Genomic DNA, 144179 nt, shown 5'->3' with positions numbered 1-144179 from the left:
AAGATATATTTCAGTAAAATGTTTGTCTTTTTAGGTTACTTTGATAAGAGATTTAAAATCAGTGAGCTGACATTCATTGCCACGTACGAGAATGTGGTGTATAAAAAGGAAAGGGGAGGGGCAGAAGTTTGGCGAAAAGACTAGGGCATTAGTACCATGCATTTCAACAATTTTTACTTTTAGGGTTTGCGTATGATGCCATAAGTACTTTTGTATTTTTTGATGTTTCATTCGTTTGTATTTTCAATTGTATTTCATTTACCATTTTAGGAAAAGCTGCTTCTTGAGCCGATGTTTGAGGTTCCAAACTCTGACATAGTATGTGTGGAGGTTGATCAGGATGTAGTGGACGGAAAGAAAGAGCCTAGTTATATTAGGTAAGTCTGTATAACCGCTGCCTCTGTGTGTGGCTGAGTAAAGTACCGGGTGACTCCTGCTACTGCATAGAGATCGGGTGCTTTCAAACTTGCTTAAAGGATAAGTTCACCTTTTTGAAAAAATTATAAATGCACTTTTACCTGCAAAAAAAGTGCATTTATTTTCTGCAGAGCATTGTACCTGTGAGCAGCAGATCGTAGCTGCAATCTCAGCTCCTGCAGACTCCAGGATAGCGGTCTGCCCATACTTCCAATACAGGCAGGCAGCTACCTGAGAGCAGCAAGATCAATGAACTGAGAGTACTCACCAGAGCAATGGCTGATGGTACTCGTAGTTTATTCATCTACAGGAAACTCACTGAATGACATGACCGTGCGGACAGAGCCCAACTTGGCCACATTGTTTTCAAATGTGACCAGAGGGGCAGGGGGAGACTATCTCCTGCCCACTGTCACAGGAAAGCGGGCGGGGGAGAGGGGGTGCTTGCTGAATATTTTTACACCCTCCATATCTGTGTAACAGGTTCAGAACGGTTAACTTGGCCTTACTCTGCAATGACCCGTACAGGCTTCTGTTATGTGTAGCTTCACTGATTTTGGACCAGTTCAGTGGAAGTCTCTGGTATCTTTCCCACATTAACTGTTGTAAATCTAGACATTCTTTACTCCATTTTAAATTTTGTGCGCAGAAAAACCTGTGAAGCTAACACTTTTAATTTAATTACCCAGATCTTTTCAAAAAGCATCAGGATTCTTGTTAATGGCTCTTTAGAAGAAATGGGATTACCTTTGAACAGGGGTGGGCAACTGTGGCCCTCCAGCTGTTGTAGAACTAAGTCCCATGAGGCATTGCAAAACTGACCGTTACAAGCATGGCTCCCAAAGGCAGAGGCATGATGGGACTTGTAGTTCATCAACAGCTGGAGTGCCACAGTTGCCCACCCCTGGTCTAGAGAGATGATTAGAGGTGTATACCTGCACGGATGGGCATGAGTACAGAGCCAGGATGGCTAATACAATGGGTCCTTAGAATCCAAATTTGGACAGGACACTTTTCATATGTCCCCAATGGATCTGATCGGACGCCTCCGCATCCAAGGAGAGGAGCAGGGAAGGCGTTCGATGGGTCTCAGCATGGTGTAGAAGATTAATCAAGCGCCTAGTAGCATCAGAAGCCTGCCTGCCTTTGGTGAAGCCAGTTTGGTCTGGTTTGATCAAATCAGGAAGGATGTTAAACAAGCGCCCTGCTAATAGTTTAGCATATATCTTAACCCCTTCAAGTCTGGACACCTTCACCCCCTTCCTGTCTAGGCCAATTTTCAGTTTTCAGTGCTGTCGCACTTTGACAATTACGCTGTCATACAACACTGTACTCATGTAAATTTAACAAATTTATGAGACCGATAAAAATCCCGGTGGTGAATAAATACCACCAAAACAAAGTTTTTGGTTTTTTTTGCTATATAAATGAAAGTCCAAAAATATTGAAAAGTGTTTTTCTTCTAAAATATTGCAAATAAATCTTGACCAAAATTTATTCAGTTATCTTTTTATTAAAAAAAAAACCCAAATTGAAAAATTATAATTTTTGGTTATAAACCAAACTTTTTTTTTTACAATTTTTATATTTATGGGTTTGTTTGTTTTTTTTACGTACGGTCACCCTAGAAGTACAGTGTCACCCTAGTGACACTGTACTACTTGTGGGGGGGGGGTGATGACTTTTTTTTTCTTACACTAATTGCTTTTATACCCATAAAGGCTGTAAAAACAATAATTGGGACTTGTAGCTCACCAACAGCTGGAGGGCCACAGTTGCCCGCCCCTGCCTTAGAATATAGGCCGGTTCTTAAATGTAATTGCCGCTTTTTTTTTTTTTTTCCTCTTCACTATAGCTCAGAAATTCAGCTGCTACTCCCCCCAGCTAATAAGTTTTATTTTAGTTTATTTCCAGGAGTTAAGTGAAACAATGTTTCCTTTTAGTTTCTTAAAATAAACAAAGTTTCCCTTAACTCTTAGGAAAGTGACAGCTAATTCTGCAAGCTATAGTGAAGAAAAAAAAAAAAAGCTGGCAATTGCATTTAAAAATCAGCACCGACATACACTTTGTATTGCGAAACAAATTTGTAAACGAGACATTATTTTCATTCGTAAACTGAAAATTACGTTCATAAAGGCATTTGTAAATGAGGTATTACTGTACTGTGAATAAATAATATTTCCTTTAAAACCCAATGATGAGTGTCTGTGTGACTTTCTGAGTCTGTCTATAGCTTGCAATGCCAAAAGTGCAGAGCAAATGTTTTTTTTGTATGTATAGTATGAATCCTTCAAATAACATTTTCTACCTAAAGTAAAGAGCAATCTTGCTGTGACATTAAGTACACGCCACTTTCATTGACATATGCAAACGTGCAAAACAAATTATATATTTACACTACTGTTCTCAGGAGGATACAAGTGCAATAGGCAGCAAGTACTGTTCTCTGGAGGATACAAGGTACTCATAATATGAAAAAACGTGCAAAACAAATTGTATTTTCTACCTAAAGTAAAGTGAAATCTTGCCATGTGTACTTGTATCCATATAAACAATTTGTTTTGTATCTTTTGACATTGCAAGGTATATATGGACTCAAAAATGTCAGTTTTTTTTTTTTTTTGTTTCTGCACCAGAAACTGGAACCGACAGCACTGGTGAGAACTAAGGCTATTAGAAATGCATGCAAGGTGTTTTTTTTTCATGTATTCCAATACAGGGGAAGAAAACCGCACTGGACTGCATCTGGTGTGAACCAGCCTTAAGTGGGTGTACAGTGCCTCAACCATTCCTAGTATGGCAGGTCCTGCCTGCCCATGTAGTGGGCGTCATCCTTCATATAATTGTTACACAGTTAATAATGAAATGTCCTTGGTTTTGGGTTTTAATACATTTTTTTTTTTTTTTTCTTTTGTACCAGAGCACAAAATAAAGAGGTGTCAGAGGAAGAGTACGACTCTGGAGTGGAAGAAGAAGGCTGGTCTCGGCAGGCTGATGCAGCAAACAATTAAGCTGTCCTGATCACTACAGATCTCCAGTGTTACCGATGCAATTTCCCGCTATAAAACACACTTTTCACTATACTAAATACAACCGTTTTGTGACCTGGAAAAAAACTCACTCTGGGAGAACTAAATCAAGCCAATGCGTTTTACAAAACTTCAGTTTCTACAGTAGAGAACAGCATTTATACAATGATAGACAACAACAATGTATAATATATCTTGGGATTTTTTTTTTTTTTTTTTTTTTTTGAGGAGATACTCTAACCATTCTTAGAACTACATTTACTGGGTGTAACCATGGTTAATTTTACAATTGTGTTCAATAATTGTTGTGCAAGCAGTCATTGCTGAAACATGTTAACCCGACGGTCTATGCAGATGCGTCTTACCAGTACACAAATGTTTTGTGGCTTCACTTGTATTCTTCGCTGCTGATTCTTCCCCGATTTTATGTCTTGTTTTAATTTCATAACTGGTTTAATACATAAAAAAAATTCTAAATTTTTTCTTGTTTGCTACAGATTTTAATGTCATCCTATTCCAACAAGCCACTTTAAGTAAACCCGCCTTTTTTTGTTTTTGTTTTGGTCCCCAATTGCTTTTACATTTCCTCTTGGGGGAGACTTACTAAATCTGGTGCACATAGAATCTGGTGCAGCTGTGCATGGTGACCAATCAGCTTCCAGTTTTTATAAACCAGCTGAAGTTAGAAGCTGATTGGTTCCTATGCACATCTCCATCAGATTCTGTGTGCTCCAGTTTTAGTAAATCACCATTATGTTCCTCTTTAGTTGTATTCGCCTCTTAGAAAATGAGGTGATCTGGTAATGAACACGTGTGTTTTTTTTGGTTTTTTTTTTTTTTGTTTGTTTTTTTTTCCTGTACTTGTTACAGTTGCTTTGAGCTGCCTTCACATCTCTTTAAGCAGAGCTCTCCTGGCAACCATAGTACATGGTGCCTGTGGAGGATCTTTTGATGGTGGACATAAAGGTATATTGGAATTTAAAGCCTAAGGTTTTTGTTTTTGTTTTTTTTTATTTTAATAAATTTTAAACCTAAAAATCACGAGCGACATAACTTACATTTAGTATGAGGTGTCCCTTGTGCTGGTTCTTCTTGGTTTAGGTGAAATTTTTTGTCTTTCCTACCAATGCCTTAATTTTCCTTTTTACAGCGGCTTTTAATACACCTGAAGGTGCTTTTAAGAGCTTGACTATGCCTTTTCCACACCGCTGTGACCTTCATAGAAGCCGTACTACAGGGGAGGATCTGTCATTCATTTGCTCGTTTCCCATTTGTAGAAACTGTAGTATGGATGATTGTCACGGCATGCATAGTAGTTCTGTCTTAAGTGCTGCTGACAGCCCCTGTGTGTTGTTAACTTGCACCAGGTGATGGCGTGGGGTAGGAAAGACAAACATTTCTCCTAAACCAAGAAGAATCAGCACAAGGGACACATCATACTAAATGTAAGTTACAGGGGTTGGACAAAATGTGGAAACACTACCTGCTTTGCCTAGACCAAAGGTAGGAACCTCTGGCTCTGTCAGTTTTGTAATCTCTGCAATGCCTCATGGGAGATGTAGTTCCACAACAGCTAGTTACAGCTATGACTTGCAGAGGCATGATGGAACTTTTAGTCCTGCGGCTCTCATGTTTCCTACCCCCTGGCCTAGACAATGCTCAGATTTCACACAGGCGGTGTAGTCAGATCGTCGCACGGCAGTCGCTGGACCTCCAATATCATAGAACTACTATGGCCAATTCTGGAGAAGAAGGTTCAGACTTGTTTTCCGCCTCCGGCATCTCTGTGAGAACTATTTTTGCATGAAGAGTGGCATCAGATTCCATTATCCACCATCCAAGGCTTTTCAAAATTTTGTAAATTCCCAGGAGAATTCAGGCCGTCTTGGATGCCAAAGGCAGCCCAACATTATATTGGCTTAACAATTTTTGTTTTTACATGGTGTTTCCATAATTTAGTCCAACACTTTTGTTCCTTGTGCTGATTTTGTTTGTAATTTAAACTAAACTTGGCTTTAAAGTCCAATGCGAGTAGATATATTGGATGTAGATTTCTAAGGAAGTCTTATCTGTTTCTTTGTAGCGGAATGCAGGCGGCTGTCTTTTTTTTTTTTTTTTTTTTTAAAGTTTTATTGCGGTCATTACCTCTCCCAATATACTTCAAGCATGGATGCAAGCAGTGTTTTGGGGGAGAGGGAGTAGAGACACCAACAGACAGGCTGCAGTGGTTATCAGCAGCCAATTAGAAGTATAGTGGCAGCTGCATTGTTCAGCAGAACCAAGATCACTTTTTTTTTTTTTTTTTTATAAACTTGACAGCCCACCCTATACCACTACACTGATGTAAAGGTAAAGACCCCCATAGAACCCTACACGGACGGAAAGACCCCCATAGAACCCTACACGGACGGAAAGACCCCCATAGAACCCTACACGGACCGGAAAGACCCCCATAGAACCCTACACGGACCGGAAAGACCCCCATAGAACCCTACACGGACCGGAAAGACCCCCATAGAACCCTACACGGACCGGAAAGACCCCCATAGAACCCTACACGGACCGGAAAGACCCCCATAGAACCCTACACGGACCGGAAAGACCCCCATAGAACCCTACACGGACCGGAAAGACCCCCATAGAACCCTACACGGACCGGAAAGACCCCCATAGAACCCTACACGGACCGGAAAGACCCCCATAGAACCCTACACGGACCGGAAAGACCCCCATAGAACCCTACACGGACCGGAAAGACCCCCATAGAACCCTACACGGACCGGAAAGACCCCCATAGAACCCTACACGGACCGGAAAGACCCCCATAGAACCCTACACGGACCGGAAAGACCCCCATAGAACCCTACACGGACCGGAAAGACCCCCATAGAACCCTACACGGACCGGAAAGACCCCCATAGAACCCTACACGGACCGGAAAGACCCCCATAGAACCCTACACGGACCGGAAAGACCCCCATAGAACCCTACACGGACCGGAAAGACCCCCATAGAACCATAATTTGGTGCATTTTATCGTGTCTGGAGTTGGTCTGTAGGTTGTAAGAAAGGTGGTTGAGCTGCATCCATGAGACAGAAAAAAAAAAATTTAATTGTCACATTTTTTACATTGTAAAGAAAAATAGGGGGAGGGGTGTTCACAAAGAAAAACGATCACTTTTTTTTTTCTTTCAAATTTAAAAATGAATTTAATATTTTTGTCATTTTAAAGCTCCACAATGTTTCCCTTGCACTCGTTTTTGTTAATATTACCCCAATATGTGCCTGCCATTGCTTCAGATCTAGATTTGTAAACCACCAAGATGGCTGATGCCAACCTGTCCCCTATGTACCTGCAGAACATTCTAGTATTCCATAGACCACAACAAAGGGATTTCCTTCATATTTAAATGTCATTGATTTTCTAATTAATTTCCTGTTGGAAATGTGCTACAGCATACTGCGGACCCCACAGTAGTGACAGGGTTAGTATGAACAGCGTTTTAAGTTGGACAAAAATGCTTGTCTACTGTATTAGTTTTTCTTCTTTTGATTTTAGAATTTCAGCTAAGTTAATGTTAAACTCATGACATTCACTTGAATAAAATTGCTCCTTTAGGCAAAAATCTTTTGCGTGGCTTTCTTTTACTTGCATTAAGCTGGTGGCCAAAACCCACTTCTGCATTTGGCTCTCTGATTTTACTGTTGTGGGTTTAGTAACACTAACTTCAATCAGTCTGTATATGCAGTAAAGCGTGCTGGTTATACTCACTGTGGAACTTAACAATCCTCTGCATGGTGTAAAAAGGCTGAATTCTGTCTTCTGCCCCTCCTCCTTGTTCAAATGTCTACCTGATAAGACAGACTGAACCCTTAGCCACATGCACAAGCTCAGTTTGGTGTGTATTGCTAGAGAGGTTTGGAACATAAGGGGTTGATCCTCTGCATTGTGTAAAAACGCTGATCCTGACTTCCCTGATCCTCACCACCTTCCAGTGTCCCCTTATCTCCTGATAAAACATGTTGTGCGGAGACGCTCTGCACATGCTCAGTTTCGTGTGTTGCTAGGTGTTTTTTATTTTTTTAATTTTCTTGGGAGAGTGTATATGATCAGCACAGGGCTAATCGGTGCTTTCCAGACAGGTCAGGGGTTCTGCATCCTCCTAGAGCAAAATGAAAACTCCTGGCACAAGCTTTAACCAATGTTTTACTGGAAATCATGAGACTGCCACTTACTGCTGTTGAGAAGTTATTTACAGGATTTATGGCGCCAACAGTTTGCTCAGCGTTTACAATATAACGGGAGACAATACAGCAACAATACAGTTCAATACAAGAGGGATAGGAGGGAGGGGTTAATGGTACAAAAAGTAGTAACTGTGGGGGATGGACTGGTTGGAAGAGTAGAAGATTCCAGTATTAGCTGAGGGTAGGATAGGCAAAATTTTTTTTTACATAATTGGATTTCCATGTTCTGTGTACTGTGGGAGACAGGATATAGTGAATGCAGGGACCAGGGAGACCGGATATAGTGAATGCGGGGTCTGGGGAGACCCGATATAGTGAATACGGGGTCTGGGGAGAGCGGATACAGTGAATGCGGGGTCCGGGGAGAGCGGGTACAGTGAATGCGGGGTCCGGGGAGAGCGGATATAGTGAATGCGGGGTCCGGGGAGAGCGGATATAGTGAATGCGGGGTCCGGGGAGAGCGGATATAGTGAATGCGGGGTCCGGGGAGAGCGGATATAGTGAATGCGGGGTCCGGGGAGAGCGGATACAGTGAATGCGGGGTCCAGGGAGAGCGGGTATAGTGAATGCGGGGGTCCGGGGAGAGCGGGTACAGTGAATGCGGGGTCTGCACCCTCCCCAAAAATAAAATTTTGCAGTGATGTAAAATTTATTGAATGATCTAATGCAGAGGTGTCAAACTGATGGCTCTCCAGCTGTTGCCAATCTACAAGTCCCATGGGGGGCATTGACAGATTGCCAGTTATAAGCATGACTCCCAAAGGTGGTCATGATGGGACTTGTAGTTTTGCAACAGCTGGAGGGCTGCCAGTTTGACACCCCTGATTTAATACATGGGTGCTCAATCTATGGCCCTCCAGCTGTTTTGTGCAACTACAAGTCCCATGAGGCATTGCAAGCTGCTGACAATTACAAGCATGACTCCCAAAGGCAGAGGCGTGATGGGACTTGTAGTTCTGCTACAGGTTGAGCACCCATGATATAATCTGCTTGTCAGGGCACAGTTATTTATTTGATCTTTTATAAGCATCTTAAATTGTCAAATCAAGGTGCATTAGCCCCCTCAACGCAGGCCCTTACACAGGTGTCTAACTATAAACTTACTTGGGGCCCCATTCAGATTGATACATTACAGTATTGAGTGGTACCCCAGTGCACTGTGCAGTAGGTGACCAATGTGCATTTGGAAGGTGTGCTGCTTTAGAAATGCGTGTATGATATTTGTGCATTGAGGTGCAATGCCATACCATTCAAAACAATTTGTATCATTATTATTATACAGTATTTATATAGCGCCAACAGTTTGCTCAGCGCTGTACATTACAGAGGGGGACAATACATGAGACAGTACAGTAACAATACAATGTGATACATGAGGGGTTCGAGGGCCCTGCTCCTTGGAGCTTACAATCTAGGAGTATCTTAATGCAACCCAGTACCATGCGTTTCATTATAAGTGAGACTAAACCAGGGGTGGGCAAACTTTTTGACTTGAGGGCCGCAATGGGTTCATATATTGGACCCGGGGGCCGGACCAAGAGTAGATGAATGATGTGTATGTGTCATCCATAGTAAGTATAGTAATATTCCCCCATAGTAAGCATAGTAATTCATCCCCCATATTAAGTCCCCCCTGTGTCAATTCACTTACCTTTGCTCCGTGCGTTCCTCTCGCCGTGTTCCCGCGCCGTTCCGGTCTTCAGGGCGGACTGTGAGAGGAGCCTAGCTCCCCTCACGTTCGTCATGCTGCCCCGCCTACACACATCCTGACAGCCACATCCGCGGGCCGGATTAAAAGGTCCGCCGGGCCGTATACGGCCCATTGCTGGACTAAACTGTATCTGAGCACCACAAACTGAAAACACTACTAATATTCAAAGCCAACTCCCCCCATCTATCCACCAGTTTGTTTTTTTTTGTGTTTTTTTTTTTTCTTGTTTGAGAAATCAAAAATGCCCTCGTAGCATTTCTAGCTGTGGCCATCTTAACCATTTGCCTGCCACTCTTTAGTAGAAGTGGTGTGTGGGTCCCCCTTCCCCCACACACACACATTTAAGGGTGGTATGTGCTGCCCTACCTGCACTGCAAATGGCATTGGGGATGTGAATCACTGGGCCCTGCCTGGAGCTTCCCCACTGGTGATGGCTGTGTAAAGCTGACAGGGGAGAGACTTGTGTTTTAAACACAGGTCTCTCTCTTGCCAGCAAGAACATGCTGCTGTGTATTTCTCTGCACAGCATGTTTCCCTAGTAAAATGCAGCACAGTTAACCCTCTGATTTCCCAAAAGTTAACCCCTTCCTGCCCAGTATTAGTGTTTTTGTTTTTTTCTTCTTTTCTCTGATCATGGTTTGTGGCAGTTCCCACCCAGTGTCAGAATGCCTGCTGCAGTGCTGCCGGAAGTTGGCAGTTGCCGCCATTAATAAATGAAGAAAGAAATTCTTACTATCCCTCAATGGGAAGCGAAGACTTAAAGCAGAATGTCCCCTTTTGGGTGGAATGTGGGGACCCCCCCAAACAGTCTGCCACTACAAATACTGTGGCTGCTGCCTTTTAATATTAGGTCACCCACCTGTCCAGGAATCCAGCGTTTCCTCACCTCAAGCAGATTTCATTTAGCTGTCTGATCTGGAGCTGCCATCCTAACTAAGGGAAAACCAGCAGTAAAGCTTCCCTGCCTGTCTCCTACTGTGCATGTGCAAAGCACACTGCACTTTATGAATGGGCTGCAGTCCTCTGGTACCTGTGAAGTGTTCCCGATTGCTGCTTGGGGGGGGTTAACCGAACTTCAGTATCAGTTCACCGTGGCAAACTGAGCCGAAAGTGGGAGCAGGTACCTGCACCCCTTCACCCCCCCCCCCAAAAGGTGCCAAATGTGGCGGTGGGGGGGTGGAAGAGGAGGCAGAAAAGTGGAGCTTCCACTTTTGCGTGGGACTTGGCTTCAAGTGACCCTTGCCTACAAAAGGTTGAGCACCCCTGGTGTAGAGGTTATAATGTACACATTTTATTGTTCAAAAACATGTATTGCACTCACAAGCGAGGTGGAAGGAGGAACATGTGGTACTGTACATAAGCAGCTGGTGGACGCTCGGTCTGTTCTAGGGCATAGGAATGGTGGAGGAAACCCGGCTTAATAGAAATGGTGCTGCAGCTTGCTGGGGGAAACCAACTCAGTGCTTGTGGATGAGAAATGTCGGTGTGGATGATGTCACACTTTAGAAGCGCTGAGATGGAGAGATGTGTGTCTGTGGAAGTTCCCCTTTCATCGGTCTCCTTGGCATGCAAACTCCATGCAGGTTGTGCCATGGTTGGGATTTGTACCACCAACCCTAGAGTGACAGCTGCCTGGCTGATTGAGAAACACTCTTCTAGAGTGCAGTACAGAGTGCTTTGGCACCTTGGTGGCGTTGTGGAAACAGGACGCAGTTGGCACTAGATCAGTGTCGCGCATTGCCATGGTGCTTGCTGGGCGGCCAGCACCACAACATCCAATTAAGCTCTAGGGCCATGCATGATGCTGATCCAGGGCAGGCAGTACGCACGGTTACCTCCGGCATTGAGGAGAGGCCCCAACTTCACCTCTGTCCAGACCTGCTCACCTCCTGCCCTCTGCCACGCTGCTGGAGCAATAAGGTAGGATTTTAATAGGAAGAAGGGACTTGGGGATGGGTGAGATCTGATGTATAGGGGTCATTGATGGGAAGGGTGGGCATCTGATGTGATGGAGGAATGGGGGCGACATACACTATATTGTGAAAAGTATTGGTTGGCCTGCCTTTCCACACACATAACTTTTAATGGCCCCCCAGTCTTAGTCTGGAGGGTTCAATATTGAGTTGGCCTCACCTTTTGCAGCTATAACAGCTTCAACTCTTCTGGGAAGGCCGTCCACAAGGTTTAGGAGGGTGTCTATGGGAAGGTTGGACCATTCTTCCAGAAGCACATTTGTCAGGTCAGGCACTGATGTCGGGGGAGGAGGCCTGGCTCACAGTCTCCGCTCTCCTTCATCCCAAAGGTGTTCTATGGGGTTGAGGTCAGGACTCTGTGCAGGCCAGTCAAGTTCCTCCACCCCAAACTGGCTCCTCCATGTCTTTATGGACCTTGCTTTGTGCACTGGTGCGCAGTCATGTTGGAACAGGAAGGGGCCATCCCCAAACTGTTCCTACAAAGTTGGGAGCATGAAATTGTTCAAAATGTCTTGGTATGCTGACACCTTAAGCGTGCCATTTACTGGAACTGGGGAGCCAAGCCTAACCCCTGAAAAACAACCCACACCATAATCCCCTCTTCAACACCCATAACACTTGGCACAATGCAGTCAGGCAAGTACTGTTCTGGCAACCCCCAAACCCAGACACATCCATCGGATTGCCAGACAGAGAAGCGTGATTGGTCACTCCAGAGAACACGTCTCCCCTGCTCTAGAGTCCAGTGGTGGCGTGCTTTACACCACGGCATCCAACGCTTTGCATTGCACTTGGTGATGTAAGGCTTGGATCAGGGGCGGACTGACAATTCGAGCACTCAGGCACTGCCCAAGGGCCCAGGGTTAGTAGGGGGCCCCATGAAATACCCCTGGTACCTTTTTTATAGGCTTTTTTGAGTGTGGGCAAGGACACAGGGGCCCCATGAGTTGTCAGTCCAACCCCTGGTTTGGATGCAGCTGTTCGACCATGGAAACCCATTCCATGAAGCTCTCTACACACTGTTGTTGCACTCATCTGAAGGCCACACCAAGTTTGGAGGTCTTTAGCTATTGACTCTGCAGACAGTTGGTGACTTCTGCACACTGTGCGCTTCAGCATGCGCTGACCCCGCTCTGTCATGTGACGTGGCCTACCACTTGGTGGCTGAGTTGCTGTTGTTCCCAGTTGCTTCCACTTTGTTATAATCCCACTAACAGTTGAGCGTGGAATATTTAGTAGCCAGGAAATGTCACGGATGGACTTATTGCACAGGTGACAACCTATCACGGGACCACTCTTGGAGTCACTGAGCTCCTGAGAGCGACCCATTCTTTCATTAATGTTTGTAGAAGCCGTCTGCATGCCTAGGGGCTTGATTGTATACACCTGTGTCCATGGAGGGGATTGGAACACCTGAATCACATGATTTGGAGGGCTGGCCCAATACATTTGGCAATATAGTGTATATCATCCGTATTGCATAGTTACATAGTCTGCTGAAAAAAGACAAAAGTACATCCAGTTCAACCATAGAAAAAAAAAGTTATAATCCTACACCCACAGTTGATCCAGAGGAAGGCAAAAAAAAACAAGCAAAGCACGATCCAATTTGCTCCTGCTGGGAAAAAAATTCCTTCCTGATCCCCCGAGAGGCAATCGGATATTCCCTGGGATTAACTTTACCTATAATGTTCTGTGTATCTAGGAAACAATGTGATGCTGGGAACTAACGGGAAGGGGAGCTTCTAATATGTTTGGGGGAATCTTAAGCAGAAACCTCAGATGGAGGACTTATATGTGATGGAAGACCTGAAATGGATAGGGGGCTCCTATGTAATCCTTCTAGGAGACCCTCCAGTCAGGAGTTTCACCAGGCCTATCACTAGAGCACACTCCCAACTCTGCCACCCCTTTCATGGAGCACAGGCCATGTTCTACTATTCCTTGGGATCAGCGGAGATCTCAGGCCCAGGTTGTCGAGGTGTCTGCCTATATCCTGGCACAAAATATAATGAATTCTGTACTCCCTGCTGAGAAAGACTCCTTACCTCCAGAGCCCCTGTGTGGGAACAGGAACTCACTAATCGATTAAACAGATCAGCTTATTTACTGGTTCGTTTTCAAGTAAGTAATGTTCTTTTAGAGGTTTTTTTTTTAATTTTACAAAAATCTAAAAATTTTGATCTATGGTACAGGATTTTTGATGGGAAGGAGGGGCTGTTATGTGGTGAGGGACTTAAATAGAAAAGGAGGTGGCTTCTGTTGTATTTGGACTCTTATGTGATGGGAAGGGGGGATCTTTTGTGGTGGAGGACTCTGATGTGATGGGGAGGGGACTCTGATGTGGTGGGGCTCTCAAATAGAATGGGGGGACTTTGATGGAAAGGGGGGCTCTGATCTGTAGGAGGGACTCTAATGTGATCGGGGGGGGGGGGGGGGGGGGGGGCTTTAAATGTGGACTTGGTGGTTCAGTTCATCCTCCAGCCACTAGGTGTCGCAGTTCACTTTCCAGCCACTAGGTGTTGCAGTTCACCCTCCAGCCCCTAGGTGTCGCTGTTCATCCTCCAGCCACTAGCTGTCGCAGTTTACCCCTCAAGCCACTAGGTTTCACCATTCACCCTCCAGCCCCTAGGTGCCGTTCACCCTCCAGCCCCTAGGTGTCGCTGTTCATCCTCCAGCCACTAGGTGACGCCGTTCACCCTCCAGCCACTAGGTGTCGCTGTTCATCCTCCAGCCACTAGGTGACGCCGTTCACCCTCCAGCCACTAGGTGACGCAGTTCACCATCCAGCCACTAGGTGTCGCAGTTCACCATCCAGCCACTAGGTGACGCAGTTCACCATCCAGCCACTAGGTGTTGCCGTTCACCCTCCAGCCACTAAGGCTGGCCATACATTATACAATTATCTTCCAATTTTCTGCCCAATTTCCTTTAGATTTACCCTCAACTGTGTAGTGCAAGGGCCTGCCTAATTGGATACAACTGAAAGTGTTGTTTAGGTGTGTCCTCCTATTATATGGTTTTTGGTAAATCTAAACCAAATTCTCCAGATAATTGTATAATGTATGGCCAGCCTTAGTCTCCTAGTTTACCCTCCAGCCACTAGGTTTCGTCGTTCACCCTCCAGCCACTAGGTGTAGCCGTTCACCCTCCAGCCACTAAGTCTCGTAGTTTACCCTCCAGCCACTAGGTGTAGCCGTTCACCCTCCAGCCACTAAGTCTCGTAGTTTACCCTCCAGCCACTAGGTGTCGCCGTTCACCCTCCAGCCACTAAGTCTCGTAGTTTACCCTCCAGCCACGAGGTGTCGCAGTTCACCCTCCAGCCACTAGGTGATGCTCTATATACAATATCCGCGCTGAGGTTCGCCCTTCTCACGTGCTCTCTGACGACTTCCGCCTCACTTCCTTGTTGTCATGAGAGGCGGCGGCAGGACGATGGCTCTTGGAGCAGGCCTCGCTATGGCGGCGACCATTCAGGCCAGCCGGGGACTAGTATCAGGAAGCCTCTCCTCACTATCCCGTCCGGGTCGTACACGGACTTCTCCCATGGACGGGCCTGGGACAGCAGAGCTCAGAATGCGCAGTGTGGACAGGGAGGCTCTCAGAGGACGGAGGGGAGGAGCGCGGACGGTGTGGGACCCTGGAGCCGGAGCACTTCACCATGGACGGGCCTATTCAGTAGAAGAGCACGAGGAGCAGTCAGGTCTGTTCCCTTATGGCAGTGCTGGAGGGGAGGGGCCTCAGCCTGGGCTTCCTCCTCATAGGGCCCAGCACTGAGTCAGAGAGGTCCACACCATGGAGGTCCACCGCCTGGGATTCCTCATGTGGCCAGCATTGAGCACCATGGAGGTCCACCGCCTGGGATTCCTCATATGGCCAGCATTGAGCACCATGGAGGTCCACCGCCTGGGATTCCTCATATGGCCAACATTGGGAAGCATGGAGGTCCTCACCCAGATATTTCTCTTCGGATGGAAAGTATAGAGCAGAGAACATTGCAATAGGCGGTCCTCAGACGGGTATTGCTCACAGGAGCAGCACTGAGCAGAAAGCAACTCATCTTGGAGGTCCTCAGTCTGCTATTCCTCCTCATATGCTCACCAAGGAGCAGAGAACATCTCTCCATGGAGGTCCTCAGCCTGGTGATCCTCATATGGCCAGCACTAAGCAGCATGGAGGTTCTCATTCAGATATTCTTCCTCGTATGGCCAGCATAGAGCAGAGAACATCGCAGTATGGAGGTCCTCAGATTGGGATTCCTCCTCATATGCTCATCAAGGAACAGAGAACATCTTATCACGGAGGTCCTCAGCCTGGTAATCCTCATATGGCCAGCACTGAGCAGCACGGAAGTTCTTATTTTGATATTCCTCCCCGTATGGCCAGCATAGAGCAGAGGACATTACAGTATGGAGATCCTCAGCCTGGTATTCCTCATATCGTGAACATTGAGAAGCATGGAGGTCCACAGTCTGCTGTTCTTCCTCATATGCTCACCAAGGAGCAGAGAACATCGTATCATAGAGATCCTCAGCTTGGTGGTCATCGTATGGCCAGAACTGAGCAACATGGAGGTTCTCAGTTGAGCATTCCTCCTCATATGGCTAGCATGGAGCAGAGAACATTGCAGTATGGGTTATTTCAGTCAAGTATTCCTCATATGGCCAGCTCTGAGCAGCATGGAGGTTCTCATTCAGATATTCCTCCTCGTATGGCCAGCACAGAGCAGAGAACATCTCATCATGGAGGTCCTCAGCATTGCATAACTCATATGACCAACACTGAGCAGAGAACATCACAGCATGACGATCCTAGGTCTGGCACTCCTCCTCATATGACCAACACTGAGCAGAGAGGTCATCAGCCTGGTGTTCCTCCTTATATGACCAGCAATGATCAGAGAGCATCTCGCCATGGAGATCCTAGGTCTGGTATTCCTCCTCATATGACTGGCATTGAGCAGAGAGCTTTTAATCATGGAGGTCCACAGTCTGGTATTCCTCATATGGCCAGCATTGAGCGGCATGGAGGTTCTCAGTTGGATATTTCTCCTCACATAGCCAGCATTGAACAGAAAATATCTCAGCATGGAGGGCTTCAGTCAGGTATTCCTCATATGGCCAGCAGTGGTCCTAGACTATCTCAGCATGGAGGTCCCCAGTTGGAGATTCCTCATATGACCAGTGATGAGCATAGATTATCTCGGCATAGCCTGCATATTTCTCCCGATGTAACCAGCACAGACCAGAGAGTATTACAGCATGGAGGTCATATGGTCAGCACTGGGCCTAGAGTACCTCAGCATGGAGATCCCCAGTCAGATATTTCTCCTCGTATGGATAGTATTGAGCAGAGACTATCTCAGCATGGAGCTGCTCAGTCTGGTATTCATCATATGGCTAGCACTGATCAAAGAATATCTCAGCAAGGAGGTCTCCAGTCTGATATTCTTCCTCGTATGGATCAGAGAGTATTTCATCATGGAGGTCTCCAGTCTGGTATTCCTTCTCATTTGACAAGCATGGAACAGAGAGAATTTCTTCATGGAGCAAAACAGGTCAGTATTCCTCCTCATTTGGCCAGTACTGACCAGAGAACATTTCATCATGGTGGAGGCCCACAGTCTGGTGATTTTAAGAGTGCACCATCCAAACCCAGTAATGTTCAGTTTGGTGAAACTCACCAGGAAGGCCAGCTTTTGAATGAGTTGCAGCAGAAAGGACCTGGACAAGACACATTCAGGGTGGAAGACTTGCAGAGTTTTCAAAGAACTCCCCAGTCTCGAGAACCTGGGATTTCATCTTTTGGAGGCTCTCAACCTGAAGGATTTAATCCACTATCTTTGAATAGGCCACTACCAAATGATATGTTCAACCATAGAGTACCACCTCCAAGTATTATACAGCAGAGCTCTACACAACTACCACCAGAGCCTTCTCAAAACATTCAACATCCTATCAATCCTGTACAAAGCCATTACAGTTTTCCTCCATCTCTTCATGGACCTCCACCTAATCCTCCAACCATTCCATCTTTTTTTAATCCTCAAATGGATGCTGTATTTGGTGGCCCTTCCATGAAAGGTGGCCAGGAGGTCTCTCATATTCCGACTCAAGCTCAGGAGCCAGAAAGGTCAGACGATACAACTCTTTTGAATCTTCATAGGCAGGACATCCACTTGCATCAGGAGATAAGACCTGGACACCAACCTGATCCTTATACAACTTCTGAAGTAATTGGTATGCAAAACAATCCATTTTTTAGTAAGAATAGTTTTCAAGTAGGCGGTGCCAATTTTTTCCACCAAGATGTACCGGACATCATTAGAGATCAGCGACTCGCACAACAGCAAATTTTTAATGAGAAAAGTTTGATGAACCCAAGCAGGCAAAGTGAGATGCAGGTGGAAGACCCATCAAATAAGGACCTCTTTCAGCGGTGGCTGTACAACTTCTCGACATATCGGAGAAATAAGCTTCCTCCTTCGAAGCCTGAATCTGTTCAACCTGTTTCTATACCAGAGGCCCGGAACTTAATATATGGTGCCTTGACCCTTGTCTCACAACTCAGCTCCTTGTGTCAGAGTCTGGAAAAGAATAAAGAGGAAGGACCCTCTTGGGATCGAGATTATGAAAAAGCCAAAGACATAAAAGGAGATCTGGCGAAAAGAATAAAGGAACTAGAGAAGCCGGGGTTTATTGAATGTGTTAAATTGAAATTGGGTAGAATACGTAAGAAGAGACTTCGCGGGCAGCGCAGAAGGCAAGTAAGCGAGGAGGAAAAGGAGGCAGCAGAACGCGTTGCAGAGAGAGAGGCTGAGATTGACAGCTGGAGGATGCGGTGTGTCCAACAGGTGGAGGAAAAGAAAAAGGTGGGTAATGATTACATGGCTTCTGTTTCTTTTAGTTAACCCCTTTACCCTGCGGCAACGCTTGCTTGCTGCGGCAAAAAGCTGGGCTTTAACATGCACCTGTTGCACCTATATGTCTCCGGCAGGACCAGCTTCTAATCATGTGACCACTGTGACAGCCAATCATAGTGGTCACAATCACCGATCCTTCCCATTCCCCCCCCCCCCCGGGCTTTAAAAGCTTTCAATACTTCAATTCCGGGCACTTTTACCCCCTTCCTGTCCAGGCCAATGTTCAGCTTTCAGCGCTCTCACACTTTGACAATTGTGCAGTCATAGAACATTGTACCCAGACTAAAGTTTTATCATTTTGTTCACACATCTAGAGCTTTCTTTTGGTGGTATTTAATCACTACTATTTTTTGCTAAATTAACAAAAAAAAAGACTGAATATTTGAAAACACGTTTTTCTTTTTCTGTTATAAAAGTTTGCAAATAAATAATTGTTCATAAATTTAGGCCGAGATGTATTCTGCTACATGTCTTTGGTGAAAATAACCCAAATTAGGATGTATTATTTAGTCTGTAGGAAAGTTATAGAGTTCACAAACTATGGTATAGATCTGAATATTGATCAATCCTGAAGTACTGACAGCCAATCTAATTTCTTGAGGTCCAAGAATGTCAGAACAGTACAGATATCCCCCAAATGTCAGAACAGTACAGATATCCCCCAAATGTCAGAACAGTACAGATATCCCCCAAATGTCAGGACAGTACAGATATCCCCCAAATGTCAGAACAGTACAGATATCCCCCAAATGTCAGGACAGTACAGATATCCCCCAAATGTCAGGACAGATATCCCCCCAAATGTCAGGACGGTACAGATATCCCCCCAAATGTCAGGACGGTACAGATATCCCCCCAAATGTCAGCATGGTACAGATATCCCCCAAATGACCCCTTTTTTGCAAAGCAGACAGTCCGACGTATTTCATAAGAGGCACGGCGAGTTTTTGTTTTTTTTTTGAAGTTGTAATTTTTTTTGTCATTTCAGAAAATGAAGAAATTAAACAAATTTTCACTTTTATTTATTTATTTTTTTTACATACTGTCACCGTGCAGTATCGGCATATAACTGGTATGGCGGTGATCAGGGACACTGACTGGTGACAGTATGGGAAAAAAAAATGTATTTTTTATTAAATTTTTTTCTCTTTTTTTTAAGATTTTTTTTTTCATACTGCACTATGACCAAAGTAGTATAATTTTACCATAGTAACCAAGTTATCGGGGGGTTAGAGGACTTCAGGTTACAAGAGATCGGCAATACTGTCACTAACTGCCAGATCTGCTCTGGGGGTAGTGTACAGTGTTAGCGATAAGCCAAAATGGTGCCAATAGGAAGAAAAAAACTTCCTCCATAGCATCCATTGTAATGATTCTTTGTTGATCACATGGCAGGGCACAGCAATAACACGCTAACATGTTTTGGATGAAGCCTTACTCATGATGCTATTGGTCGAAACGTGTTAGCGAGTTATTGCTGTGCCCTGCCATGTAATCAATAAAAAGTAATTACAAGGGATAATACTGAGTAGTCGGCTTTATTGCATCCTTGGAAAAGGAGACCAATACCTGGCCCATGCATAGTAGTGGCAAGCGGGTGATGACATTACGTCACCACTATGGGCATTTATTATTAGTAGGAATTGTGCCCCTTTGTTTGCATCATTTGGTTGAATTGTTCCCTATAACAAGTGATCAGTATTTTTATTTTACGCAATTTGATTGCTTATAGAATTCCTTGGCTATAAACAAGCATTTAACTGAATGAAATCAATTAGTTCAGGGTTTTTGTTTGTTGTGATTAGCTGTGATTGGCCACGGCTAATCACATGACACAGATGGGCTGTGATTGACTCAGTCTGTGCATTTGGTCGCTGTGACCATTCACAGCTAGACACATTTGTTTACAATAGATGGCATGAAAGGAAGCCAGCCATTGTAGACAACTGTCATGTGACCTGCTGTGATTGGTCACAATAGGTCACATGGTACTGGCAACGGGGCCGGTACACAGATCTGTCATCTGCCGTGTCCGAGGTACACAGCCGGTGACAGATCACGCCACAGCACGGCCCTGCAGGTACGCACAGAGTGCAATCCAGGAAGCACGTCATTTGACGCCCTCCTGGAGGGACGAAGTGTTCGCCTGGTTGTCATTTGACCATAGGCCGGACGGCAAGTAGTTGAAGAGGATGCCAGGGTGGTTGGGAAGGGGTTAAAGTAGACATTTTTTTTTTTCATTTTGGCTAGAGTAAGGGAGTGTTATATCCCGTCAGTTTATTTTTTGCCATCTGTGTCCCATAGAGGAGATTTCCCTTCACTTCCTGTACCACAGCCGAACAGGAAGTGAGAGGAAATCCCTCTGAAGTGAAGAAATCCTGGGGTGTCACCAGAACTACTGTCCCCATTGAAGGGGTTCTGATCTGATACCGTTCTGGTATCAACTTTCAATGATACTAGTAAACAGGACAAACCGAGAGGGGGAATCTCCCTAATGGGGGACACAGACAGCCATAAAAACTGACAGGGGGTCTCATCCCTCTCCACTCTGTCCAAAACTAAAAAAAAAAAAAAAAAAAAAAAAAAAAGTTTTTCCTTTAGTTACAGGAGAGTGGTAGTAGAAATTGTTTGCTAATTTGCAACCAGGATAAGATCCATTTCTAGGAGCATCTAATAGGTGGGCTATAGTGACCTGCCTTTTGTTACAGAAGTAAATCCCTGCTTAGATCTCTTACCCACTTCAGCCCCAAGCCATTTCTGTCACTTTTTTTTACATTTTAAAATTAGTATTTTTTGCTAGAAAATGTCTTTGAACCGCCAAACATATATTTTAAAATTGCGCATACCCGTCCAACGGCAACAAGCGTCGTAAAGTTAACTATTCATAGGCGACGCTTTAAAAGCTTTTACAGGTTACCACTCAATATTCACAGAGGAAGTCTGGTGCTAGAATTACTTCCCGTGATCTGACGATTGTGGCGATTGCCGTTTGCATGCGTGTGAGTCCGACGCGTCATGCTCCTTTGCGCACGAGTGCTGGGGCACTTCAGTTTTTTTGTTTTATTACACTGTCACTTTAAATTTTTTTTTTTTCATCACTTTTATTGCTGTCACAAGCAGGGGGGATTTGATTTAAATCACTAGTCAGTAAGGCTTGATGTAAATCCTAGTTTTCTACATAAAGACTAATTCTTGCTGCTATAACTTTAATATACAAGTAGATGAAGATTTTTAGAATAACAACTTTTCATATTAGTGTTTTTATCCCTAGTTTAATAGGTTAATCATTCATATTTGGACAACTTTTCTGTTGTACTTAGGAAGGAGAAAAATAATCATTACCTTAATAATAACAATTTAAATAGATTTATTCAACTGAAACAATAACATTCCAGCATCTGTGATTTGCTTAAACATCCATGTTTGGTAACTAATTTGGCTAAACAAAATACCGTATTTTTCGCTCCATAAGACGCACTTTTTTTCCCCCCCAAAAAGGGGGGAAAATGTCAGTGCGTCTTATGGAGCGAATATGGAGCGGCCGGTCCGGTATTTCCACCGCGGCCGTGTCAGAATACCGGGCCGGCCGCTCAGCTCTGCAGCGGGACCTTATGGAGATGACTGCTGACCTTTGGGGAGGGGGGGGGAGCGGGTACCTGAATCTGACAGGTACCCGCTCTTACTTCCGCGGAGTTGTTCTTTGATCTTACCTGTTCCTTTATCCAGCGGTGCGCTGTCTTCCCGGTTTCTGTAGTGTGGGCATGACAGCCGGGTGCCCAGTGCGCATGCGCAAGAAGCGGTGCTTTTTGTGAATGGTAAGGCGGTACCTGGGACACATGACAGATCCCAGAAGCCGCCGGACCAATCACAAAGCGCAAGTGCTTCTTGCTCATGCGCACTGGGCATCTGGCTGTCACGCCGAGCGCCCACACTACTCTGCGGAAGTAGGAGCGGGTACCTGTCAAATTTTCAGGTACCCGCTCCCCCCCCTCCCCAAAGGTCAGCAGTCATCTCCTGTGCTGTCCGCAGTCTCTGGTCATCCCTGTGCTGTCCGCAGTCTCTGGTCATCCCTGTGCTGTCCGCAGTCTCTGGTCATCCCTGTGCTGTCCGCAGTCTCTGGTCATCCCTGTGCTGTCCGCAGTCTCTGGTCATCCCTGTGCTGTCCGCAGTCTCTGGTCATCCCTGTGCTGTCCGCAGTCTCTGGTCATCCCTGTGCTGTCCGCAGTCTCTGGTCATCCCTGTGCTGTCCGCAGTCTCTGGTCATCCCTGTGCTGTCCGCAGTCTCTGGTCATCCCTGTGCTGTCCGCAGTCTCTGGTCATCCCTGTGCTGTCCGCAGTCTCTGGTCATCCCTGTGCTGTCCGCAGTCTCTGGTCATCCCTGTGCTGTCCGCAGTCTCTGGTCATCCCTGTGCTGTCCGCAGTCCCTGGTCATCCCTGTGCTGTCCGCAGTCTCTGGTCATCTCCTGTACTATGTCTGCAGTCCATTAGTTCAGAACTTTTTTTTTTCCTGTTTTCTGCCTCTAAAACCTAGGTGCGTCTTATGGAGCGAAAAATACGGTATATATATTTTAGGAAACTTAGACTGTCAGCCCCTTCCTCCTCCTCACACTTAGTTTCACTTTCTTCTTGTGCAGATCTATTCCACTCCAAACAATCAGAAAAATATTGTTTCTATTCTATTCACTGAACTTCTTGAAACTTAGCAGTGAAGGGGTTGATTCTGTATTCATAGGTTTGTAGAAGTTAGGATGAAGGTCTTTTTCTTAACTCTGTTCATGTTCTAACATTTTTGCTGTGAAGAGGCATGTGATCTCCGCTGAGTCCAATTCAGTTTTGAGAACTGCAAAAGTAAACCGAGCATCTGTGATAATATCTTGTAGGCAGAGAAACTGCCCAATAATCTTACAAAAACCCCTGGAAGAGCATGACATTGTGAATGGATTCATGGAATTTATGTACCAAAAAAATTAAACATATGCAGCCTTATTCTACATAATTAAAAAACTAATCTTTATTTCATGATGGAATAACCTTTGGATAGTAATATATTTTCCTCAAAAAGCATTTTATTTAAAAAAATCTGATTTAAATAAAAATCCGATTTAAATGAAAAAAATAAAAATCCGATTTTTTTTTTTTTTTTTTTTAATCATTGATTTTTATCCACCCTGGTCACAACGAATATAAACATCCACTGTGACAACAATAAACACGTGACAGGTATTTTATGAGACCCTAAATCCCTCCTCTGCCCTTGGAACAATTCAGAACCCCAAGATCACTATTTTTGAATGCTTTCAGATCTTTAAAAATGGCGCCGAGATGGCAGGTCATCGCTTCCGGTTTTCAATAAAGGAGAGCCTATCCAAGCCGATTCTGGCTTTGGCTGTCTGGCCAGCCGGCGGATGCGCTGGCTGGTTGCTTGGGACTCCTGGTGGGAAGGGAGATCTGGAGGGGGGGGGGCGGTGTTGCGTCCGCTCCCAGTGCTTGTACAAGCAATCAAGCGTCTAGCAGCTGGTCCAATTGTTTGTACAAGAGAGCCAACCACCAGCTGTAAAAAAAAACAGTACCGAGGTGATGCCTTCAGCGCACAACCACTGAAATTCCAGCAACATACGGGTACATCTGTGGCCCGGAAGTGGTTAAAGCTGATGTTTAATGTATTATTATTTATTTCAGGTACTTTTATAGCGCCATCAATGTACGCAGAACTTTACATATATATTGTACATTCACATCAGTCCCTAACCCTCAAGGGGCGTACAATCTAAGGTCCCTAACTCACATTCATACATACACATACTAGGGACAATTTAGACAGGAGCCAATTAACCTACCAGCATGTCTTTGGAGTGTGGGAGGAAACCGGAGTACCCGGAGGAAACCCACGCAGGCACAGGGAGAACATACAAACTCCAGGCAGGTGGTGCCGAGGCTGGGATTCGAACCAACGACCCCAGTACTGCCAGGCGGAAGTGCTATCCATTTAGCCACTGTGCTGCCCAATGTATGTGTGTATCTATATACCTGCCAGCAGTGATCATTGTGTTCTGCTGGCAGGTAAGGCTTTCCGCTGGCAGAGCACAATAGCAGTGGGGGAATCGAGCACTTTTCTTTCTTTCCACCTTTTATGGCGCTGTATCCCAAAAATAATTATACCGAACTTCAGCTTTGCTTTAACTGTAGTCACACTGATGGTCTTCATCTATAGGCTGCCTACGTTTTGACAAAGCTTGCTGCTGAAATCTGAGATGTGCTGGAATCCACAATGGTGCATGAAGGGCCATTTATATTGTAAAGCGCTGAGCAAACTGTTGGTGCTATATAAATCCTGTACTATAATAATTTACATAGTCTGGCTGAAAAAAGACAAAAGTCCATCCAGTTCAACCATTAATAAAACAAAACAAAAAGTTATAATCCTACACCCACAGTTAATCCAGAGGAAGGCAAAAAAAAACCAGCAAAGCACGATCCAATTTTCTCCTACAGGGAAAAAATATTCCTTCCTGATCCCCCGAGAGGCAATCGGATATTCCCTGGATCAACAATTTACATGTTAGAGGAGCTTTGTGTTCAGGCCGGCCATTCATTTTCAGTGGACTATTGGCACAAAACCATGAAGCCAAAACTGACCTCACCCTTTTTTTGCAATGCAGGGCACCAGCATGTGACTTGTTTGCTTAGTCCTGTGTTAGCGAGTTGGGGTGCCAATGAATAAGACCACAACACTGCACTGCCATACTCATTTTACTGTGCTTTGCGGCAAATCGCACAATGCATTAGTATCGATAGGCCCTAAGGGGAGCCCCCATATTTCAGCGAGGCATCTAATTATAATCTCAATGTCCCAAAGACCATTGTTACTGCGGATAGAAGGAATTTCCCAGATGGTGATAGAAACCTAACAGGGGCTGTAACTCTCCCCCATTTTATCGCAAAACAGAAAATGATTTATCTGGAGTTCCACTCTGACTTCACCCCTGACACAATTCCATGTGTTGGGTGTCAGGTTCCCTGCTGGGAGTTGTGGTTCCTTCCACAGTAATGATGCAGTGGTAAACAGAACCACAGTGTGGGAACAAGAGGGTGCAGATGGCCATCCGGTGTGGGTGCAGGAGGGTGCACACAGGAAGCTAGAGAGGGTTCCCACGGCTAGCCAGTGGGGGTGCAGGAGGGTGCCCACAGCCAGCCAGTGGGGGTTAAGGAGAGTGCCCACAGCCAGCCAGTGGGGGTTAAGGAGGGTGCCCACAGCCAGCCAGTGGGGGTTAAGGAGGGTGCCCACAGCCAGCCAGTGGGGGTTAAGGAGGGTGCCCACAGCCAGCCAGTGGGGGTTAAGGAGGGTGCCCACAGCCAGCCAGTGGGGGTTAAGGAGGGTGCCCACAGCCAGCCAGTGGGGGTTAAGGAGGGTGCCCACAGCCAGCCAGTGGGGGTTAAGGAGGGTGCCCACAGCCAGCCAGTGGGGGTTAAGGAGGGTGCCCACAGCCAGCCAGTGGGGGTTAAGGAGGGTGCCCACAGCCAGCCAGTGGGGGTTAAGGAGGGTGCCCACAGCCAGCCAGTGGGGGTTAAGGAGGGTGCCCACAGCCAGCCAGTGGGGGTGCAGGAGGGTGCCCACAGCCAGCCAGTGGGGGTGCAGGAGGGTGGACACAGCCAACCAGTGGGGATGCAGGAGGGTGGACACAGCCAACCAGTGGGGGTGCAGGAGGGTGGACACAGCCAACCAGTGGGGGTGCAGGAGGGTGGACACAGCCAACCAGTGGGGGTGCAGGAGGGTGGACACAGCCAGCCAGTGGGGGTGCAGGAGGGTGCGCAGAGCCAGCCAGTGGGGGTGCAGGAGGGTGCGCAGAGCCAGCCAGTGGGGGTGCAGGAGGGTGCGCAGAGCCAGCCAGTGGGGGTGCAGGAGGGTGCGCAGAGCCAGCCAGTGGGGGTGCAGGAGGGTGCGCAGAGCCAGCCAGTGGGGGTGCAGGAGGGTGCGCAGAGCCAGCCAGAGGGGGTGCAGGAAGGGTGCGCAGAGCCAGCCAGAGGGGGTGCAGGAAGGGTGCGCAGAGCCAGCCAGAGGGGGTGCAGGAAGGGTGCGCAGAGCCAGCCAGAGGGGGTGCAGGAAGGGTGCCCACAGCCAGCCAGTGGGGGTGCAGGAGGGTACGCAGAGCCAGCCAGTGGGGGTGCAGGAGGGTGCACAGAGCCAGCCAGTGGGGGTTAAGGAGAGTGCCCACAGCCAGCCAGTGGGGGTTAAGGAGGGTGCCCACAGCCAGCCAGTGGGGGTTAAGGAGGGTGCCCACAGCCAGCCAGTGGGGGTTAAGGAGGGTGCCCACAGCCAGCCAGTGGGGGTTAAGGAGGTTGCCCACAGCCAGCCAGTGGGGGTGCAGGACGGTGGACACAGTCAGGCCGAGGGAGGGGGTGCAGGAGGGTGGATGCAGGAGGGTGGACACAGCCAACCAGTGGGGATGCAGGAGGGTGGACACAGCCAACCAGTGGGGGTGCAGGAGGGTGGACACAGCCAGCCAGTGGGGGTGCAGGAGGGTGGACACAGCCAACCAGTGGGGGTGCAGGAGGGTGGACACAGCCAACCAGTGGGGGTGCAGGAGGGTGGACACAGCCAACCAGTGGGGGTGCAGGAGGGTGGACACAGCCAACCAGTGGGGGTGCAGGAGGGTGCGCAGAGCCAGCCAGTGGGGGTGCAGGAGGGTGCGCAGAGCCAGCCAGTGGGGGTGCAGGAGGGTGCGCAGAGCCAGCCAGTGGGGGTGCAGGAGGGTGCGCAGAGCCAGCCAGTGGGGGTGCAGGAGGGTACACAGAGCCAGCCAGTGGGGGTGCAGGAGGGTGCGCACAGCCAACACTCCTTTAGAACTTGCTGATTCTTCAGGTGGCCATAATGCTTGAACAGTGCAAATATCTTTTTTATTTATTTTTTGCTAATTCTTTGTAAAAGCTTGTTGTATTCCCTGCCCCTATATAGACATAACCCTGTGAGTACACGTCCTTATACATTATATATCTGTTAACGTCAAGATCCTGATTGCTTCTAGGAAAAACATTTACACTTGGAAATTACATTTACTCTTGAACATTCTTTGTCTGTCACTGCTATACAGTATTTCAGAAAGCCGAGATCTATTGGTCCTGTGTTCTAATTTGTATTCTGCACATTCTGTGTGGATAGAACACTTTAATTAAGTGAAACTAACTTTTTTCTACACATCATTACAGGAACGGGAACTAAAAGCTGCTGCTGACAGTGTACTTGGGGAGGTGAGGAGAAAACAAGCCGATACCAAAAAAATGCTGGATATGCTGAAATCCTTGGAAAAGTTGAGAAAGCTGAGAAAAGAGGCTGCTGCAAGGAAAGGTGAGAAGTGTGTGTGTATATATATATCAGCAGTTTTAAAGTGGTATTATACACAAAACCAAAAATGTATCAAATTGCAGTTTACCAATTCTTATGCAGGCCATAGGCGGGTAATGAAAAATCAGTTGTTCGATCGGCCCACGTTACCACTGACAGTAAAAAAAATCGGCCTATTTTCGTCCCATATACGGCCGGCATTTAATTACTTCTGTCCCTTGCAGAGAGTTCCGCTATTATATTTTATATGAAAAGTCTTGCAGTTGCAACAAATGTATCTATTTGCATCCATTTCGGTCACATATGTTTTTATTCAGATACAAATAGATACATTTGTTGCAACTGCAAGACTTTTCATATAAAATATAATAGCGGACTGGAATTCTTCTTTTTCTTCTTCTTTTTCTTCTTCTTCTTTTTCTTCTTCTTCTTGCAGGTCACGGCTCATGCGCAGATTTTTTTTATCGGTAAAACGATCGGCTGATTTGCCCATTATTGCCGTGAAAATCGGCCGATAGTCAAAATCGGCTGCGAATTTCCAACTTTACGGTTAAAAAAAATGTGCCAAAACCCCAAGAAACGGCTGACCAATTAACCCACTAACTGTGCGAAAATTGGCCATTTTTTTTTTTCTGGCCGATTTTCAACCAGTCTATGGCCTGCATTAGATTTGGTGGCCATATTAATTTTCTTAAGGTTTTGATAGTTTTTTTAACTTCCTTTAATCAATCAAACTGTCCAGCAAGTGGGAGGAATGGCGCCCCATCATTGGTGTCGGTGGGAGGAATGGCGCCCCATCATTGGTGTCGGTGGGAGGAATGGCGCCCCATCATTGGTGTCGGTGGGAGGAATGGCGCCCCATCATTGGTGTCGGTGGGAGGAATGGCGCCCCATCATTGGTGTCAGTGGGAGGAATAGTGCCCCATCATTGGTGTCGGTGGGAGGAATGGCGCCCCATCATTGGTGTCGGTGGGAGGAATGGCGCCCCATCATTGGTGTCGGTGGGAGGAATGGCGTCCCATCAATGGTGTCGGTGGGAGGAATGGCGCCTCCTATCAGTAAAAAGAATAGTGCCTCAAGGGCTTGACAAAGTCAAGCCAAGGGCCACATTCGGCCCACAAGCCACACTTTGGAGACCCCTGGTATAGCAGGTCAAATAATATCTCCTGAATATTTTAGCTTGTAATGTGCCTCCTTTTGTCATTCCCAAAATGAATACTAAAGCCGGACATACACGGGTCGAATTCCGAAAGAATTTTCTTTCGAAAATCTTTTCTAGGAATTTTCGTTTGATTTTCGCACCATTAGTGGGTCACAGAAACGGCCAATTTTCGTGTGACCATCGAACTTGAGTAATTGGGCATGTTGGAAATTTTTTGAAAGATGAACGAATTTCGAATCAATGATGGGAGAATCGTACGGGAAATATAAACGAAAAAGAAATGAACATGAGCTGTGACGCTTCCCCGTTTGAACACCGACCACAGACACCACAGCTGACCAAACAAGAGTAGACAACACCAGTCTGTCTGAACATGGAACTCTTCATTTAAACTCGAACTGGCTTTTTATACACTCGGGACAATCCCCCCTCCATAATGACAAAGGGTGGGGCAATCTACATTTAGTAACAAAAGACACACCAACAGACAGTCCGATCAGGAGGGAGGGCTGCTGGAGACACCCCCCCCCCCCCCCCCCCCCCCCCCACCAAGCCGATACACATAAATGCATACATTCCATAATAGTTTGCTCCCAAGCAAGACACACAATAGAACGATGGGATGCAACCACATGGCATTAAACAATCGACAACCCCCCACCCCAATATTAGGACAGATCACCCTGTACCCCTAACAGGCACAGGGTGACTTACACATAATAGGGATCTGGGGAGCTGAGACAGGGGTCTCCCCACCTCTCCAAAGTGAGCTTGGTTCCATGGGCCCCCCTACCCAAAGTGACTCCCGTCACAAATGTGTTCGAAATTCGACCCATGTATGGCCTACATAACTGCTGCTGGGCGTCAGCAACTTGTGGCCAATGTCAACAGCCCCTGCTGCCACGCATCTGTCCTTTTACAATCACTTTAGAAAGTTGTAACTGCAGTGTACAGCTGACTGATACGAAGAACTGGTAGTCAGGCCAAATCTAGCTGTAAACAAAGAGGGGATAATGTAGATGGAACCTTGTATCACAGAGCACATTTACAGACATGCAAACGACTTGTTCACAAAAGTAATGGGACTGCTGAACATCCTTCTGATTCTGAAGGACTCTGTTCTTGGCAGTGGCTTTTTCTGGGCTGTATGTTAATCCCCCATGTTCCACGTGTCTTGTGTTTTATACATATATGTGTGTGTGCGCGCCAGAACTGACACTCGCTCCATGATGAGGATGAGGTTTTAGGAACAGTTATTACATAATGTTGGCTGTTTTTGCTCATTTTTCAGGTGTCAGTCCTCCACCTAGTGCCGATGAAACATTCAAGAATCACATATCCAGGCTCCGCAGGTTGGTCCACAAACGTGTCGCCCTGTATGATGCGGAGGAGAGGGCCCTCAGGGTCATTCTGGAGGGAGAGCAGGAAGAAGAGAGACAACGGGAGAAAGACAAGAGGCTGAAAAAACAGAGAGAGAAATTTTTCCAAAAGCAGCGAGAACTTGATTCCGTATTGTTCGGAGATGATGGTACGGGCAGGTTTTCTTCTAACAGTCCTAGATCTTACCTGTATATTCCTGTGGCCCTCAGCCCTCTTTGTTCTGACATAGTACTTCCTTTCATACTTTGCTTTTATCATTTTCCTTTTCTTTTTTCCCCCTCACATTTAGTAAGGGCTTGTTCACACCAGTGGCTGGGTTATACAGCGAGTGCTGTGGTGCACCATCAAGAGAGCAGTGCCAGTTTGTTGTAAATAACACATTGCATGGTTTCCCTTTTTTTTTTTTTTTTTTTTTTTTTTAAGTTTCATCTTTATTAACCACTTCGGGCTAGTGGTACACCTAAATGAAAATTCTGGTACCGAAAATTCAGGATGCACTTGGCCGAAAACTGAAATGGGCAGTTTTTAAAAATTAATATATATTTTTGGAAAAAATACACTTTTTAATGATGAAAAAAACACAATATATACCCCAAATTTTTGGAAAATATGAAAGCGGATGTTACCCAACATGTCATGCTTTAAAGTTGCACACGCTCGTGAATGGCGTCAAACTATGGTACTTAAAAAAAAGTCTCCATGGGTGACGCTTTAAAATTTTCTACAGGTTAGCAGTGTTAAGTTACAGAGGAGGTCTAGTGCGAGAATTTTTGCTCTTGCTTCGACGTTCCTAACGTGTGGTTTGAACATTGCTTACGTATGTGGGCGTGGCCTACGTATGTGTTCACCACTATGTGTGGGGACGGGGGCACTTTAATCTTTTTTTTTGTTGTTTTTTTTTTTTTGTTTTTTGCACTGTCCCTTTTAAAAAAAATTTGTAATCACTTTTATTCCTATCACAAGGAATGCATGCATCTCTTGTGATAGAAATAATAACAGGTCCTGTTTATGGAGAGATATGGGGTCAATAAGACCCCACATCTCTCCTAGAGTGTAAAGCATTACATCAAAAAAAGCATTGATCTAGGGCTTTACAAGGCGCTGGAACCGGAAGTGACATCGCTCTGGTCCTCCAAAGGTATAGAGATGAGTGGAGGCCATCTTTCCTTCTCTAATCTCTATGCCCAGCACCAGATTGTTCGGTAGCTCTCAGCCTTACCTGAGAAACCATTGAGTGGGAGGGGGGCGGGTGGTGAGGGGCGGCAGCAGCGAGGGGGCAGGGTTATTTTCGGCACCTGTATCGGTGCTTTTTTTTTTTTTTTTTTTTTTCATAACAGCCGATAGGCGTGTTTTATGCAGAAATGTTTCGGCCACTGAAATTTCGGTGCACCCCTGCCTTCAGGTGCAGGTATCGTTCCAGTATAACCACTCCTGGGACATCCTATGACATCCACCTGGGTAAAGTGGTTGACATGTCATAAAGTGACATTTCATTAAAGTAGAATTCATCCTAAACCTAACTTGTCTTAAAAATGTCCCCTCCTAACATCTATGCTGACTAACCTGTTAGAAAGATGTATATACTTACCTATTTTCAGCCTGCTCTGATCTAGTCGTATGATCTGACTCCCCTGTTTCAGCCAGCGGCTGCTGCAGGGGAGAGGAGGGAGTTCCAACAGTGGCTGGGACATGGGAACTTATGGGTGACGTTCAGGGGCGGACTGACCACTCATGGGGCCCCCGGGCAATAGGGGATCATGGGGCCCCTGTGCCCTTGCCCAAACTCAAAAAAGCCTATGAAAAAAGGTACCAGGGGCATCTCATGGGGCCCCCTACTGACCCCGTGCCCGAGTTTCCAAATGGTCAGTCCGCCCCTGGTGACGTTACCATGTCCCGGCTTTACCAAATGTTGAGTGCTCTCCTCTCCCTTGCAGCCGTCACTAGTTGATGTGAGGATCATGTGGCCAGCCCTGATAATAGGTAAGCATAGGTGTTGGGAAAGAAGGGGGCATTTTTAAGGGTAGTTGGTGCTGGGCAGGAATTCTACTTTTAAGGGCTTATTCAGTCCAGTGGCCAAAGTAACACAGTGACTGCTGGTGTGCGCTGTGGAGGGAGCAGTGCTGTAAATGACACGTCTCACCCCTTGCTTTTTTTTTTTTTTTCAACTTTGTCAAACTGGCACAAAGTGAAATGTCCTTCATCTTTCTTCACTACAGTGGGTTAAGTTGCAATACGGTGTACTACGTTGCATATGCTCCGCTGAAAAAAGTACAGCATGATCGACTTTCTTTTTCAGTCCCCAGCACTGCATGCAGTGGTATGAACAGAACTAACAGAACATACCACACGTTGCTTTGTCTATGTACGCACGGCACTGAACATGGCTGCCTAGTGCAGTCCATTACATATGGTGTGAATGGGTCCTAAGGGTCACCTTTCATGTTACAATCTCTGTACAATCATCTTTAGATTTACCAAACCTATGTGGTTCCAAGACTATCCAATCAATTTGTAGTCAATCGGGCAGGCCCTTTGACTACCTACAAAAAATGGCCACTGCTCCTGTCTATGACTGGCCTTCATAGCAAGCTGTGAAGGCCAGTTATAGACTAAGCAGTGGCCATTTGTTGAACTGTTGGTGAGGGGGTGCACTGGACACCTTGGCTACCATTGTGCTTTATGCTCCAGTGCGCTCCTGTACCTTTAAGGGGGGGGGGGTGGGCTCTCTCAGGTCCACCTGCCCTCAATCTCTCCATTAAATACATGTGCCTCTACTATGGGGCTCTGAAAATTTGTAGAATTAGGAACTACAGAATATCGGGGTGCCGTGACGTGGCTCTGCAGCTTATGCATGTGTTTGCAAATGTGTGCTAACTAAACCCCTGTTTTAACACATACTGTTAGACAGGACAATTCGGTTTGTTTGCAGGCTGGTTGGTAAGCTGAGCTGGGAACGTTTCTCTTCCGTTGTTTGACCTTTGACTACATAGTTGTTGGTAGATCTGAAACTGATCGCACAATCAGATTACAATGTGTGTGCTGCGCTAAAGTTTCTGCCTAGTGTAGGACATCTAACATTTCAGTCAACATTTTTAACCCCTTGACGCCGAGCCGCCGCATATTTGCGTGCAATTAAAAAAATACCATATGTGCTGAGAGTGCGCGCCCTGCGTGTTCCCAGCACATATGTCCGCTACTCACGGAAAGGTCCCGATCTCCCCTTTCGATTGGGACCTTTTCTGATCATGTGAGAGCAAATCATAGCGGTCACATGACCCTAAAACCCCGCCCTGCCTCCCGGATTCTGAAACTCTTAAAGGGGCGGAAGGCATCTGCGCCAAGAGGTTAAATATTTTGTTCAAATTCACAGCCTATGCTCAGAAAATAAATACTTGTGTGTATTTGAGAAGTGCTTGACATCCACTTCACCTCCGCCCCGCATGATCCACTTCACCTCCGCCCGCATGATCCACTTCACCTCCGCCCCGCATGATCCACTTCACCTCCGCCCGCATGATCCACTTCACCTCCGCCCCGCCTGATCCACTTCACCTCCGCCCCGCCTGATCCACTTCACCTCCGCCCCGCCTGATCCACTTCACCTCCGCCCCGCCTGATCCACTTCACCTCCGCCCCCGCCTGATCCACCTCACCTCCGCCCCCGCCTGATCCACCTCCGCCCCCGCCTGATCCACCTCCGCCCCCGCCTGATCCACCTCCGCCCCCGCCTGATCCACCTCCGCCCCCGCCTGATCCACCTCACCTCCGCCCCCGCCTGATCCACCTCACCTCCGCCCCCGCCTGATCCACCTCACCTCCGCCCCCGCCTGATCCACCTCACCTCCGCCCCAGAATGTGTTTGATACTGAAGTCACCAATTTCACTTTCTTTTTCTTCATGATAGAGCCGCTTCCATCTCTTCACCCTCACCAGCCTTTCCGTCAGTACTACCTCCAAGCTGAACACTCTGTTGTGTCTCTTGTCCAGATCCGGTGAGTCTTGTATCCAGCCTCTGCAGGATGTAATGGATATTTTGTTCATTCATGTTTTAACGCTTGTCAGTTTTTCATGTTGGAGGTTCTTGTCACTTAAAATGTATATCCAGCCAAAATGTTTTCATAGATTTGTGTAAAATAGGGAAGGGTGAAACCCCTGTCAGGTTTTTACTGCTATCTCTGGCTCTGACTGAAAGATTTATCCTCACTTCCTATCCTGCTGACAGTGTTTTGCCAAACAGGAAGCGAGGGGAACTCTGCAACAGGAATACAGAGAGAAATAGAATGCCTTTCTAGCACTTTTAAAAATCATTTTTTTTCTTGTTTGTGCTGCGTTCTTGCTCTAGAATGGTGGCAGTTGGCATACCTAGAAGATGTAGAAGCCTAGAAGATAATCGGCAAAGCATAGCCCTATGTTTATAACAAAAGTAGTTCTGCGCTAAATGTCTAACAGAGAGAATAAAGCAGCTGACATAAAATTGCTGGTAACAATAAAGGTAAAAGTATACAAGATGCAGCGCTTAATCGCTCATAATTGGCAGATAAAAGAAAATATTACAAAGAAAAAAAGTCCTTAAAGTGATGGTAAAGTCCTTCATATATCACATTTTGGGAGAAGGTGATGAGATGTCACAAAGAAAGGATACAGTACTTTTTGGTTCAATAGACTTCAAAGGAGACGCTGCAGAAAAGCATGCAGTGCTTTTTTGGTGCGTTTCGCGTTTTTTAATCTGCTCAACAACAAATTGCCCCCAAAAAAACAAAACCCATAAATGCAAAACGCATGAAAAAATGTGTCAAAGACTCGTGTGCAAAAACACAAAACCACCGCAAAAATCACTGTAAACTTAATCCTCCTCCATCCTCAGCCAACCATGGAGATAATTATTCTTATTATACAGTATTTATAAAGCGCCAATAGTTCGCTCAGCGCTGTACATTACAAAGGGGGACAGAACATGTGACAGAACAATACCAATACAATGCAAAACATGAGGGGATCGAGGGCCCTGCTCCTTGGAGCTTACAATCTAGGAGGGAGGGGATGGTGGCACAGGAGGAGATAGCTGTGGGGGATGGAGTGGTAGGAAGAGTGGAGGAGATCGGCAAGTTAGCAGGGGGTGGGGTAGGCTTCCCTGAAGAGGTGGGTTTTCAGGGTGCGCCTAAAGGAGAGGAGAGTAGGTGATAGTCTGATGGGTTGGGGCAGGGAGTTCCAGAGGATGGGTGACACCCTGGAGAAGTCCTGGAGGCGGGCATGGGAGGAGGAGACCAGGGAACTAGAGAGAAGGAGGTCTTGTGAGGAGCAGAGTGTGCGTGTTGGGTGGTACTTGGATATTAGGTCGGTGATGTAGTTCGGGGCAGTATGGTGGACGGCTTTGTACGTCAGTGTTAGGATTTTGAATTTGATCCGTTGCGCAATCGGTAAATGTCACCATTTACCCAAAAAAGATTGATGCTGATAGCGCTCTGTGTATTCCCAGCTCTGTTTTTGTTAAAAACACTAATATACCACTCACATAGACATGTGCAATGAATCTGGTGCACTTCAAAAATCACAGAATGTTTCCCTTCAAGAATACAGCCTGTCGGTACCTCTCCAAGAAGGTGTCCTGCTGATTTTGATTGTGGTGTGATGTCTTTGGGTCCTCCTGACGAGTTACATCACTAGGTCATGAGACTTCGTCAGGGGACCTTCAAAACCAAATTAGTAGTGAGAACCTACATATTGGTATCTTGACAGCTTTGTAGCTGCAGTATTAATACCTAAACGCCAAGTGCACGCAAATATGCGGCCTCTCGGCATCTGGGCCTTGACGCTGAGCGGCTGCATATTTGCGTACCATTTGAAAATACATATGTGCTGCGAGTGTGCGCCCTGCGCGCTCCCAGCACATATGTCCGTGACTCACGGAAAGGTCCTGATCTCCTCTTGCAATTGGGACATTTTCTGATCACGTGACAGCGAATCACCGCGGTCACATGACCCTAAAACCCCGCCCTGCCTCCCGGCTTCTGAAACTCTTAAAGGGCCGGGAGGCGCCGGCTCAGAGGGGTTAATGAGGAAGAAATGACTATCTCGCTTTCTTTAAGAAGTAATTTTTTTTTTTTTCTTTTCTTTCAGACACAAGTGGGATCAATTTTTGGCTCCACCTGACCATCCTGATGCCAGTAGTATTCCTCGTGGGTGGGTACTGCCCATGCCACCATCTAGTGAAATTTGGGCTACAGCCTTGACACAAGCAGAATGACTGAACTGTAAAAAATTTTTGATATGTATATACTATCCGGCTGTAAACAAAGGGTAACCAGCCGGCCTGTTGTCTCCAGCATGGTTTGCAGCAACTTTCCCTCTTTCTCTTTGGGTTACATAAGAACTGAATTGAAGCAGGACTTCAATTCTATTTTCTTTAGTTGTGAAAGGTGTAGGAAAGGATCAGAAACTGTGGGTTTTGGTTTTTTTTGTTTTTTTTTTCCCCACTTGTATCCCTATTTGGGAGATTTCACTCTCACTTTTTGTCCTATTGACAGTTGTCAGCAGTATAAAGCTGGGTACACTGGCCAAAAAAACAGCCAAATTTCGGTGTGTACAGCTAACGGCTCGATTTTGTTGAAGAGACATGCTGAAAATCAGCATCCCATCAGCGCTTGCAACCCCAATGGGGTTAATCTAGGCATGCTAAGGAAAGCAAACTAGTCCACTTTATACTGAATGTGAGCTGATCATTGAATGTATGATAACGATGTATGATATGGTAATGGACAGTTTGAAGCAACATTTGCAGAAGACGGTCTATATTTATTCTGAAATGACAAAATAAAGCATGTCAGAGGTGATTTGTGGTTTTACAAAGTCTTTTAAGCTGTTTAAGGGTTTATCGCCCCTTCATTTCAGTAGTGTTTCACTGATTGGAAAGTATACATGATTAACATTTATGCAGAAGGCAGCCTCCCGTTATAATACCGTTTGTCCTCAGGGTCGGGTATTTTCCTAAGGCAGAGTGAGAAAACTTTGTTGGGAATCTTAAAGAGTTTGTATGTTTAAAAATGAATTCCAGGTATGGATATTTAACCACTTGCCGCCCTGCCACTGTATAAATACGGCGGCAGGGCGGCACAGGCAGGCAAAACCACGTTTTAAAACGTGTGGTTTTTTAAACAGATAGGAGGCGCACCGCCGCCCTTTCTGTCCCGTCGATCACTGCCGCGGATGTCAGTCGCCGGGGTCACAGCCAGTCCTTACCGGCTGTTTCCCGGCGATCGGCGGCAAACAGTGACAGACAGCACAGCTGCAGTAGCTGTGCTGTCTGTCACTTCCCTGACAGCTCTAGGACGAGCTGATCAAGAAAGAAGAGTTTCTCTCTCTCGATCAGCGGTGTCCCCTGCAGTACACACCCCGCCCCCTAGTAAAACACGCCCCTCACACAGATAACCCTTCCCTGCAAAATAAAGTTAACCCCTTCCTCCCCAGTGCCATTAGTACAGTGTCAGTGTTTTTTTTTTTTTTTTTTGCACTGATCACTGTATTGGTGTTTTTGGGGATGTCAGTGACCCCAAGTCAGTACCCCCCAATGTCAGAATGTCCGCCGCAGTCCCGCCATAAGTCGCTGGTTGCCATAAGTCACTGATTGCCGCCATAAGTCGCTGATCGCCGCCATTATTAGTATAAAAAAAAACTAAAAATCCCAGTATCTTTCCCGCCATTTGTAAACACTATAACTTTCACGTAAACCAATTAATTTACACGTATTGTTTTTTTTTTTTAGCAAAGACATGTCGCAGAATGCATTTTGGCAGAAATTTATGACTAAATTTGATTTTTGCATTTTTTTTTTTTACTGGACATGTTTTATAGCAAAAAGTCTAAAATATTGGTTTTTTTTTTTCCCTCAAAATTGTCAGCCTTTTTTTTTTATAGCGCAAAAAATAAAAACCGCACAGGCGATCAAATACCACCGAAAGAAAGCTCGCTTTGTGGGAAAAAAAGGATGTAAATTTCATTTATGTACCGTATTGCATGACCGCGCAATTGTCCGTTAAACTAGCGCAGCGCTGTATAGCAGAAAAATGGCGTAAATTGCAGTATCTATACCATAGTTTTGTAGACGCTATAACTTCCACACAAAGCAATCAATATACACTTATTGGGATTTTTTTTACCAAAAACATGGAGCAGAATACATTTTGGCCTAAATTTATAACCAACTTTGAGTTTACTATATATTTTTTATAGCTGAAAGTAAAAAATATTGTTTTTCTTCAAAACTTTTGGCCTTTTTTTGTTTACAGCGTGAAAAATAAAAAGCGCACAGATGATCAAATACCACCGAAAGAAAGCTCTATTTGTGTGAAAAAAAGGACGTAAATTTAGTTTGGGTGCAGCATTGCATGACCGCGCAATTATCAGTTGAATTAGTGCAGCGCCGAGTAGCAAAAAGAGCCCCGGTCATTAAGGGGGGTAAATCCTCAGGAGCTCAAGTGGTTAATACGTAGTTACGTTGGTCCAGCCTGTGGCCCGCAAGCCACATCCCTAGACCTTTGGCTGTCCCTATCCGGCCCTCGATGCCCTCACTTGTCAGTATCACAAGCTCACTGAGGAAGCTAACAGGCTCAGAGATGAATGCTGTCAGATATCTATGTGGAGAGCTGCAAGAACTGGAAGGATAGAGCCTGAGGAGCTGATCAGTACAGCGGGGAGGCTCGCTTCTGATAGGACAGCGTTGCCTAAGAGATGTCCTAACGTTCTTCCACCACTCTGCTACCCAACCAGGGTCTTCCTGTGTTAGCAGCCTACATGCTGCTAATCCCAGGAGCCGTACGTCTGTTCTTCATGTCAGGATGTGCAGAAATCCCCACTGTACTGATCTCAAACTCATTCCAGTCACGGTGCTTTTCAGAGGGCATTTACAGACGGTGAGTAGGTGTTTTATGGCTTCCGTTCTACTTGATTTAACCCTATAATACCGTACTACCGCCTGCATGCAGTTGCGGTGCAGCCTCATTGAACTCAGTGGGCGAGTTTGACAAGCTGTGTTGCGAGTCAAACTCTGTACCCTGAGTTAAAGCAAAGTTCCACCCAAAAGGGGAAGTTCCACTCGCCCTGTCAAAAAATAAAAGTCAGCAGCTACAAAAACTATAGCTGCTGACCTTTAAATAAACAGCCACTTACCTGTACCTCGGTCCCGTGGTGTGTCCCCCGCAGCCCGTTTCACTGAGCCATCCTGTATTCCAGGAAGCCGGCATCTTCCGTGTGGGCACCCCGGCAGTGACAGCATGCGCAAGTAGCGTTGCGCTTCCTGAATGGCCCTGTCGTCTTCTGGGACCTGTCACGTGTCCTACAAGACTACGCGGAGGGAGGGTAAAAGGACGCTAGGCGATCGGATGGAAGTGGGAGCGGGTACCTGTCAATTTCAGGTACTCACTCTCCAAAGGTGCCAGTCTTTAATGGGTAGCGGGGAACCAATCTTTAAAGCGGAGAGCTCCACCCAAAAGGGGAAGTTCCGCTTTAAGGACTGCTCCCCATTAAGGATTGGCATCTTTGGGGGGTGGGGTTACGGGTACCTGAATTTTTCAGGTACCCACTTCCACTTCCATCCGATCGCCTAGGCGATCGGAAGGTGTCCTCCCTCCCTGAAGTCTTGTGGGACACGTGACCGGTCCCCCAAGACGACAGGACCGTTCATGAAGCGCAACGCTACTTGCGCATGCTCAGTGGGTACCCGGCTGTGAAGCCACAAGCTGTCACAGCCGGGTGCCCACACGGAAGATGCCGGCCTCCTGGAATACAGGATGGCTCAGTGAAACGGGCTGCGGGGGACACACCACGGGACCGAGGTACAGGTGGTACAGCCACCCACCTGAATTATAAAAAACAGGCAGGACTGTTCACATGCCACGACTGCAATGCTTTGCATCGGAGCCGGGCCTTTTTAAAGTGGAGTTCCACTCTGTAAATAAAAAAGTCAGCAGCTTCAAAAACTGTAGCTGCTGACTTTTAAAAAAACAGCCACTCACCTGTCCCACGATCCTGTGTTGCCCCCGCCGCAGCCCGTTTCACCGGCCGTCCTGTATTCCAGGCGCCGGCATCTTCAGTGTGGGCACCCGGCTGTGACAGCTTGCGGCTTCACAGTTCACAGCCGGGTACCCACTGCGCATGCACGAGTATCGCTGCCAAGCAGCTCCCCTGCTGCATTGTGAGGTTGGCTGCTTGGCACTGGTGCCCTTCAGAGATTGCTTTGCACTTTCTCAGTGAGTCTCTAAATGGATAAAGTAGAGAACATGACAACACGTCTGCCTACTCACGTCGTCCAATCAGAGAACACTTTGCATTCATTGACATTTGCCATGCATTCCATAAATGGCGCCCTTGCCCAGCGGCAGATCTCCTGTGTTCAGAATGCAGGATGTAAGCTGCTCGGTGCAGGGCTCGGAACAAGTGGAGATCACCGGAGTAGCAGTGTCTACTTCATTGATTTCCAGCTTCTAGAGATATTGGCCAGATATGGTATGTACATAGTCTAAGCTGGACCAATGTACCTATGTATAAAATGGCCATACCAGGAATTTATCTTTAACCTCTTGGCGCCGGCCGCACGAAAATGTGCGGCCTCCCGTCGTCTGGGCCTTGATGCCGAGCGGCCACACATTTGCGTGCAATTAAGAAAAACGTGCTGAGTGTACTCACGGAAAGGTCCCGATCTCTTTCGATCGGGAGCTTTCCCAATCATGTGACAGTGAATCACGGTGGTCACATGACCCTAAAACCCCGCCTCCTGGCTTCTGAAACCCTTAAAGGGCCGGCAGGCACCGGCACCAAGGGGTTAAAGTTTTGGGTTTTTTTGTTTGTTTTTTTGCGCACTTAATGTGAAATTCCAGTTTTACCCCTAACTATAAAATTTACTTTCACTCTCATTCTATGGGTCCATGTACACTGCAGCTGATAAACTGATGTCCAGGCGCTTTTCTGCTGTTTTTTTCAGCAGCCCCTGAACTCTCCCTAATGTTTTCCTATGTGTCTGTCGTTTACAGTCATTTTTTTTTTAACGCACCAAACTTGCGTTTAGGAGTAGATTTTATCAGAGTTTCAAACACCAAACGCGTGTAAACGCGGCTAACCGCGTTTATAAGTGTTTGCGTTTAAAAGTGTTCTTTAACCCCTTTACACCGGCCGCACACAAATGTGCAGCCTCCCGGCGTCTGGGTCTAGACGCCGAGTGGCTACACATTTGCGTTCAGATAAGGATAAATATATGTGCTGAGAGCGTGCACCCTGCACGCTCCCAGCACACGTGTCCGGTACTTATGGAAAGGTCCCGGTCTGCGCTTTCGATCGGGACCTTTCCCGATCATGTGACCGCCGTGACACATGATCCCTAAACCACGCTCCACCCGCCCCGTCTCCCGGCGTCTGAAACTCTTAAAGGGCCGGGAGGCGCCGGCGGGAAGGGGTTAACTGTTCCATATCCAAATGCTATCCAGAGCCTTTTTTTCATCATCAGAAATGCATGCAAAGCATTTTCCATGTATTCCAATGGACCCGGTACACCAGTGCAGTCAGTTCCAGGTTTTGCGTGAAGGAACAAATGGTAGAACGCGCTGCATTATGCTCATGATGGGATCCATAGTGAATACAACCAGAAAAGACCGGTCATCTCAACACATACTGCTCTCTCTGCTTCTGATCTCTATTCCTCTCAAAATTTCTGAAATAGTTAATTTTTTTACTGTTTTTCAGTGCATTCTGGGCATTTTGAAAGGTCTCCTGAAGTTATCTTAAAAAAAACGCTATAAACACGGTATGCAAACGCGGCTAAACACGTTTAACATACGTTTTCCAGCAGTCAGTCTCCATCATTCAGAAGCGGTTTCCAAACGTCCCGTGTACATGGAGCCTATGACTATCCTATCTACCCTGTATAGGGAAAGATGTCTATACCTATTCTGATGCTGCCCCAGTATGGTCACGTGACTGGCTTCGGTGTAGAGGAGGGGGCCTGGGTGATGACATGGGGCATTCGTTTTCAGATGTCCCTTTGCGCTGATGTTGGCGCTGGGACCCAATCATGGCACCCGATTAGAGTGGCTTCCAAATAGGTAAGTATAGGCGTCTTTCCTTTTACAGGGTACATAGAATGGGCTGAAAACTAGGGGGTGGGAGTAGATCTAGGCTTTGTTAGGGTTTGACTGGGATGCCACTTTAACAGTTGTAATTATTTGAAGCAGCACCAGGGGGAAGTACAGACCCTTGTAAAGAAGGAGCGCATTTTAACAAGAAGCATGAAAAGAAACCAACGCATGAAGTGACCTCTTTAATAGTTCACATAGAGATTACTATAGAAGTGGTAGAAAGGGGAACCTGTTCTCTTTATTCTTTAAGGATCAGTCCTTCTAAAACTGATGTTTCAGTTCTTGCTTGGAGGTATAATACAGCTGTCAGCTTATCACGACTTTTAGAGGACTCTGTTGGTGGAATCTCTGTGCACTTTGGTTCCTGGCTTGACACAGCTCACCCATATTGCGGGGGGTTCCCACTCTTCCTGCTGTGTATTTTATGTATTTTCCTCCATGATAACCGACCACCAGACCGCTCCTCCCACCTGATCTGGACAAGGAACATACAGAGAAGATTAAAGTGGTTGTAAAGGCTGAAGGTTTTTTACCTTCATGCATTCTATGCATGAAACATATACCTTTTTGCGATCAACCGCATAAATTCCTAAACACAATAAAATAAAATTCAGAACAAATAAAAATATAAATAAAATTACAAAAATGTCCAATTTGAATTCAGTCCCAAGTGGATCCAATAAAAATTCAAATGTGTCCAATAACGCCCAAAGTCCCAAATTTTCCACTTCAATTCAGTAAGAAGGAAAATGATCCTACATATTCCACGAAAACCTCAAAAAAAAAGGAAAAATCCATAGTGCATTACCTTTTACTATATATAAACACTCCACTCTGTGCAGAACACAAACCACTCTCAAAATTGTGCAAAAAAAAAAAAATTATATACTTATTATTTAAATATATAAAAATAAAAACCAGAAAGTGAAACTCCGTGAACACTCCAATAATATGTGCACTATGTGATCTAGTCAACAGTGAAACTAGATACTATTACCCTCTGGGAGTTTTCCACAAGCATAGGCTAGATTATGGAATCCATATCTTTCCAAAACTGTAGAAACAAATTTATTCATAACTTACATTAAAGATAGGAACGTTCCGCTCTCAATATAGCTCCCTCAATGGCTCTGTACAGGCTCCAGAAACATTTGGCTGAAAACCATGTGTAGACAAAATGGCCGCGACCGCAAATCCCTTCAGACGAAGTCCAGAAGTGACAAAACGCGTTAAGAAGGTGACATCAAGACGCACGCACGCAAACCGGAAGTGTCGCCGTGGCCATTTTGTTGGTTGTCTACACATGGTTTTCAGCCAAATGTTTGTGGAGCCTGTACAGAGCCATTGAGGGAGCTATGTTGAGAGCTGAAAGTTCCTATCTTTAATGTAAGTTATGAATAAATTTGTTTCTACGGTTTTGAGATCTGTCTAAGAGCCTTCTTATCTTTATGAGGACTTTGGAGGAGTACCCCTGAAGTGAAGGAATGGGAAGATAAGGATTCCATAATATAGCCTATGCTTGTGGAAAACTCCCAGTGGGTAATAGTATCTAGTATCACTGTTGGCTGGATCACAGAGGGTAATAGTATCTAGTATCACTGTTGGCTGGATCATAGAGGGTAATAGTATCTAGTATCACTGTTGGCTGGATCACAGAGGGTAATAGTATCTAGTATCACTGTTGGCTGGATCACAGAGGGTAATAGTATCTAGTATCACTGTTGGCTGGATCATAGAGGGTAATAGTATCTAGTATCACTGTTGGCTGGATCACAGAGGGTAATAGTATCTAGTATCACTGTTGGCTGGATCATAGAGGGTAATAGTATCTAGTATCACTGTTGGCTGGATCATAGAGGGTAATAGTATCTAGTATCACTGTTGGCTAGATCACAGAGTGCACATATTATTGGAGTGTTCATGGAGTTTCACTTTCTGGTTTTTATTATTATATGTTTAAATAATACGTATATAATTTATTTTATTTTTTTGCACAATTTTGAGAGTGGTTTGTGTTCTGCACAGAGTGGAGTGTTTATATATAGTAAAAGGTAATGCACTATGGATTTTTCCTTTTTTTTTTTTTTTTGAGGTTTTCGTGGAATATGTAGGATCATTTTCCTTCTTACTGGATTCAAGTGGAAAATTTTGGACTTTGGGCGTTATTGGACACATTTGAATTTTTATTGGATACACTTGGGACTGAATTCAAATTAGACATTTTTGTAATTTTTTTTTCAAATTTTATTTATATTTTTATTCTGAATTTTATTTTATTCTGTGTTTGGGAATTTATGCGGTTGATCACAAAAAGGTATGTTTCATTGTGTACTTTCTAGGGAGAAAGTGTGACTTTTGGGTGGGAGTTAAGTATAAGGAAGTTACTTATTGATTTTATGCATGAAGGCAAAAAAACCTTCTGTGTGCAGCAGTGCCCCCAGCCCCCTCCATACTTACCTGAGCCCCATTGTGATCCAGCGATGTAAATGACAGCCTCGGCTGTTCCAGGTATCTGCCTTCTCACTGGCTGAGACAGCAAGCGGGAGCCATCGGCTCCTGCTGCTGTCAATCACAGACAGTCAGCCAATGAGGGGAGGGGGGCAGGGCCATGCCATAGCTCCATGTGTGAATGGACACACGGAGCAGAGGGTGCCCCCATCGCAAGCTGCTTGCTGTGGGGGCACCTAACAGGAGGGAGGGGCCAGGAGAGCCTGTGGGGTACACGAGAAGAGGAGGATCCGGGCTGCTCTGTGCAAATCCACCACACACAGCAGGGAAGTATAGACATGTTTGATATTTTCCACAAAAAAAAAAAATCCTTTAGAATCGCTCTAAGGCTTCATGCACACAGCGTTTTAAAAACGCTCCTCCTCTTGGCAGCAGTATTTTGGCAGAAAAAACGTGTGGTGCTTGTTAAAGTGTCTAAAGCATTTACAAGCATCATTGATTCATTTCATTGGCAAGAATAATAATTTATTCTGGCCGTTGAAATGAATTATTGCTCAAGCACTAAATGTGCCTGGCATCAACACAAGTTTAGGTGCATTTAGACATGTTTACGCGCGTCATGCGTTTTTTCTGCCAAAATGCTGCTGCTCCTGGGCGCACTGGATCTGGGTTTTTCCTCCCTGCTGGTAAACACTACTCCTAAAAGTCTGTGTGCATGGAGACATAGGATAACATGGCGAGCCGTTTGGAAGCAGTACAAAAAAAAAACCGCCTGGCACCCCTAAAAGTGGCTGCAAAAATGCCCTGTGTGCATGAGGCCTACAAGCCCCAACCCACCTTCACCCCCTCACCTCAGTGTTATTCCTGGCCCTGTTAGGATCGGTTGTGAGAAATTATTCTCATTGGCCCATTTTTTTTTTTTTTTTATTATTTTCATATTCCTTGTGAAGTTGCAGGGTTTCCCTTTTTAGAGATTTTAAGGTTTACCTAGTTTAGTATGCGGCTCGGGTGAACGCGCTGGTTTAAAAAGGCGGTCTTAGCTGAAGATGGTTCCTGAGCACCGGTCTGGCTGCTGGGGCTCCCGATGTGTACCCCCCTGTCTACTATCAAAGGCAAGGATGAGGCAGGTTCTGGGGCTTGCAGCACCTGGCTTCTTTATACAAGGAACAATGCCTCCATCTGGCTGACCCGGCCTACAATGCACATGGTTGTGGTGCAGCTGTCTGATATTTAGGCAAGGTTCACATCTGTGCGGGTGGTGCGGCTGCGGATCCGCACGAAAATCCGTGCAGCCGCACCACCCGCACAGAGGAATGCGGACCCGTTAGTTCTAATGGCACGCCGCCCGCACTGGAAAACACAACCGTACTGGGAGCCGAGGTTCCCGTGTGGGTTGCGGTTTCCAAAGAAGTGCGGGACTTCTTCCCTGCGTGTCACGGGGCGCGGGAGTCCATTCAAATGAATGCGCTCTCGGGCCTGTGCAAAACCCGGCCCGCATGGCCGCATAGATGTGAACCGGGGGTAAAACAGGCAGTGAGGAGACAATATAACATCGGGGACCCGCAGTTGGGAGAACAACTAGTGGGAACACAGCACTAGACCCTGGGAAATGGTTACCTGATCTTTAAAAATAAGCAACTACAGTATTTAAAATAAAAAATATGTGATAAAGATGAAGTTCCTATCAGGGGCGGATGGACAACTCATGGGGCCCCCGGGCAATAGGGGATCATGGGGCCCCTGTGTCCATGCCCAAATTCAAAAAAGCCTATGAAAAAGGTACCAGGGCCATCTCATGGGGCCCCCTACTGACCCCGGGTCCTCGGGCAGTGCCCGAGTTTTCAAATGGTCAGTCTGCCCCTGGTTCCTATTTAGCCCCTTTACCCACATACGGCCTCAAAAAAGAGAGTCTTTATCTGGTTGGCCGCATACAGGAAGAGCCCTGAGTCTTGTTCTAATGATTGGGAACCAGGACTTCTGGTTCCTGGTCATCTGATCGCTATGAGGTTCTGTCTGGCCATAATGGTGTGCAGGCCACCCATGTGGTTTATTTTTCCTGCTCTGAATGGAGAGAAGAATACATTGTATACATACAGAATACATTATAAAATACACTATTGCCAAAAGTATTGGTCGGCTGGCCTTTCCACGCACATGAACTTTAATGGCCCCCCAGTCTTAGTCCGTAGGGTTCAATATTGAGTTGGCCCCGCCCTTTGCAGCTATAACAGCTTCAACTCTTCTGGGAAGGCCGTCCACAAGGTTTAGGAGGGTGTCTATGGGAAGGTTGAACCTTTCTTCCAGAAGCACTTTTGTCAGGTCAGGCACTGATGTCGGGGGAGGAGGCCTGGCTCACAGTCTCCACTCTAATTCATCCCAAAGGTGTTCTGTGTGGTTGAGGTCAGGCCAGTCAAGTTCCTCCACCCCAAACTTGCTCATCCATGTTTTTATGGACCTTGCTTTGTGCCCTGGTGTGCAGTCATGTTGGAACAGGAAGGGGCCATCCCCAAACTTTTCCCACAAAGTTGGGAGCATGAAATTGTCCAAAATGTCTTGGTATGCTGACGCCTTAAGAGTTCCCTTCATTGGAACTAGGGGGCCAAGCCCAACCCATGAAAAACACCCCCACACCATAATCCCCCTTCACCAAACTTTACATTAGGCACAATGCAGTCAGGCAAGTACCGTTCTTCTGGAAACCACCAAACTCAGGCATGTCCATTGGATTGCTGGACAGAGCTGAATGGTCACTCCAGAGAACACATCTCCCCTGCTCTAGAGTCCAGTGGCGGCGTGCTTTACACCACGGCATCCAACGCTTTGCATTGCACTTGGTGATGTAAGCCTTGGATGCAGCTGCTCGGCCATGGAAACCCATTCCATGAAGCTCTCTATGCACTGTTGTTGGGCTCAACTGAAGGCCACACCAAGTATGGAGGTCTTTAGCTATTGACTCTGCAGACAGTTGGCGACTTCTGCGCACTGTGCGCTTCAGCATGCGCTGACCCCGCCATGTCATGTGACGTGGCCTACCACTTGGTGGCTGAGTTGCTGTTGTTCCCAGTTGCCTCCACTTTGTTATAATCCCACTAACAGTTGACCGTGGAATATTTAGTAGCCAGGAAATGTCACGGATGGACTTATTGCACAGGTGGCCACCTATCACGGGACCACACTTGGAGTCACTGAGCTCCTGAGAGCGACCCATTCTTTCACCAATGTTTGTAGAAGCCGCCTGCATGTCTAGGGGCTTGATTGTATACACCTGTGTCCATGGAGGGGATTGGAACACCTGAATCACATGATTTGAAGGGCGGGGCCAATACTTTTGGCAATATAGTGTACATTGTATACATGGGTACAATATATAATACATACAGGATACATTATAAAACACATTATATACATACAGGATATTATATAATACATCTGATACATTGTATAAATACAGGGTATATTCTATAGTACATCGTATCTTTTTCTCCTTGCAAGCAGAAAAATGTCAACAAACAAAAGTGAAGTAAAAGAAAATAGCTAGATCAAAGTTTGATCTAGGACAATGCCAGGGTCAGTGTTAAGGTCAAAGGTAAGGGTCACTATATTTTGGGTAGGATTTAAGAAAAAAAAAAGCATTTTTTTTTAAGTCGTATTAGTATGTTTTTGGTAGGGTAAAAAAAAGCAAAATGCTTACTATTGATTCTGGGCTGTACTATGGATCTAAACAACATACACGTGTGTGTGGTGTCACTGCGATTGTCAGGAGCAGGAGAATTTATTTTGTGTTGTTTGTGTTGTAACCGCGAGCTACACTTGGGAATACCCTGCAGCACTTACCTTGTCCTTCACTCCCGTGATGTCCCCCCTGCAGTGTCCCCGGCCATCTCCTCCGGCCGATGCCGGCATCCGTCTTCTGGGTTCCGTTCCCTGCGCCGTCAGGACGTACGGGGGACAGAACCGGCGGGAAATTTAAAAATGTGACATTCACTAAATACACTAAAATCACATAGTATAACATTCCTGTTTCAAACCATTTCACATACATTTTGTCCCGAGTGCTTTGTCCGGCGCCCTGCCTGCATTTTTACTGTTCTTTCTGCCTGGAAACTGAGAAACGTTCATGGTGTCCAAAAAGCGTCCCTTTAGGTCAAAAGCGGTTTTAGACCGGCTAGAGAACAGCGATAGTAAATCAGAACCACTTGCAGAATTGAGTGATAATGATTCGTGGGGGAAATTCCTCATCAGACACTGAAAACGATTCTGCGACTTTGCTCAGCGATGTGCGAACTTGGCGCTATATTTCACATTTCAGTGTGAAAAAGTCTCATCAAAGTAGTGCAGGAACTGGCACTCAAAGGCGCATCAAAGTAGTACGGGAACTAAAGTTGCTGCGGCTTTACACTTTCTGATGTAACTTTGATACAAACTTTGATTGCCAGATAGTGCAGAGTTGCAGCAACTTTAGTTCCTGCACTACTTTGATGCGCCTTTGAGTGCCAGTTCCTGCACTACTTTGATGAGACTTTGGTTCAAACTTTGAATGCCAAAGTAGTGCAGGAACCTTTTCAAAGTCACTGCAACTTTGAAAATGTCCTGCACTACGTTGCTGCAACTTTTGATGCAACTTGAGTGCCAAAGTGTATTGTCACATTAAAGTTGCATTTTGGCCAAAAACAAAACGAAAAATGCATCAAAGATGCAGCCCTCTCCTTTTTTGGTGCAGTTCTATTGAAGTTTGTTGCACCAAAAACGCAATCTGCTGCGGGAATAAAAGGTCCCTGACCCTTTCCAAAAATGCAGCGGCTGAAAACGCATCTGTGAACATCACCCGTAGGAAACCATGTCAAATGGACTGCGGTGCGTTTCTACAAAATGCACAAAAAAAAACCAGCATGGGCATGAACCAGGCCTAGAAATACATTCTGGTGTCTAACACAAACTATTTTTTTTTTCCAATATCTGATGGGAGTTCATCGTTTGGAAACAACGATGCTTGTGCACTGAATAAACAATTCTATGGGCCCAGATACCCGAGCATAAACCTTTCCGGTCACGTTCCATTTACATGTTTGTGTTCACGTTTTAATGGGATTACGTGGCAGGCAGTAGATTATATAACCCATGCTGTATGATCTGCTACTATCTCTGTACACACGTGGCCTTGGTAAGCTTTTAGGCTGCTTATTATGTCAGCAATGAGGTAGGTAGATGCAGTGTCCTGTACTGATCCAGACAACACTCATTGACTGGTTTGTAGCTGATCTGTTTGCAGCACCCGGCCAGGACACATCCAGAGGTAAGTGTATGCCTTATGTGTGTTCTTTCCATTTTATTCTAAGGGGCCGATTTACTAAAGTCAAGACTGCGCACTTTGCAAAGTGCAGTTGCTCCAGAGCTCAGTAAATGAGGTAAAGTTTCTCTTTTTATAAAGAATACCCAATCCAGGGGCGGACTGAGGACTCATGGGGGCAATAGGGGATCATGGGGCCCCTGTGTACTTGCCCAATCTCAAAAAAGCCTATGAAAAAGGTACCTGGGGCATCTCATGGGGTCCCCTACTGACCCCCGGCCCTCGGGCAGTGCCCGAGTTTCCAAATGGTCAGTCTGCCCCTGACCCAATCACATACAAGGAAAATATAAAAAAATTCAATGAGGTTGATTTACTAAAGGCAAATAGACTGTGCACTCTGCAAAGTGCAGTTGCTCCAGAGCTCAGTAAATGAGGTAAAGTTTCTCTTTATAAAGAATACCCAATCCAGGGGCGGACTGAGGACTCATGGGGGCAACAGGGGATCATGGGGCCCCTGTGTCCTTGCCCAATCTCAAAAAAGCCTATGAAAAAGGTACCAGGGGTATCTCATGGGGCCCCCTACTGACCCCGGGCCCTCGGGCAGTGCCCGAGTTTCCAAATGGTCCCCTGACCCAATCACATACAAGAAAAATATAAAAAAAAAAAATCAATGAGGTTGATTTACTAAAGGCAAATAGACTGTGTACTCTGCAAAGTGCAATTGCTCCAGAGCTTAGTAAATGAGCAAGAAGCTCTGCTGACTTCCATCATCCAATCACGCGCAAGCAAAAATGCTGTTTTTTTTTATTTTCCCTGCAGGTGATTGGATATTATTTGCAAAGTGGAGCTTTAAGTCATTTACTAATCTCTGGAGCAACTGCACTTTGCAAAGTGCAGTCTATTTGCCTTTAGTAAATCACCCCCTAAATTACCTAGGAAGAACTGGTAGTTGCACAGACTTTACAGTTGTGTTTGTCGAATACAAGATTATACTGGGTGCAGTATTGATCCCTTTTTTAACCCCTCGCCCTCCAGAGGATTTCCCCCCCTTCCTGACCTGGCCACATTTTGCGTTACTTTAACTGAAAATTGCGCAGTCATGCAACACTGCATCCAAATGAAATTTACAACCTTTTTCCCATGAATTGAGTTTTCTTTCGGTGGTATTTGATCGACTAGTTTTTTATTTTTTGCGCTATAAAAAAAAAAGACCAACAATTTTGAGAAAAAACAATATTTTTTGCTTTTTGCTATTAAACATGTGCAGTAAAAATGTACACAATCAAATTTTGTCATGAATTTAGGCCAAAATGTATTCTGCGACATGTCTTTGCTAAAAAAAAAATAAATCCCAATACCTGTAAATTAATTGGTTTACCTGAAAGTTATCTCATTTACAAAAGGTGGTATAGATACTGTGAATTTTTTATTTTTTTTATATTTTTTTTACTAGTAATGATGGTGATCAGCAACTTATAGCGGGACTGCGGCGGACATTCTAACACTGGGGGGAAATGACTTGGTGTCACTGACATTCCCACTGACACCAATACAGTGATCAGTGCTAAAAAAAAAAAGCACTGACACTGTACTAATGGCACTGGGCAGGAAGGGGTTAACATCAGGGGTGATCAAAGGGTTAACTGTGTGCTGGGTGTGTTTTACTATGGGTGCGGTGTCTGTGTGCTTCACTAACCATACTGCTTTGGATGGCTGTGATGGGGTGATCAGTCGTGCTTTGTTAAACAGCCAAGAAAGCCGGTCACTTGAATCCTCCTCCAGATCACCAAAAGAGCAGATAAAGGTCTTCCAAACAATGGACCTTAATTAGGGTAGCTAAACCACTCAGGATAAGACTTGGACTTGTAGTGGGAAACATGCAAAGAAAGAGCACTCCACGCAGCCCCTGATGACGTTACCTGTGACGAAACACGTAGGACGGAGCCGCGTACACACTCTACTGCACATGCGCAAATGGCCGGTGACCGTATTGGAAACTGGCAAGTTTGGATTTTTTTGCCAATCAATGCCTAATGATGTTGGCTTACATGTGAGTGCAACTGTACTTTAAATAAATGTGGTGATTATGGTTTTACACTATGTGGAGCGCTCTTTCTTTGCATGTTTCCCATTACGAATCCAAGCCTCGTCCAAGACAAAGAGCATCCCTGGCATGTACGATTTGTAATTCAAATGGTTTGAGAGAAGATTAGAGGTGTATACCTGCATGGATGGGCATGAGTACAGAGCCAGGATGGCTAATAGAATGGGTCATTGGAATCCAAATTTGGACAGTACACTTGTCATACGTCCCCAATGGATCTGATCGGACGCCTTCTCCGCATTCAAGGAGAGGATCAGGGAAGGCGTTTGATGGGTCTCAGCATGGTGTAGAAGATTAATCAAGTGCCTAGTAGCATCAGAAGCCTGCCTGCCTTTGGTGAAGCCAGTTTGGTCTGGTTTGATCAATTCAGGAAGGATGTTAACCAATTCAATACCGGGCAATTTTCCCCCTTCCTGCCCAGGCCAGTTTTCAGGTTTCAGCGCTCTCACACTTTGAATGACAATTGCGCGGTCATACAACATTGTACCCAAACTAAAATTTTATCATTTTCTTCACACAACTAGAGCTTTCTTTTGGTGGTATTTAATCACCGCTGGGGTTTTTATTTTTTGCTAAATTAACAAAAAAAGACCAAAAATTTTGAACTTTGTTTCTGTTATAAAAGTTTGCAAATAAATAATTTTTCTTCATAAATTTAGGCCGAGATGTATTCTGCTACATGTCTTTGGTGAAAATAACCCAAATTAGGATGTATTTTTTAGTTTGTAGGAAAGTTATAGAGTTCACAAACTATGGTATAGATCTGAATATTGATCAATCCTGAAGTACTGACGGCCAATCTAATTTCTTGAGGTCCAAGAACGTCAGAACAGTACAGATATCCCCCAAATGTCAGGACAGTACAGATATCCCCCAAATGTCAGGACAGTACAGATATCCCCCAAATGTCAGAACAGTACAGATATCCCCCAAATGTCAGAACAGTACAGATATCCCCCAAATGTCAGGACAGTACAGATATCCCCCAAATGTCAGAACAGTACAGATATCCCCCAAATGTCAGAACAGTACAGATATCCCCCAAATGTCAGAATAGTACAGATATCCCCCAAATTACCCCTTTTTGCAGAGTAGACAGTCCGACGTACTTCAAAAGAGACATGGCGAGTTTTTTGAAGTTGTATTTTTTTTGTCATAATTTTTCGGAGAATGAAAAAATTAAAAAAATTAGTTTCACTATTTTTTTTTTACATACGATCACCAGTGCAGTACAGCGTCATCATATAACTGGCATGGCGGTGATCAGGGACACTGACTGGTGACAGTATGAAAAAAAAAAAAAATTATATATATTTTTTTCTTTTTTTTAAGATTTGTTTTTCATATTTCACTATGACCAAAGTAGTACAATGTTACCATAGTAACATTGTACTGCTTTGGGGAAGTGATCAGTATTTTTTTTTTTACACAATTTGCTTATAGCAAAGAATTACTTTGCTATAAGCAAGCATTTACCTGAATGACATCGATTCATTCAGGGCTTTTTTTTTTTTTGTGCTTAGCTGTGATTTGGCCACAGCTAATCACATGACATGTGCATGTGATCGCTGTGACCATTCACAGCTAGGCAGTAGTATACAATGGATGGCATGAATGAAGCCATCCATTGTATACAACTGTCATGTGACCTGCTGTGATTGGTCACAGCAGGTCACATGGTACTGGCAACGGGGCCGATATTCAGATCTGTCATCGGCCGTGTCCGAGGTACACGGCCGGTGACAGATTGCGCCGCTCTGCAGGATGTGCGGGAGGGCGCCATATGGCGTCCACCCAGAACGCTGATGACATTTGCCATTCGGCCATAGGGCGGGTGGCAAATGGTTAAACAAGCACCCTGCTAATAGTTCAGCATATATCTTAACATTGGTATTGAGCAAAGAGATAGGCCTAAAGTTGGCAGGGGATGTCGGTTCCTTCCCAGGTTTTGGGATGGTTACCACATAAGCTCTCAGCATCTCCAGGGGAAAGAAAGCTTGGGATACAGCGCCTTGAAAAACAGAGCATAGATATGGGGTCAGTTGAGTTTATAGTAATCATTTGTAAAGCCGTCGTGGCCTGGGGCTTTCCCGTTTTTGAGAGAATCAATAACTTTTATGATCTCATTCATGGTAAAGGGGGCATTCAGAGTAGAGGGGTGTTCCTCACATAGGGTTGGGAGTTGCAGCCGAGCCAAGAAGTCACTAAAGACCTGACTATTGGGTTGAGGGATAAGTGGATCATTTTTAAGATTATACAAAGTACTGTAATAGTCTGCAAATGAGTTTGCAGTGTCTTGGGGATTTGTGACTTTGCAGATGGAAGAGGTGGGATATTTTAGTTTTAGCTTTATGCAATTTAAGTTTATTAGCTAAACGTTTTTGGCCCGATTTCCATTGGAGTAATGTTTAATTTTGAGGGTTCTTGCAGATTATCATACTGTTCAAATAGAGGTCCTCTCAGTTCAAGTCTACGTTTGTGAAGGGTAGAGGAACGTGCTGGATCGAAGTTTGCTTTATTGTCTACTTCTAGCACATGGATGGCAGAAAGGATTGAGATTAAATGAAGGGTATAGTGTTTTTTGGCTCTGACGCAAAGTTGGTGTCACAAGTTAGCCTGCAGTTTCTTGTTTGTGTATCCTTACCTCCTTGCTGCAGTGCTGTTTCTGATTCCTTTCACATGTGTGGTTTGTCTGTGCTCACCTATGGTTGTCATCTGCTATTCTCTGGGGGTTTTTTTTCCTTCCCTTCCATCACTTCCTGGCCTGCCTCCTAGTTTGCTTGTCTATATAAGACATACTCAGTCTAGCCCACTTTGCCTGAGCAACTTCTTAGTTCTCTGAGATCCTGTCTATTGCTATTCCTGTAACTGACTACATGTGTACATCCCCGGCTTCCTCCACTGACTGTGCTTGGTTTCCACCCGTCCTGACCTCGGCTTGTCTACTGGCTTCCCTGTTGTCTCCTGCCATTAAATTCTGCTCACGCGAGTGGTTTCTGCATTTTCAGCTGGGTGTACCTGGGGGCTGAGACCTGATTCTAGCTTGCTGCAAGCCCATCACCACCATCAGGGGCTCTGGCTGGGGCTTAGACTCCGAACCCTAGGGAACCCTGAGTTGGTGGTCTACAAGGGCTCACTACCACAGGTTTGTGAAAGTTGGAGTATTATACCTCTTATATAAGCCTTATGGGCATTCCAAAGTAAGGAATTGTCTTTAGAGGAGACAGAGTTTGTTTTGAAATAATCCCGGAGATGCTGAGTGAGCAGAGTCACATTAGTAGGGGTGCTGATAACCTTAGAGTTGCATCGCCATAGGCATACCGGATGACAGGAACCCTTCTCTATGTATAAAGAAATGGCTGCATGGTCCAACCATGTGATGTCTGAAATAGAGGAGGAGGAGTTCTGTTGAAGTAGCCATTTATCTGTCAAAAACAAATTTGTACGAGTATATGTACAGTGGGGCAAAAAAGTATTTAGTCAGCCACCAATTGTGCAAGTTCTCCCACTTAAAAAGATGAGAGAGGCCTGTAATTGGCATCATAGGTAGACCTCAACTATGAGAGACAAAATGAGAAAATAAATCCAGACAATCACATTGGCTGATTTGGAAAGAATTTATTTGCAAATTATGGTGGAAAATAGGTATTTGGATTTTCTTCCGGAATAATGTCCCATCTTCCAAGCAGTTGAAGGACGCTCTCAAGAGATGTGACAGTGGAAGTTTCTCCGTTGTGGGTAATAATCAAGGAGCATGGGTAGCGCCAGTGGTGCACGATCTTGTGGTTCCAGAGAGCTTTGGTGACTGTCGTTAAGTTCCTATGCCTTTGTAGGGTGTATTGTGATAGCTTAGGGAGAAGTTGTAGCTTGGGGAAGTTCTCCGGTAGATGCTCTGAGTGGCGGAAAGCATACATGACTTTATCCTTGGCCTGGAAGAAGTGTACTCTGAGCAGTACATCCCTTGGAATGGACTGAGGCAGGTGATCTGGTTTTGGGATTCTGTGGATCCTGTCTATAGTAAGGTGTTCTGTTGACAAGGAAAGGGCCACAGATTTAAATAGATCTTGTGCATAATGAGCCAGTTCAGCTTGTTGGACCGATTCAGGGATTCCGCGTATCTTTGTTATTTCTTCGAGATCTCTGCTCTAGGTCAGCTATTTTTGCTTTAAGCCACTGAATGCAGTGTCCAGGGAGACCAGATATAGTGAATGCAGGGTCCGGGGAGAGAGGATATAGTGAATGCGGGGTCCAGGGAGACCAGATATAGTGAATGCAGGGTCCGGGTAGAGCAGATATAGTGAATGCAGGGTCCGGGGAGACCAGACATAGTGAATGCAGGGTCCGGAGACAGCGAATATAGTGAATGCAGGGTCCGGGGAGACCGGATATAGTGAATGCAGGGTCCAGGGAGAGCGGATATAGTGAATGCAGGGTCTGGGGAGAGCAAATATAGTGAATGCGGGGTCCGGGGAGAGCGGATATAGTGAATGCAGGGTCCGGGGAGACCGGATATAGTGAATGCAGTGTCCGGAGAGGCCGGATATAGGGAATGCAGGGTCTAGAGAGAGCGGATATAGTGAATGCAGGGTCCGGGGAGACCGGATATAGTGAATGCAGGGTCTGGGAAAAAAAATCTTCATCACCCCCACAAGTAGCACAGTGTCACTATACTGCTAAGGTTACAGAATGTAAAAATAAATAAAAATATACAAAAATAAAATAAAAATGTGAAAAATTATAATTTTTGGTTAAAAACACAATTTTCTTAAAATTTTTTGCACTTTTTCATTTATATAGCAAAAAAATAAAAATCCAAGTGGTGAATAAATACCACCAAAATAAAGTTTTATCTGTCTCAAAAAATGCTAAAAAATTCATATGGGTACAGTGTTGCATGACCGCGCAATTGTCATGCAAAGTGTGATAGCACTGAAAGCTGAAAATTGGCCTGGACAGGGAAGGGGGGGAAAGTGCCCGGACTGGAAGGGGGGGAAAGTGTCTGGACATGAAGTGGTTAAATTATTGGGTAAGGTATTCTGATAAGAAACATAACAGGAGGATTCAATAAAAAAAGATCAACAACATTTCAGCAGCAATCCTGCCAGGAACATCTGACAGTACAATAAAAGATCTGGATTGGATTATGCCCGATGCCAAGCAGTAAACACAATCAGGGCTGCGTGTACCAAAATGTGCAAATGGGTTTCATTAGCCAGCCATCCTAAATTCTAATCTATGCCCCTATTTTTTTTTTTAGAATATGTACCTTTTTATGCCTCTGTAATAGGTCATTGATTTGTCAATGATTGATTTTCAGATTACATGGAACTGATATGGAGATGATTTGGAGGACGTGATGCTTTCCATATCACTCATCGCCATAAATGTTAAAAGAATCACTATAAACAGGCACTGGATGGCTGTTTAATGTGCTTATATTTTGCATTTTGTGGTTTTTCCTTTCTACCTTTATCAACAGGCTAATAAATTGTTTAAAGAAAACCATGCGGTTTTCATTACACACCATGTTATAGATCCAATGTGGTCATTACTGGGTCTCTGTGGTTTTCTATCAAGTGCGGGCAGATCATGGCTGGTGGGAGGGGCCGGCAGGGTGCTTTAGGCAGCCTCCTGAAACCATCACAGCGCTCTGCCTTTGTACTCCTGTAAAACGCACTAAGCCCTGATGCAAGCAGTGGGATGGCTCTTGGAAGGAGTTATGCAAATTCCAAATGACTACAGTATGAGCCTCCTGTGCTGCTAAATGAACAATGTTATAGAATGGGGGGGGGGGGTCTGCTTGCACCCAACCATATACCAAATGGATACTGAAGTGGACAAATATATATAAACTGGTGCAGGGCTTACCCTGATATATTGCCTTCTAATCAGGACTGACAACTCATGGGGCCCCCGGGCAATAGGGGATCATGGGGCCCCTGTGTCCTTGCTCAAACTCAAAAAAGCCTATGAAAAAGGTACCAGGGGCATCTCATGGGGCCCCCTACTGACCCCGGGCCCTCGGGCAGTGCCCGCGTTTCCAAATGGTCAGTCCGCCCCTGGTTCTAATAAATAAATGTAATTGATATTGTTTGGAAATAACTTCTAAGTGACTATTAGTGTATACTGGGAATAATAATCCCTTTATCGTTAAGTCAACTGATCCACTCGGGGATCTAAAGTGAAAACAGAGAAGTGACTAAACATGGTACCAAAACACAAAACAGTGAAAGCAAAAAGTCCAAATGGAACTGCACTGATGTGAACAAAAACAAAAATAAGAATAAATGTTATATAATGAATCCCTGAAATTGGGACCAATAGCTCGCAATATAGTGATCACAATGGCTGTATCTCATTTAAACATCTCTGGAGGGGATCCTGCTTCTTACACATACCAGTGAAGGGGATATCACCGCTTTGGACGGATATCATCCACGTAGGGTCCTTTTTTTGTGTTTCTACAAGCGTTTTGGCCTGTTTGGCTCGCTTTAAGGAGGTGAGGGGGCAATTCAGCCGCTTACGGATTATTTCCCATTGGTTGTTATGCACATCCACTGTATCTCCTGCACGCTCTAAAGTCGTTGGATTATTTGGTGTTCACGCAGCTTTGAACTTTTTATGTATTTTTTTGGACTTATTGCATAATATTATTTAAAATCAAGTGGTTTTGATTTTTTTCACAACATTATTTTTTAATATGTTCTTTTAATTTTGGTATATATTTTCTTGCTATATCACAGCACTTGTCACTATTGTGGAATCTGATCCCTCATTTAGGGATTCACTTACTGTTCACTTGTTTCTTTATCTGGCATTATTTAGCCATTGTGATCACTATATTGCGAGCTATTGGTCCCAATTTCAGGGATTCATTATATAACATTTATTCCTTTTTTTGTTTTTGTTCACATCAGTGCAGTTTTTTGTTTTGGTACCATGTTTAGTCACTTCTCTGTTTTCACTTTAGATCCCCGGGTGGATCAGTTCACTTAACGATAAAGGGATTATTATTCGCAATATACACTAATAGTCACTTAGAAGTTATTTCTAAACAATATCAATTACATTTATTTATTAGAAAAGCAATATTTCAGGGTAAGCCCTGCACCAGTTTATATATATTTGTCCACTAGCGTATTATTACTGCTACTCCAGGACCTAGTTCGCAACCTGTGGCCCTTTGGCACTTTCTGCAACCCTCATTCCTCCTGCAGGCACTAATCTGGGCTTTCCTTTTGTCCTGTTATAGCAGTGATTTCTAGCAGTCTCATGTAATATTTCTCAAATCTATAACTATCTAATGAAGTGTGTCCCCAGCAGGGGCGGACTGACAACTCATGGGGCCCCTGGGCAATAGGGGGTCATGGGGCCCCTGTGTCCTTGCCCAAACTCAAAAAAGCCTATGAAAAAGGTACCAGGGGCATCTCATGGGGTCCCCTACTGACCCCGGGCCCTCGGGCAGTGCCCGAGTTTCCAAATGGTCAGTCCGCCCCTGGTCCCCAGTCTCCAAAACTATAGCATGTTCACAGTCTGACCATCACCTGTGTCAAGTCTGTAGTCTCTGACCATCTCCTGTATCATGTCTGTAGTCTCTGACCATCTCCTGTATCATGTCTGTAGTCTCTGACCATCTCCTGTATAATGTCTGCAGTCTCTGAACATCTCTTGTATCCTGTCTGCAGTCTCTGACCATCTCCTGTATCATGTCTGCAATCTCTGACCATCTCCTGTACCATGTCTGCAGTCTCTGACCATCTCTTGTACCATGTACCACTTGAGGCTCCCATGTTAAAAAAGTTATGCCCCCCCGCTGCCCTAGGATATGCTGTAGTAAGACAGGACTATTTTTCTGCTGTGATTTCAGAAATGAAGGATGGCAGATACACAATCATGAACAGTTCATTTATTACGTGGTGAATAAGTATCATAACTTTCTATCAGAAGACATTCATTTATTTATCATTGTTTAGGCTTCAGCTGCTGGAATCCGCAGAGTAATGAGTTACCTGGATGACGTGCCATTCAAATTCTATGATGGATTCATACCTCTCTACCCTTCCAGCGATGGGACCCCCAGCCTCTCAGACGTCAATGTACCAGACTGCAGTGAGATATTGATGTGTACCGTGGTAAGTCAGGGAGGTGTACATTCAGGTGTATTAATAGTGATGTATGGTAGCTTCTGCTGGATTGTAGTGCCAATGTATGCAACACAAGATTTATATAATCAGGAATAATCGGATCAATTCAATGGTTTTACCTCTCATGTGCATGTATGGGCCAGGGCCGGATCTAGCCTATCTGACCTGGGGGGGGTGGATTATAAAAAGTCCGGGAGCATAATGTCAACAGTGTGACAGAGATGCAGGGATCCAGTGTTCTCCATTCACTCAGCGTCCTTCTGTGTCTTGAGTCACAATCCGGAAATAACATCTGACAGGTAGTGCGGAGGCAGTGCGAGGGTGAACAGAGAATGTAATAGGCTGTCATTAGATTAGGATGATTAAACAGAACCTGTGCCTTCTCATATCAAGTATCTCGGTCAGAGACTTCCCCTTACATCAGGGGTCCTCATCAATGACCCTCTTTACATAACTTGTCCACATTAGAATGCCCCCACTTGCATCAACAGTCCCCATCAAAGCCCCCCTTACATCAGTTGTCCCCATCAGAGTGCCCTTTACACCAGCTGTCTCCATCAGAGTGCTGCTTTTGACAACTGTCCCAATCAGAGTGACCCTTGCATCAATTGTCCCCATCAGATTGCCCCCTTTCATCAACTGTCTGTATCAGAATGCCTCCTTACATCAACAGTCCCCATCAAAGCCCCACTTACATCAGTTTTCCCCATCAGAGTTCCCTTTACATCAACTGTCCCTGCCAGAATGACCCTTGCATCAACTGTCCCCATCAGAATGACCCATGCATCAACTGTCCCCATCAGAATGACCCATGCATCAACTGTCCCCATCAGAGTGCCCTTTACACCAGCTGTCTCCATCAGAGTGCTCTTTTGACAACTGTCCCCATCAGAGTGACCCTTGCATCAATTGTCCCCATCAGAGTGACCCTTGCATCAATTGTCCCCATCAGAATGCCCCCCTACATTGACTGTCTGTATCAGAATGCCCCCCTACATCGACAGTCCCCATCAAAGCCCCACCTACATCAGTTTTCCCTATTAGAGTGCCCTTTACATCAACTGTTCCCATCAGAATGGCCCATGTATCAACTGTCCCCATCAGAGTACTCTTTACACCAGCTGTCTCCATCAGAGTGCTGCTTACGACAACTGTCCCCATCAGAGTGACCCTTGCATCAATTGTCCCCATCAGAATGGCCCCCTTCATCGACTGTCTGTATCAGAATGCCTCCTTACATCAACAGTCCCCATCAAAGCCCCACTTACATCAGTTTTCCCCATCAGAGTTCCCTTTACATCAACTGTCCCCGCCAGAATGACCCTTGCATCAACTGTCCCCATCAGAATGACCCATGCATCAACTGTCCCCATCAGAATGACCCATGCATCAACTGTCCCCATCAGAGTGCCCTTTACACCAGCTGTCTCCATCAGAGTGCTCTTTTGACAACTGTCCCCATCAGAGTGACCCTTGCATCAATTGTCCCCATCAGAGTGACCCTTGCATCAATTGTCCCCATCAGAATGCCCCCCTACATCGACTGTCTGTATCAGAATGCCCCCTTACATCAACAGTCCCCATCAAAGCCCCACCTACATCAGTTTTCCCTATTAGAGTGCCCTTTACATCAACTGTCCCCATCAGAATGGCCCATGTATCAACTGTCCCCATCAGAGTACTCTTTACACCAGCTGTCTCCATCAGAGTGCTCCTTACGACAACTGTCCCCATCAGAGTGACCCTTGCATCAATTGTCCCCATCAGAATGGCCCCCTTCATCGACTGTCTGTATCAGAATGCCCCCTTACATCAACAGTCCCCATCAAAGCCCCACCTACATCAGTTTTCCCTATCAGAGTGCCCTTTACATCAACTGTTCCCATCAGAATGACCCATGCATCAACTGTCCCCATCAGAATGACCCATGCATCAACTGTCCCCATCAGAGTGCCCTTTACACCAGCTGTCTCCATCAGAGTGCTCCTTACAACAACTGTCCCCATCAGAGTGACCCTTGCATCAATTGTCCCCATCAGAATGCCCCCTTACATCAACTGTCTGTATCAGAATGCCCCCTTACATCAATAGTCCCCATCAAAGCCCCACCTGCATCAGTTTTCCCCATCAGTGTGCCATTTACATCAACTGCCCCCATCAGAATGACCCTTGCATCAATTGTACCCATCAGAATGCCCCCTTAGATCAACAGTTCCCATCAAAGCCCCCCTTACATCAGTTGTCCCCATCAGAATGACCCTTGCACCAACTGTCCCCATCAGAATGACCCTTGCATCAATTGTACCCATCAGAATGCCCCCTTAGATCAACAATCCCCATCAAAGCCCCCCTTACATCAGTTGTCCCAATTAGAACGACCCTTGCATCAACTGCCCCCATCAGAATGACCCTTGCATCAATTGTACCCATCAGAATGCCCCCTTACATCAACAGTCTACATCAAAGCCCCCCTTACATGAGTTGTCCCCATCAGAGTTACCCTTGCATTAACTGTTCCCCATCAGAGTGCCCTTTACATAAACTGTCCTTATCAGAGTGCTCATTACATCAGCTCTTCCCATCAAAATTTCCCTTACATCAATTGTTCCTATCAGAGTGCCTTTTACATCAGTTGTACCCATCAGAGCACCCCCTTACATCAACTTTCGCATCAGAATGGTCCCTTACATCAACTGTCCCCATCAGATTGCCTCATGGATCAATGGATATCCTCTTACAGTTATGGGGGGGGGGGTTCACAACTAAAATCTGGGGAAGGCACAGTCCACCCCAGCACTCCTCTAGATCAGCCATGCGTAAGATATAACCTATGCTTGATGAGATATCAAAGGAATCATCGAAGGTTTTCCAGATCGTCTCTATTGCCTCTATAACCTGTGACCTGAAGGCTTCATGCGACCCTTTGGTATATGATGTGCGGCCCTCGGACCTCAGCAGTCTGTAGAGGGAACATTGAGTAGGGTACTAGCATTGATCTCTACCAGCCTCATGTAACATCTTCCCAGTTTCGTATTGTCTTCTGCAGCCATATCCCCAGCCAACAATGTATCCTGTCCTCACTCTCTGACCCTCACTTCCTCTATTAGGTCTGCAGTCTCTGACAGTCCTCACAAGCATTATATATAGTGTACATTACGTGTGGCCCTTTGGAGATGTCAGGGCATCATGACGAATTTGAGGCCCCCTTTAGCACATACACTGACAACTACTGCGCTATAAAATGCAATTGACGGGCTCCTATCTGTTTTGATCTTCTTTGTAACCCTCGCAGTTGTCTCATGATTGGATAGAAATTCATATCTTCTGAAAACATGACTCCATACATTTGTACCTTTAATCATGTTCTCTGTATGGAAACTTTCTAATTTTTTGGACTTCCTTCCTCAATAGGCATATAGAAAACAACTAGCAATGACGTAGGAACACTGCAATAACAAGGCCTATTCAGTAAGGTGCATGGAAGAGTCCAGTCCAATATCAATCAATCAATCAATGAGCAGGCACCAGTAGAAAGATAAGCCGCTATTGGTTACTGCACTTTGAACAGCAGTAGCATTATATTGTTGGTTAGTCAAAAGCCGCAGCTGTAAAGCCGCAGCTCAACCGCCCATTTTCACCACCAACCAACCGCCCATCTGAAAGAGACCTATATCATGACCTATATTGTACCTACAGGTGAAACTCAAAAAATTAGAATATGGTGCAAAAGTTCATTTATTTCAGTGCAGCAACTTAAAAGGTGAAACTAATATATGAGATAGACTCATTACATGCAAAGCAAGATAGTTCAAGCCGTGATTTGTCATCATTGTGATGATTATGGCTTACAGCTCATGAAAACCCCAAATCCACAATCTCAGAAAATTGTGAATAGGTGCAATATTCTCGGCTCAAAGTGTCCCACTCTAATCAAATAATTAAGCCATAACACCTGCAAAGGGTTCCTGAGCCTTTATATGGTCTCTCAGTCTGGTTCAGTAGGAATCACAATCATGGGAAAGACTGCTGACCTGACACCATCATTGACACCCTCCATAAGGAGGGAAAGCCTCAAAAGGTAATTGCAAAAGAAGTTGGATGTTCCCAAAGTGCTGTATCAAAGCACATTAATAGAAAGTTATGTGGAAGGGAAAAGTGTGGAAGAAAAAGGTGCACAAGCAGCAGGGATGACCGCAGCCTGGAGAGGATTGTCAGGAAAAGGCCATTCAAAAGTGTTGGGGACTTTCACAAGGAGTGGACTGAGGCTGGAGTCAGTGCATCAAGAGCCACCACACACAGATGGATCCTGGACATGGGCTTCAAATGTCGTATTCCTCTTGTAAAGCCGCTCCTGAACAGCAAACGTCAGAAGCGTCTTACCTGGGCTAAAGAAAAACAGACCTGATCTGTTGCTCAGTGGTCCAAAGTCCTCTTTTCTGATGAGAGCAACTTTTGCATCTCATTTGGAAACCAAGGACCCCGAGTATGGAGGAAGAATGGAGAGGCCCAAGGACCCCGAGTATGGAGGAAGAATGGAGAGGCCCAAGGACCCCGAGTATGGAGGAAGAATGGAGAGGCCCAAGGACCCCGAGTATGGAGGAAGAATAGAGAGGCCCAAGGACCCCGAGTATGGAGGAAGAATGGAGAGGCACAAGGACCCCGAGTATGGAGGAAGAATAGAGAGGCACACACTGCAAGATGCTTGAAGTCCAGTGTGAAGTTTCCACAGTCTGTGTTGATCTTTTCTGATGAGAGCAACTTTTGCATCTCATTTGGAAACCAAGGACCCCGAGTATGGAGGAAGAATGAAGAGGCACAAGGACCCCGAGTATGGAGGAAGAATGGAGACGCACACACTGGAAGATGCTTGAAGTCCAGTGTGAAGTTTCCACAGTCTGTGTTGATTTGGGGAGCCATGTCATCTGCTGGTGTTGGTCCACTGTGCTTCATTAAGTCCAGGGTCAACACAGCCGTCTACCAGGAGATTTTGGAGCACTTCATGCTTCCTTCCGCAGACAAGCTTCATGGGGATGTTGACTTCATTTTCCAGCAGGACTTGGCACCTGCCCACACTGCCAAAATCACCAAAACCTGGTTCAATGACCGTGGGATTACTGTGCTTGATTGGCCAGCAAACTCACCTGACCTGAATCCCATAGAGAATCTATGAGGCATTGCCAAGAGAATGATGAGAGACATGAGACCGAACAATGCAGAAGAGCTGAAGGCCGCTATTGAAGCATCCTGGGCTTCCATGACACCTCAGCAGTGCCACAGGCTGATAGCTTCCATGCCACGCCGCATTGAGGCAGTAATTGCTGCAAAAGGGGCCCAAACCAAGTACTGAGTACATATGCATGCTTCTACTTTTCAGAGGTCCGATATTGTTCTATGTACAATCCTTGTTTTATTGATTGCATGTAATATTCTCATTTTCTGAGATTGTGGATTTGGGGTTTTCATGAGCTGTAAGCCATAATCATCACAATGATGACAAATCACGGCTTGAACTATCTTGCTTTGCATGTAATGAGTCTCATATATTAGTGTCACCTTTTAAGTTGCTGCACTGAAATAAATTAACTTTTGCACAATATTCTAATTTTTCGAGTTTCACCTGTATTGTTCCTTGCTGTTTGTTTTCTATATGTTTACGTACTTACGGACCTTCCCAGGCCAAAACTTAATATTGAGCAGAATTAATGGTTGTAAACTCTTACACATACCCAGTGAAGTGACTGGCCTCAGGTGATACACAGAGATTAAACAAATGCTCCTTCATAAGTTGTACCTGTTTATCTGCTGTCTTCTCTTCTCTATATCTTTTCAAAGTGCTGCATTTATAAAGCTTGTCTGAGAATTCAGAAAACAAGAGCTGAAATTACACTCTGCATAGCTCATTGAGGAGAGCTCTGAGAGCTGATTGGACGGAAGGGACACACCCCCTTCCACACAGCACACAAGAACAGAGCTGAGGCTGTCAATCTGCTGGAGGTCCCCCCCTTCGTCACCTTTTAACTCTTGGTGTCAGGAAAACTTGTCAGAAGCAAACTCATGCTGATAGCAGAGGAACAAGGCAACAGACAGAAATGACACTTAGTGCTCTTAATTAAGACAAGTACACACTATAGAGGGATATTCTTTTCTCATACTTCATGTCTGAGGTTAACAACCACTTTAAGTTTGGCCCTCCACAACAGTCCCCATTTCTCATGTATCCCCTCTGGAAAATTAATTGCCCATGCCTGGTTTAGTGAATAAAAAAATCGCTCTGTTACCCCATCACATCAATCAGATTCCATCATTCATTATTTTTAGTCCAGGCTTTCCAATGAAAGGAGTCTTATTTATTTATTATTTTAAGGTAAGTAATGCAATCCTTTCATTCTATATTTCATTCTATATTTTTCTGCAGCATGATTTCTCTACAGAGAGGAAGGTCCTGGATTGGGTAGAAGGAATGTACGGTCGAAAAACCTCCACATCTGATTCCCGGCCTACAGCTCCTCCACACTGGATGGTGCATGATGAAAAAGGGGTTCCTAAGACCAGACGTAACAGTCCCCAAAGACCTTCTGTGCCTTTCCGGAGGTGTAGAAGCCTAAGCATACCTGATGTCCACATTAGTCGCCCACGAAGCAGCCGTGGAGCAACAGAGAGCATGGAAAAAAATGAAGGAATCTTTGAGGAAGATGGGTACTCTGAGGATGATGAATACTCTTCATCAGAGGAAAGTGAGATAGAGGCCAGGCAGAGAGAAGTCAGGGCACGTTTGTGTAGAAGCCCTCAGCCACAGTGGACTCCTAGACCCCGTACTTCTCCTTTCGTGCCAAGCCCTCCACCCAAATGCCGCTGTTCTCGTGCTGAATCTCCACCATCCCACATGAAAAAGAGAAAGTCCTTAACCCCTCCAAGTAGTTTTAGGAGTGAGGTGGAAGCAGCAAACAAGAGAATTGCAGCCCTGGTTCATCCCCATAAGGGAAGTTCTGAAGGTAGAGGCCAGCACCAGAGAAGCAACCGCTGTGGACACACTTTGAGCCCTACACCACCTCCAACTTCAACATGTTGCTGTCCGAAGAGACCACACAGTGCTGGCTCCATCCCACCAATACGTTGCCACAAGCCCACCAACACGGTAAGGTTTGATTATTTACCAGGTGATGTCATGGGAACCAGATTAACACTTGCCAAAACCATAAGAAAAAAAATTAAATATATACCACCATATCAGCTGCACAGAGGTTACAAAAGATTTTGGTGCCATAATAGACAATTTAGGGAAAATATCCCCATGTAGCAGATCTCAAAGTCACATTCCAATTGGGGATACAGTTGTGCTCAAAAGTTTGTATCCCCTGGCAGAAATAATGACATTGTGGCATCGATATTGAAAATATGACATACAGTTGCAAGAAAAAGTATGTGAACCCCTTGGGATTACGTGGAGTTTTGCATGAATTGGGCATAAAATGTGCTCTGAACGTCATCTAAGTCACAACAATAGAAGAACACAGTCTGCTGAACATAATACTACACAAACATTAGATGTTGCCATGGTTTAATTGCACATAACATGTAAACATTCACAGTGCAGGAAGGAAAAAGTATATGAACCTTTGGACTTAATAACTGGTTGACCCTCCTTTGGCAGCAATAACCTCAACCAAACGTTTCCCGTAGTTGCAGATCAGACCTGCACAACGCTCTGGAGTCATTTTGGACCACTCCTCTTCACAAAACTGTTTCAGTGTAGCAATATTCTTGGGATGTCTGGTGTGAATCGCTCTCTTAAGGTCATGCCACAGCATTTCAATCGGGTTGAGGTCAGGACTCTGACTGGGCCACTCCAGAAGGCGTATTCTGTGCTGTTGCAGCCATTGTTTTGTTGAATTTCTTGTATGCTTTGGGTCATTGTCCTGTTGCATCACCCATCCTCTGCGGAGCTTCAGTTGGCGGACAGATGGTCGTACGTTTTCCTGCAAAATGTCTTGATAAACTCTGGAATTCATTTTCCCATCAATGACAACAATCCGTCCAGGCCCTGAGGCAGCAAAGCAGCCCCAAACCATGATGCTCCCTCCGCCATGTTTCACAGTGGGGATGAGGTTTTGATGTTGGTGTGCTGTGCCTTTTTTTCTCCACACATAGTGTTGTGTGTTCTTCCCAAACAACTCAATCTTGGTTTCATCTGTCCACAGTATATTTTGCCAGTAGTGCTGTGGAACATGCAGGTGCTCTTTTGCAAACTTCAAACGTGCTGCAATATTCTTTTTGGACAGCAATGGCTTCCTCCGTGGTGTCCTCCCATGTACTCCATTCTTGTTTAATGTTTTCCTTATTGTAGATGTGTCAACAAAAATGTTAGCATGTGCCAGAGATTTCTGTAGGTCTTTAGCTGACACTCTGGGATTCTTCTTTACCTCATGCAGCATTCTGCGCTGTGCTCTTGCAGTCATTTTTACAGGACGACCACGCCTAGGGAGAGTAGCAACAGTGCTAAACTTTCTCCATTTGTAGACAGTCTGTCTTACCGTGGACACATGAACATTAAGGCTTTTGGGGATACTTTTGTAACCCTTTCCAGCTTCATGCAAGTCAACAATTCTTGATCGTAGGTCTTCTGAGAGCTCTTTTCTGCGAGGCATGGTTCACATCAGACAGTGCTTCTTGAAACCAGTAAACCCAAAACAGGTGTGTGTTTTTTAAGGGCAGGACAGCTGTCAGCAACACATCCAATATCATCACACTGATTGGAGTCAAGGTTGGCTCACTCCTGGCTCCAATTAGTTCTGGGAGAAGTCATTAAGCTAGGGCCTCACATACCTTTTCCTCCCTGCACTGTGAATGTTTACATGTTATGTGCAATTAAACCATGGCAACATCTAATGTTTGCGTAGTATTATGTTCAGCAGACTGTGTTCTTCTATTGTTGTGACTTAGATGACGGTCAGAGCACATTTTATGCCCAATTCATGCAAAACTCCACGTAATCCCAAGGGGTTCACATACTTTTTCTTGCAACTGTATCATGCCAAAATATGTCCTTTATTTGAGGATAGTGATCATATGAAGCCATTTATTATCACACAGTTGTCTGGCTCCTTTTTAAATCATAATAATAACAGAAATCACCAAATTGGCCTTGACCAAAAGTTTCCATCCCCTGTGACTAATGGTAACTTCTATAATGTAGTGGGCTGGAAGAGGCAGACCCTCAGCCAGAATATTTATGTGGCCTCAGCCAATCCCTGGAGGGAGGATGCCTAGTAGATGTCTGAGGAGTGCATAAATGGTCTGGGGCCTTGTGCTGCAGGGTTCTTGCCCAAGAGATAAGTCTCCAGTCGGAAGGGCTTCTGTCCTTCTGGGCAGTACAGCTGAAGTTTGCAGGAGTTCACCGAGGTCCTAGCTCAGCTGGAACTGGGGGACCTATTTTCTGAGAGTAGCTGGAGCCATACCAAGGGATTTCACTGAGGATCTGGTCTGGGAATTCACGGGAGAAGTGTCTGGCTGATATGGGAGGAGGCTTCCAAGTATCCAGGGGCACTGTGAGGATAGACCTGCTTGTAGGATCCTGGTGACCTTCTGCTGCTAATATCCCTTTGTACATTAGTTCCAGTGCTTGCTTTGATTGGGACATTTCCCCTTTCCAGGGTCTCAGGGTCACTTACGCCCCTAGTGTCTGCTAAAGGAGACTATTCTAAGAAGTTTAGACATAGCACAGTGTCTTCTGATTACTGTTCTAGAGTATCCCACCGCCCCCTGCCCCCCCGACCAAGTTCTTAAAAAAGCATCAAAGGATACCCCCTAGACTTATCATTGAGCCACATGATTGACTGTGCTGCTAGGTGCCTGACTGCTACTACTCCAAATTAGGAAGAGACCCTGGGATGAACCAGCGTGGGTTTTTTTTGGGGTTATTGTTGCATAAATTCCCATCACTAGGTTTATCCTGGGTTAGTTTTCTGCCTTGCTGCTAAAAAATAACTGTCTCACAGGAACTGTTGTTTTTTTCCCTTCAGTCTTTGAACCCATACTCCTGCCTTCCACCTACAAGACGAAGTCACTCAGACTCCTCAGGGGATGTTCTTCAAGCTCTTAGTCAAGAGGAGCGTGATGTCATTGCGGCTGTGACATCCATGGGATACCCTGTGCGCAGAGCTCTGATTGCACTCCAAAAAATGGGAGGACAAAGCCTAGAACAGGTAAGCTGATCCCATGATTTGTCCACCTTTTGACTTAACATAACCTAAATTAGAGAAAAGTACTAAGTCAAAGAATTTATTCCAGAAATGACAAAGCTTAAAACCAAGGCAGAGAAAGGATATACCATGCAGGCACAAGAGTGCCATTGTTAACCCTGGTGGTCTTCACCTCGGAAGAGTTTTCTATGTGTCAAGTGAAGTCATGGAACTTCTACATGTGTGCCTTGGCCAAAAGCTTTGAGAATAGCACAAATATCAATTTTCACAAAGTCTGCTGCTTCACTGATTTTAGATCTTTTTGTCAGATGTTACTATGGTATACTGAAGTATAATTACAAGCATTTCATAAGTGTCAAAGGCTTTTATTGACAATTACATGAAGTTTATACAAAGAGTCAATATTTGCAGTGATGACCCTTCTTTTTCAAGACCTCTGCAATTCACCCTGGTTTGCTGTCAATCAACTTCTGGGCCACATCCTGTCTGATGGCAGTCCATTCTTGCATAATCAATGCTTGGAGTTTGTCAGAATTTGTGGGGTTTTTTTGTTCACCAGCCTCTTGAGGATTGACCACAAGTTCTCATTGGGGTTAAGGTTTGGGGAGTTTCCTGGCCATGAACCCAAAATTGCAATGTTTTGTTCCCCAATCCACTTTGTTATCACTTTTGCCTTATGGCAAGGTGCTCCATCGTGCTGGAAAATTCATTTTTCATCATCAAACTGTTCTTGGATGGTTGGGAGAAGTTGCTCTCGGAGGATGTTTTTTATTTACCATTCTTTTTTCATGGCAGTGTTTTCAAAATGTTGAGTGAGCCCACTCCCTTGGCTGAGAATCAACCCCACACATGAATGGTCTCAGGATGCTTTACTGTTGGTATGACACAGGACTGATAATAGCACTCATCTTTTCTTTTCCGGACAAGGTTTTTTCCTGGATGCCCCAAACAATTTGTCAGAGGAGATGAATTTACCCAAGTCCTCAGCAGTCCAATCTATGTACCTTTTGTAGAATATCAGTCTGTCCCTGATGTTTTTCATGGAGAGAAGTGACTTCTTTGCTGCCATCATCCAAAAGTCTTCGCCTCATTGTGTGTGCAGATGCATTCACACCTGCCTGTTGCCATTCCTGAGCAAGCTCTGGACTGGTGGAGCCTCGATCCTGCAGCTGAACCAACTTTAGGAGTTGGTTCTGGTGCTTGCTGGACTTCTTGGGAGCCCTGAAGCCTTCTTCACAACAATTTAACCTCTCTCCTTGAAGATCTTGATGATCCGATAAATGGTTGATTTAGGTCAATCTTAGTTCCTTGCCTGTGAATCCCTTTTTGTGCAAAGCAATGACTGCACGTGTTTCCTTGCAGGTAAATTAATATTTTTGTCATTCTCAAAACTTTTGGCCAGGGCTGTAATCTCATCCCATTTTTCTTTTCTGTACTTCTTGCTTATATGCAAAATGTTGAATAAAGAATTTAAAAAAGTGAGGTCACGGACTTTGAAGACCTCTGTTTTGGGCCCTATTAGGACTATTAAAGCCTGTCATTATGGTACCCCATGACTCATCAGCAAACACCACAAGTGAAGTAAACCATAAGGCTGAAGAAAAGGACCTTCAAGAAAATTCTGGCCAAGAAGCCTTTATTTCCACAAGATACCCACCAGGTATTGACAAGTAGAGAAGGCAGAAGCAATAGCAGTTGTGGAAAGTTCCAGAATGGGGGTTTGAAGATGCTATAGGGCATAGGTGTCCAAACTTTTGACCTTCCTGAGCAACACTAGAAGAAGAAGAGGAATTGTCTTGGGCCACACATAAAATACACTAACAATAAGGATAGCTGATGAGAAAAAAAAGTCAGACAGATCACAAGTTAACAATCACTGATATAGATATCTGAGTAATAAAACTTAATTTTTTTATGATAAAAGTAAAAGAAGGCAACATACAACTATATTTGACACTGTTTTTGATAAACTAATGCAACAATATCTGGTTGGATGGATGGAGTAGCAATTCTCAATGAATTCTTAAGGAGCTCATCAAATATTTTGGTTCTAATTTTGCCCTTCATCTTGAAAATAGTTGCTCACAAATATAGGTGCTGCCGAAAACTGATGACATAAATAGGACGTGATTGTGAAGAGTGGGAAATATTTCTTTGGGAAGATAAAACTTTATAAAAGTCCAGTAAGGAGACACTGTCAGATTTTTCTTTGGCTGCATGTGTTTGCCAAGTGTAAACACAAAAAGTTCTAAAGAAAATCAACATTTTTAAGTTCGTTTATGATTTTGTGTTGGGTCACATGGACAACCCTGCTATAGGGAATGAGGAAGCTGCAAGGAAGTTCTGGCAAACCGTGTAGCAAATTTGGAGGAGGCAGTAGCACCTTGTATAGTGATATACTGATCACTACTGAAGAAATCATGTGGTAAGAGGAGAACTCTGAGGAACTCAAACTCCTAATTTACTACGGTGTTTGGATGTCTTTATGGTGGTTGTGTTGGAGTGGATGAGTCTTGGCTCTGCCTAGGTTCCCGACCTCTTGCATGATTCCTACTGTCATTAGGTTCCGCATCAGGCACCTCACACTGCCTTTCCACAATCAGATTTCAGCACGTGTTCAGCAGCCAAGGGAAGGGAGGTGGAAAAACTGTTACCCATGCCAAAAGCATCATTACAGAAAATACAGTCATGTAGGAAGAACAGTGTGATTATCATCCAGGTCATGGAACGTTATTTTTTTTACTCTAGGTGAGAAGTATGGGAATTGGCAAGGCAACCTAGATGTACTCAGCTTTGCGAGGAAGTTAAAAAACAGAGGACTGCAAATGAGAAATGAAAAGCTCTTCTTTATATAGAGTTAAACTTATTGTTTCTACAGCTCTCGATACACCATTGTGCTTACAAGTTTGCATCCCCAGGTAGAAATTGGGAAATTTTGGCATTGATAACGAAAATGTGACTGATTGTGCCAAAAAAAGTCTTATAAATAAGGATAGTGATCATATGAAGCCATTTATTATCAAATAGTTGTTTGGCTCCTTTTTAAATCACAATGATAACAGAAATCACCAAAATGACCCGGATCAAACATTTCCCTCCCCTGGAATGTTTGGCCTTGGTACAGACACACAAGGTGACACACACGGGTTAAAATGGCGATTAAAGGTTAATGTCCCACATTTGTGACTTTTTAAATTGCAATTAGTGTCAGTGTATAAATAATCAGTGAATGTGTTAGCTCTCACATGGATGCACTGAGCAGGGTAGATACTGAGCCACGGGGAGCAGAAAAGAACTGTCAAAAGACCTGCGTAACAAGGTAATGGAACTTTATAAAGATGGAAAAGGAAATAAAAAGATATCCAAAGCCTTAAATATGCCAGTCAGTACTGTTCAATCACTTATTAAGAAGTGGAAAGTTTTAGGATCTCTTGATACCAAGCCAAGGTCAGGTAGACCAAGAGAGATTGCAGCCACAACTGCCAGAAGAATTGTTCGGAATACAAAGAAAAACCCCCACAGGTAACCTTAGAAGAAATACAGTGATCACATTCCCTCTGTTCTCAGCTGCTTAAGGATCTTAGAGAGCTGGGGGAGGAGAAACACAAATACACTGTGAATGGCTGTGTAGGGGGTGGAGGTTTATGTCAGGACATGTCTGATCATTGGAGGAGAGCAGGCTGAGTTCCCAGCACAGCTAGAAAACTGACCAGGCTGTGCTCTTATGTCTAATGTGGTCAGTTTTTAATAGGAAAGCAGAGGGAATAGCAGGGATTTCACACAAAGGAAGCAATACAAAAAGAACAGGATATATTTTCATACAAGTACATGGTACAGCAGGCATACAGTGCCTTGAAAAATAATTCATACTCCTTGAAATTCTCCACATTTTGTCGTTCTAAGACCAAAAACATCAATGTATTTATTGGGATTTGATGTGATAGACCAACACAAAGTGGCACATAATTGTGAAGTGGAAGGAAAATGATAAATGGTTTTCAAAATTTTTTACAAATAAATTTGTGAAAAGTGTTGCAGCATTTGTATTCAGCCCCCCAGAGTCAATACATTGTAGGACCCCCTTTCACTGCAATTCCAATGGAGAATCTGTGGCAAGACTTGAAAATTGCTGTTCACAGCTTTGCACATCTAGAGAGTGACATTTCTGCCCGTTCTTCTTTGCAGAATCGCTCAAGCTGTCAGATTGGATGGAGAGCGTCTGTAAACAGTAATTTTCTAGTCTTGCCACAGATTCTCAATTGGATTTAGGTCTGGACTGTGACTGAGCCATTCTAACACAGGAATATGCTTTGATCTAAACCATTCCATTGTAGCTCTGGCTGCATATTTAGGGTAAATAATGTGCTGAGCTCCTACTATTTTACAATGTGTTCATAGTAATAAAAATAAAGTAAAATAAAATAAAAATCTAGGAACCAATCAAAATACATCCCTCAAAATACAGTGGAGAAAATTATTTGATCCCCTGCAGATTTTGTAAGTTTGCCCACTGAAAAAGAAATGAAGGCCTATCATTTTTATCACAGATGTATTTTAAATGAGCCAGAATATCAACCAAAAATCCAGAAAAAACTCACGATACAAATGTTATAAATTGAATTTTAGTTCAGTGAGTAAAATAAGTATTTGATCCCCTACCAACCAAAAATAATTCTGGCTCCCACAGACTGGCTATGTGCTCATATGGTACACAGATTAGTCCTGTCAATTTAAGAAGGTGCTCCTAAAGACAACGTGTTATGTGTATTAAAGACATCTGTCCGCAGAACGTCATTCTTCCTCACCATCATAGGCAAGACCAAAGAGCTGTCAAAGGATGTCAGGGACAATATAGTAGACCTGCACAAGGCTGGAATGGGCTACAAGACCATCAGCAAGAAGCTTGGTGAGAAGGAGACAACTGTTGAAGCAATTATTCGCAAATGGAAGAAAAACAAAATAATTATAAAGCGCCCTCGTTCTGGAGCTCCTGCAAGATTTTGCCTCATAGGGTAAGGATGACCATGAGAAAAGTGAGGGATCAGCCCAGAACTACACGAGAGGAGCTTGTGAATGATCTCAAAACACGAGGGACCACAGTTACCAAACAAACTATTGGTAACACAATACGCCGCCATGGATGGAAATCCTGCAGCGCCTGCAAGGTCCCCCTCCTCAAGAAGGCACATTTACAGGCCTGTGTGAAGTTTGCCAATGAACATCTAAATTATTCAGTGAAGGATTGGCGGAAAAGTACTGTGGTCAGTTGAGACCAAAATTGAGCTCTTTGGCATTAACTCGACTTGCCGTGTTTGAGGAAGAAAAATGCTAACTATGACCCTAAGAACCCCATCCCTACAGTCAAGCCCGGAGGTGGAAACATTATGCTTTGGGGCTGTTTCTCTGCTAAAGGTACAGGCCGACTTTGCCACTTTCAGGGGCCAATGAACGAGGCCATGTATTGTAAAATCTTGGATGAGAACCTTCTTCCCTCAGCCAGAACACTGAATATGGGTTGTGGATGGGTCTTCCAGCATGACAATGACCCAAAACATACCGCCAAGACAATAAAGGAGTGGCTCAAGAAGAAGCAACACATTAAGGTAATGGAGTGACCTAGCCAGTCTCCATACCTTAACCCTTTGAGGACCATAAGATTACGGAACGCCAAAAGAATCAATTTTTTGTTTTTAAAGTTCGTACACATAAGTTGCTGTAACTAAGCCATTTCTTGAAATAATTGGCAAAAAGCTAGATCCATTTGTTGATAAGAACAAATATTTTGACTCAAACCAAAAAAAAAAAGTATTTTAAGTTCTTAATCAGATGATACAGGCAATTAAAAACATGGGACAAATACGTCCCTTGGTCCTCAAAGGGTTAATCCTATAGAAAATGTATGGAGGGAGCTGAAACTTTAAGTTGTCAAGCGACAGCCAAGAAACCTTAAGGATTTAGAGAAGATCTGTAAAGAAGAGTGGACCAAAATCCCTCCTGAGATGTGTGCAAACCTGGTAACCAACTGCAAGAAACATCTGACCTCTGTGCTGGCCAACAAGAGTTTCTCCACCAAGTACCAAGTTATGTTTTGCTTGGGGATCAAATACTTATTTTACTGCATTGCAATTTATAACATTTGTATCGTGTTTTTTCTGGATTTTTGGTTGATATTCTGTCTCTATTTAAAATACATCTATGATCAAAATTATAGACCCTTCATTTCTTTGTAAGTGGGCAAACTTACAAAATATTAAATACTTATTTTCCCCAGTGTATATGCATGCACATGTACAAAATTTACTCAAAAAAACGTCCGTGTAATATAGTCCCAAATGAATTTCCAGCGCTTCAGATCCTAAGGTTTCTTCTTAATCATATAAGAGAAAATCACCAATCAATGCTCTCCTACTGTGTTAATACTGCGATTTCCCCCACCGGGTGTGCTCTCCCCTGAAAGCATCTGATCTCACTACAAGAGCACGATCAGTAAGCTATATTTGTCCCACAAAGACCAGATAAAATACTTCCAGAATTATCTCCACACTCTAAAAAATAACTCAAGCGACCTGTTACCACCACTTAATTAAATGTGTATTTCCAAGATAAAAATCCTAATTTATTGGTTTAAATAAACTTTTTCATTTAAAAACCTACTTTCATGAGTTGTGTTGAAATGATAATGTTGGAAATTACATCAACGTAATATTGTGTGTCATGTACAGTTACATTTCTGCATTCATTGTTGTACAATGAAATGTAAGTTAAGGTACCTTAATAAATTTGACTTGGTAACTTAATTTTGCTCTACATTGAGAGCTGCATTGCAAGTCTCCACCCCCATTCACTTAACACAAATCAAGTCTCAGTTGTTTCAAAAACTGTTCCTTGAACTTGATGGACTGAATGCCAGTGCTAAAGCAATGGGTCTCAAGTACAGTATTCTCTGAAGAACGTATGTGTTCCATAGCACAGTCATACTCAGATGACATTTTTCACTTTTATTTCAGTTCACAAAATGGTTGTCGCAGGGTAATGCGGAAAGAATATAGCAAATTGTAAGAAAGCTCACAAAATATCAACTTTCAATATCCTCCAATAGCTTCACTATATTGCCACAATTTGTTGCACAATATAGCAAAGGTCTTGTAGAGAAACAGTTTCTGCACCAGACAGACAATATAAAAAAAATCTTAATGCAAAGTGCTTACTCATTCATCAGTACAACTTTAAGGATTTGATTTTGGTGTGCAAAAATGTCAATTGTTTAACAATTGGATTGTTGGGCCTTGGTTTACACAATGAAGTGCATGTGAATCACAAAGGAACTGCAACACATTCCTGTGCAATTCACATGTGGTTCAGTGTAATGCAATTTGAGCCCATTCATTTTGAATGAGCTCAAATCACACCACATCGCACCAAAGACATGCATGCACCAATTTTTGAACCACAGTGCAACCAGATTGCATGTTTTGTTTTGTACCATGCAATCTGGTGCCGGTAAATGCACTGTGTTTGCAACACTGACATCCACTGCAGACTGCAAGGGTAGTGCGATTTGAATGCGGTGCGCGAAATGCACACAGACTGCGGGGTTTCTGCAACACATTCTACTGTAAGCCTAAACTGATTAATTCATTTTTGAAAGCTAGTATAAAAAAAACAAAGCTAAAAACTAATACAGAAAATCAATTTGGATCAACTTGATTTTTAACTGATTTTTAACTTTAAAAAACTTGCTCATAATTGTAGCATTTAAGTCCACGTGACTTGAAGGTTTCTTATAAAAACTGGAAAAACTATTTGAATTAACTTAATATGTTTAAGTACTCAACTTAAAAACATGTGTTTATAATGCCAGTAATTAAGTTGGCGGTAAATAAAAATGCATTCATTTCTATCAGAAAAGCTAATTACCTCAATGCAATGTAGTTTGTTGCTTCAACTTAATTTCACCAGACATTGTCATAACTTAAAAAGCTTCATGCAAACTGTTGCATTAATTTTTTTTGTTGAGCCAAAACATTATTTTTTAGAGTGCAATCTCTCCTCTCCTCTCCTCTATTCCATATGTTGCAAAATTCCGTCACTCTTCCCTTGAGGCATATGACGTCATGGCGCACCAGGACTAGACGCGAGTGGTAACTATACCGATCTGAGTCCCGATATGTACGATTGATGGCTCTATTGATTTTTCTGTTTGATATGTGTGGCGTGCTGCAAGCACCTTCTTAATGTGAGTTATTTTCCTATGGTTTTGAGGCAAATAAAGGGTGTTTTTAAAATGATATCAGCATTATGTGAGCACTCTTTATTCTCCCCCGTATATGATCTGGCTCAGTCGAGCAAAGGGAAGAGTGACGGAATTTTGCAACATATGGAATAGAGGAGAGGAGAAACTGGAGATAATTCTGGAAGTATCATATCTGGTCCCGGCGGGGCACAAAGCGCTTACTGATCATGCTCTTCTAGTGAGATCAGATGCATTCAGGGGAGAGCACACCCGGTGGGGGAAATCGCAGTATTAACACAGTAGGAGAGCATTGATTGGTGATTTTCACTGATGAGATTAAGAAGAAACCTTAGGATCTGAAGCGCTGGAAATTCATCTGAGGCCTTTATTACAGGGACTTTTTTTGAGTAAATTTTGTATATGTGCATTCATATATTTTAAGAGATGTATTTTGATTGATTCCTAGATTTTTATTTTATTTTTATATATTTTTATTATTACGAACACATTGTTGAATAGTAGGAGCGCAGCACATTATTGGAATTCATTTTATGCACATTAAAGTGTTAGTAAACCCTGGATCCTGCATTCACTATATCTGGTCTCCCCGGGACCTGCATTCTCTATATCTGGTCTCCCTGTACCCTGCATTCACTATATCTGGTCTCCCCGGGACCTGCATTCTCTATATCTGGTCTCCCCGGGACCTGCATTCTCTATATCTGGTCTCCCTGTACCCTGCATTCACTATATCTGGTCTCCCCGGACCCTGCATTCACTATATCCGCTCTCCCCGGACCCTGCATTCACTATATCCGCTCCCCCCGGACCCTGCATTCACTATATGCGCTCTCCCTGGACCCTGCATTCACTATATCCGCTCTTCCCGGACCCTGCATTCACTATATCCGGTCTCCCCGGACCCTGCATTCACTATATCCGCTCTCCCCGGACCCTGCATTCACTATATCGGCTCTCCCCGGACCCCACATTCACTATATCCGCTCTCCCCGGACCCTGCATTCACTATATCCGCTCTCCCCGGACCCTGCATTCACTATATCCGGTCTCCCCGGACCCTGCATTCACTATATCCGCTCTCCCCAGACCCTGCATTGACTATATCCGGTCTCCCTGGACCCTGCATTCTCTATATCTGGTCTCCCTGGACCCTGCATTCTCTATATCTGCTCTCCCCGGACCCCGCATCCACTATATCCGCTCTCCCCAGACCCTGCATTCACTATATCCGGTCTCCCTGGACCCTGCATTCTCTATATCCGCTCTCCCCGGACCCTGCATTCACTATATCTGGTCTCCTCGGACCCTGCATTCACTATATCCGGTCTCCTTGGACCCTGCATTCTCTATATCTGGTCTCCCTGGACCCTGCTTTCACTATATCCTGTTTCCCCGGGACCTGCAGTCACTATATCCGCTCTCCCCGGACCCCACATTCACTATATCCGGTCTCCCAGGACCCTGCATTCACTATATCCGGTCTCCCTGTACCCTGCATTCTCTATATCTGGTCTCCCTGGACCCTGCATTCACTATATTTGGTCTCCCTGGACCCTGCATTCACTATATTTGGTCTCCCCTGGCCCTAAATTCACTATATCCGCTCTCCCCAGACCCTGCATTCACCATATCTGGTTTCCCCGGACCCTGCATTCACTATATCTGGTCTCCCCGGACCCCGCATTTACTATATCTGGTCTCCCCGGACCCTGCATTCACTATATCCGCTCTCCCCAGACCCTGCATTCACTATATCTGGTCTCCCCGGACCATGCATTCATTACATCTGGTCTCCCACAGTACATAGATGGAAATGTAATTATTTTAGTATATATAAAATGCTAAATACCTTTTGTCATCAGCAGTATATAGCAGTCTTGTGACCTCTATCAGTATCCAGCTGAGCACTGGTTAAAGCTTGTAGGAGGAGTTTTCTTTCTGCTCTTGGAGGATGACCCTCTGTCTGGACAGTGCTGATTGGCCCTGTGCTGATCACATGCACTCTCCTGAGAAAACAAAACCTCTCTAGCAGAACACACCAAACTGAGCTTGTGCATGTGGCTATGGGTTCAGTCTGTCTTATCAGGTGGACATTTGAACAAGAGGAGGGGCAGAGAAGACAGAAGCACAATGCTGAGGTTTAACCCCTTAGGTTCCACAGTGAGTATAACAAGCATGATTTACTGCATCTACAGACTGATTGTACTGTGGGGGGTTTAGTAACACTTAAATATATGGGATTGTGATTGGTGCTGGCAGCTTTCAAATTAGAAATAATTGTATAGCAGCTTACAAGGGTTTCACATACATGTATATTTAGGGTCGTTGTCCTGCTGGAAAGGGAACCTCCGCCCCGGTATCAAGTCTTTTGCAGACTCTATCAGGTTTTCCTCTAAGATTGCCCTGTATTTGGCTCCATCCATCTTCCCATCAACTCTGACCAGCTTCCCTGTTCCTGCTGAAAAAAATCATCCCCACAACATGACGCTGCCACCACCATGTTTCACAGTGGGGATTGCGTGTTCAGGGTGATGTACAGTGTTAGTTTTCCGCCACACATAGCTTTTGCTTTTAGGCCAAAATTTTAAATTTTGGTCTCATCTGACCAGAGCCCCTTCTTCCACATGTTTGCTGTGTCCCCCACATGGCTTCTCCCAAACTGCAAAACGGGACTTCTTATGGCTTTCTTTCAACAATGGCTTTTTTCTTGTCACTCTTCCATAAAGGCCAGATTTGTGGAGTGCACGACTACAAGTTGTCCTGTGGACAGATTCTCCCCCCTGAGCTGTGGATCCATGCAGCTCCTCCGGAGTTCCCATGGGCCTCTTGGCTGCTTCTCTGATAAATGCTCTCCTTGCCCGGCCTGTCAATTTAGGTGGACGGCCATGTCTTGGTAGGTTTGCAGTTGTGCCATACTCGTTCCATTTTCGGATGATGGATTGAACAGAGAGATGTTCAAAGCTTGGGATATTATTTTATAACCTAACCCTGCTGTGAACCTCTCCACAACTTTATCCCTGACCTGTCTGGTGTGTTCCTTGGCCTTCATGATGCTGTTTGTTCTCTAATGTTCTCTAACAAACCTCTGAGGGCTTCACAGAACAGCTGTATTTATACCGAGATCACATGACACACAGGGGGACTCTATTTACTAATATGGTGACTTCTGAAGACAATTGGTTCCACTAGATTTTAGTTGGGGGTGTCAGAGCAAAGGGGGCTGAATACAAATGAACGCCACAATTTTCAGATATTTATTTGTAGAAAATGTTGAAAACCATTTATCATTTTCCTTCCACTTCAAAATGATGTGCCACTTTGTGTTGATCTATCACATCAAATCCCAATAAAATACATTGACGTTTTTGGTTGTAACATGACAAAATGTGGAAAATTCCAAGGGGTAGGAATACTTTTTCAAGGCACTGTATCAAGAATATGACATTTTGGGTTTACGTATTCTTTACCAATAGACAGCGCAGTCTGGAACCAGTCTGTTAGCTTGGAGAAGAGAGAGGGAAGGAAGGAGGGGAGAGGAGTTGGGGAGTGTCTTACCGTCCTAGGCTATGGGGCTGCGTGTTTCTATTGATGCACACAGTGTAGGGAGACACAACTCTAGTCCCTGCATACAAGGGAGGCTTCATAGGATGCTGGAAGAGAAAGGAGCCACCCTGAAACAGGAAACCAGGGGGAGTGGTCATGACACCAGCTTAAACTGGTACATAGGCAACGATTAGGGCCCGGTTCACACTAGTGCGGCCCGTGCTTGCGTGGGCATGACAGCCCATTCCTTTTGATCGAGCTGCTGTGCCCCCGTTTCACGCAAGGAAAAGGTGCATGCATCGTTTCCAAAACTCATCCACACGGAAACTGTATGGTCTTTCTGAGTGGTTCCTGCACCCGCGAGATGAGATGCGTGGGGGTAGCATTCAGAATGAATGGCACCCCTGCGTGTCTCGCAAGAGAAACATAACGCGCTTGCAGGTGGTTGCAGGTGCGGGAATCGATGCGATTCCTGAGCCCGTAACCAGCCCGCAGCATGCAGGCCAGTGTGAATCAGGGTTAAAGATAAAGACGCTGCATACTCAGTAAGTGATTTCCCCCCCGGTCATACCGATCCTGACTTTGAAATCATGCGGCTTACAGTGAAGTCGCATGATTTCAAAGTGTGACATGCCGATTTGAGGTGCGATTTGCAAGACATCTGACACAGATGTCTATGCAAATCGCTCCAAAAGTAGTGCATGCGCTACTATAGAAATCGGCGCGGCTTCGACCAAGTCAGAACCGCACCAATATGACCTCTGTAATTGCGGACAATAGGGTGCGACTTGGCATGCGATTTACCAGTCGTATGCCAAGTTGCAGCCAGTGTGACCGGGGACTAAATCTGCTGCTGAAAGGGCTAAAAAACTGAAAATGTAATATCACTTTAATGCCCCGTACACACTATAAGAAAATCGTATGAAAATTTTCGTACGAGGACCGATCGTCCGATAATCGGATTGTTAGTGCACAGCTTTTGAGAGCCGATCACGACAATTCGTATGACAATATCCGAAGGGACAAGCGAAAAAAAAGTTCTCATACGATACCAGATTGTACGATTTTCGTTTAATCAGTACAGTAGTTGTCTGAAAATACAATACAAATACAACGCGATACATGACATCACTTTCGGAATTCTTTTCTTTCATAGGAGAATTTTCGTATCTTTAGTAACCTTTTCACTTTCGATGTGAGACTAGCAGGCGAAAAAAAAACGGCCGATCGTTCGTCCGATATTCTCATCGTATGTACGGGGCATAAATCTTCACTGATTTGGCCAATTTATCATCCCAGACAGTGTTACCTAACCCCCCGGAATGGTACTGTGCTGGGAGTTCTGGCTGTAATGACTGCTCTCTGTATGGACAATGGAAATCTTTCTGGAAAGACTTGTTTCTTGTATTGCTGTCTGTCTCTCCTCTATATTGCTGGCAATGCACTTGTTTTCCAGGCCTTTCAAGACGAATTGAGTGAAACTATTAGTTTGAGTTGCATTAACTCTTTGGCTGCATTAGATCTGTGTGTTCATATCAGCATTCATCTAAGTCAGGGGTCTCCAAACTTTCTAAAAGAAGGGCCGGTTTACTGTCGTTCAGACTTAAGGAGGGCCGGACTATAGCCAGTGAGAGTAGAAAATGTAGACTAGTGCCCCATCATTGGTGTCAAAGGAAGGAATAGCACCCCATCGTTGGTGTCAATAGAAGGAATGGTGCCCCATCGTTGGTGTCAATGGAAGGAATGGTGCTCCATCGTTGGTGTCAATGGAAGGAATAGTGCTCCATGGTTGGTGTCAATGGAAGGAATAGTGCTCCATGGTTGGTGTCAATGGAAGGAATAGTGCTCCATTGTTGGTGTCAATGGAAGGAATAGTACCCCATCGTTGATGTCATTGGAAGCCATCGTTGGTGTCAGTGTAGGAATATTGCCTTGCTGTTGGTGTCAGTGGGAGGAATAGTGCCCCATCGTTGATGTCAATGGAAGGAATAGTGCTCCATTGTTGGTATCAATGGAAGGAATAGTACCCTATCGTTGATGTCATTGGAAGCCATCGTTGGTGTCAGTGTAGGAATATTGCCTTGCTGTTGGTGTCAGTGGGAGGAATAGTGCCCATCGTTGGTGTCAATGGAAGGAATAGTACCCTATCGTTGATGTCATTGGAAGCCATCGTTGGTGTCAGTGTAGGAATATTGCCTTGCTGTTGGTGTCAGTGGGAGGAATAGTGCCCATCGTTGGTGTCAATGGAAGGAATAGTGCCCCATCGTTGATGTCATTGTAAGCCATCTTTGGTGTCAGTGTAGGAATATTGCCTTGCTGTTGGTGTCAGTGGGAGGAATAGCACCCCATCATTGGTGTCAGTGGAAGGAATAGTGCCCCATTGTTGGTGTCAGTGGAAGGAATAGTGCCCCATCGTTGATGTCATTGGAAGCCATCGTTGGTGTCAGTGTAGGAATATTGCCTTGCTGTTGGTATCAGTGGGAGGAATAGTGCCCCTTATCAGTGGAAGTAACAGTGCCTGAAGGGCCAGATAAAAGTAAGCAAAGGACTGCATCCGGCCCCCCGGACCGCAGTTTGGAGACCACTGATCAAAGTGATAGACTGAGACAATGGTTATGACATATTTGGATAATAAAAGCTGCTACAGGGATCTCCTCTGCCAATACACAAAGATCACCAGACCTCGCCAATAGCTGGAATTACTGTACCACCAACCTGATGAAGGATTTCTGTCTACATATGGGAGATAATCTGTATAGATGCCCGACAGCTAGAGTTGCCACCTCATCACTTTAAAACTGAACACATAATAATTATACAGGTTCTGAGACTAATTTAAAGTGTAAGGCCTCTTTCACCCGGGCGTTCCGTATGTCAGTTTTTCATCTTTCTGTTTACGGGTGAAAAGGGGACACCCATGCATTTCTATGGACTAGCCAATGTAAGCGGATGATCATCTGTTTACATCTGTTAATGTCCACATCCGTTAACATCTTTTTTTGAATAAAAGAAAACCCTATTTTTCTTCCATTAAAAAAAAAAGAGACAAAAAACGGATGAAACGGATAAAAAATGGATGTAAATGGACAAAAAACGGATGTGAACAAACAGAAAATGGATGTAAACAGACGAAAACGGATGAAAAACGGACAGGTACAGATGAAAAACGGATGTAAACTGATGTAAAACTGATGTAAACTGATGAAAAACTGATGGAAACAGATGAAAAACTGATGGAAAACGGATGTAAACTGATGAAAAACAGATCTAAATGGATGTAAACTGATGAAAAATGGATGAAAAACTGATGTAAACTGATGAAAAACGGATGGAAACTGATGGGAACTGATGGAAAACAAATGTAAACTGATAAAAAAAAGGTCTAAACGGATGTAAACTGATGTGGACTTATGAAAAACGGATGAAAAAATGATGAAAATGAATGCAAACGGATGCAAACTGATGCAAACTGATGCGAACTGATGTGAACTGATGTGAACTAATGCAAACGGATGCAAACTGATGAAAAACTGATGTAAACTGATGAAAAACGGATGTAGACTGATGAAAAACTGATGAATACTGATGTAAATGGATGAAAACAAATGCAAATGGATGCAAACTGATGTGAACTGATGTGAACTAATGCAAACGGATGCAAACTGATGAAAAATGGATGTAAACTGATGTGAACTGATGTGAACTAATGCAAACGGATGCAAACTGATGAAAAATGGATGTAAACTGATGAAAAACGGATGTAAACTGATGGAAAACGGATGTAAACTGATGAAAAACAGATCTAAACGGATGTAAACTGATGAAAAACTGATGTAAACGGATGAAAAACAGATGAAAACTAATGCGAATGGATGCGAACTGATGTAAACTGATGAAAAACAAATGAAAAACTGATGTGAACTGATCCATTTTTTGCCCGTTTTTCAAAGTGACCTGATCAGAACCTCCATGCTCCTCTGTGGAGCAGCGGGTGTAAACAGACATGTGCCCGTATACACCCACCAACACCCGCTCCTCCAAAAAGGGACAGATGGGGATCCAATTTCCCTTCCGTCGAATCGGATGAAAACAGACAGGCTGTCCATTTTCATCCGACCGCTCATTGAGGAGCGCGAGCAGCTCTGTGAATGCTCTTGCTCAGTGAAGATCAGCAGAGAAATCCCCCACTGGGCAAGCGGATGTGCTAAACAGGCTCGCCTCGTGTTAAAGAGCCCTTTATCTTGGAAAAAACATGACTGAACTGATGAAAAAAACGGAACGCCCAAGTGAAAGGGGACTTACTAAACCCACAACAGTAAAATCAATCCCAGAGAAAAAAAAAAAAAACCTCTCTAGCAATACACACCAAACTGAGCATGTGCAGAGTGACTCCTATAGCTCTGTACTATTAGCAGATGGATTGGGGACTGTGGAAGAAGGGGAGGAGCAGAGAAGACAGGATCAAACAGCCTTTTAACACAATGCAGAGGATTAACCCCTTAGGTTCCACAGTGAGTATAACAAGCATGCTTTGCTGCATCTACAGACTGATTGGACTGTTGTGGGTTTAGTAACAATTTAACTCCTAAAACTAATTTTTCTCAAAACAGACCAATAGGATAACACAGCAATGGGCAAACTACGGCCCGCGGGCCGTATACGGCCCGGCGGACCTTTTAATCCGGCCCGCGGAGCTAGGCTCCCGCAAGGCCAGTGGTCGGCAAGCCGCGGCTCTTTACAAATTTAGATGCGGCTCTCCTGTGTGCCGGGCGCCCGCTCCCCTCCCTCCTCTCCTCCTCTCCCCTCCCTCCTCTCCTCCTCTCCCCTCCCCTCCTCTCCTCTCGGATGGCCGCCCCCCCTCTCGGATGGCCGCCCCCCTCCCTCCTCTCGGACGTCAGGACTCTGCAGCTGTCAGGATGTAGGCGGGGCAGCGTGACGAACTCCTCTCACAGTCCTCCCTGAAGACCAGAACGGCGCGGGAATACGAGAGGAACGCGCGGACCAAAGGTAAGTGAATTGACACAGGGGGGGGACTTACTATATGGGGGATGAATTACTATATGGGGGACTTACTATATGGGGAATGAATTACTATATGGAGGACTTACTATATGGGGAATGAATTACTATATGGGGGACTTACTATATGGGGAATGAATTACTATATGGGGGACTTACTATATGGGGAATGAATTACTATATGGAGGACTTACTATATGGGGGATGAATTACTATATGGGGGACTTACTATATGGGGAATGAATTACTATATGGAGGACTTACTATATGGGGAATGAATTACTATATGGGGGACTTACTATATGGGGGATGAATTACTATATGGGGGATGAATTAATATGGGGGATGAATTACTATGTGGGGGATGAATTACTATATGGGGGATGAATTACTATGGGGGATGAATTACTATATGGGGGATGAATTACTATGGGGGATGAATTACTATAGGGGGGATGAATTACTATGGGGGACGAATTACTATATGGGGGACGAATTACTATATGGGGGACGAATTACTATATGGGGGATGAATTACTATGGGGGATGAATTACTATATGGGGGATGAATTACTATGGGGGATGAATTACTATATGGGGGATTAATTACTATATGGGGGATTAATTACTATGGGGGATTAATTACTATGCTTACTATGGGGGAATATTACTATACTTACTATGGATGACACATACACATCATTCATCTACTCTTGGTCCGGCCCCCGGGTCCAATATATGAACCCATTGCGGCCCTCAAGTCAAAAAGTTTGCCCACCCCTGGGATAACACCTTCTCACTGCAGTTTTTCTGATTCTTACACCAGGTTCTGGGTTATCTGGGAGCCACAGATCGACTCTGTAAACTTGGATATGAGGAGGTGCTGGTGGAGGAGGCCATGGAGATGTTCCAGAACTCGGAGATAAAGGTAGATTCATGAAAAAAAAAACTGATCATTATTGATATGAACATACAGTAGTGGGCGTGTTCCTCTTCATTGCAGGCAGGTATCGCCATCTCTGCCTTCCGGTGATTAGTGACAATCAGGGGCAGACTGACCATTTGGAAACTCGGGCACTGCCGGAGGGCCCCGGGTCAGTAGGGGGCCCCATGAGATGACCCTGGTACCTTTTTCATAGGCTTTTTTGAGTTTGAGCAAGGACACAGGGGCCCCATGATCCCCTATTGCCCGAGGGCCCCATGAGTTGTCAGTCCGCCCCTGGTGACAATGGAACTTTTTGCACGAGTGGCTGAAAGAAATGAAGCCAAGTAGACATTAAAGCAGAACTTCTTTACATGTCCTTGTTGCTGATTTCTTCCCGTCACCAAATATGTCATCTATCTTCTGGTTCTCTCAGTAGTTGCTCTGAAATAGCCGATTCATTTTCAAATCAAACCATTAAATCTCTTTGGTTTCCTGTTTGTAAGACCGGTGGCTGCTGTGCCTCCTATTTCCACCGCTGCCACTGGTCTTGGCACATCCCTTCTGTAGTTCTTTCTCCAGGAAGCAGTGATATCATTCTGCCCCACTTGCAGTGGTGGGTGGACCGAGACTTTCAAACACATTCAACATGTGCAGGCCTAGTGTACCCACCCACATTCACTGCCATTCCCTGTGGTTGATGGGAACTGTAGTTTCCTTTTACTGCAGAGAGAGAGGAGAGGATATGATGTCATCGCAGCTGTTACACCTCCTCCTTGGCAGAGAAAATGCTTTGCGTGTGGGCAGGGAAAAAGGGGCCCCATGATCCCCTATTGCCCGGGGGCCCCATGAGTTGTCAGTCCGCCCCTGGATCATATCATACCTACCACTCCTCTTTACCTCGTCCAAGCAGAGATCGCCTTGTTTTCATTGAAAAAACCCCCCCAAAAAACAGGCGTTCCTTGAATTGCAGCAGTGCCAAGCGACCCCCTATGGGTCAGTATGCAGTGGGGCAGCAGACCCAGAAGAGTATGGCAATCGCTGTAGTAGAGCCAGAGGCGGACTGACCATTTGGAAACTAGGGCACTGCCCAAGGGCCCGGGGTCAGTAGGGGGCCCCATGAGATGCCCCGGGTACCTTTTTTATAGGCTTTTTTGAGTTTGGGCAAGGACACAGGGGCCCCATGATCCCCTATTGCCCGGGGGCCCCATGAGTTGTCGGTCCGCCCCTGCTACACACTGACTGCCAGCTTTCATAGTGGACTCTCAGTAGAAGGTATACAGACTTGCAATGGTTCAGTTTGGACCGATGTAATTGTGCAATAAGGCCTCATGTACACGGGGCGATTCTGAACGATTTTCTCCTGATAGAAAAACAGCTCACACTGCAGTTAGAGCAACACTATTTTTTTCTTTTGGGAAAAAGGTTTGAAAATATTTTTTAAAAAAAGCTGATCATTGCAAGCACCCCTGTCAGTGGTGAATGGTTTGTCTTAACAGCAGGGGCGGACTGACAACTCATGGGCCCCCCCGGGCAATAGGGGATCATGGGGCCCCTGTGTCCTTGCCCAAACTCAAAAAAGCCCTGCTCAACAGTGTGAAAGTGTTACTAAACCCACCAGAGTACAATCAGTCTGTAGATGCAGTAAAGCATGCTTGTTATACTCACTGTGGAATCTAAGGGGTTAATCCTCTGCCTTGTGTAAAAAGGCTGTTTGATCCTGTCTTCTCTGCCCCTCCTCTTGTTCAAATGTCCACCTGATAAGACAGACTGAACCCCAAGCCACATGCACATGCTCAGTTTGGTGTGTATTGCTAGAGAGGTTTTTTTATTTTTTCTTGGGAGAGTGCATGTGATCAGTGCAGGGCCAATCAGCACTGTCCAGACAGAGGGTCAGGGGTTCTGCATCCTCCTAGAGCAGAAAGAAAACTCCCCCTACAAGCTTTAACCAGTGCTCTGCCGGACACTGATAGAAGTCACAAGACTGCCCATAGCCACATGCACAAGCTCATATTGGTGTGTATTGCTAGAGAGGTTTTTTTCTTTTTTCATGAGAGAGTGCATGTGATCAGCGCAGGGCCAATCAGTACTGTCCAGACAGAGGTCAGGGATTCTGCATCCTCCTAGAGCAGAAAGAAAACTCCTCCTACAAGCTTTAACCAGTGCTCTGCTGAAGTCACAAGACTGTTATATACTGCTGATGAGAAAAGGTATATAGCACTTTTATATCTACTAAAATAATTGGATTTCCATGTTGTGTGTACTGTGGGAGACCGGATATAGGGAATGCGGGGTCCGGGGAGACCGGATATAGGGAATGCAGGGTCCAGGGAGAGCGGATATAGTGAATGCAGGGTCCGGGGAGACCGAATATGGTGAATGCAGGGTCCGGGGAGAGCGGATATAGTGAATGCGGGGTCCGGGGAGACCGAATATGGTGAATGCAGGGTCCGGGGAGAGCGGATATAGTGAATGCAGGGTCCGGGGAGAGCGGATATAGTGAATTCAGGGTCCGGGGAGACCGGATATAGTGAATGCAGAGTCCGGGGAGACCAGATATAGTGAATGCAGGGTCCGGGGAGAGCAGATATAGTGAATGCAGGGTCTGGGGAGAGCGGATATAGTGAATGCAGGGTCCGGGGAGAGCAGATATAGTGAATGCAGGGTTGGGGAGACTGGATATGGTGAATGCAGGGTCCGGGGAGAGTGGATATAGTGAATGCAGGGTCCGGGGAGACCAGATATAGTGAATGCAGGGTCGGGGAGACCAGATATAGTGAATGCAGGGTCCGGGGAGAGCGGATATAGTGAATGCAGGGTCCGGGGAGACCGGATATAGTTAATGCAGGGTCCGGGGAGAGCCGATATAGTGAATGCAGGGTCCGGGGAGACCGGATATGGTGAATGCAGGGTCCAGGGAGACTGGATATGGTGAATGCAGGGTCCGGGGAGACCGGATATAGTGAATGCAGGGTCCGGGGAGACCGGATATGGTGAATGCAGGGTCCGGGGAGACTGGATATGGTGAATGAAGGGTCCGGGGAGACCGGATATAGTGAATGCAGGGTCCGGGGAGACCGGATATGGTGAATGCAGGGTCCGGGGAGAGCGGATATAGTGAATGCAGGGTCCGGGGAGAGCGGATATAGTGAATGCAGGGTCCGGGGAGAGCGGATATAGTGAATGCAGGGTCCGGGGAGAGCGGATATAGTGAATGCAGGGTCCGGGGAGAGCGGATATAGTGAATGCGGGGTCCGGGGAGAGCGGATATAGTGAATGCAGGGTCCGGGGAGAGCAGATATAGTGAATGCAGGGTCCAGGGAGAGCGGATATAATGAATGCGGGGTCCGGGGAGACCGGATATAGTGAATGCAGGGTCCAGGGAGAGCGGATATAGTGAATGCAGGGTCCGGGGAGAGCGGATATAGTGAATGCAGGGTCCGGGGAGAGCGGATATAGTGAATGCAGGGTCCGGGGAGACCGGATATAGTGAATGCAGGGTCCGGGGAGAGCGGATATAATGAATGCGGGGTCCGGGGAGAGCGGATATAGTGAATGCGGGGTTCGGGGAGAGCGGATATAGTGAATGCAGGGTCCGGGGAGAGCGGATATAGTGAATGCTGGGTCCGGGGAGAGTGGATATAGTGAATGCAGGGTCCAGGGAGAGTGGATATAGTGAATGCAGGGTCCGGGGAGAGCGGATATAGTGAATGCAGGGTCCGGGGAGAGCGGATATAGTGAATGCAGGGTCCGGGGAGATCAGATATAGTGAATGCGGGGTCCGTGGATAGCAGATATAGTGATTGCAGGGTCCGGGGAGAGCGGATATAGTGAATGCAGGGCCCGGGGAGATCAGATATAGTGAATGCAGGGTCCGGGGAGAGCGGATATAGTGAATGCAGGGTCCGGGGAGATCGGATATAGTGAATGCAGGGTCCGGGGAGAGCGGATATAGTGAATGCGGGGTCCTGGGTTTAGTAACACTTTAACTGGTACATCTGTATGAGATCTTGTTCTGTTGAAAAACAACTTACTGGCCAGATCACCAGGTGACAGGTGAAAGGAAAGAAAGCCTAAAAAAGAAAGTGAATGCAGCCACATTTATGAATTAAATATATATAATATAATACAATAAATATTTGCTTTTGGGTTCAATACCACTTTCAGACTCATTGCTCTTCCCTATGGTTGGCTGTAACAATATTGTGCGCAGTATTTTCTAGGCGTCGTGTCAAACTCTTCCTTTCTCATAAGCTACAATCATATATTTCTTTCTTTTGAGTTGCCCTCTAGTAACCTCCCTCAGTCATGCCATTTATTTTTATTGCATCTCTGCGCTCGCTTATGTTTTTTATTTGTATGCTAGCAATCCTTATAGGGGAATCTCCCCCCCACTCTGGACCTGCGGTACATCTTTATAAGCGTATTGTACAACCATGTTTATTGTTTACTCTTGCCTGTTAGGAAATTTTTTTCATTGTTGCTATTATTCTTTCTGTTATTAAAGCTAAAAACAACAGTGCCTAAAGGGCAACTCCGCCTTCATAGGAAAAAAATATTAGATAGATAGATTTCTATAGATAGAAAAAAAAAAATAACATAACACATGCACCAATTTATTAAACTTGACCTTTTCTTTTCAATTCGCAACTCTGTAATTTTTTGTAAAATGCAACACGGCAACCTGGAGGTGTTCTGTACCCCTCCCCCCCTTTCCAGAATTGCCATTTTCTGCTTTTGTGATTGGCCCACTGATTTCCCCAAAAGACTGCATTATATTGGAGGTCAGATTCTGGGCATCTCCCCCACAACAAAAATGGCATTTTTGGTGAAGTATTCCCAAAGGGAAATCATGTTTAAAGGGATGCAGACCCCGCCACTTTCCTCATTAGAGCCCTGGAAGTGCAGCAGCTGATAAAAAAAGCTACACAGATCTGACACAGACAGGGACGGACTGACAACTCATGGGGCCCCCGGGCAATAGGGGATCATGGGGCCCCTGTGTTCTTGCCCAAACTCAAAAAAGCCTATGAAAGAGGTACCAGGGGCATCTCATGGGGCCCCCTACTGACCCCGGGCCCTCGGGCAGTGCCCGAGTTTCCAAACGGTCAGTCCGCCCCTGGACACAGACACAAACAAGCAGAGTAATTAACATAGAGATCACCATGCTGAAATAGACGTGGTTTCATTGCATTAAAGGGTAACTCCACTTTCATGGGAAAAAAGCAAATAAAAAAAAAATATAATAGAGCGCTTACAATTGTGACTCAAGTTGTTATTGAATGTTAATAAAAATGACCTTTCCTTTTCAATCTGCAGTGCTGTAATTGTCTGCAAAATACAATATGGCTGCCTAGAGGTGTTCTCTACACAGATGGTATACAGAACGCCCCTTGAAAATGTCATTTCCTGCTTGTGTGATTATCTCACTGATTTTTCCAGAAGTCTGCACTAAGATACAAGTCAGATTTTGGGCATCCCCTGTAACACAAATGTCATTTTTGGTGAGAAAAGGGAATCATGGGGCAGCATGGTGGCTGAATGGTTAGTATTTCCGCTTGGCAGCACTAGGGTTGTTGGTTTGAATCCCAGCCACGGCACTACCTGCCTGGAGTTTGAATGTTCTCCCTGTGCCTGCGTAGGTTTCCTCCGGGTACCCTGGTTTCCTCCAACACTCCAAAGACTATTTGGCTCTTGTCTAAATTGTCCCTAGTATGTGTATGTATGAATGTGAGTTAGGGACCTTAGATTGTACGCCCCTTGAGGGTTAGGGACTGATGTGAATGTACAATATATATGTATAGCGCTGCGTAAATTGATGGCACTATTATTTCAGGTACTTATATAGCGCCATCAATTTATGCAGCACTTTACATATATATTGTACATTCACAGCAGTCCCTAACCCTCAAGGGGTGTACAATCTAAGGTCCCTAATCCTCAAGGGGTGTACAATCTAAGGTCCCTAACCCTCAAGGGGCGTACAATCTAAGGTCCCTAATCCTCAAGGGGCGTACAATCTAAGGTCCCTAACTCACATTCATACATACACATACTAGGGACAATTTAGACAGGAGCCAATTAACCTACCAGCATGTCTTTGGAGTGTGGGAGGAAACCGCAACAACGTTTGTTAAAATTCCTGCAATGTACGAAGACCACCCAGAAGGGGTAGGTTTTTTTATCTTAAGAAAAGTGGAGTTACTCTTTCTTTTTCTGACTAAAGTTTCAATTTGAGTCCTATTGGCTGCAGCGCGGTGAGATGCAGTGGATATGCAGTGGAGCGGTGATATGTGGTGGAGAGCGCTGCAATGCAGTGGAGCGCAGTGAGATGCTGTGGAGTGTGGTGGAGCGCAGTGAGATGCGGTGGAGCGCGGTGAGATGCGGTGGAGAGCGTTGCAATGCAGTGGAGCGCAGTGAAATGCCATAGAGCGCGGTGAAGTGCAGTGAGATGTGATGGAGCAAGGTGAGATGCGGTGGAGAGAGTTGCAATGCAGTGAAGCGCAGTGAGATGCGGTGGAGAGAGTTGCAATGCAGTGGAGCGCAGTGAGATGCTGTGGAGCGTGGTGGAGCGCAGTGAGATGCGGTGGAGAGCGTTACAATGCAATGGTGGAGCGCAGTGAGATGTGGTGGAGCGCGGTGAGATGTAATGGAGCGCGGTGAGATGTGGTGGAGTGCAGTGAGATGCCGTGTAGCGCAGTGAGATGCGGTGGAGAGAGTTGTAATGCAGTGGAGCGCAGTGAGATGTGGTGGAGAGCATTGCAATGTGGTGGAACACAGTGAGATGCGGTGGAGCGCAGTGAGATGTGGTGGAGAGCGTTGCAATGCAGTGGAGCACAGTGAGATGCCGTGGAGCGCAGTGAGATGTGGTGAGATGCGGTGGAGAGCGTTGAAATGCGGTGGAGCGCAGTGAGATGTGGTTGAGTGCGTTGCAATGTGGTGGAGAGCGTTGTAATGCGGTGGAGCACAGTGAGATGCGGCGGAGAGTGGTGAGATGAGGTGGAGAGCGTTGCAATGCAGTGGAGCAGAGTGAGATGTTGTGGAGTGTTGTGATGTGGTGGAGTGCGGTGAGATGAGGTGGAGAGCGTTGCAATGCAGTGGAGCGCAGTGAGATGCGGTGGAGAGCGTTGTGATGTGGTGGAGCACAGTGAGATGCGATGGAGAGCGTTGCAATATGGTGGAGCGCAGTGATATACGGTGGAGTGAAGTGAGATGCGGTGGAGCGCAGTGAGATGCGGTGGAGACCGTTGCAATGTGATGGAGCACAGTGAGATGCGGTGGAGAGCAGTGAGATGAGGTGAAGAGTGTTGCAATGTGGTGGAGTGCAGTGAGATGCAATAATGAGCGTTGCAATGCGGTAGAGCGCAGTGAGATGCGGTGGAGAGCGTTGCAATGCGGTGGAGCGCAGTGAGATGCGGTGGAGTGCAGTGAGATACGGTGGAGAGCATTGCAATGCGGTGGAGCGCAGTGAGATGCGGTGGACTGCAGTGAGATACGGTGGAGAGCATTGCAATGCGGTGGAGCGCAGTGAGATGCAGTGGAGAGCGTTGCAATGCGGTGAAACCCAGTGAGATACAGTGGAGAGCAGTGAGACGGAGTGGAGAGCGTTGCAATGCGGTGGAGCGCAGTGAGATGCAGTGGAGTGCAGTGAGATGCGATGGAGAGCGTTGCAATGCGGTGGAGCGCAGTGAGATGCAGTGGGGCGCAGTGAGATGCGGTGGAGCGCAGTGAGATGCGGTGGAGCGCAGTGAGATGTGGTGGAGAGCGTTGCGATGCGTTGAACAAAAGTCCTGCATGGCGTACTGTACTGACCTTATAGAATCAAAGCTTTTTGCCTTGTTATGTGTTGGGACTGTGTTGGCCCCTGGTGTGAACGTCGGGCCCCCAGTGCCTTTCATTGAGGGCTTACATCTACTTTAGCCATCTTTGCAGATGTTGGGAATGTAGTCCAGGCCAGGAAGTCACTGCTGATCTAACATGGGAATGAATAGAACATGCGTGTGTATGTAACCTCCCTCTTATACTTTATAAAGACCCGTCTTCCAGATACAGACTTCTCTCCTCGTTTGGTTGGACCGCGCTGCGCTGACCGATTTCTATGCTGGGAAAATTGTTCATTTCCTGTTTGCATGAAGCCGACTCAGAGATCAGACAGAGACTGTGAGAAAGGCCACGTCCAGCCCCTGAGAGTGCAGACTGGTCCCCATCACGGGGTCAGAGACAAACTGTATCTCTCTATGGACCTTTTTTTTTCTTGTTTTTGCATGCAGTTAACTCACGGCTTTCTATATGTAGCGCTACCCCCATAGGAGCCGCTGTAGTTTAACTTGTTCTTTCCCAAGGTTAGTGCAGAGGCAGCCAGGCACACAGCAGTTCATTCACTCTGGCTCAGTAACCAGTCAAGGGTAGGGGTGGCAAACTCCTATTCTTCGCGGGCCACATCTGCATTATGGTTGCCCTCAAAGGGCCAGTTGTATCTGTAAGACTATACAAATGTATCTAGGGCTTTTTTTTCTCAGAGAACTGATGCAGAAACTCAACAACGCCCCCCCACTGAACCGCATCAGATGGTGGGTGTGACCAAACTGCAAAAAAGCGGAAGGATCTTAAGGGCAATAAATACCAGGAATGTGTTATGTGCGGAGTTTAAGGGTGTGCCATGTTCATAGTGCAGAGTTCAGGGATGTGCTATGTACCGAGTGCTGGGTTTAGGGGTGCTCTACGTGCCGAGTGCAGGGTTCAGGGATGTGCTAGATACTGAGTGTAGGGTTCAGAGGTACACTATGTACAGAGTGCAGGGTTTAGGGATGAGCTACGTACAGAGTGCAGGGTTCAGGGGTGCACTAGATACTGAGTGTAGGGTTCAGGGGTACACAACATACTGAGTGTGAGGTTTAGGGGTGCACTATGTACCGAGTGCGGGGTTCAGGGGTGCACTACATACTGAGTGCAGGTTCAGGGGTGCACTACATACTGAGTGTGAGGTTCAGGGAGTTTAAGGGTGTGCTATGTACATATTGCACAGTTCAGAGGTGCGCTATGTACCGAGTGCAGGGTTCAGGGATGTGCTATGTACTGAGTGCTGGGTTTAGGGGTGCTCTACGTACCAAGTGCAGGGTTCAGGGGTGCACTATGTACAGAGTGCAGGGTTTAGGGATGAGCTACGTACAGAGTGCAGGGTTCAGGGGTGCACTAGATACTGAGTGTAGGGTTCAGGGGTGCACTATGTACAGAGTGCAGGGTTTAGGGATGAGCTACGTACAGAGTGCAGGGTTCAGGGGTGCACTAGATACTGAGTGTAGGGTTCAGGGGTGCACTACATACTGAGTGCAGGTTCAGGGGTGCACTACATACTGAGTGTGAGGTTCAGGGGTGCAATATATACTGAGTGCGGGGTTTAGGGGTGCACTATGTACAGAGTGCAGGGTTTAGGGATGAGCTACGTACAGAGTGCAGGGTTCAGGTGTGTGCTACATACCGAGTGAAGGTTTCAGGGGTGCACTACATACTAAGTGCAGTTTTAGGGGTGCGCTATGTACAGAGTTTAGGGATAAGCTATGTACAGAGTGCAGAGTTCAGGGGTGCGCTACATACTGAGTGCAGGGTTCAGGGGTGCGCTACATACTAAGTGCAGGTTTAGGGGTGCGCTATGTACAGAGTTTAGGGATGAGCTATGTACAGAGTGCAGAGTTCAGGGGTGCGCTACATATTGAGTGCAGGTTTCAGGGGTGCACTACATACTGAGTGCAGGTTTCAGGGGTGCGCTACATATTGAGTGCATTTACAAAAACGTCTGTGAGATACTGTATATCTGGTTCCTATTAATGGCATAATGGACCTCATGCACCATAACTGGTGTGACAGTATGGGACTTATCACAGTTGAAATGGCCATTAGAGTGTAGTTTGGCAGGTGGGACTGGGTCTCTAGATTATAAATGAGTCACCTACAGCTCTTACCCATACATGGTGAGGGGCTCCAGGACGTGTTGAGTAGAGACAAAACAAGCCTATTGGTTTTCCTGGGGCTTGGTAGGTTCTGATTTGGATCCTGGAGTTTGGAGACTTCATGGATACTTGGGAGGGATAACATCTCCAACCCTCCATCCACGTTTTGTGAACAAGCTCCCAATGATTGTGCAGTGGTGGACAATCCCTCCCTAGGAGGTGCATGTATGCAGGCCCCGACTAGGACAAAAAATAGGCCCGGGCATTTTAGACTGAGCAGCCCATTTGGCTAATGATAATATTTGGGTAGTAAGGAGTTAGTGATGAGGGCAGTTAGGAACGGGTCACTGTTGGGCAGCAAGGGGTTAATATCTGTACAGGGGAGGGGTGAATGCTGATACCCGGGCAGGAAGGGGTTATATCTCCACTCTGGGATTGATTAGAGCGGCCATCGAGGAGTTAGTTGGGAGGAGCCGTGAGTTATCAGGTAGGCGAGGCAGAGCGGGACGAAGGTGGGATGGATAGACTGACGTGCGGCGCATGCTCCCACCCTTGCATGTCGTGTTCCCGCCTTTCACTGTCCTGCACAGCCCAGGACCCCGCACTGACACTCACCGAGAGAGAGACAGCTGGGGAACTGTTGAGAGAGACACACTGTGTAAGAGCTTTACCCACTGAAAGCAACTTCAGAGTCAATGCTGAGAGACATGGAGAACGCTGAAGGACAATACAGAGGGAGAGACATACGGCACCGGGGACCTGACCCACCAGGCAATTGCCCGGTGTTCCCTATGGCCAGTCCAGGCCTGCTTGTATGCACAAGAGAGCTTGAGCTTGGAGAAACAGAGAAGGGCCAACGTCTGTGGGCCAAAGCTGCGATACTGCAAGAGCAAACTCGGAGATTATTTGCTTTGTAGATTGCCGAACAACCCCTGTGTGGGAAACCCTGTTTTGTGAACGTTCTTTAACCACTTATCTATCAAAGTACATTTATGAACGCCATGATAGACAAATGGCTAAACCAAGCTCACAGCTGCTGCTCCCGTCTATAACAGCCACCGAAGGGCTTTCCAATAAAAGTGATCTGGGTGGTTCTAGAGCTGCCTGGTCACTTTTATGGAGCTTTCAAAGTGCTCCTCCCACCAATGGCACCTGCAATGGTTCCTGAGTTCTGCCGTCCCTCCAAAGCCTATGACTAGAGATGAGCGAATCGAAGTATCCGAAGTGGAATTCGAGTCGAATATCGGAAAAATTTCGATTCGTGCCGAATCCGAAAAACAGCCTAATTCGGACGCGCGAATCGAAATTTTTCAGAAAATGGCGGCTGACATGTGCGGCGACGGAGCGGGGATGTCGGGGAAGGCGCGCAGACAAGGCGCGCTGCCCCATAATGCATTCCTCAACGACATGTGATCGCATCAGCCAATCAGCAGCCAGCCAGCCAGCACTGTGTAATGGTCGAGGTATATATAGCGGCCATTTTGGAAATCTTCATTTGCCTGCAGTCATTGAACAGAGGCAGACCGCTCTGTACTAGGGACAGGGACAGAGTTAGGGCCACAGAAACGAGAATTGGGGACAGAGAGAAGTTACTTAGGGACAGAGAACCATTACTCAGGGACACAGACTTGTTAATGAGGGCCACAGAATCGTTATTTAGGGACAAAGAAACGCTAGTTAGGGCCACAGAATTCATACTCAGGGACAGACAGAATTGTTACTCAGTGCCAGAGAATTGTTACTTAGGGCCACAGAAACGTTATTAGGGCCACAGAATGTTTACTCAGGGACAGACAGAATTGTTACTGAGTGCCAGAGAATTGTTACTCAGGGACAGACAGAATTGTTACTGAGTGCCAGAGAATTCTTACTCAGGGCCACAGAATTCATTCTCAGGGACAGACAGAATTGTTACTCAGGGACAGACAGAATTGTTACTGAGTGCCAGAGAATTGTTACTCAGGGACAGACAGAATTGTTACTGAGTGCCAGAGAATTGTTACTCAGGGACAGACAGAATTGTTACTGAGTGCCAGAGAATTGTTACTCAGGGACAGACAGAATTGTTACTGAGTGCCAGAGAATTGTTACTCAGGGACAGACAGAATTGTTACTGAGTGCCAGAGAATTGTTACTCAGGGACAGACAGAATTGTTACTGAGTGCCAGAGAATTGTTACTCAGGGACAGACAGAATTGTTACTGAGTGCCAGAGAATTGTTACTCGCACAGACACAAAATTGTTACTTGCACAGACACAGAATTGTTACTCGCGCAGACACAGAATTGTTACTCAGGGCCACAGAATTCATACTCAGGGACAGACAGAATTGTTACTGAGTGCCAGAGAATTGTTACTCAGGGACAGACAGAATTGTTACTGAGTGCCAGAGAATTGTTACTCAGGGACAGACAGAATTGTTACTGAGTGCCAGAGAATTGTTACTCGCACAGACACAAAATTGTTACTTGCACAGACACAGAATTGTTACTCGCACAGACACAGAATTGTTACTCAGGGCCACAGAATTCATACTCAGGGACAGACAGAATTGTTACTGAGCGCCAGAGAATTGTTACTCAGGGACAGACAGAATTGTTACTGAGTGCCAGAGAATTGTTACTCAGGGACAGACAGAATTGTTACTGAGTGCCAGAGAATTGTTACTCAGGGACAGACAGAATTGTTACTGAGTGCCAGAGAATTGTTACTCGCACAGACACAAAATTGTTACTTGCACAGACACAGAATTGTTACTCGCACAGACACAGAATTGTTACTCAGGGCCACAGAATTCATACTCAGGGACAGACAGAATTGTTACTGAGTGCCAGAGAATTGTTACTCAGGGACAGACAGAATTGTTACTGAGTGCCAGAGAATTGTTACTCGCACAGACACAAAATTGTTACTTGCACAGACACAGAATTGTTACTCGCACAGACACAGAATTGTTACTCAGGGCCACAGAATTCATACTCAGGGACAGACAGAATTGTTACTGAGTGCCAGAGAATTGTTACTCAGGGACAGACAGAATTGTTACTGAGTGCCAGAGAATTCTTACTCAGGGACAGACAGAATTGTTACTGAGTGCCAGAGAATTGTTACTCTCACAGACACAAAATTGTTACTTGCACAGACACAGAATTGTTACTCGCACAGAGACAGAATTGTTACTCAGGGCCACAGAATTCATACTCAGGGACAGACAGAATTGTTACTGAGTGCCAGAGAATTGTTACTCAGGGACAGACAGAATTGTTACTGAGTGCCAGAGAATTGTTACTCTCACAGACACAAAATTGTTACTTGCACAGACACAGAATTGTTACTTGCACAGACACACAATTGTTACTCAGGGCCACAGAATTCATACTCAGGGACAGACAGAATTGTTACTGAGTGCCAGAGAATTCTTACTCAGGGCCACAGAATTCATACTCAGGGACAGACAGAATTGTTACTCAGGGACAGACAGAATTGTTACTGAGTGCCAGAGAATTGTTACTCAGGGACAGACAGAATTGTTACTGAGTGCCAGAGAATTCTTACTCAGGGACAGACAGAATTGTTACTGAGTGCCAGAGAATTGTTACTCTCACAGACACAAAATTGTTACTTGCACAGACACAGAATTGTTACTCGCACAGAGACAGAATTGTTACTCAGGGCCACAGAATTCATACTCAGGGACAGACAGAATTGTTACTGAGTGCCAGAGAATTGTTACTCAGGGACAGACAGAATTGTTACTGAGTGCCAGAGAATTGTTACTCTCACAGACACAAAATTGTTACTTGCACAGACACAGAATTGTTACTTGCACAGACACACAATTGTTACTCAGGGCCACAGAATTCATACTCAGGGACAGACAGAATTGTTACTGAGTGCCAGAGAATTCTTACTCAGGGCCACAGAATTCATACTCAGGGACAGACAGAATTGTTACTCAGGGACAGACAGAATTGTTACTGAGTGCCAGAGAATTGTTACTCAGGGACAGACAGAATTGTTACTGAGTGCCAGAGAATTCTTACTCAGGGACAGACAGAATTGTTACTGAGTGCCAGAGAATTGTTACTCTCACAGACACAAAATTGTTACTTGCACAGACACAGAATTGTTACTCGCACAGAGACAGAATTGTTACTCAGGGCCACAGAATTCATACTCAGGGACAGACAGAATTGTTACTGAGTGCCAGAGAATTGTTACTCAGGGACAGACAGAATTGTTACTGAGTGCCAGAGAATTGTTACTCTCACAGACACAAAATTGTTACTTGCACAGACACAGAATTGTTACTTGCACAGACACACAATTGTTACTCAGGGCCACAGAATTCATACTCAGGGACAGACAGAATTGTTACTGAGTGCCAGAGAATTCTTACTCAGGGCCACAGAATTCATACTCAGGGACAGACAGAATTGTTACTCAGGGACAGACAGAATTGTTACTGAGTGCCAGAGAATTGTTACTCAGGGACAGACAGAATTGTTACTGAGTGCCAGAGAATTGTTACTCTCACAGACACAAAATTGTTACTTGCACAGACACAGAATTGTTACTTGCACAGACACACAATTGTTACTCAGGGCCACAGAATTCATACTCAGGGACAGACAGAATTGTTACTGAGTGCCAGAGAATTGTTACTCAGGGACAGACAGAATTGTTGCTGAGTGCCAGAGAATTGTTACTCTCACAGACACAAAATTGTTACTTGCACAGACACAGAATTGTTACTCGCACAGAGACAGAATTGTTACTCAGGGCCACAGAATTCATACTCAGGGACAGACAGAATTGTTACTGAGTGCCAGAGAATTGTTACTCGCACAGACACAAAATTGTTACTTGCACAGACACAGAATTGTTACTCGCGCAGACACAGAATTGTTACTCGCACAGACACAGAATTGTTACTCAGGGCCACAGAATTCATACTCAGGGACAGACAGAATTGTTACTGAGTGCCAGAGAATTGTTACTCAGGGACACCTAATCGTTGAATTAAATAGTATGTCAGACAACATGCAGAGGAGTGGCAGAGGAGGCAATGTTTTAGGAGCGAGCAGACGTGGCAGCAGAGGAAGGGGTCGAGGCAGCAGTATTCGCAGCCAGAGGCCAGTGCTCCCGGTGTCATCCAGCGGTCGTGTCTCCACCGACAACCCTGCCGTCATTGATTGGTTGGCTCGGTCGTCTTCCTCTTCCCAGGTCACCTCTGACACCTACAGCCAACGGTCGGTGGGTACGTCAGACACAACCGTTAGTTGGCATGGCCCGGGACCAAGCCCACTGAAATCACGTGTCCTCTACCTGCCCCTGTCCTTTGCTGTTCCCTCACCAAGCGAAGTATCGCATGCTGTGGGCTCAGCCCCACTGTACAGTGAGGAAGAGCTAACAGAGGGCGGTCAGGAACGGGGGGAGACATCGGCCTTTTCAGCAGCCAAGCGAACAAGTACTGGCGAGGAGAGTGGCTCGGTAGCCGGTCTAGAGACAGGTCTGTCTCCTGACCCAGACGCAGCCGAGGGGGCTAGTAGTGAGGCGGAGACCCTACTTGATGATGAGGAGGTTGATCGCACTTGGCAGCCTCGTCGTCATCAGGCAATTTCTTCCGCATCATCAGGAGAAGAGGGTGGCAGCTTGGCAGCGAGCAAAACAGTCGGTGGGTTGCCCAGGAGACAGCAGCAGGGTCGCATCAGTGTCAGTGGAGCCAAACGTCCACGGAGTAGAGCACCAGCTCCACTGCAGCCTACCACCACGGCCAGTAGTGGTGCCGGTGCGCACGGAGGAAGTAGCAGTCAGCCAGTGAAGAGTAGCGGGGGCAAAGTTTCCTACTCGGTGGTGTGGCAATTTTTCCTCAAGCCGCCCGAGGAAGTAAACGTAGCCGTATGTCGACTATGTGGCCAGAAATGCAAGCGTGGCCAGGGGGCCCATGTTGGGACTACAGCGTTGCGTCAGCATATGCAGCGTCACCATTCGGTGGCCTGGGAAAACCGTGATAAACATACGGCGGTTCTGCCTGCCCCAGCCCCCGCTCCATCACCCGCTCCGTTACTTGCTCCGTCACCCGACGTCGTCAATCGCCCTCTATCAGCCAGTCAAGGCTCCAACACCTCTGCTGAGGGGAGTTGTCGCTCATTGGCATCTTCCGCTCGTTCAGATGCTCCTTCTCCTGCTACTCCTCTTCTCGGATTCCGTCAACAGTCTTTCTTGGAATCCGTATCCAAGAGACAACAGTTTGCGAGCACGCACCCGACGGTGCAAAAGCTGAACGTCCTCCTGTCCAAGTTGCTGGTGCTGCAGTCCCTCCCTTTCCAACTGGTGGACTCAGCACCTTTCCGAGAAATGATGGCTTGTGCCGCGCCGCGGTGGAGAGTGCCAAGCCGTCATTTCTTTGCCCAAAAGGCAGTGCCAGCCCTGCATTCACATGTAGAAGAGATGGTGGGCCAGTCTTTGAGCATGTCGGTCTCTGCCAAAGTGCACGGCAGCGCCGACGTGTGGAGCTGTAACTACGGTCAGGGACAGTACATGTCATTTACGGCCCACTGGGTGAACGTGGTGCCGGCACAGCCGCACCAGCAACTTGGACAGGTCACGACGCTTTTGCCTCCACGTTTGCACGTCCTTGGTCCAGCAAGCATGTCCGCCTCTACCACCTCTTTTTCCGCCGTGTCCTCAGCCGCCACCCCCGTGCCAAGTCCCATTACCCGACCGGCATATCACATGTGCAGGGCGCAACGGTGTCACGCTGTGCTGCACCTGGTATGCCTTGGCGAACGTAGTCACACAGGGGAGGAACTGCTGAGTGTAATGAACAGAGAAATCGACAGATGGCTGTCTCCGCGCAAACTAAAAATCGGAACCATGTTGACTGACAACGGAAAGAACATGGTGTCTGCTCTGCGTCAAGGAAGGTTGTGCCATGCGCCATGCATGGCTCACGTGTTCAATCTGGTTGTCAAGCGGTTCCTAAAATCCACCATCCCACTGCAAGACATCCTTAAAATGTCACGTAAACTGTGCATGCATTTCAGCCATTCCTACACCGCAAAGAACACCCTCATTGAGCTGCAGCGGCAGAACGGAATTCCACAGCATCGCCTGATCTGCGACGTTGCAACAAGGTGGAATTCAACCCTACACATGTTAGACCGCCTTTACGAGCAGCGAAAGGCCATCACCGATTTCCTGATGTTACAAGCGGATAAAGGTACTCCCCTGTGTAACTTAGATGTCAGCCATTGGCAGCTCATGCGTGACACCTGCCGCTTGCTCAGGCCCTTTGAGGAGGCCACGCTATTCGTGAGTCGGCAGGACTATGGGATGAACGACGTCATTCCTCTGTTGCACGTCCTGGAACAAATGCTGTTAACAATGGCTGGTCAGGGTGCGGTAGACGTGGCGCACAGATCTCAACGCCACATGACCCCTGTGGGGGCAGGACAGGAAGAAGAGGAGGAGGTAGAGGAGGACATTTGTGCTCAGGAATTATTGAGTGAAATGGGTGGTTTTTCCACTCAGCGGACAGGAGTGGAGGAGCAGGAGCATCTGGTAGAGGAGGAGGAGGAGGAGACAGAGGACCCAGACGCACCGTGGCAGTATGCTGTGGAGATGGAGGCAGGGAGTCCCTCGCATTCCTTGGCACAAATGGCCCATAGCATGCTCGGTTGCTTGCGTAGCGACAGCCGAATAATAACCATCAGACAGAGGGATGACTTTTGGCTGTCCACCTTGTTGGACCCTCGCTACCGGTCCAAAATGGTGGCCTTTTTCACACCTGCTGAGAGGGAGGCCAAAATTACGTACTATAAAAACCACCTATGTAGTCAGTTGGTCTCTGCCTTTGTGCGCCATCGTCCATCCTCAGACACTGTGGGCCCTGTGCGCTCGCGTTCCGCTGGCATGGCAGCAGGGGAGGGGTGGGGTGGTAGGAGCAGTGGCAGCTCCACCAGCAGCGGCTGCCTTAGTCTGCAGTCGATGATGAGTAGCTTTCTTCACCAGCGCAGTGAGGAAACTACTAACCAGCCGCAGCAGCAGCAGCAGCATCAGGTGGACCTGGAGCAGGAGCTCAAACAACAGGCTTGGGCCTACTTGGACAGCACCCTGCCAACCGAGGTAGACAATCCCCTTGACTACTGGGCAACGAAACTTGACCTTTGGCCCCAACTAGCTGAATTTGCCCTTGAAAGGCTGTCATGCCCGGCCAGTAGCGTGGCATCGGAGCGCGTGTTTAGTGCGGCAGGAGGTATTGTAACTCCGCGGAGGACACGACTGTCCACCCAAAGTGTGGAGAGACTCACGTTTGTGAAAATGAATCAGGCGTGGATTAGTCTGGATTTCAAACCACCAGTTCCTGACACAACTGACTAAATCCGCCATGAATCATGCCTCAAACATGTGCCACTTTCAGGTCTCCTCACACTGCTGGTGTGTTGAATTTTTTGACATAGGGTGCTGGCAGATTACGGGCCTCCTATAGCTGCTGCCAGGCCCCTAATCTGCCATAGGCCCCTATATACCACCTCCTCCTGCTGCTGCCAGGTCCAGAGTCTCTCATGGGTCCCTGTACGGCCTCCCATTGCTGCTGTCTCCATCGCCACACTCTGCTGCCATGTGCCACTTTCAGGTCTCTTCACACTGCTGGTGTGTTAAATTTTTTGACATAGGGTGCAGGCAGATTACGGGCCTCACATAGCTGCTGCCAGGCCCCTAATCTGCCATGGGCCCCTATATACCACCTCCTCCTGCTGCTGCCAGGTCCAGAGTCTCTCATGGGTCCCTGTACGGCCTCCCATTGCTGCTGTCTCCATCGCCACACTCTGCTGCCATGTGCCACTTTCAGGTCTCTTCACACTGCTGGTGTGTTAAATTTTTTGACATAGGGTGCTGCAAGATAACGGGCCTCACATAGCTGCTGCCAGGCCCCTAATCAGCCATGGGCCCCTATACCGCCTCCTCCTGCTGCTGCCAGGTCCAGAGTCTCTCATGCCATGTGCCACTTTCAGGTCTCTTCACACTGCTGGTGTGTTAAATTTTTTGACATAGGGTGCTGGCAGATTACGGGCCTCCCATAGCTGCTGCCAGGCCCCTAATCTGCCATGGGCCCCTATATACCGCCTCCTCATGCTGCTGCCAAGTCCAGAGTCTGTCATGGTCCCTGTACGGCCTCCCATTGCTGCTGTCTCCATCGCCACACTCTGCTGCCATGTGCCACTTTCAGGTCTCTTCACACTGCTGGTGTGTTAAATTTTTTGACATAGGGTGCAGGCAGATTACGGGCCTCACATAGCTGCTGCCAGGCCCCTAATCTGCCATGGGCCCCTATATACCACCTCCTCCTGCTGCTGCCAGGTCCAGAGTCTCTCATGGGTCCCTGTACGGCCTCCCATTGCTGCTGTCTCCATCGCCACACTCTGCTGCCATGTGCCACTTTCAGGTCTCTTCACACTGCTGGTGTGTTAAATTTTTTGACATAGGGTGCTGCAAGATAACGGGCCTCACATAGCTGCTGCCAGGCCCCTAATCAGCCATGGGCCCCTATACCGCCTCCTCCTGCTGCTGCCAGGTCCAGAGTCTCTCATGCCATGTGCCACTTTCAGGTCTCTTCACACTGCTGGTGTGTTAAATTTTTTGACATAGGGTGCTGGCAGATTACGGGCCTCACATAGCTGCTGCCAGGCCCCTAATCTGCCATGGGCCCCTATATACCGCCTCCTCATGCTGCTGCCAAGTCTAGAGTCTCTCATGGGTCCCTGTACGGCCTCCCATTGCTGCTGTCTCCATCGCCACACTCTGCTGCCATGTGCCACTTTCAGGTCTCTTCACACTGCTGGTGTGTTAAATTTTTTGACATAGGGTGCAGGCAGATTACGGGCCTCACATAGCTGCTGCCAGGCCCCTAATCTGCCATGGGCCCCTATATACCGCCTCCTCATGCTGCTGCCAAGTCCAGAGTCTGTCATGGTCCCTGTACGGCCTCCCATTGCTGCTGTCTCCATCGCCACACTCTGCTGCCATGTGCCACTTTCAGGTCTCTTCACACTGCTGGTGTGTTAAATTTTTTGACATAGGGTGCAGGCAGATTACGGGCCTCACATAGCTGCTGCCAGGCCCCTAATCTGCCATGGGCCCCTATATACCGCCTCCTCATGCTGCTGCCAAGTCCAGAGTCTGTCATGGTCCCTGTACGGCCTCCCATTGCTGCTGTCTCCATCGCCACACTCTGCTGCCATGTGCCACTTTCAGGTCTCTTCACACTGCTGGTGTGTTAAATTTTTTGACATAGGGTGCAGGCAGATTACGGGCCTCACATAGCTGCTGCCAGGCCCCTAATCTGCCATGGGCCCCTATATACCGCCTCCTCATGCTGCTGCCAAGTCCAGAGTCTGTCATGGTCCCTGTACGGCCTCCCATTGCTGCTGTCTCCATCGCCACACTCTGCTGCCATGTGCCACTTTCAGGTCTCTTCACACTGCTGGTGTGTTAAATTTTTTGACATAGGGTGCAGGCAGATTACGGGCCTCACATAGCTGCTGCCAGGCCCCTAATCTGCCATGGGCCCCTATATACCGCCTCCTCATGCTGCTGCCAAGTCCAGAGTCTGTCATGGTCCCTGTACGGCCTCCCATTGCTGCTGTCTCCATCGCCACACTCTGCCATGTGCCACTTTCAGGTCTCTTCACACTGCTGGTGTGTTTAATTTTTTGACATAGGGTGCAGGCAGATTACGGGCCTCACATAGCTGCTGCCAGGCCCCTAATCTGCCATGGGCCCCTATATACCGCCTCCTCATGCTGCTGCCAAGTCCAGAGTCTGTCATGGTCCCTGTACGGCCTCCCATTGCTGCTGTCTCCATCGCCACACTCTGCTGCCATGTGCCACTTTCAGGTCTCTTCACACTGCTGGTGTGTTTAATTTTTTGACATAGGGTGCAGGCAGATTACGGGCCTCACATAGCTGCTGCCAGGCCCCTAATCTGCCATGGGCCCCTATATACCGCCTCCTCATGCTGCTGCCAAGTCTAGAGTCTCTCATGGGTCCCTGTACGGCCTCCCATTGCTGCTGTCTCCATCGCCACACTCTGCTGCCATGTGCCACTTTCAGGTCTCTTCACACTGCTGGTGTGTTAAATTTTTTGACATAGGGTGCAGGCAGATTACGGGCCTCACATAGCTGCTGCCAGGCCCCTAATCTGCCATGGGCCCCTATATACCGCCTCCTCATGCTGCTGCCAAGTCCAGAGTCTGTCATGGTCCCTGTACGGCCTCCCATTGCTGCTGTCTCCATCGCCACACTCTGCCATGTGCCACTTTCAGGTCTCTTCACACTGCTGGTGTGTTTAATTTTTTGACATAGGGTGCAGGCAGATTACGGGCCTCACATAGCTGCTGCCAGGCCCCTAATCTGCCATGGGCCCCTATATACCGCCTCCTCATGCTGCTGCCAAGTCCAGAGTCTGTCATGGTCCCTGTACGGCCTCCCATTGCTGCTGTCTCCATCGCCACACTCTGCTGCCATGTGCCACTTTCAGGTCTCTTCACACTGCTGGTGTGTTAAATTTTTTGACATAGGGTGCAGGCAGATTACGGGCCTCACATAGCTGCTGCCAGGCCCCTAATCTGCCATGGGCCCCTATATACCGCCTCCTCATGCTGCTGCCAAGTCCAGAGTCTGTCATGGTCCCTGTACGGCCTCCCATTGCTGCTGTCTCCATCGCCACACTCTGCTGCCATGTGCCACTTTCAGGTCTCTTCACACTGCTGGTGTGTTAAATTTTTTGACATAGGGTGCAGGCAGATTACGGGCCTCACATAGCTGCTGCCAGGCCCCTAATCTGCCATGGGCCCCTATATACCGCCTCCTCATGCTGCTGCCAAGTCCAGAGTCTGTCATGGTCCCTGTACGGCCTCCCATTGCTGCTGTCTCCATCGCCACACTCTGCTGCCATGTGCCACTTTCAGGTCTCTTCACACTGCTGGTGTGTTAAATTTTTTGACATAGGGTGCAGGCAGATTACGGGCCTCACATAGCTGCTGCCAGGCCCCTAATCTGCCATGGGCCCCTATATACCGCCTCCTCATGCTGCTGCCAAGTCCAGAGTCTGTCATGGTCCCTGTACGGCCTCCCATTGCTGCTGTCTCCATCGCCACACTCTGCTGCCATGTGCCACTTTCAGGTCTCTTCACACTGCTGGTGTGTTTAATTTTTTGACATAGGGTGCAGGCAGATTACGGGCCTCACATAGCTGCTGCCAGGCCCCTAATCTGCCATGGGCCCCTATATACCGCCTCCTCATGCTGCTGCCAAGTCTAGAGTCTCTCATGGGTCCCTGTACGGCCTCCCATTGCTGCTGTCTCCATCGCCACACTCTGCTGCCATGTGCCACTTTCAGGTCTCTTCACACTGCTGGTGTGTTTAATTTTTTGACATAGGGTGCAGGCAGATTACGGGCCTCACATAGCTGCTGCCAGGCCCCTAATCTGCCATGGGCCCCTATATACCGCCTCCTCATGCTGCTGCCAAGTCTAGAGTCTCTCATGGGTCCCTGTACGGCCTCCCATTGCTGCTGTCTCCATCGCCACACTCTGCTGCCATGTGCCACTTTCAGGTCTCTTCACACTGCTGGTGTGTTAAATTTTTTGACATAGGGTGCAGGCAGATTACGGGCCTCACATAGCTGCTGCCAGGCCCCTAATCTGCCATGGGCCCCTATATACCGCCTCCTCATGCTGCTGCCAAGTCCAGAGTCTGTCATGGTCCCTGTACGGCCTCCCATTGCTGCTGTCTCCATCGCCACACTCTGCCATGTGCCACTTTCAGGTCTCTTCACACTGCTGGTGTGTTTAATTTTTTGACATAGGGTGCAGGCAGATTACGGGCCTCACATAGCTGCTGCCAGGCCCCTAATCTGCCATAGGCCCCTATATACCGCCTCCTCATGCTGCTGCCAGGTCCAGAGTCTCTCATGGGTCCCTGTACGGCCTCCCATTGCTGCTTTCTCCATCGCCACACTCTGCCATGTGCCACTTTCAGGTCTCCTCACACACTGCTGGTGTGTTGAATTTTTTGACATAGGGTGCTGGCAGATTACGGGCCTCCCATAGCTGCTGCCAGGCCCCTAATCTGCCATGGGCCCCTATATACCGCCTCCTCATGCTGCTGCCAAGTCCAGAGTCTGTCATGGGTCCATGTACGGCCTCCCATTGCTGCTGTCTCCATCGCCACACTCTGCCATGTGCCACTTTCAGGTCTCCTCACACACTGCTGGTGTGTAGAATTTTTTGACATAGGGTGCTGGCAGATTACGGGCCTCCCATAGCTGCTGCCAGGCCCCTAATCTGCCATGGGCCCCTATATACCGCCTCCTCATGCTGCTGCCAAGTCCAGAGTCTGTCATGGGTCCCTGTACGGCCTCCCATTGCTGCTGTCTCCATCGCCACACTCTGCCATGTGCCACTTTCAGGTCTCCTCACACTGCTGGTGTGTTGAATTTTTTGACATAGGGTGCTGGCAGATTACGGGCCTCCTATAGCTGCTGCCAGGCCCCTAATCTGCCATGGGCCCCTATATACCGCCTCCTCATGCTGCTGCCAAGTTCAGAGTCTGTCATGGGTCCCTGTACGGCCTCCCATTGCTGCTGTCTCCATCGCCACACTCTGCCATGTGCCACTTTCAGGTCTCCTCACACTGCTGGTGTGTTGAATTTTTTGACATAGGGTGCTGGCAGATTACGGGCCTCCTATAGCTGCTGCCAGGCCCCTAATCTGCCATAAGCCCCTATATACCGCCTCCTCATGCTGCTGCCAAGTCCAGAGTCTGTCATGGGTCCCTGTACGGCCTCCCATTGCTGCTGTCTCCATCGCCACACTCTGCCATGTGCCACTTTCAGGTCTCCTCACACACTGCTGGTGTGTTGAATTTTTTGACATAGGGTGCTGGCAGATTACGGGCCTCCTATAGCTGCTGCCAGGCCCCTAATCTGCCGTAGGCCCCTATATACCGCCTCCTCATGCTGCTGCCAGGTCCAGAGTCTCTCATGGGTCCCTGTACGGCCTCCCATTGCTGCTGTCTCCATCGCCACACTCTGCCATGTGCCACTTTCAGGTCTCCTCACACTGCTGGTGTGTTCCATTTTTTGTCATAGGGTGCTGGCAGATTATGGGCCTCCCATAACTGCTGCCAGGCCCCTAATCTGCCATGGGCCCCTATACCGACTCCTCATGCTGTGACGTTGCAACAAGGTGGAATTCAACCCTACATATGTTAGACCGCCTTTACGAACAGCAAAAGGCCATCACAGATTTCCTGATGTTAAAAGCAGATAAAGGTACTCCCTGTGTAACTTAGATGTCAGCCATTGGCAGCTCATGCGTGACACCTGCGCTTGCTCAGGCCCTTTGAGGAGGCCACGCTATTCGTGAGTCGGCAGGACTATGGGATGAACGACGTCATTCCTCTGTTGCACGTCCTGGAACAAATGCTGTTAACAATGGCTGGTCAGGGTGCGGTAGACGTGGCGCACAGATCTCAACGCCACATGGCCCCTGTGGGGGCAGGACTGGAAGAAGAGGAGGAGGTAGAGGAGGACATTGGTGCTCAGGAATTATTGAGTGAAATGGGTGGTTTTTCCACTCAGCGGACAGGAGTGGAGGAGCAGGAGCATCTGGTAGAGGAGGAGGAAGAGGAGACAGAGGACCTAGACGCACCGTGGCAGTATGCTGTGGAGATGGAGGCAGGGAGTCCCTCGCATTCCTTGGCACAAATGGCCCATAGCATGCTCGGTTGCTTGCGTAGCGACAGCCGAATAATAACCATCAGACAGAGGGATGACTTTTGGCTGTCCACCTTGTTGGACCCTCGCTACCGTTCAAAAATGGTGGCCTTTTTCACACCTGCTGAGAGGGAGGCCAAAATAACGTACTATAAAAAACACCTATGTAGTCAGCTGGTCTCTGCCTGTCTGCGCCAACGTCCATCCTCAGACACTGTGGGCCCTGTGCGCTCGTGTTCCGCTGCCATGGCAGCAGGGGAGGGGTGGGGTGGTAGGAGCAGTGGCAGCTCCACCAGCAGCGGCTGCCTCAGTCTGCAGTCGATGATGAGTAGCTTTCTTCACCAGCGCAGTGAGGAAACTACTAACCAGCCGCAGCAGCAGCAGCAGCATCAGGTGGACCTGGAGCAGGACCTCAAACAACAGGCTTAGGCCTACTTGGACAGCACCCTGCCAACCGAGGTAGACAATCCCCTTGACTACTGGGCAACGAAACTTGACCTTTGGCCCCAACTAGCTGAATTTGCCCTTGAAAGGCTGTCATGCCCGGCCAGTAGCGTGGCATCGGAGCGCGTGTTTAGTGCGGCAGGAGGTATTGCAACTCCGCGGAGGACACGACTGTCCACCCAAAGTGTGGAGAGACTCACGTTTGTGAAAATGAATCAGGCGTGGATTAGTCTGGATTTCAAACCACCAGTTCCTGACACAACTGACTAAATCCGCCATGAATCATGCCCCAAACATGTGCCACTTTCAGGTCTCCTCACACTGCTGGTGTGTTCCATTTTTTGTCATAGGGTGCTGGCAGATTACGGGCCTCCCATAGCTGCTGCCAGGCCCCTAATCTGCCATGGGCCCCTATACCGCCTCCTCATGCTGCTGCCAAGTCCAGAGTCTCTCATGGGTCCCTGTACGGCCTCCCATTGCTGCTGCCTCCATCGCCACACTCTGCCATGTGCCACTTTCAGGTCTCCTCACACTGCTGGTGTGTTCCATTTTTTGTCATAGGGTGCTGGCAGATTACGGGCCTCCCATAGCTGCTGCCAGGCCCCTAATCTGCCATGGGCCCCTATACCGCCTCCTCATGCTGCTGCCAGGTCCAGAGTCTCTCATGGGTCCCTGTACGGCCTCCCATTGCTGCTGTCTCCATCGCCACACTCTGCCATGTGCCACTTTCAGGTCTCCTCACACTGCTGGTGGGTTCCATTTTTTGTCATAGGGTGCTGGCAGATTACGGGCCTCCCATAGCTGCTGCCAGGCCCGTAATCTGCCATGGGCCCCCGTACCGACTCCTCATGCTGCTGCCAGGCCCGTAATCTGTCATGGGCCACTGTTGTCGCTTGTTGGCATATTCCGCTCGTTCAGATGCTCCTTCTCCTGCTACTCCTCTTCACGGATTCCGTCAGCAGTCTTTCTTGGAATCCGTTTCCAAGAGACAACAGTTTGCGAGCACGCACCCGACGGTGCAGAAGCTGAACGTCCTCCTGTCCAAGTTGCTGCTGCCAGGCTCGTAATCTGTCATGCGCCCCTGTACCGCCTCCTCATGCTGCTGCCAGGTCCAGAGTGTGTCATGGGCCCCCGTACCGACTCCTCATGCTGCTGCCAGGCCCGTAATCTGTCATGGGCCCCTGTACCGCCTCCCCATGCTGCTGCCAGGTCCAGAGTGTGTCATGGGTCCCTGTACGGCCTCCCATTGCTGCTGCCAGGCCCGTAATCTGCCATGGGCCCCTGTACCGACTCCTCATGCTGCTGCCAGGCCCGTAATCTGTCATGGGCCCCTGTACCGCCTCCTCATGCTGCTGCCAGGTCCAGAGTGTGTCATGGGTCCCTGTACGGCCTCCCATTGCTGCTGTCTCTATCGCCACACTCTGCCATGTGCCACTTTCAGGTCTCCTCACACTGCTGGTGGTTTCCATTTTTGTCATAGGGTGCTGTATGGCCTCCCATTGCTGCTGCCTCCACCGCCACACTGTGGCTCCACACTCTGGTTTTGGCCCCGTGACTGCCCAAATGAGTGAAGTGTGCGGTGATTCTAAGATCGACGGCACTCATCTGCATGTCATACTGACTGACAGTATTATTTCTCTTCCCCAGCAGACTCCAAGGGCATTTAAATTAAAGGTACAGTGTTCTGCACTAATATTAAGTCTCTCTGAAGCCTAGAAACACCCTTTTTTAAGTTAAATTCACAGCGAATTTATTCGACTCGAATCGAATATTGTCCACGAATTCGCCGAATCAGTCGAATCGAATTTTTCATTTCTTCGCTCATCTCTACCTATGACCATGGAAAACTGCTTCCACAGTGAAAACGGGAGGAACTCGGGTAACATCCATTCTCAATTCCTCCTGCGACTGACTCCAGGAGCCACATGTAATTCATCACGTCCTTGGCCACAACTGTCATTCCTCAGCTAGTTTAGCCTAGGATGCAGCTATTCAAGCACGGTCTGTGCTTGGATAACTTCATTGGAAGGCAGGGGGGAAATTGGGAGTCTGACAGATCCCCAATGTCTCAATAAAGAGGACCTGTCACCTACCCATGCTATCACATAGGTGGCTTGTTAGTCTACTTATGATAGGAATAAAGTAGCAATAAATAAATAAATGAATAAAGTGTAAATAAACATTTATATAAAATAAAACTAATTAAAATGTTTTTTAAAGAGCACCCCAGTCACCCCAATACACACCCCATATAAAAAGCATAGCAGAGGGCCACAAAGAGGACTGATCTGTCACCCGCCCATGCTATCACATAGGTGGTTTGTTAGTCTACTTGTGATAAGAATAAAGCAGCAAAAAACAAATACATAAAGTGTAAAAAAAACTAAATTATATAAAATAAAATGAATTAAAAAAACATTTAAAAAGCACCCCAATCACCTCAATACACACCCCATATATAGAAAGCATAGCAGAGGGCCATAAAGAGGACCTGTCACCTGCCCATGCTATCACATAGGTGGCTTGTTAGTCTACTTGTGATATGCATAAAGTAGCAAAAAATAAATGAATTAATAAATAAAGTATAAAAAAAAATACTATAAAATAAAAATAATTTTTAAAGAATTTTAAAGAGCACCTCCATCATCCCAATACACACACCACATCAGCGCAGCAGAGCGCCACATGTCAATTATTGTGAATGTTGGAGTATTCTAGGGCCATAATTATCAGTTAATTGTAAACTGATAACCTGTAAAAGCTTTTTTTTTTGTTTACAAATGATTTTATTGTATAAAAGTAGACCGTAAAACAACAGTACATTTTCGCATAGAACTTACAGCAAAAACAAGGCACTTTTGAATAGTACAATACAGAAAAGCATATTAATGTAAGATAGAGAAGGAATAGAGAAAAAAAAATAGATTGCGAGTACATGAAATGTGTAAATGATAAGGTATGTTAAATGATACATCTGTCAACAGTATATGCCATTCAACTTTCACTGGGAATGTTATTAATCATGCAATAAATGTCTATAATCCCTCCATGATTCCCATTTTTTATCAAATAAGTGCATCTTATCCAGTAGGGTATAGTGAATGCGTTTCATGAGCATTACAGTATCAATTCTGTGTAAGACGTAGGTCAAGGGTACAGCATTGGACCTCCAGTGTAAGGCAATAGACCATAAAGTGGCAATACATATAAAATGTATCAGTCTCATATTGGCATCAGTGTCAGGGCAGGAGCTGAGGAACGGACAGGCAGGCCTAAACAATGTAACGCACTGGCTGACGACAACCACCACCCACAGACCGAAGTCCCTCAGGGCGCGGAGTTTAAGTCCCAGGCTGCCCTTCACCAGGGCCCCTGATGGTGGGGATGGACTTGACGCAGCCAGGAACCAGGTTGCGGCCCCCCGAGACACCTCAGTTGCGGTAATGGCCGCCGCCAATGGCGTGTAGCTGGTGGAAAAGACAATAGAGTAGTCAGGCAGGCCGGGTCGACAACAACGGGACAAAGCGGTACAGGACAGCAGACGAGAATCACAGGTCACGAGCCCGGTTCAGCAACAGAGGGTCAGATCAAAGGAGAACACAAAGAATAGTCGAGTCACAAGCCGAGTCAGATTCCAGGAGAGTCACGAGAGTCAGAACAGAGTAATAGCAACACAAAGACACAAGACACAAGTGCAAAGAGCATGTGTGGACCACAGGCTGATATGTAATCAGCCACACCCCTCTGGGGGATAGACCTCAGAGACCTGAAGGCATAAAGGATTCCCACCATGCTCAGCAGAAATCCAAGATGGATGCCAGCACATGGAGTAACATAACCTCTGGGAAAAGGTAGGACCTTGACAATCAGAGACCCCCGGGATATGAGCCCCCAATAAACAGGTCTGCATAGACAATCGTATCTGGGTACCCGCCAGTGAGGTAGCCACCTCAGATATCTTGCACCAAATCAATGATATAATCGGGCAATCCCAAAATATATGAACCAAAGTTCCTGTGAGGCCACAGCCCTAGAAACAGAAGGGGGACGTTTGTGGGAACAGTACATGTAGTCTTGATGGGGTGTAATACCATCTGGTTAAAACCTTAAGGGCCGTCTCACGAACCAAAAGAGATCTAGAACACTTACATATGTTATCCACCATGGAATCCCAATCCTCATCCGAAAAGGTGATACCACTATCCTCCTCCCATTTTTGTCTGTATAAAGGGGGTGTATGAGAAAGACAGGTCAAAGATTGATGATAAAGATCAGAAATAAGACCCCTACCTCTGGGAGAGTCACGGTTGATACGTTCAAAAAAGGAAATCGGGGAGGATGGTATAAAGCCAAAATGTGAATTAAAAAAGTGTCTAATCTGTCGGTAACGATGGTACTCACGAAGAGGGGTATCAAAAAACTCGCGCAGCATATCAAAGGTAATGTACGATCCTCCTCTTTGAAAATCAGATAATCTGATAAGGGAACAATCATACCACCAACGAAATGTTTGAGGGGAGGAAAAAGCTGCAACAAAAGTAGGATCACCAAAAAATTAAACACCTGGGGGAATAAGAGAGACTAGATTCAATTTAATTTTGTATTTGGACCAAAGCGTCAGTGAATGGGTCACTATGGAGTTATGGAAAGTGATCGGGGGGAGATTTTGGACCACAGGATACCCGGTAAATAGAATGGGCGTATAGACTGAGATTCAAATTTTTTCCATGGGGTCTAAGAGTTAATAGTTGCCCATTGTGATAGTTGCGGGAAATGAGCCAAGATGTAATATAGCCAAAAATTGGGAAGACCGAGACCTCCCGTCCGTTGTACCTGTAAAAGCTTTTAAAGCATCACCTATGGAGAATTTTTGGTATTCTTTTTTTTTTGCCGATTTCAAGGGCGTGAACAATGTTAAGAACTGACATGTGTGGTATCTAATTAAAATTCATTTTAGCATATTTTTTCCTGAAAATTTGCATTTGATAAATAGCTGTGCAAATATTGCGTGACATAAAAAAATTGGAAAGCCCTAAAAGGAAGAACCAGTGAGTAACGAGTCCTTTGAAGTGCTACCTTGAACTAATCCTCCCACCCTGGATATGATAACCCTTCAGAAAACTTCACACAAGCTTTAAATACACAAGTTTTCATTTTAATAGCCTCGTGAATGAAAAAGTCGTCTTGTTTCCCTTAGAAAATAATCAAACTTTGGAAGCTTAGCTGTTGCTATAGAGAACAAGAACACATTTCCTGTATTAGGCCCGCTCTGTGTAAATGTTTCTTTGCTAAATAATACTGTGAGGGACTTAGGATTTAATAGGCTACGAGTGAAAAAGTGAAATGCTATGCAGGATGAGTCATAATTTAAATATCTCTCAGTCAGTGCTGTTATTAGAAGTGGATTTAATGTATTATGAAGAGAACATTAATCAGGAAAATCATTAGAACTAAACCAAGGAGCTTGGGCCGACACAGAGCAAACTCATGTCTATGGAATGAAGAAAACATTTGCCTGTCATGAGGTTTAAAGGGTACCTGTTACTCATACACATCAGAGAAACCATTCTGTGGGTCCAATCTTTAGTTGCACTGCTAATTCACTAATGACTAGTGACCTGGCATTGGTATGAGGAAGCCAAGTCTTTCTTGGGCCAACACTTGGCAAACTCATGTCTATGGAATGGAGAAAATGTTTGCCAGTCTTGAGGTTTAAATAGTCCCTGTTAACCATACGCAACAGAAAAACCATTCTGTAGGTCCACTCTTTATTTCCAATGCTAGCTCACTAAAGACTAGAGATGTGGAATTGGTATGAGGTAGCCATATCTTTCTTAGAAAAACTTTGAGCAAACTTATGTCTGTGGAATGGAGAAAACATTTGCCGGTCAGGAGGTTTAAAGGGTCCCAGTTAATCCTACACGTGAGAGAAACCATTCTGTGAGTCCAATCTTTAGTTGCACTGCTAATTTGCTAATGACTGGTGTGACGGGAGAGACTTTTGGGGGTGGGGGGACCTCTGGATCATCTTCCCAAATTCCCATTATGTTTAAGGCACCCTGTGCTTGTTAAGGGGTACAGGGTGTGTATGTGAATGTCTGAGTCTTGTGTATAGTGTGTGTTCCTTTGTTCTCGGCCACATGGTTGTCCATTGTCTGTTTGCCATGTGCTACCCCCCATTGTGCTGTGTCTTCCTGTCCAGCCAACTATTATGGGTTGTAATGTTTGTGTATTGGTGTGGGGGTTGGTCAATGTCCTTTGCCATGTGCTTCATCCCATTGTTCTGTGTCTTGGTGGGATGGGGAGGGGTGATGATGTATTTCCTGTTCTTGGTTGTGTTTCCCCGCCCTCTGTATATATCCTGTGTTTTGTGTTAAAATAAACAGAGTTGGCTTCCTGTTTTAAGAAGAGCTGGGTGCTGTCTATTTCCTGAGGGATTTCAAGGGTGTGGTCCGTGGATGGTGTTCGGACAGGGGGAAGCTGTGGTATAACGGAAAAACTCAGTGCGGTCTGGGTTCCGGTTCCATTACAACTAGTGACCTGACACTGGTATGAGGAAGCCAAATCTTTCTTGGGCCAACACTTGGCAAACTCATGTCTATGGAATGGAGAAAACGTTTGCCAGTCTTGAGGTTTAAATAGTCCCTGTTAACCATATGCATCAGAGAAACCATTCTGTAGGTCCACTCTTTATTTACAATGCTAGCTCACTAAAAACTAGAGATGTGGAATTGGTATGAGGTAGCCATATCTTTCTTAGAAAAACACTGAGCAAACTTATGTCTGTGGAATGGAGAAAACATTTGCCAGACAGGAGGTTTAAAGGGTCCTATTTAATCCTACACATGAGAGAAACCATTCTGTAGGTCCAATCTGTAGTTACACTGCTAGCGCACTAAAAGCTAGGGACATGGCATTTGTATGAGGAAGCCACGTCTTTCCTGGGCCAACATTGAGCAAAGAAAATGTTTGCCTGTTGTGATGTTTAAAGGGTCACTGTTAACCATACGTTACCTAAAGACTAGAGAACCAATATTGGTATGAGGAAGCAGAGTCTTTCATGGGCCAACACTTCTTAACTCATGTCTATGGATTGGAGAAAACATTTGCTGGCCTTGAGGTTTAAAGGGTTCCTGTTAGCCATACGCATGAGCTAAACCATTCTGTAGGTCCAATCTGTAGTTACACTGCTAGCGCACTAAAAGCTAGGGACATGGCATTTATATAAGGAAGCCATGTCTTTCCTGGGCCAACATTGAGCAAAGAAAATGTTTGCCTGTTGTGAGGTTTAAAGGGTCACTGTTAACCATACGTTACCTAAAGACTAGAGAACCAATATTGGTATTAGGAAGCAGAGTCTTTCTTGGGCCAACACGCATTAGTAAAACCATTCTGTTGCTCCAATCTTTAGTTACACGGCTAGCTCACTAAAGACTAGAGACACAGCACTGGCATGAGGAAGTCAAGTCTTTCATGGGCCAACATTGAGCGAAACTATGCCTATCGAATAAAGAACACACATATCAGAGGAACCATTCTGTGGGTCCAATATGTTTAGTTACATGCTAATTCAATAAAGATTAATGACTTGGCATTGGCATGAGGAAAAGTGAAAAAACATTCTGTAGGTCCAATCTTTAGTTACACTGCTAGCTCACTAAAAACTAGAGACACAGCATTGATATGAGGAAGTCAAGTCTTTCATGGGCTAACATTGAGCAAATTCATATCTATTGAATAAAGAAATTATTTGCCTGTTATGAGGTTTAAGGGGTCCCTGTTACCCATACACATCAGAGAAACCATTCTGTGGGTCTAATCTTTAGTTACACTGCTAATTCTCTAACGACCAATAACCTGGCATTGGTATAAAGAAGCCAAGTCTTTCTTGGGCCAACACTTGGCAAACTTATGTCTGTGGAAAGGAGAAAATGTTTGCCAGTCTTGAGGTTTAAAAGTCCCTGTTAACCATATGCATCAGAAAAAGATTTCTGTAGGTCCAATCTTTATTTACACTGCTAGCTCACTAAAGACTAGAGATATGGAATTGGTATGAGGTAGCCATGTGCTTATTGGCAAAACACTTATCAAACTTGGAATAGATAAAACGTTTTCCGGTCAGGAGGTTTAAAGGGTCCCAGTTAACCCTGCACGTGAGAGAAACCATTCTGTAGGTCCAATAGTTGCCTAAAGATTAGAGACACAACATTGGCATGAGGAAGTCAAGTCTTTCTTGGGAAAACACTTAACAACTCATGTCTATGGAATGGAAAAAACGTTTGCTGGTCTTGAGGTTTAAAGGGTCCCAGTTAACCATACGAATGAGAGAAACCATTCTGTAGGTCCAATAGTTAGCTAAAGATTAGAGTCACAACATTGGTATGAGGAAGCCGAGTCTTTCTTGGGCCAACACTTAGCAACTCATGTCTATGGAATGGAGAAAACATTTGCTGGTCTTGAGGTTTAAAGGGTCCCAGTTGACCATACGCATGAGAGAAACCATTCTGTAGGTCCAATGTTTAGTTACACTGCTGGCGCAGAAAAGGTTAATGACATGACATTGGTGTGAGGAATGCACGTCTTTCCGGGGCCAAAATTGAGCATTCTCATGTCTATAAAAAACAGCAAGTGTTTGCCTGTTGTGAGGTTTAAGGGGTCCATGTTAACCATATGCATCAGAGAAACCATTCTGTGGGTCTAATCTTTAGTTACACGGCCAGCTCACTAAAGACTAGAGACACAGCACTGGCATGAGGAAGTCAAGTCTTTCATGGGCCAACATTGAGCGAACCTATGTCTATTGAATAAAGAACACACATATCAGAGGAACCAATCTGTGAGTCCAATATCTTTAGTTACACTGCCAAGTCAATGAAGATGAATGACTTGGCATAAGGAAGCCAAGTCATTCTTGGGCCAACATGGAGCAAACTCATTTCCATTAAATGAAGAAATTATTTGCTTGTAATTTGCTTGTAACAGGGGCCCTTGCTTGGACTTAAAGGGCCCCTGTTACTCTTACACATCAAAGAAACAATTCTGTTGATGCAATATTTAGCTACGCTACGCTACTAGTTCATGAAAGATTTGAGACACGGCATTGATAGGAGGAAATCACATCTTTCTAGTTGCTGGAGAGTTTATTTTCAGCCTTCTTAGAAATCTAGGTCTATACTTGCCAAATGTCTGATTGCCGGAGATAGTTTAAGCTGTTGGAGCTTCATCCCTGGCAGCATTTGTCTTTAGGAACACTATACCCAATTCTTACTATCTTTTTATAATATATTCACTTTTATTTGTTTGCTTTGTTTTAGGAGGTGTACCTAAATTCAAAAGAAAACTCCAGATTTTTTCGATTTTCCCCTGGAAAGGTCCCCAGACTGCAATAAATTCCTTGATTTATTTTTAATTCTGCTACGCATTTCTTGCCTCTGATTCATATTATTTTGGCCTTCTGTATTTAATATAAAATCAAAAAAAATATTTTTATAACACTATTTAAAATAGAACTGGTCACAATGAAACTTTCATGCCCTACTTGCAGAGACTGGACTGCAGTTTGGGTATACCGTTTCAGCAGCAAAATGTCCCTTGAAATTAGTTAATGTTTTGGCACCTATTTTATCTTAATCATGACAAATGAGAATCAGATTCATTAGAGGGGGCTTGTGTTAGGAATATTCCCCTTTAAAGAAGTCTCATTTCTATTTTTATTAATGCATTGTGGTCCCTCCCACATGGAAGAAAAATATATTTTAAATATATTTTAAAAATATTCTTCCTAAATATATTGACATTCGAAATACTACAATTTTGGCTGTATTCAATATATTTAAAAAAAAAAAAAAAGTATATATATATATATATATATATATATATATATATACACACACACACACACACACATACATACTGCTCGTTGAAACCCTTATTTATTTTTTACAAAATATATGAAAAATATTTTTTTAAATATAATTTTTGAAATATATTCTTCAGATTTTTTTAACATATAAAAAAGTAATTGTAACATATACTTTTACATATATTTGTAAATGCATTCCAAAAATGTAGATTGAATGTATTTTTAAAGACATACAGTATAATTGAAATTGTATTTTAAAAATATTTCTCATATATTTTGTAATAAAAATGCATTTCAACATATAGTATATATATATATATATATATATATATATACATATATATTGAAATATATTGAATATGGCCAAGATTGTAGTATTTCAAATATATGTCAATATATTTAGGAAGAATATTTTTTAAATATATCTAAAATATATTTTTCTTCCATGTGGGCTAGGTGACAAAGTATGACTATGCACAGTCTAAGGCTAGCTGTAAGATCAGACAGGGCACTCCTCCCTCCATGGCTGTCCGGCAACGCAGTCAGCTGCTTTGAAAACCATTTGAAAAATGGTACTTTTCTTTGTTTCTAAAACCTGGCTCAAGAAAAGATTTTCACAAGAAACACAGGGGGGGGGGGGGGGGGGCTTGTTGACTAAAATGTTCCAGGAAAGTGCTTGGAGTCAAACAAAAGTGCCGCCTGTCATTACAGCCGTCTCCTTGCTAGCTGCATTGTCGGGGGGCTGTGAAGGGAGGAGGGGTGCCCCGTCCAATTTCACAGTTAGCTTTTGACAGCACATGGGAAGAAGGGAAAAAAGTGCTACATGTACCCTGGGAAACAGAACATAATAATAAATATGAAAGTGAGACTTCTTGTTTGAAAGCAAAATAAGTTCAAAACAAAATGGAAACTTGTACCTGATCTTGCCACCTTTGTGGAGTGCAACATAGAGTCTACATTGGTTTTGAGGTTGGCTGTGAGTTTGGACAGCACATTCCTCCTCCCTCCATGGCCATCCGACAATACAGCTAACAAGGAGATGGCTGCTTTGACAAACAATAATTTTCTCTGCCTCCAAACCCTTGCCCGAGAAAAGCTTTTCATGAGAAACACAAAGGAAGGGGGGTTTGTTGGCTAAAATATTCCATAAAAAGTGGGCAACTGCTTAGAGAAAAAGAAAAGTGCTGCCTGTCAATGCTGTGAATGCTAGCCGTCTCCATGCTAGTTGCATCGCCATGTGGCAATGGTGGAAGGAGGGGCGCCCTGTCCAGTTTCTTAGCTAGCCTTACAGAGTACATAGGAAGAAGGGACAAAGTACTACATGTACCCTGGGAAACAGAACACAATATTAAAATGAAAGTGAGACTTCTTCTTTAAACGTAAAATATGTTCTATACAAAAATTCAAACCTAATAATGCCATACTTATGGGGTGCAAAATACAGTCTAGATTGGTCTTAATGTGAGGCTAGCTGTGAGGTCGGACAGGGCTCTCCTCCTCCCTCCATGGCCATCAGGCAGTGCAGCCAGCAAGGAGATGGCTACTTTGATAAATGGTACTATTCTCTGCCTCCAAACCCTTGCCTAAGAAAAGATTCTCACAAGAAAAATCCTCCAGGCCAGAGGGCAAGTGCTTGGAGACAAAGAAAAGTGCCGCCTGTCAAAGCAGCTGTCTCCTTGCTAGTTAATTGTTGGGTGGCCATGGAGGGTAATTTTCTCTACCTCCAAACCCTTGCCCGAGGAAAGCTTTTCATGAGAAACACAGAGGGAGGGGGGTTTGTTGGCTAAAATGTTCCATGCAAAGCGGGCAAGTGTTTGGAGACAAAGAAAAGTGCCGCCTGTCAATGCAGCCGTCTCTTTGCTAGTTGCATTGCCATGTGGCAATGATGGGAGGAGGGGTGCCCTGTTCAATTTCACAGCTAGCCTTAGACAGTACATAGGGAGATGGGGTAAAAGTACTACACGTCCTTTTCCCCTGGACCAAGAAAAGATTCACATGAGAAACACAGAGGGAGGGGGGTTTGTTCCATGCAAAGTGGGCAAGTGTTTGGAGACCAAGAAAAGTGCCGCCTGTCAATGCAGCCGTCTCCTTGCTAGTTAATTATTATTATTATTATACAGGATTTATATAGCGCCAACAGTTTGCGCAGCGCTTTACAAAATGAAGGCAGGCATTACAGTTACAATACAATTTGGTACAAGAGGAAACAGAGGGCACGGCTCCTTGGAGCTTACAATCTCGGAGGAAGGGTTGAGTGATACAAAAGGTAATAGCTGTGGGGGGGATGAGCTGATGGAGGAAATAAAAGGCAGTTTACTAGGTAGAAGCAGGATAGACTTCTTTAAAGAGAAAGGTTTTTCGGGGATCGTCTAAAGGTGGATAGATCAGGAGATAGCCAGACAGATTGGGGTAGAGAGTTCTACAGGATGGGAGAAGCTCAGGAGAAGTCCTGGAGGCGAGCATGGGGGGAGGTGACACGGGAACTAGAGAGCAGAAGGTCTTGGGAGGATCGAAGAGAGTGGTTTGGTTGATATTTTGAGACCAGGTTGGTGATGTAGCTGGGGGCAGAGTTGTGGATGGCTTTGTATGTTGTTGTTAGTATTTTGAATTTTATTCGTTGAGCGAGTGGAAGCCAGTGGAGGGATTGGCAGACAGGAGTGAAGGACACTGAGTGGAGGCCAATGGAGGGATTGGCAGAGAGGGGTAGCAGACATTGAATGGAGGCCAGTGGAGGGATTGGCAGAGAGGGGTGGAGGACACTGAGTGGAGGCCAGTGGAGGTATTGGCAGAGAGGGGTGGAGAACACTGAGTGGAAGGTAAGGTGGATGAGTCTGGCAGCAGTATTCCTGATGGACTGGAGGGGGGATAGCCTATGTAAAGGTCATCCAATGAGGAAGGAGTTGCAGTAGTCGAGTCAAGAGATTACCAGAGAGTGAATTAGGAGCTTTGTGGTATCATTGGTTAAAAAGGGGCATATTCTGGAGATGTTGCGGAGGTTTGCGGCGGCATGATTTGGACAGGGATTAGTTGATTGTTGGGCGGCCATGGAGGGTAATTTTCTCTGCCTCCAAACCCTTGCCCGAGGAAAACTTTTCACGAGAAACACAAAAGGGAGGGGGGTTGGTTGGATAAAATGTTCCATGCAAAGTGAGCAAGTGCTTGGAGACAAAGAAAAGTGCCGCCTGTCGATGCAGCCGTCTCCTTGCTAGTTGCATTGCCATGTCGCAATGATGGGAGGAGAACACAATAATAAAAATGAAAATGAAAAAAAGTTCAAAACAAAAAGGAGAACTCGTACTTGATCACACCATCCTCATTTAGTGCAACATATACAGTAGTCTAGATTGATTTTGATGTTTTTTATGTTCAGAGTCCTAATAGTCTTTTATTAATATTATTATTATTATAGAGGATTCATATAGCACCAACAGTTTGCGCAGCGCTTTACAAAATGAAGGTAGGCATTACAGTTACAATACAATTTGGTACAAGAGGAAACAGAGGGCCCGGCTCGTCAGAGCTTACAATCTAGCAGGAAGGGTTGAGTGATACAAATGGCAATAGATGTGGGGGGATGAGCTGATGGAGGAAATAAATGGCAGTTTGCTAGGTAGAAGCAGGATAGGCTTCTTTAAAGAGAAAGGTTTTCATGGATCGTCTAAAGGTGGCTAGATTAGGAGCTAGCCGGACAGATTGAGGTAGGGAGCTCCATAGGATGGGAGAAGCTTGGGAGAAGTCCTGGAGGTGAGCATGGGAGGAGGTGACACGACAATATACATCACCTCTGCTGCATGTGCAAAAAAGGTTGCAAGGTACACTCCATGGAGTGTAATCATAATGATTCCTATCAACTGTTGAAATACCATGCAGAAATACAGAGGTGACCTGTCAAGCTTAGGTAGTTCAACTTCTGACCAGTTGGGTTTATTTACTTCCAGTAGTTATGGTGTCAACCTAGCAAAGATAAAGATTATTGCTAATCCATAATTTTCTTGAAGGCTGTTGCATACCTCCTAACTTTTTTTGATATGGAACGAGGGACTCCTATTAGCAAAAGTATGTAGGCATCAGACACACCCCGTCACACCCCCTTAAAGGAGAATTTTATATATATAGCCGTACCTCGGTTTCCGAACGCCTCGGTTAAAGTAATTTTCGGTTTACGAATGAAAATCCATTGAAAATAATGCTTGGTTGTCACGATCGCGGCGTCAGACCCCAGCCCTTCTCACCAAACTCGTGACCGAAGGACTAACCGATCTAAAACCACGATGTCACGTGCGTAACAATGCCACACCCAGCTGCACCCTGCACAACGATTTTCCAGCTAATTGGACCACAATCGATGTACCGGCAGCCTGAGCGATTGTTACTGGGTCAGGTTAATTACGCAATTAACCCTTCAGACTGCCACCACCTCCTTTTTGAACAGAGAAAGAGGAATTCGGCAATATCAGCTAAAACACTATAATGGTAGAGATAATCGTCTGCATAATACGGTCACCGCAGGCCGATTATGCAGAGGGTTAAACACACACAGTAGCGTCTCTTTAGAGGCAGGAATTCATAAATTGTAATACAGGGCTATAGAAACAGTTCAACACTTTTAGAAGGAAAGATTTATTACTAAAAGGTCAAACGGGTGCAATAAAAATATTTACAGAAAAAGATGTAACTAAGATATATATAAACATACAGAGACTAACAGCACAGCAAAGAGATATTGGAGAGAGGTGAAAGGGTTAAGGTACTTGCCAAAGTCCTGGGTTAGCAGATCCAGGTTTCAGATCTAAAGGGCACGGGTCTCCCCAGGTGGTATTGATGTTAAAATGGGAGACGTCTTCAACTCACACTCTTAGGCCTGACAGTCTATTTTGATGTCCCCAGCAGGGGGTGTCTCTGAAGTCAATGACCAATACCCCGTTTAGGGCGTGTAGGTATGGGCGGTTACCTCAACTAGAGCCAAAATCTCCCTTAACTCATATTGTGGCCCATAACTTTTAATATGCACAAGTGACATTCCACCCGCGGGTAGATTATTAGGCAGAGAAGTCTGAGGATTGATTAGATATGAATTATGAAATTATACACTGCACGGTTCACGAGATCTATTTTTTGGCTTTCCTATGTATGCGAGACCATGCGAGTGACCTACCAAACTGTTCGCCTTCTTGTGGCCAATCTGATGATATGTCCAGTTTTTATGTAAGTCTCTCATATTCCAAGATATGAGACATAGGGGAAAAATGGATTTTGAAAAGTGTTAATCTGATTCTGTCACATACGCTGAGTTAGGTTTATTAGGTTGGAATCTCTTTCAACTCCTGGGAAAGCTTGCCTTATCTCTTCCGAGGTGTTACAATTTGCAGGTTCTTTGGACATGGAGGCCCCGGCTCCCTTGGGGGGCTTTATAGCTCCTATGACCCTCCTGTGACATTCCTAACTCACACACATACTGGCCAAATGTTGCTGGGCCTCTCAGAAAGGGAGGGGGGAAGAATGAGGGATAAATATGTTTGTCAGGATGGTTAATCCCTTTGCCAAGATGGAGGTTGAAGCCAAAATGGTTGAACCGCATCCATCTCTGGGTATACGCTGTCACATCGGTTTATGAATTTTTTTCACAATATGAACGGATTAATTGGTTTTCAATGCATTTACAAATTTTTTTTTAATCATGTCCCTGTACAGTATTTATGTCTTTAAAGTGCACTTTATAAAGAGTTTTGAACAGATAAAACTTTTTATTACTTTTTTCTGACCTCCAGAACGGATTAATTTGTTTTCAATGGATTTATGAATTTTTTTTTAATCATGTCTCTGTACATTACTATGCCTTTAAAGTGCACTTTTAAATAGTTTTGAAGAGAAAAAACTTTTTTTTCACTTTTTTCTGACCTCTGGAATGGATTAATTGGTTTTCAATGCATTTACAAATTAATTTGTAATCATTATTATTATACAGTATTTATATAGCGCCAAAGGGTATGCTCAGCGCTGTACAATAGGAAGGGGGACAGAACATGAGACAAGACAGTAACAAAACAGTACACGAGGGGTTCGAGGGCCCTGCTCTTTCGAGCTTACAATCTAGGAGATGTCCCTGTACAGTATTTATACCTTTAAAGTGCACTTTATAAAGAGTTTTGAACAGAAAAAAATACTTTTTCTTTACTTTTTAATGACCTCCAGAACAAATGAATAGGTTTTCAATGCATTCTTATGGGAAACCGTGTTTCAGTTTACGAATTTTTTGCAATACGAAACATCCTGCAGAACGCATTACATTCGTAAACCGAGGTACGCCTGTACATCACATACACAAATACATCCAATAAAGAAACATATGGAACATAGAAAATAAAGAAAAAGCAATATCAGTGTGTCAAACAAAAGGCAGTCCCGAGGAATCAGGAACAAAGATGCATAAGATCGGACCAAACATTCAACCTTAAAAAGGCGATAGGGTCACTCCATGGAGGGAGCTGGGTCAACTGGAATACAAAAAGTCCCGAAGAACGAATTCAATTTGTAAACCGAGGTATGCCTGTATATATAAAAAAGGATAAACCCACAAATGCTTATTTTTACAACTACTATTCCTTTTTAATGGCTTTTTGAAATGTAAAAATGCAGCAATTTAGAGATTGGATGAAAGGGTTAACACTGTAAAACACTTTTTGATAGATAAATAGTGCATTTTATATACAACTATATAGATCAGGGAGTTTGCATATACTCCTTGTGCTTGGGTGAGTTTCCTTTGGGTACTCCGGTTTCCTCCCACACTCCAAAGACATGCTGGTAAGTTAATTGGCTCCTCTCTAAATTGTCCTAGTTTCATCCCTGGCCATGCGGGATCTCCTGCATGGTGGGGGTTGGGGAAAGATCTGACAACCTACCCTGTAAAAATAATTGGTAAGAGAATTCATGGAAAGAGTCGCTTGCGAGTGACGGTCTATGCAATCACCAAGGGTCGGATACGACTGAATAAATAGACAGACAGACAGACAGACAGATAGATAGAGATCAGACCAAAATGAGGGACAGATGAGGAGGAAGGAGGGAAAGAGGGACTTTGTTCCAAATCAGGGATAGTGCCTCGAAATCAGGGACTGTTGGCAGTTATGCTGCTGTAATGGTATTACAACTCACCTTCTAGAGGTGGGTTACATAGTTACATAGTTAGTCTGGCTGAAAAAAAAGACAAAAGTCCATCCAGTTCAACCATTAAAAAAAAAAAAGTTATAATCCTACACCCACAGTTTATCCAAAGGAAGGCAAAAAACCCCCCAGCAAAGCATGATCCACTTTGCTCCTGCAGGGCTGACTGAACTTGCCCCACAGCACCTGTCCAACAGCCCATGTATCTCATTATCAATATGGAGACTCTCATTTGAGTTTGGTCAGGAGGCATCTTGTATGGCTGGATATCATCAGGCATATGCACTTCCGCCTGGCAGTACTAGGGTCGTTGGTTCAAATCCCAGCCATTGCACCACCTGCCTGGAGTTTGCATGTTCTCCCTGTGTCTGCGTGGGTTTCCTCCGGGTACTCCGGTTTCCTCCCACACTCCAAAGACATGCTGGTAGGTGAATTGGATCCTGTCTAAATTGTCCCTAGTGTGTGTATGTATGAATGTGAGTTAGGGACCTTAGATTGTACACCCCTTGAGGGTTAGGGACTGATGTGAATGTACAATATATATGTAAAGCGCTGTGCAAATTGACGGCGCTATATACAGTCAGGTCCATAAATATTGGGACATCGACACAATTCTAACATTATTGGCTCTATACACCACCACAATGGATTTGAAATTAAATTAACAAGATGTGCTTTAACTGCAGACTGTCAGCTTTAATTTGAGGGTATTTACATCCAAATCAGGTGAACGGTGTAGGAATTACAACAGTTTGCATATGTGCCTCCCACTTGTTAAGGGACCAAAAGTAATGGGACAGAATAATAATCATAAATCAAACTTTCACTTTTTAATACTTGGTTGCAAATCCTTTGCAGTCAATTACAGCCTGAAGTCTGGAACGCATAGACATCACCAGACGCTGGGTTTCATCCCTGGTGATGCTCTGCCAGGCCTCTACTGCAACTGTCTTCAGTTCCTGCTTGTTCTTGGGGCATTTTCCCTTCAGTTTTGTCTTCAGCAAGTGAAATGTATGCTCAGTCGGATTCAGGTCAGGTGACTGACTTGGCCATTGCAGAACATTCCACTTCTTTCCCTTAAAAAACTCTTTGGTTGCTTCTGCAGTCTGCTTTGGGTCATTGTCCATCTGCACTGTGAAGCGTCCAATGAGTCGTGAAGCATTTGGCTGAATATGAGCAGATAATATTCCCGAAACACTTCAGAATTCATCCGGCTGCTTTTGTCAGCAGTCACATCATCAATAAATACAAGAGAAGCAGTTCCATTGGCAGCCATACATGCCCACGCCATGACACTACCACCACCATGCTTCACTGATGAGGTGGTATGCTTAGGATCATGAGCAGTTCCTTTCCTTCTCCATACTCTTCTCTTCCCATCACTCTGGTACAAGTTGATGTTGGTCTCATCTGTCCATAGGATGTTGTTCCAGAACTGTGAAGGCTTTTTTAGATGTTGTTTGGCAAACTCTAATCTGGCCTTCCTGTTTTTGAGGCTCACCAATGGTTTCCATCTTGTGGTGAACCCTCTGTATTCACTCTGGTGAAGTCTTCTCTTGATTGTTGACTTTGACACACATACACCTACCTCCTGGAGAGTGTTCTTGATCTGGCCAACTGTTGTGAAGGGTGTTTTCTTCACCAGGGAAAGAATTCTTCGCTCATCCACCACAGTTGTTTTCCGTGGTCTTCCGGGTCTTTTGGTGTTGCTGAGCTCACTAATGCATTCCTTCTTTTTAAGAATGTTCCAAACAGTTGTTTTGGCCATGCCTAATGTTTTTGCTATCTCTCTGATGGGTTTTTTTTTTTTTCCAGCCTAATGAAGGCTTGCTTCACTGATAGTGACAGCTCTTTGGATCTCATCTTGAGAGTTGACAGCAACAGATTCCAAATGCAAATAGCACACTTGAAATGAACTCTGGACCTTTTATCTGCTCATTGTAATTGGGATAATGAGGGAATAACACACACCTGGCCATGGAACAGCTGAGAAGCCAATTGTCCCATTACTTTTGGTCCCTTAATAAGTGGGAGGCACATATGCAAACTGTTGTAATTCCTACACCGTTCACCTGATTTGGATGTAAATACCCTCAAATTAAAGCTGACAGTCTGCAGTTAAAGCACACCTTGTTCGTTTCAATTCAAATCCATTGTGGTGGTGTATAGAGCCAAAAATGTTGGAATTGTGTCGATGTCCCAATATTTATGGACCTGACTGTAAGTACCTGAAATAAATAAATATGGTCTGGCAGGGAGAGAGAGAGACCCCGACCATGTGCTGTCAGTAACTGTGACCTGGCACACGCCTCATACATTGCAGATGGGCAGGTCAGTGGTCATTCACTAAATCAGACTAATGTTTTTTTTTCATTTTTAAAGTTTGATCTCAATCATGGAGACTTTCAAATTCCCACTAAATCTCTTTCTTCCCAGCACTGGATGGCACTTGCACCATTTTAGCACACCCCTGTGTGTGTGTGTATAAGACGGGAGAGTCTTTTCTAACCAGTATGTTACATAGTTAGTCTGGCTGAAAAAAGACAAAAGTCCATCCAGTTCAACCATTAAAAAAAAAAGGTAAAATCCTACACCCACAGTTGATCCAGAGGAAGGCAAAAAAACCCAGCAAAGCACGATCCAATTTGCTCCTGCAGGGTTGACTGAGCTTGGCCCACAGCACCTGTCCAACAGCCCATGTATCTCATTATCAATATGGAGACTCTCATTTGAGTTTGGTCAGGAGGCATCTTGTATGGCTGGACCAGGGGCGGACTGACCATTTGGAAACTTGGGCACTGCTCGAGGGCCCGGGGTTAGTAGGGGGCCCCATGAGATGCCCCTTTTACCTTTGTCATAGGCATTTTTGAGTTTTGGCAAGGACACAGGGGCCCCATGATCCCCTATAGCCCGGGGGCCCCATGAGTTGTCAGTCTGCCCCTGGGCTGGACATCATCAGACATATGGTCTGGCAGGGAGAGAGAGACCCCCACCCTGTGCTGTCAGTAACTGGGACCTGGCACACACCTCATACATTACAGATCAGTGGTCATTCACTAAATCAGACTAATGTTTTTTTCATTTTTAAAATTTGATCTCAATCATGGAGACTTTAAAATTCCCACTAAATCTCTTTCTTCCCAGCACTGGATGGCACTTGCACCATTTTAGCACTCCCCTGTGTGTGTGTGTAAGACTGAGAGTATTTTCTAACCAGTATGTTACATAGTTACATAGTTAGTCTGGCTGAAAAAAGACAAAAGTCCATCCAGTTCAACCATTACATGGTATGTGCCATTATTTACACCCCAAGAGGGCCTGGCTTTAGTTTTGTAGCCAGTATGACCATGTAGCACTTTTTGTTTAAAAAAAAAGAGTTAACCTTCTAGTCCTCATCTTGATTTAATAAATTACACAATAAAGCAGATAATCTCTCTGGAGTGAAATCCTTCCAGACTGAGCTTTTAGCAGGGTGCCTTAAAATAGTGTGCGGGGGTAAGGGCGGTGGGGGCAACTTGGGCCGTGTTCAAGTATGAGAAACGGCTTCATTCTGAATGTTTAATGTCTTAAGATGGAAAAAGCTGGGAATATGGAACAGCGGGATTCTTGGAGTACACACTGGTTGCTATTTTTTTTTCTGCCGGCTTGCAAAGTTTCAGTGTTGCAGGTACGATGTAACGGAAAACTCCACTTTCCTTTATAAAAATATACATATGACAAATAATTGTTAATTATAATTGTTACATATTATAATTGTGTGAAGAAAAATGCCCTTTACATTTTATTCCTGGCTAGATATTGCAACTCTAACCTGGTTGATATTTTATTTCCCTGCCTAAAGTGGAACTGCACCACATCTGAGCACCGCAAGGCAAAATGCTATTTAATTAATTTTAATATTCAAAGCAAACTCTCCCATCCATCCATGTCTCCATGCTTTATTTTGCTGAGAAGTCATTTTGAAAAACATCCCCTGGCATTCCTGGCAGTGGCCATCTTGAGTAAGGGCAGATGATGTAGCATTTACTTTCCTGAAATCCATCTGCCCTTAGCTCAGGCATAGGCTGAGCTGAAATCCCTCCCTCCCCTCCTAAAGGCTGCTGGGATGTATGGCATCATTTGCCTAGGCATGAAAACCAGGAAGCAACAAAAGAATTGTAAAAAAATTAAAACAAGTAAATATAAGATACCTTCCTATTTATTTACAATGCTAGCAGCATAAGGATTAAAAATAGTCCATGAAGATTGAGAGAGTGAGGTTCCACTTTAACCATTTGCCACGCGCCCTATGGCTGAATGGTGGGCGGCAAATGTCATCAGCGTTCCCGGGTGGATGCCATATGCCGTCCTCCCACACATGCGCAGATTGCGCTCCTGCAGAGCGGCACAGCGGCGCAATCTGTCACCGGCTGTGTACCTCGGACACGGCCGATGACAGATCTGAGTATCGGCCCCGTTGCCGGTACCATGTGACCTGCTGTGACCAATCACAGCAGGTCACATGACAGTTGTATACAATGGATGGCTTCATTCATGCCATCCATTGTATACTAGTGTCTAGCTGTGAATGGTCACAGCTAATCACATGCCCATGTCATGTGATTAGCCGTGGTCAAATCACAGCTAAGCATAAAAAAAAAAAAAAAAACCCTGAATAAATCGATGTCATTCAGGTAAATGCTTGCTTATAGCAAAGTAATTCTTTGCTATAAGCAAATTGTGTAAAAAAAAAATACTGATCACTTCCCCAAAGTAGTACGATGTTACTATGGTAACATTGTACTACTTTGGTCATAGTGAAATATGAAAATAAAATCTTAAAAAAAAGAAAAACAATTTAATAAAAAATAATAAATGAAGTACGCCGGACTGTCTACTTTGCAAAAAGGGGTCATTTGGGGGATATCTGTACCGTTCTGACATTTGGGGGATATCTGTACTGTCCTGACATTTGGGGGATATCTGTACTGTCCTGACATTTGGGGGGATATCTGTACTGTCCTGACATTTGGGGGATATCTGTACTGTCCTGACATTTGGGGGATATCTGTACTGTCCTGATATTTGGGGGATATCTGTACTGTTCTGACATTTGGGGGATATCTGTACTGTCCTGACATTTGGGGGATATCTGTCCTGTTCTGACATTTGGGGGATATCTGTACTGTCCTGACATTTGGGGGATATCTGTACTGTTCTGACATTTGGGGGATATCTGTACTCTCCTGACATTTGGGGGATATCTGTACTCTCCTGACATTTGGGGGATATCTGTACTGTCCTGACATTTGGGGGATATCTGTACTGTTCTGACATTTGGGGGATATCTGTACTCTCCTGACATTTGGGGGATATCTGTACTCTCCTGACATTTGGGGGATATCTGTACTGTCCTGACATTTGGGGGATATCTGTACTGTTCTGACATTTGGGGGATATCTGTACTGTTCTGACATTCTTGGACCTCAAGAAATTAGATTGGCTGTCAGTACTTCAGGATTGATCAATATTCAGATCTATACCATAGTTTGTGAACTCTATAACTTTCCTACAAACTAAATAATACATCCTAATTTGGGTTATTTTCACCAAAGACATGTAGCAAAATACATCTCGGCCTAAATTTATGAAGAAAAATTATTTATTTGTAAACTTTTATAACAGAAACAAAGAAAAACTTTTTTTTTTTCAAAATTTTTGGTCTTTTTTTGTTAATTTAGCAAAAAATAAAAACCCCAGCGGTGATTAAATACCACCAAAAGAAAGCTCTAGTTGTGTGAAGAAAATGATAAAATTTTAGTTTGGGTACAATGTTGTATGACCGCGCAATTGTCATTCAAAGTGTGAGAGCGCTGAAACCTGAAAACTGGCCTGGGCAGGAAGGTGTAAAATTGCCCGGTATTGAAATGGTTAAAGTAAAACTAAAAGCAAAACTTTTTTTTTTTTTTACATTTTGGATAGAGTAATTGAGGGTTATAATCCCTGTCAATTATTGTGTCACCTGTGTCCCATTGGGAAGATTTCCACCCAAAGTCAGGAAATCCCTGTTTGTCAAAACTAGTGTCCCCTCAATTCCTGTTCTGGTGTCAGCCCTACTAGACCCTACTAGGGATTGATACCACAGTTTCAGTGCTGTAGGTTCAGTGCAAATAAATAATATTGTTACATAGTTAGTCTGGCTGAAAAAAGACAAAAGTCCATCCAGGTCAACCATTAAAAAAATGTGAATATCAAAGGTTTCCAATATCCCCAAATTGAGTGGAAATTGATACCACACTCCAGATACTATCAATGCAATATTTATACTCCACCAAAGTGCTATCAATAAGTGTCCACAAAAGTAATAAGTTAGAGCTCAAATTAAGTGTCCAACCTTTATGTGTTTCCTAATCTGTGCAATTCAACCAGTTGTTCATTCATGCAATTCTACCATTTTCTAGTCCAGATTTCTTCAATCCTGTATGAGCGCAGAGAGGTGAATTGAAAAAAAGTCTGGATTGAAAAAATCCAGGGTGGTATATCAGGAAGGGGGGGTCTGTACCGATATACCCAGAAGGGCTCGTTGTCATCCGAAAGAGACTATCAGTCATGGAGGGAAGGGGAACACAGGGGGTCCTGCTGTGTTTTGTGTGCACACCAAGAATTTTTTTGTGTATTGTGTGGTAGGGAAGAGAAGGGAGAGAGGGAAAGAGAGAAAAAGGGGGGAAGATGTGTAGGGAAAAAAATAGGGGGGGGGGGTAAGGGGAAGGATAGAGGGTCACAACCATGGGAGCAGTAGCAACCCAAACCAGTTAGGTACAGGTTGTACCTGTGAGTGTCACAGGGGTGATGAGTACTGGAGGAACTCATTGGAGAAGCAGAAAAAGTCCCAATAGAGCCATCTGGTTTTATGTTCCTCAAATTGGTCCTGGAGAGCAGAAGCCAGGTTTTCCATTTGCTCAATATCATCCACTCCTGGGGGCCATTGGGATGTACATGCATTTTTTTAATGCTTCCATTGAAGTCTATGTAGTGCTAATCCCATAGGAGCCGCTAAGTAGATGCCCAGGGACCCTTTTCCCAGTAGTTTCCTCACAGCCAAGCACACAGTTCCAGTCACTGTTGAGGTTCATTAACCAGTCTAGGGGTATGCTTTTTCCAATGCTTTAACAAGAACTTGGATAGGTGGTGGGCAATGGTAGGATACTCCAGTAACCCTTAGCAATGATTTGAGGACACTGAACTTCCTCCTTTAGAATTGTAAGCCAAGCACTTGCACAGGTAATGATGGACTGAGCTATGTAGTAGCAACTTGAGGCGAATAATCTTCTTTGGACATCTAAACAAAGTCCTTTCACTGAAAATTAAATAGACTAAGCTCTTCAGGACACCAGGCACAGAATCCCCTTTAAACCTGCTGACTCTAGCATTAGAGGTATTGGCAACAGCACACAGACTCTAGGATCTCTTTCACCAGTCTTTACTCACTAAAGTTCTTGGATCATTGGTCACCTCCTTCCAATATCTTCCAGACACTTCCACCTCTTGGTACCAGACTAGATCCTCAGATGACAACCCCTAAGTCAGCTTCAGCAATTCTCAGTAAAACAGTCCTCCAGATAGCAAATCATTAGCAATACCTCATGTGCAATATGCAGTTCAGTTGTGAGCACCAATTCCCAAAAAGAACATTGGGGAACTGGAGAAAGTACAGAGAGGGGCAACCAAATTGATAAGAGGCATGGAGGAGCTCAGCTATGAGAAAAGATTAGAGGAACTGAATTTATTCTCTCTAGAGAAGAGGAGATTAATGGGGGATATGATCTCCATGTATAATACATAAGGGGGGATATGATCTCCATGTATAATACATAAGGGGGGGATATGATCTCCATGTATAATACATAAGGGGGGGATATGATCACCATGTATAATACATAAGGGGGGATATGATCTCCATGTATAATACATAAGGGGGGATATGATCTCCATGTATAATACATAAGGGGGGATATGATCTCCATGTATAATACATAAGGGGGATATGATCTCCATGTATAATACATAAGGGGGGATATGATCACCATGTATAATACATAAGGGGGGATATGATCTCCATGTATAATACATAAGGGGGGATATGATCACCATGTATAATACATAAGGGGGGATATGATCACCATGTATAATACATAAGGGGGGATATGATCACCATGTATAATACATAAGGGGGATATGATCACCATGTATAATACATAAAGGGGGATATGATCTCCATGTATAATACATAAGGGGGATATGATCTCCATGTATAATACATAAGGGGGGATATGATCTCCATGTATAATACATAAGGGGGGATATGATCTCCATGTATAATACATAAGGGGGGATATGATCACCATGTATAATACATAAGGGGGGATATGATCTCCATGTATAATACATAAGGGGGGATATGATCTCCATGTATAATACATAAGGGGGATATGATCTCCATGTATAATACATAAGGGGGGATATGATCTCCATGTATAATACATAAGGGGGGATATGATCACCATGTATAATACATAAGGGGGGATATGATCACCATGTATAATACATAAGGGGGATATGATCACCATGTATAATACATAAAGGGGGATATGATCTCCATGTATAATACATAAGGGGGATATGATCTCCATGTATAATACATAAGGGGGGATATGATCTCCATGTATAATACATAAGGGGGGATATGATCTCCATGTATAATACATAAGGGGGGATATGATCACCATGTATAATACATAAGGGGGGATATGATCTCCATGTATAATACATAAGGGGGGATATGATCTCCATGTATAATACATAAGGGGGATATGATCTCCATGTATAATACATAAGGGGGATATGATCTCCATGTATAATACATAAGGGGGGATATGATCTTCATGTATAATACATAAGGAGGGGATATGATCTCCATGTATAATACATAAGGGGGGATATGATCTCCATGTATAATACATAAGGGGGGATATGATCTCCATGTATAATACATAAGGGAGGATATGATCTCCATGTATAATACATAAGGGGGGGATATGATCTCCATGTATAATACATAAGGGGGGATATGATCTCCATGTATAATACATAAGGGGGGGATATGATCTCCATGTATAATACATAAGGGGGGATATGATCTCCATGTATAATACATAAGGGGGGATATGATCTCCATGTATAATACATAAGGGGGGGGGGGGGATATGATCTCCATGTATAATACATAAGGGGGGATATGATCTCCATGTATAATACATAAGGGGGGATATGATCTCCATGTATAATACATAAGGGGGGATATGATCTCCATGTATAATACATAAGGGGGGATATGATCTCCATGTATAAATACATCAGTGGTTCATATAGTGAACTCGGTGTAGAGTTATTCACCCTGAGGTCATCACAGAGGACAAGGGGGCACTCTTTACGTCTGGAGGAAAATAAATGTAATCTCCAAACACGGAAAGGTTTCTTCACAGTGAGAGCTGTGAAAATATGGAATAGACTCCCTCAAGAGTTGGTTCTGGCCAGCTCAGTGGATTGCTTTAAAAAATGGCCCGGATTCTTTCTTGGATACACAGAATATAACTGGATACTAACATTTATAGGTAAAGTTGATCCGGGGAATATCCGATTGTCTCTCGGAGATCAGGAAGGAATTTTTTTCCCATCAGGAGCAAATTGGATCGTGCTTTGCTGGGTTTTTTGCCTTCCTTTGGATCAAAGGTGGGTGTAGGATTATAACTTTTTTTTTAACAGTTGAACTGGATGGACTTTTGTCTTTTTTCAACCAGACTAACTATGTAACTATTTATTTCAGGTACTTATATAGCGCCGTCAATTTACGCAGCGCTTTACATATATATTGTACATTCACATCAGTCCCCAACCCTCAAGGGGTGTACAATCTAAGGTCCCTAACTTACATTCATACATACACATACTAGGGACAATTTGGACAGGAAACTATATAACTATGTAGCCCAACAGTGGCCTTGACAGCCTGCAAGCACATGGCAGAAAGGCCTAGGGAACTAAAAGCCCCCCATAGGCTGTGATCTTCTCAGGATAAAAGACTCTGCCCTCAGTCTATGAGTATTTAGTATTTATGCTCCCTCCCAGTCACCATCTGGACACCTCTCCCCAGGGATTGGCCAGGGCTGTATGAATATTCAGCTGCTGATTAGACTCCTCCTGCTCAATAACTTCCAGAACATTTCAGGGCCAACCAGAGGGAAGCAGTCAATCCTGCAAACACTGAAACACAGAACAGTCCAGAACAATAAAACACAGCCACACTGATTAAAGTGAGCCAAACTAACTTTGCCTAACAATGAAATGCAACTCCACTGGATGCAGCAAGCCAGAACTAAATTTACCTAACCTAGCACCTATCTAGGAAGGCGCTACATATATGGAACCAAAATTGCAGCATTCTGCACTAAAAGTAGTCCCTGCCGCTCTTTCAAAATTGTACTGTAGACAAATGCATACGTGTGAACAGGCCCCATAGAACAGAATGAGAAACAGCTTATCATGCGGTGTTATTGCACTTCATCAAACGCATAACAAATCGCATACGTGTGGACGAATCCTAAATGCTCACCAGGAGCTATGAACAACACCGGTACCTGCAGCAGTTTTTATTGGTTGGCTAATTCCAGTTTGCACTAAATTATAAAACACAACTCGTCTTGGAGGTAAATTGGACAATTGTGTACTTTTCTGCACATGGCTCCACTGCGCAATGAAAGATCTTTTATGTCAGTAATCTGGATGGATGTAAGCTGCCACAAAAACCTTACAAATGTCTGATTTGTATCTTCCACAGGCTGCTGAATACCTCCGACTCTTACTTCAGTTCCATGACATGGGATTTAAGCAGGAAGACATCAAGGAAGTTCTCTTAGTTTACGACAATCACAGAGATCGATCCCTGGAGGAACTCATGATGAGAGCACAGTGAAAGCAAAACAAGGTGTAGCCTATGAGAGATGTATACCGGTCACCGGAATAGAATGTATTTCTAGTTCAGGAAACTATAAAATGGCGTTTTACAAAAGTTTTAGGCATAAAATAAAATAAGGGCTGCATCTAGCTGAACATGTGTTAGTATTTCCACATCCCAGCAATAAAGATGGAAAGCATTTGACTACATTCAGAAACACATGGAGAAAAACATGGTGACCCACAATAGATACACTGGCCACTTTATTAGGTACACCTTGCTAGTACCAAGAAAATTTCCCCCACACCATTCCACCACCACCACCAGCCTGAACCGTTGATACAAGGCAGGATGGATCCACCACACCATGACACCACCACCATCAGCCTGAACTGTTGATACAAGGCAGGATGGATCCACCACACCATGACACCACCACCACCAGCCTGAACCATTGATACAAGGCAGGATGGATCCCCCACACCATGACACCACCACCACCAGCCTGATCCATTGATACAAGGCAGGATGGATCCCCCACGCCATGACACCACCACAACCAGCCTGAACCATTGATACAAGGCAGGATGGATCCACCACACCATGACACCACTAGCCTGAACCATTGATACAAGGCAGGATGGATCCCCCACACCATGACACCACCACCACCAGCCTGAACCATTGATACAAGGCAGGATGGATCCACCACACCATGACACCACCACCATCAGCCTGAACTGTTGATACAAGGCAGGATGGATCCACCACACCATGACACCACCACCAGCCTGAACCGTTGATACAAGGCAGGATGGATCCACCACACCATGACACCACCACCAGCCTGAACCGTTGATTCAAGGCAGGATGGATCCATGCTTTCATGATGTTTATGCCAAGTTCTGACTCTACTATCTGAATGTTGAAGCTGAAATTGAGACTCATCAGACCAGGCAATGTTTTTCTACTCTTCTATTTTCCAAGGTTGGTGAGCCTGTGTGAACTGTAGCCTCCGTTTCCTGTTTTTAGCTGACAGGAGTGGCACCCGGTGTGGTCTTCTGCTGCAGTAGCCCATCTGCTTCAAGGTTGGACATGTTGTGCATTCAGAGATGGTATTCTGCATATCTTGGTTGTAATGAGCCTACTAGGGGTCTCAGGACAGTAAGGGCTCATTTACATTTGCGGTTTGGGAGGCAGTAAAACCACATAGTTCATTGTGGCCCTCGCTCTTCAAAGGGTTGAGCATCCCAGGTCTAGAGAGACCATTCCTGGTATCAAGCCACCTACCCCATAATGTATCAAATTTCTCTGGTATTCCTCAATAAGCATTCTTGCAGTGTAGGGGGCCCCAGAGTTTCCTAATGGAGTAAAACTATTTTACAGTTTGCCCTCAGAATAGCTGTTTTTATATTATTCTCATAAGGGAGGTGCTTTGTGTAGGCCAGAGTACTTTAGTTGGTCCTTTGGAATAGTAACAACAATAGTGTGCCACTTTTGGGCCCTGTGACAGCATAGTCAATTAGTCTTCATGATCCCTACAACCAGGGATCCCAACAAGTATTTTTAACTTGTGATTAAACGTGACCCTGAATATCAACAGCTAGAACACCAGAAATTGATAAAAATATTAAAAAAATGTGTATTTAATAAAAAATTATTGAAAGAAAGTCTCATTTATGTTACAAGATTACATGTCTACTGCTTGGTTCTTTCAAGCTGATTTCTGGATTCAATTATTTTCACATCCCTTCGCTCTTCGAGTGTCACTGTTGCTCTTTGAGGAGAGGAGAGAAAGCTGCTTCACAGGTCTGGGGATCTGAAATCCCTGCGGCTTTCTCTCCTTTACTTACAGAGATGACAGTACATGGCTAGACAGCTTCTGAGTGGTCAGCACCATCCATGTGACGGTGATGACCAGTTAAAAGCCTTCTAGCCTGAACTGTCATCCCTGCAAGGAGAGGAGAGATAGCAGTGGGGATTTCAAATCCCTGTGGCTTTCTCTCCTCTCCTACAGCTGAGAGTCCGGAGCATCTGCCTCCATGGTAGACATCTCCACAAGCCTTCTCTGCTCAGCATGAAAAGAGGTTTCCTGCACCACCCCTGTGGTTATGACAATAAAATATGGAGTGCAGCCGGCAAAAAGTGATAAACAGGCTGAACCTATCTTCAGCAGATAAATAAATAAATAACAATAAATGTCCAGTAAGCAATATCAGGTGAGGTGAATAGTTTATGAATAGAAAGATTGTGAGTGACTTCAATCAATGCCGGTATGATCCTAGTATCCTGATGTGGAGATATAGATAGATTGCCTACTCACCAGAAGCGCAATCTCAATGCGCATATCAAGATCACATGTAGCCTGGGGTCCTGGGTGGATACTGCCTGGTAATGCAATCCTCTGGTGGTCACTCAGTGGCGTGTGGAAAAGGTCTGGTCATAACGTACTTAATCTTCAAGTCTGCACAGATGCCTGGAATGCTGGGGCTGAGGTGTGGAGGCTCAGTGCCAGGTATAGAGAATAAAAGTGCTCATAGTGTAGTAATATTGATTAAAAGGTTTATTAAATCAAATTAAGCAGAATATACACACATGACAATGACTGTGGGTAGTGGTAGGAAGCTGCTTGCAGATAATGGTAAAAGCACCTAAAAAGCACTGACCAGTAGAAATCAAAGGGTGGCCGCCGGACCTCCTGATCCGGCGGCGTGACGTCAAGGTGTGCAAGGGCTCCTCCTATGACAAACCTGGGTTCACATAGGA

The 144179-nt window shown here is 45.4% G+C and overlaps 3 protein-coding genes across 5 annotated transcripts in view; all 3 read left to right on the top strand.

The window, feature by feature from the left end:
* The window catches only part of CLPX (caseinolytic mitochondrial matrix peptidase chaperone subunit X), an 86668-nt gene extending 79596 nt beyond the window's left edge, over positions 1-7072 (top strand). For all 3 annotated transcript variants that reach the window (XM_089656661.1, XM_089656662.1, XM_089656663.1), the window contains 2 exons: positions 271-377; positions 3338-7072. In XM_089656661.1, coding sequence (XP_089512787.1) covers positions 271-377; positions 3338-3428 — 198 coding nt within the window. In that variant the 3' untranslated portion in view covers positions 3429-7072. The remainder of the gene's footprint in view (positions 1-270; positions 378-3337) is intronic.
* Positions 7073-14813: 7741 nt separating this feature from the next.
* Positions 14814-37012, top strand: PDCD7 (programmed cell death 7). Its single transcript, XM_089656655.1, has 6 exons — positions 14814-15081; positions 15266-18249; positions 27505-27643; positions 30094-30330; positions 34087-34174; positions 36300-37012. The coding sequence occupies exons 1-6, from the start codon at positions 14814-14816 to the stop codon at positions 36424-36426; spliced, it is 3843 nt and encodes a 1280-aa protein (XP_089512781.1). The 3' UTR covers positions 36427-37012.
* A 23107-nt stretch (positions 37013-60119) lies between these two features.
* On the top strand, positions 60120-143083 carry UBAP1L (ubiquitin associated protein 1 like). The gene is made up of 5 exons (XM_089656654.1): positions 60120-60272; positions 66700-67419; positions 70304-70486; positions 88126-88227; positions 141297-143083. Exons 1-5 carry the CDS (start codon positions 60141-60143, stop codon positions 141429-141431), a joined length of 1272 nt encoding a protein of 423 aa, XP_089512780.1. The 5' UTR covers positions 60120-60140; the 3' UTR covers positions 141432-143083.
* The last annotated feature ends 1096 nt before the right edge of the window (positions 143084-144179 follow it).

Source organism: Staurois parvus, unplaced genomic scaffold (genome assembly GCF_062004578.1).
Source record: "Staurois parvus isolate SC_StPar_1 unplaced genomic scaffold, SC_StPar_1.0 ptg000927l, whole genome shotgun sequence".
NCBI classification, from domain to species: domain Eukaryota; kingdom Metazoa; phylum Chordata; class Amphibia; order Anura; family Ranidae; genus Staurois; species Staurois parvus.
Note: the sequence above shows the minus strand (reverse complement) of the source record. Positions and strands in the feature narration are given on the sequence as shown.

Excerpts from the sequence above, each read along its gene's own strand:
- UBAP1L (XM_089656654.1), top strand. The coding sequence starts at position 60,141 with ATGAGTTACCTGGATGACGTGCCATTCAAATTCTATGATGGATTCATA. Across the intron at positions 67,420-70,303 it reads GCCACAAGCCCACCAACACG|TCTTTGAACCCATACTCCTG; the intron begins GTAAGGTTTGAT and ends TTTTCCCTTCAG. Across the intron at positions 88,228-141,296 it reads TCCAGAACTCGGAGATAAAG|GCTGCTGAATACCTCCGACT; the intron begins GTAGATTCATGA and ends TATCTTCCACAG.
- PDCD7 (XM_089656655.1), top strand. The coding sequence starts at position 14,814 with ATGGCTCTTGGAGCAGGCCTCGCTATGGCGGCGACCATTCAGGCCAGC. Across the intron at positions 15,082-15,265 it reads AGAGCACGAGGAGCAGTCAG|CACCATGGAGGTCCACCGCC; the intron begins GTCTGTTCCCTT and ends GCCAGCATTGAG. Across the intron at positions 30,331-34,086 it reads CGTATTGTTCGGAGATGATG|AGCCGCTTCCATCTCTTCAC; the intron begins GTACGGGCAGGT and ends TCTTCATGATAG.